The sequence below is a fragment of the Filicampus tigris genome, chromosome 3 (genome assembly GCF_054856515.1).
Source record: "Filicampus tigris isolate MCC_2025a chromosome 3, RoL_Ftig_1.0, whole genome shotgun sequence".
Taxonomy (NCBI): Eukaryota; Metazoa; Chordata; class Actinopteri; order Syngnathiformes; family Syngnathidae; genus Filicampus; species Filicampus tigris.
Window position 1 is genome coordinate 12,839,168 of NC_141219.1, and position 144,179 is coordinate 12,983,346.

The 144,179-nt window shown below is 40.5% G+C and overlaps 4 protein-coding genes, 1 long non-coding RNA gene and 1 pseudogene across 5 annotated transcripts in view; 2 read left to right on the top strand and 4 right to left on the bottom strand.

Annotated features, from left to right (window-relative positions):
* Nucleotides 1-17,195: 17,195 nt before the first annotated feature.
* Nucleotides 17,196-36,013, top strand: LOC147149951 (uncharacterized). The gene is made up of 4 exons (XR_015086062.1): nt 17,196-17,342; nt 32,930-32,958; nt 33,358-33,405; nt 35,555-36,013. It is a non-coding gene; the product is annotated as an uncharacterized LOC147149951 (long non-coding RNA).
* LOC147149952 (uncharacterized) lies at nt 22,812-26,390 on the bottom strand (annotated as a pseudogene).
* LOC147149953 (ribosomal protein S6 kinase alpha-2-like) lies at nt 33,906-50,655 on the bottom strand. Its single transcript, XM_086025025.1, has 22 exons — nt 50,036-50,655; nt 46,472-46,588; nt 46,076-46,157; nt 44,236-44,316; nt 43,925-44,004; nt 43,659-43,765; nt 42,010-42,047; nt 41,790-41,932; nt 41,286-41,356; nt 40,022-40,110; nt 39,373-39,437; nt 38,480-38,582; nt 38,228-38,373; nt 38,000-38,122; nt 37,745-37,834; nt 37,464-37,622; nt 37,169-37,330; nt 36,708-36,784; nt 36,480-36,597; nt 36,328-36,384; nt 35,924-36,004; nt 33,906-35,631 (listed from the first exon to the last, which is right to left on the bottom strand). Exons 1-22 carry the CDS (start codon nt 50,138-50,140, stop codon nt 35,482-35,484), a joined length of 2,244 nt encoding a protein of 747 aa, XP_085881151.1. The 5' UTR covers nt 50,141-50,655; the 3' UTR covers nt 33,906-35,481.
* myom2b (myomesin 2b) lies at nt 42,239-83,414 on the top strand. The gene is made up of 42 exons (XM_086025023.1): nt 42,239-45,754; nt 46,457-46,522; nt 49,375-49,500; nt 60,163-60,288; nt 61,966-62,069; nt 64,093-64,150; nt 64,291-64,445; nt 64,539-64,625; nt 65,486-65,574; nt 65,922-65,969; nt 66,193-66,357; nt 66,465-66,626; nt 66,975-67,116; nt 67,255-67,454; nt 67,809-67,862; nt 67,960-68,087; nt 68,263-68,446; nt 68,551-68,725; nt 68,871-68,992; nt 69,097-69,284; nt 69,477-69,603; nt 69,710-69,888; nt 70,402-70,516; nt 70,705-70,867; nt 70,951-71,057; nt 71,733-71,777; nt 72,085-72,221; nt 72,457-72,601; nt 73,402-73,464; nt 73,975-74,042; nt 75,401-75,514; nt 75,703-75,790; nt 77,072-77,110; nt 77,997-78,102; nt 78,835-78,901; nt 79,240-79,336; nt 79,962-79,998; nt 81,327-81,349; nt 81,444-81,499; nt 81,599-81,688; nt 82,620-82,745; nt 82,930-83,414. Exons 5-42 carry the CDS (start codon nt 61,987-61,989, stop codon nt 83,128-83,130), a joined length of 4,233 nt encoding a protein of 1,410 aa, XP_085881149.1. The 5' UTR covers nt 42,239-45,754; nt 46,457-46,522; nt 49,375-49,500; nt 60,163-60,288; nt 61,966-61,986; the 3' UTR covers nt 83,131-83,414.
* Nucleotides 51,669-57,493, bottom strand: rnaset2 (ribonuclease T2). The gene is made up of 10 exons (XM_086025599.1): nt 57,336-57,493; nt 56,382-56,453; nt 56,224-56,278; nt 55,776-55,828; nt 55,295-55,352; nt 55,166-55,230; nt 54,883-54,996; nt 54,731-54,776; nt 52,674-52,748; nt 51,669-52,577 (listed from the first exon to the last, which is right to left on the bottom strand). Exons 2-10 carry the CDS (start codon nt 56,444-56,446, stop codon nt 52,428-52,430), a joined length of 681 nt encoding a protein of 226 aa, XP_085881725.1. The 5' UTR covers nt 56,447-56,453; nt 57,336-57,493; the 3' UTR covers nt 51,669-52,427.
* Nucleotides 83,415-99,512: 16,098 nt separating the features above from the next.
* Nucleotides 99,513-144,179, bottom strand: part of LOC147149956 (CUB and sushi domain-containing protein 1-like) — a 434,959-nt gene continuing 390,292 nt past the window's right edge. Inside the window, exons 55-76 of the mRNA XM_086024950.1 lie at nt 143,918-144,115; nt 143,489-143,662; nt 142,151-142,324; nt 141,664-141,837; nt 140,167-140,355; nt 137,424-137,600; nt 134,843-135,028; nt 130,723-130,899; nt 130,174-130,359; nt 123,842-124,015; nt 123,681-123,747; nt 123,279-123,385; nt 122,572-122,645; nt 122,293-122,404; nt 122,014-122,193; nt 121,091-121,153; nt 120,245-120,406; nt 118,569-118,681; nt 117,465-117,552; nt 117,212-117,338; nt 115,123-115,185; nt 99,513-109,165 (exon numbers count right to left, since the gene is read on the bottom strand). Coding sequence (XP_085881076.1) covers nt 109,006-109,165; nt 115,123-115,185; nt 117,212-117,338; nt 117,465-117,552; nt 118,569-118,681; nt 120,245-120,406; nt 121,091-121,153; nt 122,014-122,193; nt 122,293-122,404; nt 122,572-122,645; nt 123,279-123,385; nt 123,681-123,747; nt 123,842-124,015; nt 130,174-130,359; nt 130,723-130,899; nt 134,843-135,028; nt 137,424-137,600; nt 140,167-140,355; nt 141,664-141,837; nt 142,151-142,324; nt 143,489-143,662; nt 143,918-144,115 — 3,125 coding nt within the window. The 3' untranslated portion in view covers nt 99,513-109,005. The remainder of the gene's footprint in view (nt 109,166-115,122; nt 115,186-117,211; nt 117,339-117,464; nt 117,553-118,568; nt 118,682-120,244; nt 120,407-121,090; nt 121,154-122,013; nt 122,194-122,292; nt 122,405-122,571; nt 122,646-123,278; nt 123,386-123,680; nt 123,748-123,841; nt 124,016-130,173; nt 130,360-130,722; nt 130,900-134,842; nt 135,029-137,423; nt 137,601-140,166; nt 140,356-141,663; nt 141,838-142,150; nt 142,325-143,488; nt 143,663-143,917; nt 144,116-144,179) is intronic.

Genomic DNA, 144,179 nt, shown 5'->3' on the forward strand with positions numbered 1-144,179 from the left:
AGACAGCAGCAACGCCGGGAGATGAGCAGAGTGTCTGCTTTTAAGTAGCTCAATCATGCACCTGTCACCCCGCTTCCTCATGTCCACATCCGTGTTTACCAAAATGAGCTCTGACAGAAGACATCCGCGCTGGTTTGTGTGCAAACAGCTTACGTGGACAGCCTCATGGAGCCCGCCACGTCTTGCACTCTAATGCATTTTTTAGCTTTTGCCATCATGCGAGATCGCATTTGATACTATTTAAAGCCGGAGGAACTTACACTCTTCCGGATGAGGGGGGTGGTGATTTGGTGTGGGGCTTGCTGAGACAGCATGAGAACAAGCGTGTCGGCTAATGTGGCAGCACCTTAGCATGTCACCGTGGCATTTGTCATTATTACCTGAATACATTTGCCGCGGAGCCCCGCTCTCGCACTCGCCCCCCCCACTGAACTCGGTGGCGGCGATGCGCGTTCCGAACCACCCGAGCAAAGTCGGAAAGCAGGTTTCAGGCAAGGCTGGTTCCAATTCAACTGTGATAAATGGGCAGATAAGACAATCAGTGCGCGCGCTGACATGGTGCAGTGTTATCTTGTCACAGCAGTTGCAGCCATGATAGCTTGAAGTGAAGAAAAGGTAAAAAGCTCAACAGGGAGTCCGTCAATATCCAAAGTACAATTGTAAGGATTACTTACATCTTATAGGCCCTGTTTAGCCATTAAGGATCTGCTGCACATACAGTATGGCGGTTAGCTGCTCTTTCTGTAGTGCGCTGACAAATGTGAGCATGTTTCTCCACAGCAGCCAAGTGCCCATGTTGCTGTATCTCCGGGATGCAACAATGAGTCTAATTGTTGTTCCTCTCACTTGGACAGTGCACATCATGTGGCTGTTATTGCATCCCTCCTTTTAACCCCCCACCCCCACCCCCACCCAGCCGGCTCACAGTGTTGGAACAAGCACTGCTCTGCACGCAAAGCTCCCAACAACCCCAAATGAAAAGCACTTGTCCTGTACAACTTCTGCTCGTCAGCCACAAACACAAATCTGGAGTCGATGCACTATACGTATATTTTTCAATACGTCTAAAATTGCAGTTTGCAGCAGTATGAAACTGAGAGCTTTGTAATGTTTTGGACCCCCGTGTAGCTAACTAAGGTGACGAAATATGAAACAGCTGATAGTAAGAAGCCATACTGTAAAGTTCGAGACTACTGCTAACAGCCGCAATATCAAAATACTGTTAAATGAAAACCTCATCATTTTTTTTAGATTGGGAAAGCGTACCTAATGATGGCCAGTCACTGAATAGAAAATACAAAAAATGTGTATTGAACTGCTTTGGTATAAAATGTTTGATATGTAATTTGATAAATAATTAATTTCATATAAAATATATAGTTTCACAAAACATTGTTTTTGCACTGTAAGATACAATAATCTTCAATACATCATTTTCCATCAAATCAACAAAAATGCATTATTCTGTACATGGATACATGTTGTGTAATTCATGTAAATGAAACCCAGTGAATATATTTTTTTAACTGAAAATTATATTTATTTTTTCTTCTGTTCAAAAAGTGTAAGTAAGCACATATTTGAAGAGTATAGATGCATAAAAAAAAACCTAAGCAGAGCCTAGCTATAGAGGTACATATGACAATACTGCCACCTAGAGGCGTGTAGAGAAAGGGTGGGGACCAAGTTGACAAGTCTTGAAGTCCAGTTCACTACAGAATCAGTACACACATGATTGCTGTTATCACAAAGTACATCTATGTTGTGCTTGTCGAAAGGCCCTATTGTGCTTACATCAGGTGGGTCATCAGCCACCAGATTCCCAACTGGCCCGGCAGAAGCAAGCCAGCACATGCTGTCCTCATGTGCTTTCAACGGGACTGAACCGCGGGATTGTACTTTAAAGACAGGAAGAAGCTGAGGCCGGGCGAGGACTCACCTGTGAACCAGAAAGGCCTCGTTCAGGTGGGACCTGTCTCGACCTGCTGCCACATGGACCCTAATGCGGGAGGAGGTGAGGGGATGGGGGCCGAGGGGCCATCTGCTGTGTATGTGTGTATTGTTTATGTACTTAACTACAACCTTAATAGAATTATGGGGCTAGAGCTCGGCATTGTGACCCCATTTGGCAGCCATTTGATAAAACGCACCATATACAGTATGCATATTCAAATCCATATTTGTAATATTATATGGAAAGTATGTAACCCGGTACATACATACAAGGACATTTCAAATGTAACTAAAATGTACGAAGTTGCGTTTGCAACCTTTCAATCAATCTTTTTGTCAATACATTTTTATCAGTTTGATATTGATATGTATTATTTCAGATGTGACCAGCAACAGTTTATTTATGCCATCACTTAATCATGCAGAATATGGTTAATCTTTTCAGCTTTTATAGGTGGTTTTATACATTTGAGCCCTTTTTATTGGCCTTACAGAGTTTAATTTTCAAAACTAGTGCCTCTGAAGTAAAAGCCGTTTGTTAAATTAGCCTGAAGTGTTTAAATGTTATGAAGATTAAAGCCACCATATGAAGTAATTCCTATTCCAAACAACAACTGCAGTACTAATGAGAACTCTGAGCTGGGCATTTTACTAAAAATTGAGCGTCCGTTATTCGTCATGCGTCTGCAGCGTGGGTACCCTTCCGTTGTCCGTCATTCGCCTTATTTTCAAGGGGGGGAAAAATAGTACCCGTCTACAGGCCGGTCCGCCTCTAATTTTAAACGGCTGTCCGTCGACGAGTCCAACTAAAACCAAACTTTCTCTAGTAACAACCTCCCGCCCTGTCCCGCCCACGCTGGACGATATTTGAACAGAAATAGTGACTCACTGCGCTTTGGAAGCCTGTTCACAGCTTGGTCCATCACTCAAATCAGGTCCCCAAAGCAACAACAACTCACTATTTTCCTCCCCGGGCTTGCCGTGGCCATCAACTCCTCGCCGCGGAAAATACACTGATGATGGACTGCAGACGAATGGCCGACTAAATAAAGGGGTTTCCGTCCATGCTTAATCCGTCTATTTCAACATTTTTTTGCCGCCATTCGTCAACCGTCAGCAAAACGGGCATCCATCAGTGACGGATAGACGGACAGAATGCCAAGCTCTTCAATTAAAATAAATATTCCTTCCAGCTACTTCATGGAGCAGGAACAAAACTTATCAAAACATCTGTTTTTCCCCAAATGTCACAGTGTATTAATGATTTCATATTGAGTCTCGAAAGTCTTGTGACGATGACAGTAACAACGATAATGACTTGACCCTCCATATTTGTCTTACAATCAAAGGTCAGCTGCTTCTCCAATTGGAACAATAACAGTCAAAGCAAAATCAGACGCACTAATCGCAACAATAACGTACAGCGACTGCGACAGCCAATGACCTTTGCCGTTTAAACCAAAGAGCTGGTTGTGTGATGATACACGCGCACGCAAACGTCCAAAGAAACGCACATACACACGCACACCCCCCCCCCCCCCACACACACACACACACACACACACACGCACACACACCCCCACCCCCACACACACACACCTCAAAAGGGAACGTGAACATTTAATTGGGATTTAATTTGGCTAAAGGCTTGAGGGGGCTTGTTTGGCTAGCTGGTTTGTGTCTTGTTTCCTGCTCTCTATTATCATTTATATAGTGGTCGCTGAGGGGGTTAAGAAGAAGAGTGATTAGCAGAGATGTCCAGGGGGCTTCCTCCCCATTGGAGACTTCCTGAAAAAAACACAAATGAAAACAAATGGAATCAAATTAAAACAACGTGTGAGCATTTTAGACCAGTAATACCATTTAAAAATCGAAGTTATAAAAAAATTTGAAGCTGGAAAGTTTGTGTGATAATGCCTCTCATTACCATGGTGACCCGATATCACCTACCTGTATATTTTTGGGTCTACAAAATTGCTGAACCAGACTGGACCTGCAGTACTTGTACGGACTTTGCAATGTTTATTCTTGTCTAATGTTATATTATTTGTGACTTTATACAATATATCATAGTATAGGTCATTCCCTACTGCTGCTTTAGCATTTTTGTCATGTGTTTACTGTATTGCTTCACATGCATGCGTTTATTCGCCGCTTACTTTTTCATGTCATTTTTAACTTCATCATATTAGGGTAATTATACGTCACAACTATACGGGGAGCCCAGAACCAAAAACAAGCAAAACAATTGCAAACTTTCACACCGACCACTGATTCAGACCATCTTAATATAACATGCTGCCACATTCAATCATTAGAGGGGAAGTCCACTAATATCATCACTGTCCAACATCGGTCCTCGAGGAATCCAGCATGTTTTTGATGTTTCCTTCCTCCAACGCACCTGGTCAAAATGATCAACTCATAGCAAGCTCTGAGAAGTCTGATAACGATCCTGTCCTGTCAATGGACCTGTTTGTTTCTTTTTTTTGGAATATTACTTCACGATAATGTCAAATTGCTCTCAGGAAAGAAACGTTGATCATAATATCGATGACGATATATGCGTCCACCCGTACACGTGACGAAAACCGGTTAGCAGACTCCCTGTGTATGAAGCCAGTTCATGACACGATGGTTTGAACCTGAACTTGCTAAAATGTTGTTCATACTATCATGTAATCATCAACCTGTAATAATAACAATAATAATAAATCTTTATTTGACAGGGACAATGCAGTCAAACATAGATACAAACTTGCAGCTGATGTGACGCATGTAAGAGGTTATAGCTGATGCTAATTCTCAACTCTGGTCCTCAGTTGGACTCTTCCACAACATTGCAGTACAGTATAGGACAGTGTTTTTCAAACTTATTTGAGTCAAGGCACATTTATTTCATTGAGAAAAATCCTGCTGCACGCCAGCAGCTGAAATTGTGAGAAAACAAAGCTTATTTTAACAAGATAAGTGTTATGTTGTTTATATAAGCATTTTTTAACATTGAAGAATGACGTTATATTATAACGTCTTGAATAGGAATTAAATAAACACACAAAAAAAAGTATATTATAATGTTTCATATTGATACTTACTCAGTATGAAACTTGGGCCTGTTCGGATAAACATGTCACTCTTTCGCTTGTCTCTAAACAGAGACAATTGGCTACCTGCTGCCACCTGCTGGTATGGAAGAGTACTACAATGTAGTGAAGACATGATTACGCTGCCAGGCGCTAGACCGCACAGGCACACAAATGAGATGATTTCCCACGGCACACCTGACAATATCTCACGGCACACTGCACACAGTTTGAAAAACACTGGTATAGGACATAAAATATACATCAATTAACAAAACAGGCAACTCAATAACCAAAATTCAAATATCGCAATTACAGTATATAAGAGAAAACGTTCACTCAAAATAAATAAGAACAACAGCAACATGTTTTTTAATTCAAGAACACCATAATAAAGACACATTCTTTCCAGTTTTGTTTCTTCTTAAGCCAGGGGACCTATTAAGCTGTTTTCCAGGATTGCTGAATTAATGGCATTTCCGCTCATTTCAAGTAGAAACAATTATTCCTTTCAGCAACTCTTTCACCTGCGTAACTCCCTCTTATACGATAAGACACAGCGTTACCACATTTAATCGTAAGCATTGAACTCCCACAAGCCCGTCCACTGAGCGTGAACATCCCCGTGGGCTAACACATGCACGGAAAACAGACAAGCGTTGGGTGGTTGTAACAAAGTCCTCCGTTGACCCTGACGTTCAATTTAAGCAACACCAGTTTAAAGTCTTGTTGACAAGAAGCGGGAAGCGAGAAGAGAAAGAGGATATGACATGAGGAGAAATCGGCTCCTTCTGTTGCTTGTCACTCCGGATTATTGAAGACTTACCCAACATGCACCTGGGGGAATCAGTGTCTGTCCACCCGGGTCGCTCTCGTCTCATGTCGAAATACACACAGACACACGCGCACACACATTCCCTCATTCCTTGTCTTCCTCCTCGACATACGCAAATATGCACTTATTCTCTCTCTCCCCACCCCCCCCCCCCCCTCCCTTCTCCTGGCATTGTTTTGTAAGCGTTTGGGTTCCAGCGGGTCATGTATGTCAGCCCATGTATGTTTCCACATATGTGTACATGTGTGAGCAGATGTTTGCTCGGGGCGCTCTCGCATGTCTGTCCCTGCTAGCTCAATAGAAATGTGGGACAGACTTGAAATCACAAAAGAACTTTGCATGGCGACATACTCAGCACACACATCCGAAAAAAAAAAAAAAAAAAAAAAAAAAAAGCTTCCATTTGGTCTCTACTGCATCACGCTGTCCTCATCTTTTGGGGAGGAGGAGGGGGTGAACTATTCATTACATGGCAATTTATTATAATTTGCATTATTTCTACGTGTTCACAGAGGAGGAAAAATACATCTGTTAATGGAGCCGGCTCCTTGATAATGTCCCCGCAGAATGTGCATCTCCCCTCTATCCGATATTAATAAGTCCTCGAAACACGGCTGTAGTTATTACGGTTATTTATACATTTTACTCCACAAAGCCAGCCTCACACACCTCAGTGAGCACCAAATATATTTTGTCAAACTCTTTCATGGTAATTCAATGAACCGTGACCTTTGGATGAAAATTAATGCCAAATGTATTCCCACAATGTTCATTTATTACGAGCTAATTTTACCTCGCCTGCATTTTCTCCCGTGCGCGCATTCGTGCAAGTCTTGTTCAAATGAGCTCTTCATCATTAGCCTCACCAGGACAAAGGCCTCGCTGTCCACTCCCTGCAACTGCATTGCAAAAGTCAGCTTTAAATTCCTAATGAATATGTTTATGACAAGCAGGGCCTATTAACTGCCTCTTCATGATGAGCGCTTTTGATATAAAAATTGCAAAGCCAGAGAGGAGCATTTGTTATCGGGGTATAAACAACGTAAAGCGACGCTCTTTGTCACACAGATTGTAAAGCTAATGAACAAACGGGCTTTTATTGATTCATTTACAGCCACGATTGAACCAAAGGAAATCGACTCAAGGTCCTTGCCTCACTAAGCTCTTTTTTTTTTTTCTCCTTTCATTTTAAGCCTTATAAGTCTGGAGTAGATGCTTTTCTTAGACAGTCATCACAAGATCTCAGAAATATTCCGTTTCCGTATGCACCCACGCCTCCTCCTCAGCCGTTTTCCGAATGTTTCCAGTCTATCATACATCCCCCCCCCCCCTCCCCACTTACTGGGATCAGTGGGGCCATCACGCGCACACCTTTGATGTCTCCCGGAGTTAAGATGGTTTTGAAGTCAGATTAGTGAATTGTAAACACCCCTTTTTGACCCTCAGACTCTCTGTGCAGTGAGAGAGAGAAGGAGTTGTGGGATTAACCCGTACACTACAGCTCAAAGGTTAGCCAATCTACAATCGTGCTACGTACTATTTGGAAATGCTCAATTGAGATCTGTCACTTATTTATTTGATCCTGCTGTTTTGCTTTGTTTTTATCGCCACAAAGTGTGAAATGTAGGGGTTTTCCTGGCTCAAACTGAGGCAGAGGTGGGACCATCCGAGCAGCCGACCAGGAAGTGAATAGTGAGGCTTTTCCCGCTGGTTCAGATAAGGACATTGCACCTTGACAAAATGTACTCTTTCATTGTTACAAAAAAGAAAGCCCAGTATTGGCTCATTTTAAAAAGAGGAGACAAGATGTATCCTTCAGTGTTAATACAGTAAATCGTCGCCGTCCTGTGAAAAACACGTATCTCAATTTTTTCGATTTTTCTTATTTTTACATGAATGGCGTTTCCGCGTCACAGACATCGCACTAACATTTTCCAAAATTGCAGATCCGTGTTTTTCACAGGACAGCCACGAAATGCACTTTAGTTATTAAGACTTCCAACATTGTCCTCATAACGTAACTTGTTAAAAAAAAGTCTGCCGAAACAGCAGTAAATCGCTTGCCAGCCCCTCTTCTATTGGAAGCGCTTTCTGACTTCACAACGCCGTAAAGTAGAATATGTTTCAAGCCGATGGGATTTCATTCTGTCTTTTTGCGGTTCGAGTCACGACGCAGGTATGCGCCTTGTGATGAGCAGGACAGAGATTCCTGTAATTTGTTTGGAATTGATTGCCTAGCGCTCACTGTTGAACTGTTGCTTGACACAATTTCATCAGAAAGTTTTACCCCCCCCCCCCCAAAAAAATCACTTTTTTGTTAACAGTTTAACGTTAACAGACGTCTGTGCTCTATTCAGAGCTGTTGTACTTTCCTTTTATTTTTCTTCCTCGGGATGCTATGGAGGTGGCCAGATTGAAGCAGACATTGTGTCTGACACACACAAATATGCTTTTGGTATGGACACACGTGTGCGGGGGAGAGGGCAGTGTTTTTCAGCTCGAGAAGCCCGTCTGTCTCTTTCACATTCCATTAGTTCCTGGAGCTACATCAGAGGGCAGAGGGAGTGCGCAGGCATTCCTGCAAGACGCAGATGCCAGGATCAAAAGTCAGACTGGCTCCTGTACACAGCGGGGGAGGAAGACGTACAAGTAAGAAAAAAATAGAGAGAATTTATGCCAGGCCGCAACTTCTTTCCTCAACTTAAGAGCCGCATGCCGAAACGGAGAAATCGCCGTCATCAACAAATGCCGGCAAAGGCCACGTGTTCACCTCTCTGCACCTGTGTGCTGTTGTGTTTACTCTTCTCAGGGCTATGGCCGCCATCTTTACTTACCGCTCTGCTGCCGCTGCCAGGCTTGATGGGAAACCGTGCACCATGCTGCCTACATCTTGCGCCTTGTTTCAGTTATTAAAAGGCACGGGACCAGATGGCGTTTGTGCGTGTGTGTGTGTCTTTCCCTCCCTGTGTGTATGCGTGTGTGTGTGTGTGTGTGTGTCTCCAGGTCTAACGCTTTGGCTCCGGGCTCTTCCAGAACTGGCACAAGCCCAACTGGGTCATCCATGCAAAGACTCCCTCTCTTCCTCTCTTTCACTCTTCATCTCCAGGAGCGCATCTGCGTATGTTTGTACGTGTGTGTTATGTGTGTGTGAAAGGAACATGTTCTAGGAGGGATGGGCTCGCGATGCATAGTGCCTCGCTCCTTGGAAAAAAAACATAAATGCGGCCATGCGCCTGACAATCTCTCCTGGGTTTTTTTGTGTGTGTTTTTGGTGTTTTATTTAATCCCTTCTTCTTATCTGAAGCCAGGTGAACACTCCGCCACGTGACTAACCCACGTACACCCCCACGCTCTCACCTGAGAACTTCAGCACCAGAGGAAGAAAGGAACTTTGGGACTGGAAATAGTAGAAGTGGACGTAAGAGAGCTGCATGCTGACATATGTGCAGGGATGCTGCGTGGGATGGAGGGGGAGGGCAAGTCATTGGGGGGGGGGGGGGGTGAGAAATAAGAATGAGGACAGAAGAAAGTGCCACAGGCCCAGTGGAGCTGTCAAGACAGCCATGGGATGAGATTTTACATGATTTTGGGGAAGACTTCTTGAGCTTTGTTCCCATGTTCAACTCAAACACTTGCACGTCAGTGTAATGGTGAATAGATTCGAGAGGCCCGGAATTAGCTCTGAGCAAGACCGCAGCGTCTCTATCTATCATATTGTTTGGATATCAGCTTGAATATTTGAATTTGACCTGCAGGAGTCTGCTTCGCTTTGCTTGAGGCTTTTACGCCATGTAAGCTCCCAAAAGAGCAGAATAGGGATTCTCATTTATTGAATGTATGATAGGGTTGCTTTCTGGTTCTGAATGTGAATTCTAGCCTTAAGTATTTCTTGAACCTTTTAGTGGTTACATCGACTCTTGTCACGTAAGGAGAGGGATTTGGACCCAATAGCAGATGTGACACGGAAGTTGAAGAGTAAAAAATCCTTATCAACAAAAATAGAAAGTATAGAGGGAGCTGGACTGGAGGCATCCTCACTGGAAGAAGGTTTGACGTACTGACATCATGTCACTCAGTAACGCAAGCTTATAAAATGTAAGATCAGGCCATATGACATAAAGTACAAAGCATAAAATGACCAATTGCATTGCAAAAGCAGGATTTTTGATTCTCTACCTGTAGATTGTCCCAAGTGTGCTTAATGCTATGGCCAACAAACCGCAATGAAACAGTTACCTCATTCTTCAAACATAAACATTTTGTGGTACATATATGGTCAAGGATTCTAATTGTGATTCTGAACGATTTTAGACAGCTACATGTATTTCTAGGCATCCTTATAAAGGTGGATTGATACAGCTGCGATGGGCAGGCGACCAACTAGGTCAAAAGTCCGCTGAGAAAAACTCCCAACTCACCTGTGACCCTAACAAGGACAAGTAGTATAGAAAAAGGGCAGATTTCTAAAATACACTTAGATCGACGTCAGAACGGCTTCAAAATATCCAGTCTGCTCTTAAATACATGTCGGAACTTAAATATCACATCAATCATATTGATTTGGATGTCATTATATTGCGCGGGCATGTAAAAGATAGTTTTGCTGTTCCTAATAAAGTGGTCAGTGAGAGTCCTGTCACTCTCCCACCTGCGCCATTGTCCACCGAGTGCCTCGAGTTCAATGCCAAGTAATCACATCCGCTGCTCCGTTCTGTTCGAGAGAGCTTCATTTTTAGTGTATTCCCCCTTTTCTCTCCCACTGTCTCTTTGTCATCCATTCTCTCTTTTTCTAGGCTCCCTTTCCCTGGCAACTCACTTTACTGTTTAATGACGGTAATTTTCGACGCAGGTCCGAGTATGAGCTGATGTAGCGAGGCCTCCCCCCGCTGTTCCTGACAAGGCCTGGTGGGAAATTGCCCGGCGCCCTCACCCGTAGCTCGCTGTTTAGTTTGTAATAAGCTGGTAAGGCCCTGCGTGCGCTCACGCTCACACACGCGCACACCTCTGATTGTGTGCATTAATTACACGCACAGCTGTGCGGGCCACGCCTGGCTTTCCGGGTCATTCGGGGAATCGACTCCACAGCAGACACAGCAACACATAATGAGAGTCCTCCTCAGTAAAACCCTCCTTTCCCCGTCCATCCATCCATCACTCAGCCGCCTCTTCTATGACTGCCGTGACACGTGCCAGAGTGTGCCTGGGGTTCCCTGAGTGACGTGCTCAAAGCCGCGGGGGGGCCCACCAGGGCGCCACCATCGGGAGAGTGGATGTTGATGTTGAGTTTGGAGGGTGGGCCGCCTCTGTCGCTGTGGTGTGTCACCTCCGCAGCGATGCTGTCGCCAACAAATGGAGCTGTGAGTGGAACCCTGGGAAGAGGGACCTGCTGAGGTACTGTTTGAATCAGCTTGTAGCCGGTGGCTGACTGCAGCTTCTGTTTGATCAACATCAGTGTGTGTGTGTTTGGGGGGCTGTCCGCAGTGAGCTTACCTACAAATGACCATCCGCTGTCAACACATAATGGACATTTACTGGAAGTGGTTTAACCTTTTTCGTAATGTTCTATTTCCATGCAAACATATAGTGGTCATATAAAATGTCTACATGCCGCTATTCAAATGCCGGGTTTTATTGTACACGTATTCCGCCATTAATGTCACCAATAACTAGAGCTGGGCATTTTTCCGTTTATCGGGATACCCTTCCCGCCGTCCATTTATCCGCCATTTTGTCCGGCCGGACCAAATCGCCTATAGGCCAGTCCGACTATCATTTTAAATGGGCTTCCGTTAGCGTTTCGACTATACCAACTTCGACAAACTAACACTAGCATTGTACTCACAGGCGTAGTCTGCCCTCTGGTGGTTCAACACATGTAATACCATGGCGTATGCCACAGGATGCCCATTTCACTGTGGAGGAAAAAGATGGATAGCAATTTTGTTTTGTTAACTAACTGTTAACATTTAATACGTACCTTATCCCTTTGCATGCGTAGTATGTCCTTGTCTGAGGTATCTCTAGAGCGTAAATAAATCCCTCCAATCCGTCATTAATGCTCATGCCAGCGCCGCTGTACACTTAAAGCCATGACCCGGAAGTGGAGGGTCTTTTGTTGTCCTCCTAAAATAATATTACGTTATTTTGCAATAATTAATTTATTGCCCACCCACGGACACGCTCTGCCCACCCAAAGATAACTGGATGTAGTTCTGATGGCAGAAACCAAAACAAAACAAAAAAATTGTCACCTGCATGTCCAAGTTTTAACCTTCGTTTGTGTTGTTACATCCTTTCACCTTAAAAAAAACAAAAAAAAAACCATTGTCACTTGCATGTCCATACTGTTCAGCTATGGATGTCTTCTAAGTCAAATAAAATAAAATCGATTTAGCCCAAATACAACAACAGTTTTCTCAATTAAGGTGAAAACAAAACACGTTTTAAGGCGCTGTAGCCCTACGCTGGATTTCGACCTACTTGAGCATTATAGCACTTTTTAGCCCAATCCCCCCCGCCCCCCCCCCCCCCTCCCCCCATAGTTTTTCTTTACGGAATAAAGTGTGACGCAGTGTGCGCATATACATTTTAAGGTTGGCAAGCTAATGATCAATTCTGATACCTCACTCCTGGGCCTGAGTGAATGTCTCCATCACATCTTTACTATGTGTATCATATTGAGGCCAGTGTATAACTTCACCCCCTACAGCACCAGCTCCTCCCTGCATGTCTGTAGCTCGACCAAGTGGAGTTCTGTGTAGCTATATAATGGACAACGGTCAGCATTAGCTCCGTCCTTGTGCCCCTGGCTGAATGTGGGCAAAATGGCAAGGCCCTAACTAAACTGGTGTGACTGAGATCGGTCTAAGACGACAGAATCAGCCTTACACGCGTACACACGCACACGCACACGCACGCACACACACACACACACCCAGGGGCCGAGAGCTGACAGTAAATAAAACCAGGGACCCTCCTTAATTAGCTCATTGCCCAGGGGGGAAACGAGGAAAGTGTGTCAGTCTCTCCCTCATGTTGACTTCGACGCCATCAATGTGATCATGTAAGCCAAGGAAAGTAGAAGTCTTTCTTACCTATTCTATTGTAAGTGGATCTTAGGCTCATTACATTTATAATTTGTACTGCCCTCCAATTAAAAGAAAACATGATAATCAATGACCAATAACCTTCTCCAAATATTCAAAATAATTGTCTCTATATAACTGTAACATGGATTTAAATTATAGCTAGAGCTATTAAATGAGGGTATTTTTTTCCCTCCCACAAATACTCATTAAGTAGAACATTGACTAGGTCAAGTCTGTCTACCTTTGTGTATCACCGCCAATTAATCCAACCTGACTTCATTAGCCTGTAATTACATAAAACAAAAGAGCCCTCCATCTCATTGTTTTCCTAGAGTTGGTGACCCTCGTCAGTCAGCAATTTAATGGGATACCCATGCAGAGCACGCACAATTTTTCATTTGTGGGTTTGTTTATCATTATAATATATAAGACCCCCCCCACAAAAAATGTATATATATTTATACATTCATAAACCACGTTCTATGTAGAAATTGACATCATGGAGGCACGTATTTTCATGTGATGAATAAATTAGTGAGGACCATTTCAATTCTTGAATAGCCTGGCAACAGTACACTACTGTCCCCTGCTGGTAAGATTAGTCACTGTACCAAAACAAATGGTCGAGCAAGCATAATATTTTATAATTAACCAGTGATCACATTTATTATTTGTTTATTTTTATTTTCAGTATCAAATCTCAATTTATTGTTTATTCTAAAATAGAGGGTGGGATAATGGTTGGATATATATATATATATATATATATATATATATATATATATATATATATATATATATATATATATATATATATATATATATATATATATATATACATATATATATATACATGTATATGTATATATATACATGTATATGTATATATATACATGTATATGTATATATGTATATGTATATGTATATATGTATATATATGTGTATATATATGTATGTATATGTATATATATATGTATATATATATGTGTATGCATATATATACATGTATATATATGTGTATATATGTATATATATATATACGTATATATATGTATATATATATATATATATATATATATACATGTATATGTATATATGTATATGTATATGTATATATGTATATATATATGTATGTATATGTATATATATATGTGTATATATATGTACATATATATATGTATATATATATATATATATATATGTGTATACATATGTGTATGTGTATATAGTTTCATTTTGCAAATTATGGACATAGTGTACATATTGATGGACACACTGCAGGCAGTGTGTTACTATACTACAGGTTATGAACAGAACCAAAACGAGTCTCCATTTGATTTTGATAAATAGCACACATGGATTTACTTGACATTGTCTGCCTAAAAAAGAATGGAGGAAGAAAAACAATAACAATGCTCAGTTAAGGCATGGTGGGAGTTACAAATCCTCTGACCAGGGGTTGAATCTGTCATACGTCAATCAAGGCTCAACTATCATCCAGTATAATCGCAATAGTTTTAAAATTGTTTAGTGCCCACTGCAGAGTGTTGAAGCACATGCATGTAAGAAAAGGCCAGCAAGCGTATGAGATGAGCTACACGACATTATCAGCACATGGCAGCGGCCCTGCAGCCACTATGAGTGGACTATCAGTCTCCACTGTAATGAAAGGCCCAATTAAGGACATTAATTATGCTTCCTTGGCACTCTACTACTCTCTTTTTAGCCTGGAGAGCACTTAGTCGCAAGCCGCACGCTTCCTCTCGTTCTAATCCAATCCAGTTGAGGAAGTTTGTCATGTTTGGCCGAAGTGAACTTTGCGGGACGAGGCGGGATATCCAGATGGACAGTGCAGCGGCGTCGAGCTCCTCCACGGGCTAAAGATGTGTAGTCAAACAGAAAATGCAGTGTGATCTCAAACAGTGATTCTACAAGGTTCTCCTAATGCGCTGTGAAAAACCTGTGAGCGAGGCAGATGCAACATGTTTCACATCCGCGGCATGCCTGACAGCCCTTTACTCAAACAAGACATGAGATAGTCAACATGCCTTGCGCCAGTTTAAATTTCAGCACAAGCGTGTGGTGAATTTTTTTTTTTTTTAATTGTTCGGCTGCTAATCACATGGAGTCCCATGTGCTTTCAGTGTTCGCAGGCATAGTGCCTGAGGCAAGCTCCCTCAATATGTAAAGACTAGAGAGTTCAGAGTTGTTTGACTTGTATTGTAGTTGGCCTAGTGCACCAACCAGTGGTGGAGCCAGAACGTGGCTAATGGCTGGGCCTGGAAAAAATCAGGATGGGCCTGAATATTTCTTTCACTGAGCACAATCCTCCTTTCCTGACATCATATATTCAAATAAAATGACCAACTGAATAATATGAAGTTCAGATCTTCCTTAGACAACCACAATTATGCCATTCTTAATATTCAATCAAATAAAAACACAACAAAACACAAATGAAAAAATAATTTAATAATCACTTCAAAATATACATTTTTTCATGAATGTCACTGAGTTGGCAGTATGTCAATCTGGGTGGGCCTTTGCCCACCCAGGCCCACCCATGGCTCCGCCCCTGGCACCAACAAGTAACAATCACTTTAAATAAGTTTGCATTTTTAATAATGTTGTTTGACAAACGGGTTCCTTATTATTCAACATTAAAAATTGAGATTTGTGATTGATAGATTCTTTCTATAAAATGTTTGAGGGCCATATATTCAGAATGAATGAATAAAAATTGAAGAATGATTAATTTACTCTTTATCGGTCAAGGACATTTAGTCAAATGCTCATCTCCACCGAGAACACGTATGTACTTTTTGCAACAAAAGTAACACTCAGTAAACAGCAGGTTTTAAACAGGGATGGCTTTATGTGTACCACAACATATTTTTGACACAAATTTAAAAAATGCCTTTACTTTTTTCCATTATATCAGGGTTTTGAGATATTTTCCTACTTTTGTTTTGAAGTTTGACTTATCAAAGCTTGGACAATTCGGATTTTACCATGTGTTATAATTTATAGCTATGACTTTCCCGAAAAAAGTTCCACCTGTTGCTGAACCAAACCCTCAATTCATAAATATTACTGAAAATATGACTACATTACATATTATTATTATTATTATTAAAACTGATGTGCGAGAGAAAAAAGCAAGGGCAGATTCAGAATCAGCACACAAAAAATCTAGAAAAATGTATTTGCATCTCTGATTAAAACATTGTGTTAAAATGTGTTGTTATTTGTGCGAACAAAAACAAAAACATTTTTAAATCGAGTAGGCTAATTCAGCCAATAGTGACTAGGTGTGTCACTTTATCCACATCGCTTCATTCCGCAAAACCATAATCAGGTGTTAGGTTCTGTCAAACTTGACAATTTGTCCAGATAGTGTAGAAACTGTTTCAGCCCTGTGCCCCCTTTATACTGTACGTTGCGTGACAAGTGTATGTTCCTTTGTTTACCTTTTTTTTGAATAGGAAAATGACCACTTTTTATGACATTTGAGTCACTTATTGATGCCAGCTATAAAAACCAATAACCTTTATTATTTACACAAAAGAAACGTACATTGGAGCTCAAAGTCGACCTCGCGTCTCTCCAAGCATTTGCCTTACACCATACCTCAATTTTCTTAGCCAAGGAAACATTAGAATGCTTATTGCCCTCGCCGATTATCCCCACTATGTACGGTACATTACCGAAGTGTACGATTGGCCAACCCCCCGCCTGCACAATCAACACAGAGCGTGAATGAATGATGAGCCATTAGCAGGTCGGCTGTGAACTGTGAAAATGGGCTCTCACACCAATGACTGCAGGAGGCCTCGACGTGCGAGAGCCTAGCCGAGCAGCCTTCTCGCAGGGCCCTGCGCTTGTTGTTATACACACACACACACACACACGCGCGCGCACACACACAGGGGGCAACACATGAGGGGGAACGAGCCTGCCCTGCCCAATGTAATGCAGTGGAACACACCGACTAGTGTAGCGTACAGAAGCCCAGTCTAGTGGAGGGCTGTGTGCAAGATCATAGCAAGACTTCTTGCTAGCATATGCTTGTGTTTAATGCAGCGACCTGCTTCTGCATGGTGAGTTTACACATACCCTGCAGTGAAGGTACTCTGTGTGTGTGTGTGCGTGTGTGTAATATCAGTAATCAGTGTACCTCAAACAGGCTGAGTATAACTAGGCCTGGTGTTGCAAGAGGGCTGCAGACCTGCTCTTCTCTGCCAGAACAAGTTGACTCTATCAGACGCTGCCACTCTGACCTGGACCATTTTCGTCCATGTGCCTGAGTGTCAACGTGTGTGTTTGGTAGTCATCGTGGCAGTAACACTGGAATCTTCACCTTCAGATGAGCTACAAGTAAAGGTAATATGAAGACAGGAAGTACAGTAGATGTATTTGTGGGTTACTTGTGTTCTTCCTTTCCGGTTTCTACTTCATGCATGCCTCTCTGTGCTCCCATTGAGCGTGTGCGTGTGTGTGTATGCGTGGGGGTGTGTGCGTGTGTGTGTGCGTGAGTGATGATTCAAGTAGTGTTAGTATGGTTCCTGTGCACATGGAGGCAGCACGTGCCAAGGGTAGATGCACTGTTAAAATGGAAAAAGTCAACTTATAGATTCCATTATCTAAATTATTCGATTAGCTAAATTCAGTTGAAGCTCCTTGACTGCAGTTTTTGTTCATTAGTTCATGTCGGATTAAGCAAAAATAAATAAATAAATAAAGATCAACAATTTCAGCAAACTTTTTTAGCATTTAGCTGCGGATCCAAAATCCACCTAATTATCGTTTTATTCATGTTGTCCTCTTAACCAGGACAACAAATCCATCTAAAGTCAGACCCATCCACGTGGTGAGTATCAACGAGCAGTCGGAGTAACTGAGTGTCTCACAATACTTTTCCAATCGGTGCAGTATCAAGATACAGCGATTGCGCAATCATTGATATAATACAGCAATTTGCAAAACCGATAGAAACAGGCTTCTGTATTCCGTATAAAACCAAATGAATCAGTGGCAGCGCTTAAAATGGAACATTAAAAATGAACAAAATGCTCATATTCTTTATATAATGTGCTCGATTGATGGTGACCAGTACTAGTAGTCACCAGTTAGTCTTTTAATAAGTGAAGAGGGGCTCTTTGACCTGCACTGAGACAATGTCTGTTTAACGCTGCATAAATAAAATGGAATTGAATTGAGTTACTGATAATGTACCTTGAGATATACGTTACACTGTGATTTTGTCTTTGCCATCTATGAAGGTGGACCATTTGATGCAGGTTGTTTGGCCTACACTATTTTGCTGTATGCTCAAGAATCTAAATGGTAAATGGGCTGTCACTTGTAGAGCGATTTTCTTCACACTATTCCCTCTTTTACCTTCTACTGATGCAGCATCAGTGTCTTGCTCAAGGACACCTGAACATGGTCACAATAGCCGAGGATCGCGAGCCCAACCTCTGGGTTGGGGGACGACCACTCTAGCACTGAGCCGTTCTGGAAGACAAGCATCAAGAGGAAGTCGGAGAGCGGATTCCTCAAGGTTTGGTCATTTTGCTCGAAGGTACCCCAGCAGGGTTGAGGAAGGAAACTAGCATCTCAAAGTTTTAGAGTCCATATTTCAAGTTTGTGAGTGTAAGATGTTTTTCAGCTTGCGCCCCCCCCCCCCCCTATTTTACTGCCATGGTGTAAAACAACTTTTGTCGAAAACTTTCATTTTCTTTGTCACCGTGAAAGCACTCTGTTGATCGTATCCTACCTGACACGTGTATGGCTTAATAATTCAGGTTAGGGTTAAAGCAAAGTGTCTTTCAACAAACCATGTCAAAGATGGCACATTAGTCATGACAGAGAAAGTGACACAAATGTGAGCATGAACAATTTTCTTCTTTATTGACTTTGACAGTGTTGAGGTGTAGGAATGAGACAGGCGAGGAATCTGGATAGCGCCGTTCAACCTCATGCTTATTTGCTTTTTCCACTTTCACACCCAAGTCTAATTTCACACTATGGAGTCTAGGCTGCGTGACGGCTCGTAGTCGTGTCTCAATTCAGTGGTCCATTGGACCACGGCGAACCCCGGGCCGCTTACTGGGCCCCAGAGCTCACCGATATCAGCTCTGCACGAGGACGCCTGCGTGCGCATGGCTAATTTGGTTGTTATTGCCGCTACCAACGGAGACAAAGCGTGTTGGTTGGCGGGCCAGGTTTTAGTTCCACTCGCTGGTCTAAATGTGCACATGGAAGCTGATGTGAACTCCCTCTGGGTTACCCCCACTCCTGACAACATTAAAATAGGTTGCTTTATTTCATTGATGGAGATGCTCACGCCTGGATGACAATGTTTCTATTCCAATTGTTGCAGATTGCATGCACTGATGGGTTTACTTTGTGTGACAAAACACTTTTTGTTAGCACGTACTCTCTTTCATATGGAAAATGGGGGAAAATGCAGGCAGTAAAGAGAAGAGCTCAGTCAAGGTTGCTTTTGGCTTATTGTCATTTACTGTCAAAGTAAACGTAAAAGAGAATTACACCTTGTGTATGTAAAACAACTTAATAACTGCCTTAAAGTCTACTAACTTATTGCTAACACATAATGTTAAATACGATAGCCGGGCTAACGAATAGCATCGGTGTTGCAGAAGAAATTAGCATTTGAACACAAACGGTAGAGCAACACATGTAGATAGAATATATATCAATACTCACAGGCATATAGTCGTTATCCTCTGTGAATAATGACTAATATTACTGCAGCTTTATAATATGCATATTTTATTGCCCTCAGATGGAAAAGGCATGCACACCTGAAAGAGCGGTACAATGTCTATTGGATTAAAGCAAAAAACGTGGCAAAATGATTAAATCTCTACATTCTATGCAATTATGTCCTTACTGCTCATTTGTTTGTTTTTTTCACATACAATATTATGGAATGCGATTTTTTCTGTTTAAGAAACACACTGCATACGTTTTTGTGAGGCCGGAACGAATGAATTCATTCAATGGGGAACGATGATATGAGATTAGTGTGTTTTGAGCTACCTCAACACGAGCCGTGATTTGAACCTAGAACCCCGTCACCTGTGAGGCAGACAAACTTACCACCAAGTGTCTCCCTAAATAATATCTAATAACAAAACTATCACCTTAGTTACAAAGACCTCTAAAAACAAAAACAAAACAAAACAAAAATTGAATTCATTGACAACATATAGAAGACATTAAATAAAAAAAAAGTACTTCAAAGGAGAGCCGTTCTTCCAGTTCCACTCTTGCATCCTAAACAATGACTTCACTCTTGACATTAAATCCTCCCACTCCGCGTGTCATATTCCCATCACTACACTCATCTTTGCTCCTCTGTCTCAAACAAACATCTCATTATTTGCCTGAATTACACCCACAACAATTTTGTACGTTCTTTAAACAAATCCATCAGAAGTTCTACCCATATTTTATTCTTCCACTGTATGCATCCCTTAACCCAAATGACTCATCCCCAGGATGGACACTGCCTGTATTGTTGCCAACTAATACATGAGCTTAAAGCAACTAATGGTTGAGCTTTACTATCAAACTCTCACACCACTGGGATTTGAAGATTAGTGTCGCTTTTCGAGCTCATATCCTGGACCGGCTGATGTGCCATCCATTGTGGGGCCCTGACGCCCTCATGCAGATGCAGCCTTGCAGTCATGCTAATGAGCAACGGGATGGGGCGCAACTGTGAGACAAATCCTGGATGCATGTGCTGTAAAGTGTGAACACTTCTAACTAGATTTACCTGATTTGTGCCGGTTCATGCCCTGATGGGATATGCAGCAGCCAGCCTCATTATAGGACCTAAACATGTTTGTGTGAGTGAGCGTAAGTTCACCAATTAGGGTTAGAGTGAAGATAGTGAGAAATGTAGTTGTCCCTTGTTAGAGTGGTTAAACAACACAAGGGAGAATGTGATGAGGGGCCAACTAGTGTTGCATGCTTACTTGGGTGTAATGACCCATCAATTGTGACATCTTGTTGCATCCACTTCTGCTTGCCTTCACTTGTCTGTCTGCGCTGGCCCGCTCACTTCCTCACGCCCTTATCTCATTCTTGCCCCCTCAAAAACATCGAACATGTTTTACCTTTATGCCCTGTCTGTGTACCTATGTCGTTGTCACAACAACATTAACAATCGCACATCCGCAAATCCTTGAAGTATATTTTTGATAGATAGATAGATAGATGGATAGATGGATAGATGGATAGATGGATAGATGAATAGATGTGATGGCAAAGACGAATGGATAGAATGGCTAAACGAAAGGATAAATGAAGGTTATGGCTTGAAGGTGCACTTAACAAAATATATGCATGCATGCATGCATACATTTGATATGAGTGAATTCTAACTGCATTTGTGGATACAAAAGCATCCCACTATACTTGTGGGCAAATGCAAAAACTTTTGTTGGTGGCTTGGAATCAGACTTATAAAAGTTCATTATTCTTACATTTTTTGGGGGGTTTTAGCTCTAGTCTAACAATTCTATTATGATCAGTTCACGTGTCAGTCAGAAGATGTGGAATGCATTGTGTCGATGATGTATCCTTGTGAAGACAGTGGTGTTTACGTGTGTGCGTGAGTAGTGGGTGGGGGGTTGGGGGCATCTGACAAGTCCTCTCACTGGGACACTGCGAGGGGCCTGACCGGCCGCAGGATGTGCCGTAAGCTCCACCTCTGACAGGCTTCATACTTATTGCTCAATGACATTCCATGCTTCTTCAGTGTGCTCTAAGATTGATTCCCCACATATGTCTGAAATATCTCCAGAGCCCTGAAGCGGGGTGACGGCCACAGTGGCGCACACTGAGCAAGAGGCAGAGGTGGTACCGCTTATGATTCCGGGTGTGCGTAGCTAAAATTTTGAAAAGCCAGTGAGCCGTCCAAAATCCACAGATGACTGATACTTTACCTGAAACTATCTTCTCCTTCTTTTCCTTTCGGCTTTTCCCTTCAGCCGCCACAGCGAATCAATTGCCTCCATCTAACCCTGTCCTCTGCATCCTCTTCTCTCACACCAGCTAACTTCATGTACTCCCTCATTACATCCATAAACCTCCTCCTTGGTCTTCCCCTCGGCCTGCTGCCTGACAATTCAAAACTCAGCATCCTTCTACCAATATATTCACTATCTCTCCTCTGGACATGTCCAAACCATCTCAGTCCGGCCTCTCTGACCTTATCTCCAAAACCTCTAACATGTGCTGTCCCTCTGACGTACTCATTCCTGATCCGATCCTCCCTGGTCACTCCCAGAGAGAACCTCAGCATCTTCATCTCTGCCCCCTCCAGCTCTGCCTCCTGTCTTTTCCTCAGTGACACTGTCTCAAGACCAAACAACATCGCTGGTCTCACCACAGTTTTGTACACCTTTCCTTTCATTTTAGCTGAAACTCTTCTATCACACATCACACCTGACACTTTTCTCCACCCGTTCCAACCCGCCTGTACACGCTTCTTCACCTCTTTTCCACACTCTCCGTTGCTCTGGACTGTTGACCCTAAGTACTTAAAATCCTCCACCTTCTTGATCTCTTCTCCCTGTAACCCCACTCTTCTACTTGGGTACCTCTCATTCACACACATGTACTCTGTCTTACTGCGGCTAACCATCATTCCTCTCCTTTCCAGGACAAACCTCCACCTCTCTCGCTTCTCCTCTGCCTGTTCCCTGCTCTCACTGCAGATCACAATGTCATCTGAAAACATCATAGTCCATGGAGATTCCTGTCTGACCTCGTCCGTCAGCCTGTCCATCACCATAGCAAACAAGAAGGGGCTCAGAGCTGATCCCTGATGCGGTCCCACCTCCACCTTGAACTCTTCCTCTTCAGTGCCCTCCTCACTTCATCCTGACTAATCTTTACTGGTTCCTGGTCCACAGCATTCACCTCTTCTTGTCTTTGATCTCTCTCATTTTCCACATTCATGAGGTCTTCAAAGTACTCTTTCCATCTTCCCATCACGCTACTGGCACCTGCCAATAGACTTTCGTCCCTATCCTTAATCACCCTAACCTGCTGCACGTCCTTCCCATCTCTGTCTCGCTGTCTTGCCAACCGGTATAGACCAGTCTCCCCCTACTTACTGTCCAACCTAGCATACAAGTCGTCATAAGCTCCTTGTTTGGCCTTTGCTAACTCTAGCTTCACCTTACGCTGCATCTCCCTGTAGTCCTGTCTACTCTCCTCAGTCCTCTAAGTGTCCCACTTCTTGTTAGCTAACCTCTTTCTCTGTACCTCCTGTACCTCCTCATTCCACCACCAAGTCTCCTCATCTACTTTCCTCACAGATGACACACCAAGTACTCTCCTACCTGTCTCCCTGATCACATTAGCTGTAGTTTTCCAGTCATCTGGGAGCACCTCCTGACCACCCAGAGCCTGTTTTAACTCCTTCCTAAAAGTCATGCAACACTCTTCCTTTTTCAGCTTCCACCATTTCGTCTTCTCCTCTGCCTTTGCCCTCTTCATCTTCCTCACCACCAGTGTTGTGTTTTGTTTCCCCTTGTGTTGTGTTTTATTTCCTAGTTTTCTTTGTCCCTTTGAATTTGGGAATTTTCAGGACTTTATTTATGCTGTTTTTTGTTAATAGTTTTGTTCAACTAATCCCTGCTTCCCCTGCCTCTATGCATTTGCAACCATGACACCCATATTGAGCTGTGTTCAACCTTAGAGCGCTTACTGAGAACTAGTGATGGGATGATGATGCCTCAGAGTGTGTATCGACACATTTGACAAACTGTGTTGACGCTGTATTGACACTGCGTTGGTCACTCAATAGTGACCTCTACTGTAGATCTAAAATCAATGCAGGTAAACAATATGAAAATATGATGAAACAACTTGCACGCTGACCCAACATTAGCTTGTGAAATATTAAATCTTTATTCAATTGCTAGTTTTGTACTTGAAATATGATCTTTGTATATTGTATTTGCTCCAATTGTTTGCTGAGTGAAGTTGTTGATGAGAAGAGTTCAAAATCTGCTTGTTTGTGGTAAGGCTCAAATGAGCGTGTCAATGTAATAACAAATTTATCTAATAAAATGTAGAGATAACGCATAATTTATATATGGGATTTTGTTAACCAAAGTGTTCAATCTCCATCCAACAAACCCACAACATGTCGATACAGTTTGTTTCCTTATAAACACAATTTGACACGGCACGGCCAAACGGCACACTTCCTGTATTGGTCACATGATTTTTTGTTAAAGCGATACACGCACCAATACGGGGTTTCACACCTGAGAACTCTGCACAGTGCTGATGCACCAGTGTTGCTCGACCCATCACTACTGAAAACTGATATTGACAAATTGTTTGACTGTATAGGCGGTATCAAGACTGCAGTGTTTTACATATTAAGTGAAGTTAACACAGTCGGTGATCCACTATGAAGGTGAAGATGACCACTAAAAGCTAAATTTAATCTCCACTGTGCAGGAGTCTGGAAAACTTGCAGTTCCTTTGGTAAAATAGAGTAGCCAAAATTTATACTCAAGTTAGAGCACTGTTATTTTAGAATAATATGAAAAAGTAGTCCTCCCCCAAAATTGCTTGAGTGTGCAGTGAAAAAAAAACCAAGTCTCTCACTAAGTAATCGATAAGTAACTTCTGATTTATTCCTTCTTTTTTTAAAAGCACATATAGATGCATAGAATGCAGATTGCTTTTGCTCATCTTTCTCCTGAGGTGCACTTTTATTATTGTTGACAGCACGATGATGCAATGTTCCCCTTATGGAAATGGATCCTGTGTTGCGTAAGTGAGTGGGTTCACTTCCTGCTTTGTTTCCTCTACAATGAGATGAGAGCGGAGGCACGGCTCTACTGTTTTAAACACTTTAATGCAATTTAACAAAGCCACGTATTCTTTTCACGTGTCATTGGGGTCCTCTAGGTGTGAAATTGCCACGGCCTGGATGACACGGGGGCGCAGCAGAGGCGGGGTCACGCCGCCGCGCCAGATGTGGGAGGGCAGGCGCAATTAATTGCTACACATTGTTCAGTGGCTGTGTGTGCACCTTCAGTGAATTAAGCAGCGCTCTCAGGGTGTGACTGTTTGAATAACGCGGATGAGGTGTGAGGGCCTCTCGCTCACAGCTGAAGCCAAATGCAGCCATTGCCTCCAATTAGCTTCCACGTCCTCAAATCACATGCTTAACTTGTCATCTGGTGAGCATGCGAACTCGCAAACTATTGCACAAATAGTTGTTTGTCACCGCCGTCGCTCCTTGTACTATTTTATTTATCAAGATGTGAAATCGTTTAGCATTGGCTTTGTTGATAAAGACGTGAGCTTTAATAAAGTTTATTCACGTGACATATTTGGGTGGACAGTTCAAATGTCAAACCAGTTAGGGAGAGCCTTAGTCTGCATGCTACTGTCACCTTGTAACTCACAATGAAGTTGAGAGTAGAGGAAATGTTCATTTTTGATAATCAGACTTTTTTTCAAGAATATGTTCGATGCAAGCCCACTAGTTGAAACAAGGAATCAATAGGGTAAATAGATAAATAGATAAATATTGCGTTTGTGGGATAAGATAACCCTCCCATTTTTAGCCTCTCTGGGGGCGGCCATTTTGAGACTTCTGTCGACTGAAAATGACATCACAGCTGCTCAGAGCTCAGGTAACGACCAATCATGGCTGACCTGTTTTCTGAAGCTGAACCGTGATTGGTCGTTACCTGAGCCCTAGCAGTTGTGATGTCATTTTCAGTCGACAGAAGTGACAAAATGGCCGCCCCCTGAGAGGCTGAAAATGGGTGGATTTTGCTGCTTAACTCATATTATATAACGCAATATAAATCAGAATGCCGTGTTTCAACTAGTGGGCCTGATGGGAACATATTCTTGAAAAAAAATTGTTTTGCGTTGATTTTCACTTTAATATGAGACTTTAAATTATAGTCCTGTAAATGTGAGTATGAATGTTGTTGTTTTTTGTCTATACTATACTGTATGTGTCCTGTGATTGTCTAATGACCAGTCCAGGTGTACTCATCCTATCACCCATAGTCAACTGGTAGGCTGCATCTTACCCGCAGTGATCCTAAAGAAGAGATGAATTAGCCTACAGGAAATAGCTGAATCGATTGATGGATTTTAATTATGCTGTCATAGTATTTATATCTTCTACACCTTTTCCATTAAGTTTCAATTGACTGAAACATTTTGTGTATTATACAGATTTACAACATCATGTCTTCGAAGGACTTCGACCATCGAAGCAGCCCAGACTAATTATACCATCAATGGTGTTGCAGCGCGCACCCTAGACTTGACCCTGGTCTCATATCTGAGAGACTCGTGCAGCAACAGCACACCTTTCTTCTCCACCTGCCCCTTCATGTCTGGATGGACGATAGTGGGGGCGTGGGGGTACTTTTCAGTGGGGGTAGGTGGTAGCGATGGTGGGGGGGGGCATTCTGCTCCCCCTGGGGCTGCCTGTTGGAGCGAGGTGACCCAGCTTGTCGCTCGCTGACCTGTGAGAGGGACATTATGAAGTGTGAGTGGCTGTCACCCTAACTGCTAGTGACAGCACGGCTCGCGGTGCAGCTGTGCCAGGCTGCCCCAGCCAGAGAGCCAGCGCCCGTGGACGGCGCGGGGCCGAGGTGGGGTGCTCGCACCGTGTCTGTAGCGGGAGGAGAGGGAGGTGAGGGTGTGTTCAGGCCCCTTATGCTCTCATGGTGTAATGCCTTCCCTATTGATTCCTGAGCTTAGAGGGTGGCCCCGAGGCCCTGCCATGTCAATGCCGTCTCTGTCAGGCTTGGACAAAACTGAGGAGCCAAGGAGGAGCTGAGGGGCCAGGTGGTCTCCTAAAAGCCAGCAGGGTTAGCACATATGAATAACATTAGCAGCCTGCTATATTTGCTGTGACTAACTTCTGACTATTTCATTCTCTTGTCACTAAACAGATTAATCACAGGTTAAACTGTGAAATGAATTGAATTATTTTAAAGGGAGCTCCTGCTTCTCTAGGTTTGCCTGTGCTGCTGTTTGTGACCGACTTTATTCCAAATTGTTGGGAATGTGAGAGATTAGCAATATATTTCGGTGTGAATTTAGTCATCCAAAATGCTCAGCGTTATCTTTAAACTGGATCTCCCGGTGCACACACAGACTGCCGCAGCGATGCGGTACAAAAAATAGCAACATACTCATTAAACATGGAGGACATAATGCACTGATAAATGCTACTTATAATTTATGTGAAAATAGGTTATTGCCACATTTGTCAGTTTTAGTTAGTTAATTAATTAGTTGATAACGTTAATTTGCAGTTAAATAACGATAACCATAAAGCTTTGTAGCCGAGTGGCACAGGACCAAGGAAGAACTTATTCCATTTTGGTGCAGTTTCGGAAAATCATTGCAGTGGCTGTGGGGCTGAGCAACTATGATGTCATTTTCAGACAGCTAGTGACAAAATGGCCGCCCTCTGATATGGATAGAAACAAGTGGATTTTGCTGCTTAGTTCACATTACACAAACACCATATTGATCAGAATAGTGTGTTTAGACTAGTGGGGCCGCATAGAATATCGGCAACATTTTTAACTTGACTTCCTCTTTTTGTTAAATGAGTGGCGTGTTTAGAACTGATAAGACTTGGCAGAGGTCTGTGATGGACTATGTGACATTCTAGTGACAGTGGTTCTAAAATTACAACATACAGCACCACTGGTGTTTATATTACTTTGCCTCTCTAATATCACTAATTAAGTGAATGAAGTCACCTAATCATTGCATTGCAATGACGACAAAGATCCATTCCATTCGTTCCATTCCAAAATAGAGGGTGTTCCAAATGTCTTTGATACAATTTCATAGTTTAATAACATTAGTACCTGCACAAATGTGTTTCACAATTTAAAACCCTCGTGTCTTGTATCATTTCTGTGACATTTTCTCGTCAAAATATTGTATAGGCCACCGCATTCACATGCACAGAAATAAAACTTGAAAAAATGTATTTTTCTTTAATAGTTTTTTAACCAGTCTTGGGCTAAACATGTATATACACATACAGACAAAAATAATAAGGTGTATCCTAATGTATAGCATGTGTTTCACAGTATTATAACTCGAGGCGCAGTGGGTATTTGAACACAATCGGTGGAGCAACACATATAGACAGATAAAATAAAAATGCTCACAGGCGTCTAATCTTGATCCTCTGCAAAATAGTGACCAATAATACCGCAGCTTGGTTGTGACCATATTTCATCATCAAATCAACACCTAGTATGCCTGTGTTGTAGTAGATTGCAATTTTCCTTTTTTACTTAAGTTTTTGGAGGGATCTGAAACACAAAGGTGTAAGATGAGTTACAAGCAGAGTCACAGAACAAATTCAACTCAAATGTTTCATTGTTAGATCAATAGCATTCCAGTGGTTTGCATATCTGTATGCTGTGTCTTCAGTATTTGTCCAGGCTGGCCAGGTTGTATCCCGCCTCTCACCTAAATCAGCTGGGTCGTTCTTTTTGCGACATCTTGCAATCCTGTTGTACACCTCCAAACTGAGGTGCAAACCTCTGTCCTTCTGCACGTGTCCCGCTGTCACAGCTGACCTGCATCGTCTCTCTGCAGGGCAGCTCCTGGTTGCACCCATCTGGCGCCCTGCGAGAGGGCTGGGCAGAGGCGGTAGGCTGTGCCAGCTCTACTGGTGCAGAAAGGGGCACACCAGGCAGACAGGCCCAGTGTCAGCAGCAGAATGCTATCCCCCTGGCTGCAGCACAAACATATGCCAGCCTACTGCATGTACAATATGCGCATGTACAGTATGTTTACCGCTGTGGCCCAAACGCCCTCACCACCAGCATCCATGGAACAATGCCAAATATGTGTGGTCCGACTGGGACCGAGCTAACTGGGACAAAATGGTTGTTTACACATCATGAGAGCGAACCAGCAAACACACGCCTCAAAGCAATCCATCTTCCCACACAGTGGTGGGAAATAATGAAGTACAAATACTAGATTTTTGAGGCAACTGTACTTCCCAGTTGGCAAAATTGCTGTAGCCCAGCCAGTGATGTTTCCATCCCAGGGTACTTGTGCCCCCAATGCCCACCGCTCCAGATTGACCTTCTTCCAGCCGCAACTTCGTTAACGCAACTAAAGCGCCCTGCGTTGACAACCGCAGGGACACCAGAAACCTTTGCACGTACATTGTTTGCGCGCAACTTGAAAACTTCTGAACAGTCCCCGATCGAAATGTCAAGCAACAACCACACAAATGCTGCAATCAATGCTAGCATCTTTCTATGCTTCTGCAAAGAAAATTCATTTGCATAGCCTTTGATTGTATTATAGGGTTCGGGCGTGTTCATCCAAACTTCCTTATCGGTTGCTCAGTGAGTGTGTGTGTGTTGACCTCTTTCACACAGAGAGACCCCCAATTGTGCTCCGATAGCCAGCCGAGCTCAGTCAAGCAGAGCCTGTATGCTCAGTGGCATTTCACACGCCCAAACGTGTGCACGTAAACACATACGAGTACCATTTATCTAGCTGGGGTCACATGTGACACATGCAGAGGGCGGGGGGCTCGGATATGGAAATAATGGTCTCCCCGCATAAAAGCTCTGCACTAAACTCCAAATCTAAACTTAAGCCCACCTTGCTGCCACCCCTCGGAGAGCTTCCAAGCAGACTTCCGCACACCTTTTTATAATCAAGTCAGAACCTTTTTGAGGTCACCCGCGCGGAAGATGTTGTCACCTATTTTTGCGCCGACACTTTTTGGGGAGACGTGTGCGTGTGTGTGGGATATACTGTCTCTGCTCATCCGACTGTGAGATGCTCCCTTCCCCTTTCCCCATACTACCATCATCTCACTAATGGTGTTGTATCTGTTCTCCATAGGAGGCAAATGAAGCTTTTAAGCTAGGTGGAGGAAGGGTGAGTGAGCTCACCACTGAAAAGATTAATTGACTTTCTGCACAAAGTCACTTATCCTCTGACTGGTGAGGGCGCGTGCGTTCGGGCTACGAGATAATATCATCATTACTGCAGCAATTTGTGCAGAAATTTGAAACAACAAAGCAACCATCCATGCATTTTCTATAACATCCACTAACGCACATCCACGTTAAAGTGTGCCGGAGCCTCTCCCAGCTGACTTCCGACCCTCGACCAAAATTTAAATACAACTCTCGCACTGGATTCTATTTGTTTTTGTGTACCTACTGTATGTAGGCTACTTATGCCTCTCAGCTTGTTACAACGACTTTAAATGCAGATCTGGTTGTGATAGAAGAGTCCAATGTAATGATCTACAAAGACTAAGGTTCCCCACCCCCACCCGCCTGTCGTACACTCCGCCACCACCCACAGCTGCACACACTTCTCCTGTCACGGTGATAATCTCTTTGTCACCGGCCGTATGTCGCAGATTTGTACGTCTGATTCGTTGAATGTCCGAGTGGCTGGTCTGACTTTTGTGCCACAGGATGTCTTCTGTAGCACTGTTTCTTTGTGTGTGTGTGTGTGTGTGAATGTGTAGCTACTGCCATAGGTGGTGGGATCTCCATACCTGTCAAAATGCATAAATGTCAGACTTACACTTGAATGTTAAGCAAAGAACACACAAATATCTGCTAAGAAAAAATGAATACAAAAGAGAAATGATTTTTTTTTTTAATCCATGAGAAATATATCTTAAAATTCCCCCCCAAAAATGCCCAAGAGATAAGAAAAATTTGCAAGGCTCGAATTCTTAAAATAAGCCATAATTCTAGCTCCTTAAAGACCGCAACATTTCTTACAACTAGAATAATGTTCCTAAAATTTGACAAAATTGTTATATATTTTACGAAGTAAGGAATCATTTAATCTAAGAATGTACACTTACAAGAACATTTTGCTTCTCCTTTGAGCTGCTTCCAGAAATTCAACCTTAACTTAAAAATAATCAGCAAAAAGTAGCTGAGAAAGACAGTTTCTTCAAAAAGTATATAAAAAACAAACAATTTAGACTTCAATCAGGGTCCTTGAACTCTTTAACTACCACCATAATGACTAAGAAAAACGCAGTAGTGTGGGAGGCGTAGTGGTCCTCAAAAGTATATTCAATATTACTGTAAGACATTGTAACATTGAAGTTTTAACACCTTATCTTAACAATGTGTGCTTAAGTGTAGGAAAATAAAATACAGTTTTTAAAGTGGAAATACAAATGTACTAAAAAGTTAAATACAACTGAACTGTACTTAAGCAGCAGGAGGGGGGCTCAGTTCCTCTTGCCTTAAAGAGTGATAGTTTACTGCTAATTGCCTATAGATACGGCAAAATGTTATCAATACATTACTTATGTCTAAATGAAACAACTCCGACATACTTGACACCAAGATGCCACTGGATAGTACAAACGTGAGTTTTGTATATAGAATAACAATTTTTAAAAATCAGCAACAATGGAATTTACAAAACAAGGTTAGCACTTAAGCATTCTTACATGCTGATATTTTCTCATATTGTGAAATATCACGCCATAAAATGTCAGCAAAACGCATCTTTAAAAACACCACAGAACAATTACTTTGTCTACTTTTAGCAATTTACAATAGCAACATTCTACAATATCTCTGCATGTGAACTATTTCCCTCCCCAGTGCACAAAACAACTCTATAAGGCATGCTTGGGTGAACTTGGTGTGGAAGAAGCCCATCAAATACCTTTGGGATGAATTAGTGACAGTTCAATATCCATGACCTTTGATCTCGCAAATGAACTTTATTCAGTTAAATGTTCTTCTGGATGAACTGACCAAGAAGTCACAGACAAACTTTCCAAAAGACTCTTGTACTTGGGTTGTTGACTTGTCTTTTCGTTCTTGTTGTCTGGTGTCCCAATTCCTTTGGCCATATTGTCGAATATAGCCCCATTATGCATGCAAGTCCTCTTGTTAGTTGGCAAATGAGTACGAGTGGTCAACACCAGGTTCATCCAAGTCACAGAGTCCGCAATTGCTTCGTGAAACGTAACAATAGTCGGTAAAGAAACTTGAAGTGTGTGACACGACAAACAATTTGCAGCTGCAATGCAGTTAGCAGATAAGCTAACAGTTGTCTTCTACGACTTGTTTGTATTGTCAGTCTTGGAGCTACAACAGACATCTTTATGAGTGTGTTGTGCTCTTATATACACTATAAGAGCAGGAAGGTTTTTTTTTTCCTGTTGTCATGTGTGGGGTCACTCATATTTTCAAAATAGATCAAGATGTTAAAAATCGGTGTGTACGTGTATCGTGCTTTATGTGTACGGCTGGTGAGTGCGGCGTCAAAGCATCAAGTGTCAGTATTTATACAACAACCAGGGCCTGGAATATTATCATAGTTTACGTAAAGCATCTACATTTGTGTCATGAGATTGTGCAAGTGTACTGAATGTTGTGATTTGCGCGCGTGTGTCTTTCAGGCACAACAGTAGTGATTCGAGGCCTGAACCTCAGGGAAAGCGGATTAAGTGGAAAGCGGCTTTTAACCAGATTCAGTCAGATAAATATGGAATTAACATAGAAAATATGAAAGGCATTGGCACCTGGACTAATTGCTGGTTGAAAGTTTTTGTTTTTCTCCAAGCTCCTTTTCCCTTCTTTTGCCTTTCATTCCTTCGCCTGACAACACCTTCTGTTGTTTGCTCTCCCCTTGTCACTCCACTGCAATCATCCTCACAGGGGGCCTTGTCATCTCTATCTACTCATATCCTCAACTCCCGTTCGCTCGGAGCACTACTGCACTTAAATGTCAGGCCTGATGAGCCAGCCACACCCACCTGCCACATCAGCTCAGAGCCTGCTAAAAGCTTTTATGGAAGCAAAAGCGAGCTTGGTGGTTGATACAAATTAAAGACTTTCTTCTTCTTTCTTTTTTTTTTTTGATAGGATCTTGGCATTGAAGGGGGAAAACTTCTGTAAGTAAACGAAATGAGGTCGCTAAAGTGTTACTTGCTGCCATCTAGCGGCTTCACATGCTAAAAGGTGTCAAACATACTAACAAAGTAATAAATATGTGATTTCCTCATATTGTCAGTGGCGTTTTTTTTTTTACTATAATGTTGCTGTGGTTGACCCTTGCAGTGTGACAGTCAAGTGGGACAGTGTATAACGTCAGACTGGGTCATTGCGGCATTGTGTTGGGGGGGATATGAGCATATCGTATAGCATATAGTAAGATATCGGTCTCTGGCTTCACTGTCTAATTTATCCTTGTAAAGCCGTGTCAATTTCTTGCATTTTAACATGTTTTTTCTGTCCTCTATCCGCGTGTGGAATGTCGGGCCCCTTTGACCTCAAACCCATGTGGAATACAGCCCAGCTACGCCACTGCAACTGTGCCTTTGCTCCATGCTTCACAGGAGGTACAGTGTTCTTTATTTTGTGCACTACACCATTTTTATCTGTGTATCTGATGATGTGACATGCTGAAAAGCTCCAGTTTTGTCTGTCTGAAAGACATTCTCCCAGACACATTGTGGCTTGTCAATATTCATTATGCCAAATTCCATTCTCATCAGTTTGAAGTTATTTTAGTGACCATTGTGGCAACCACAATGTTGTCCATGAGTAGGCCCACTCTACATGTGTATTAAAAAACATTTTGCTCATTTAATGGCAATTACCACTACTTTGATTTTTAAATTAATTAAACATTTTGCAATGTGGTTAAAACAAATGTTGGCTATATTATTCCATATTGTGGTAAAATTTGATACTCAACATGAACCAGTTAGGAACTTTTGAATGTGGAGTGAAAGTGTGATTAATTTGAACAATTTAGTATTTATTTTTAAAACAATGGCTCTGGTAAACCCACCACACAAACGCACAAGTCCAAATGAAGGCACACCGATCAGAAAAATACTATTGTTTGTAATCGTATCTTTTATTTGTAAAACTTTGGCATATTAACCAACCATTTAGATGATTAGCCAGGTATAGAGAGTATCCACACCCGTAAACGGATAAATGGTACAATATTATATGTACAGTCTGCACGCACAATATTTACAGACTCAAAGCTTGCTCCTTGTTATACATTATACACAATTGGACCTTGCTCAGGTGATTTAGTGCAACACTATGTGCAGGCTAAATAAATGAACAATGCCATATTTACAGCATTATCTCAAACATGTCATGACGACTAAAACATATCAACATATCAGTCATAACCAGCTTTATGCTACCTGACTCAACTGTGCAGTGCAAATTGATTCATCCGGATTAATCACCAAGTGGGTACATTTGGTACTCCGACACAATCTAACGACATCCAATCCAAAAGCTACATACAGTATATATATTTTCTCACGTACTGTATTATTTACACTGAGTGCTGCAGCAATTAGCATAATATATCGAAATCTCAGACACCAATTGATTTTGCTTTCAAAGTTACGAGCAAACAGAAGCCTAAATGGCAGCGACAGCTGATCGCACACAGAATAATTGCAGGTTTATTCATTCGAAAAAGGTTTGCTGGGTGTGGTGTTCGCTGTAGAGCCATGCTGACTATGACTACTTGTAAGCCAAATAACAATGTCATAAAGGAAGATGACACAGTTGGATTCGTGTAATATACCGTCACAGCTAACTGGTCCATAAGACATCAGTGGCTACTTTGAGCTACTTTTTGTGTGGTACTGTATGGGTCCTAAGCTGCAGCGAAGGAGGACAACCACAAACACACACCAACAAATGATTTGAGCTTATTGTTACTGCACTGGTGTCATTAACTCAGTTCACTTTATATACATATAACGAAGCAAAGTGTGTGGATTTAAGTGAGTAAATAAGAAGGAAAAAGCTGAGTACTTGTATTGGTTTTGTCTACCGGATGAGGTCAGCTGCTGAACCTGACTATGGATAACGAAGCTGCAGCTCACTACAGGTTTTAATACTGAGCCATGGAAGACCAAACTAAAGTATAGCATTCACATTGAAGAGATGTCCTCAGAAATGTGTATTTGAACACTGATTTGTCAACATTATTAAAACCATGACTTGGATTCTGAAACCAGTTATTCACTGTCACTGTCAGTTCTTCTGAATTGTGAGAAATATACTAGAAAATGTTACTTTCACTGGACACATATGAGGAACAAGTGCATAATTTCTACATTTATCTCCCACTTTCATACAATATACTAGTTGCAATGTATCCACGATATTTGAAACATCTCTCAGTATGATGCCGTGCAGTGCAGTGGATCTCATTACGTTGTGCATTTGTACCTTATGAAGAGCCCGGTGTGTCCTTTCCCCCAAAAAAAAACAACAACAAAAAAAAAAGGCAACTGAGAGCAAACCGGTGCATCTGACAAAGGCCACTGCAACTTTAGCATTTGGAACCAGAATTTTAAATATCGAATTCCAGAGGCAAGCGTGAAATAAAGAGTTATTCTCTCATTATAAATCGTATTAGTCTGCTTTATCTACCCCTTTTCTTTAAGTTCTGAATTAATGACTGTATTTCCAACTTTCTTCATTTCTCTCCGCTGGGCCAAGTTGGAGGACTGAACAGGTTCTAGGAGCGGAGCCGGAGTACAGCGTCTCAAGGCCGAATAGGTGGCGGACAGCGCCCCCTGGTGGACATAAAGAAGACACGTTTAAAACCCAACAACGACTCAATCTGTGGTAAACACCACCATCTAACGGACACAATGATGATGACATCTGAATATGGACCATACTAGTTTACTACAAATTGACTGTGACATGCGTTGAGGTTTAGTCAGATTTATAAATTTACGAGCCAAACACAGTGTTGTATTTGCCATTAAATGATCAGCCTAAAAACTGGTAGACCGGTAATGTCCGACCGGGTGTTTGAACCAGATCTTGGATGTTACTAATAGGTACACAAATAAGGCCTACCTTGACAGTGAGCATATCTTGTCTCGTGAGGACTCGATCGGAGAGCTGGTCCCTCCCTACGATCCAGGGATGGCGAAGGACCTTAAAAGAACAAAAGTTGTATGGTAATGTTAAGGTCTTAAATACACCAACAAAGATGCGCGTGTACATATCAAGTAAAGAAAATATGAATCATTCTCAATGCTTTAACTCCTTGCACAGCATGACAAAACGTACTATACAATCACAATATTTTGTACACTGGCTTTAAAAGTTAATGCCAATTTGACGTCATTATCAGAGAAATATTTGGTAAACGTGATGTCTGACAAAACTGAATTCACACAGCTCTAAAATCATACAACTTTATATTATCATAAGTTTATTTGGAGGAAGTAGAGGTGAAAAAATATAATTACAAGTACCTGGGGAGCAGTCAGGCGCTGGTGGGGGTCCACATGGAGCATCTTAGTCACAATGTCCTGTTAAACGCATACAGACACATGCACTGTAATGATGCACTGAACCACTAAATGGAAGCAGTATTTATGCACGTCCGCACACAAGTACATCGAACCTTGGCGGCGTCTGACACCAGCTCCCAGTTACCTCCGCTGATGATGAATTTACCACAACCTATTTGAGCTAGAATTTCCTCTGCTGAGTCTTCAGGACTGCTGGCAAAAGGACTGAAACTTAAGGGTAAAAAGGAGAGCATGGTTCAGGGCAGAGAGACATTCTAAACATGCGGAGACACACAATAATAGAGCCACATTAAAGTCACCGTATGAGCTCGGAAGCTTACCCAGCAATGGTGGTGTACAGTAAGATTCCCAAGCTCCAAATGTCACATGCCGCGTCATAACCCTGCTTCTTGAGAACCTGCACACACGAAAAAAGGCCATGTGCAAAGAATCCCAAGTGTTTCATTTATGTTTTTATAGGGCACACATTCAAATGTTAATAACACATAGAAGCTAAACAATATAACGCTTTTCAAAATAAAACTTTTTCAAAGGGTGCAGAGTACATTTTGGTGGGCGTGGCTAACTGGCTGTGGCAGACTGTGACACATCCCATAGGGTTTAATATGACAACAGTCCACCTTTTATGGCTATAGCAGATTCAGCTTTTCTGGGAAAGTTTTTCAAGAGATTTAGTAGTGCATTCACGTACAAGTCAAGGAGGTAAAGAATACTTTTGTCAATATAGTGTACTTTTCATAATGCATTCACTCATTCATAATCATTGCCGCTTTAATTTGACCTCTGGTGCCATGAACGTTGCTGTGTAACACGGGGTCATCAGTAAGCCATTTTCAGCTCTCAGCTGTTTGGCGAAGCCAAAATCACATATCCTGATGCATTCTGGGAGTCTTCTGTCGTCACAGTAGCGAATGTTGCTTGGTTTCAGGTCCCGATGCACGACCTGAAAAAAAACATACGGTAAGATTTTTTTTTTTTTTTTTTTTTTTTTTCAATCTGTTATGGTGATTTAAAACCTGTTCTATAACACCTTTAAACAAATGAACAATATACTGTAGTTGTTGCATTAATCTTACCCCTTGGGAATGTAAATACTCCACAGTCTTGGTCAGCGTGCAGATGATGTCGGATGCATCTTTCTCTGTGAAATTTGGCACGGTCAACACTCTGTCCAGCAGCTCACCTCCTCTCAGCAAATTCTGAACCAGGTACACGCACTGGCCATCATCAAACACCTGAAGATAGGAGCGCACACACAGATATTTCCATACTGTCAGTAACTAACGAGAACTGCAAAAGCGAATCAAAAGTTGTGTCTATTTAGATTGTTTTCATCATTCAAGAATGTTTCACATACGTCCTTTAACGTGTTGATATTGGGATGTTGTCCATATCTTAAAAGAATCTCAATCTCTTCAGATGGATCTTTCCTTCCTCTGTCAATAATCTGCAAATCATATGCACTCATCAGCTCCTCCACAAAAGGCACAACTTCCTCAAATATATTATATTATATATATCATATTTAACTTTTTCTTATTTTCTTTTCTGATATTGGTCACATTCTGACTCGTAGAGAGGTTCCACTGTGTATGCTAATGTATCAGTTTACCTTCACTGAATATTCCACGGCAGTCACTCTATGAAGACATCTCCTGTAGACGGAGTTGGCGGCCTGGCCAACTTCCTCCTTCAGCTCATAAATGTCAGTGAAGGCCACATCACCACGGAGATGCTAAAGACACACACGCACACACACACACACACACATGATTATTTGTGCTGATCTCATGATTGAGAGTGTTATGGTGTGGCATAATTTCTGAAATGCATTGTGCACCTGTGCAATAGGATTAATGGTATTGCCTTCCTGGCGGGAAGGCAGAACGTTGGCCACACTTGGTTCCTGACTTTGATTAGTGGCAACAAAACTAAAACCACGGAACAGCTGGTGTGTGTTTGCACTGGGCGGGATGCCGGGAGAGTCTAAATTGGCAAACACATACACAACCAGATGCACAACCAGACACCTTGATTTTTATTTCATTTGGTTTATAATACATGTATGCGTGTAAATGTGTTTTGTGGCTACCAGTGGGCGTTCTGGAGGTGAACTCCGGGTCAAAGTGAAAAGTGTCCTCGGGTCTTCCAACTGTTGGTTTGAATGGTGGCCTAATTTCCTTCCTGTACAACTTCTAAAACAAAAGACAATTATAATTGGAACTGCAATTTGAATCTGTATGCTGTATTATCATTGTGTATTTTCTAACAGCATCATTGCCACTGAAAATTAACACATTTGACTCATTATTCTCATCGCAACGCAATACATTTAAATGTAGTACTTAACTTTCCCTGTAGGTGCCACTACTTTAACACGAGTAAAAAAAAAAAAGCACACAAAATGCCTCACTAAGTCTAACTGACAGTCACTTGGTCTCTTTCAATATTGGCAGACGTCAAATAAAAAATATATTTGCTGTGCGATCTTATGATGCTAATTGTGACAGTAAAGCATTAATGTCATTGAGTGAGATTTGTAAGGTTACAACCTCGCTCACAGATGATCAAACATCCTACTAGAAAGGCTATTAACGCTAAGAGGATTAGTACGTTACAATATAATTTGGAGGACTGGCACAAATTTGAGGTGTGATTCTGTCAGAGCTCTGGTGCTTCAATACTGTGGCCACCTCTAAGCTGCAAAGTGTATTTAATTGCTAGAGTACTGTATACGTACATGCGCGCACACACACACCCACACACACACACACATAGAACTACATACCTACATACATTTACCAGTTAAGCTTAATATAATTAAGTTTAAAGTTTTAGAAAACCTTTCAGAAATAGTTTACATTAAAAAAGGCACAGTCATCATATATTATGCAAAATTGAAAGCCACTCAAAGTTCCTCAGTAAAGTGCATAATATAATTTTATGTTTGCATGTCCTAACATATTAAAAAGTCTTTGCACTCACATTCCAGTTGATCGACGCAAAGAAACAATGACTTTTTATTTCATCCACCCCATCTGGTCCTGCACCTGTGAATCACACATTTACATAAGGTAAGCTAACAGTGCTTAACGGAATGCCCACACGATACCAAAATGTAAAAAATTGTGCCAAGAAGGCTACATTGAAAATGCCAATTAGATTGCCAATTGAACACCACAATACACAGTTTATTTAAACTGAATTCTACGCATAGTTTTGTTTTCAAAGTCAAAGATTTACGGCGATGAAAACTCCATTAATTGTACAATATATAATAATATAATGTGAAGAGAAATCAAAACGCCCACATTGATGCTGTACACTACAATATGTGTGAAAGGATCAATGCTAGCTGACACACTGGTATTGAATCCCTTCAGAAATGCGGAGTCATCTGCAGCCATTTCATTTGACACTTGATTTTGTTTATCCAAAGAACTGTACGGTCAAGCTGAATGTATTCAACCATCCATTTATTTTCTTTCAGCATATTCTGTTCAGGGTTGCGGGAAGCTGGAGTTTATCCAGCAGGTACCTGGAGCCCAGACTACACCCTGGACTGGTCGACAGTCAATCACAGATAAGTGTACAGTATATCACAAGGTCTAAATGATTTTATTGTCCACAATACCTAGACGGTTAGCAGGGTTCCTCTTGAAAAGTGCTCTTAATAAACTCTGTACCTCAGGACTAAGGAACTGTGGCATCCCCAATTTGGCCCTTCAGAGACATAAAAAGAAACATACTGTACTTATTTACATATGCATGGCAGTTAATTTCTGTTGGTCAAGAGCTGCAAATATACTTGCATACAAAAGACAAAAACAACACTAGCACAAAAATAAAAACTCTGCAATCATGATTGATTTATAACAGGGGTGCCCATTACGTCGATCGCGATCGCCTGTTCGATCGCAAAGGCATTGTGGGTAGATCCGTCCTCAGTGCTGTATTGCTACGTTCATGCTGCGTTTGAATCGGAGTCAATGTAGTTCACGCGGGCGGTTGCGGTTGCGTGCGGCGCGGCGCAAATGGTGCGTTTGGAGCGGTGGACTGCGTAGCTAAGTACCGGAAATCCGCCCATTCATTCCATTGGCTCGTATAAAACAACGCAACTTTTTTGCCATTTCGCCTCGCAGCAGCCAATTAGCGTCGGGCATACTAAAGTCACACACAGCCACACAGCGTCCTGTTCACTCGGCGGCCAGCAATATTGTTAGCATTAGCATAGTGTGCAAAAAAGTTGACTTGCTTTATACGCGCCGAATGGAGCGAATCGGCAGGTTGTTGTTGCTGCAAATCTGCTTGAGGCTGGCTATCAGCAGCTACTGTCCGGACTATGCGTCCCTGGCTGATTCCATTCAGTGCAAGTCATCAGAGTAAGGTAATTACAAAACATTTTTTGTTGTTGTGTTGTGCTATATAGGTTGATGCAGTCATGCAAGGTACACCAGCATATACGGTACATATAAAAAAAAAAAAAATCTCAATATATTTAGAAATGTGTTTTGCATTTTTAGTAGGTGGTCGATAATTTTGACTCTGTCATATTATAAGTAGCTCTCAGGCTGAAAAAGTGTGGGCACCCCTGATTTACAATAAGGTAACTAATTGATGGACATTTGACCTTGAGAAAATTGATGTGCAATTTTATATGTGCTAAAAAAAGGATATACAAGTCTTCATGTTGCTGTTCTTCTTCAGGCCACAAACTAATTGAATTAAATCAACACCACCAGGCTGTTTCTCTTTTGCACCCAAGGAGTGTGCTTCATTTTGTCTCTACTGTTACAAGACATGCTTTATTAATAATCAATTCCAATTGACAATCAATCAACTAATTTATTCCCAGCCGTCATGAAAGCAATACTAAGTGTATCACTTCTTAATCTTACTTTAGAATAAGGGCCATTGTTTCTTTACGATCTTTTCCTTGGAATGGCAACGATCCCGTCAGCATCTCAAACTGCAAGGCAGACAAGAATAGTAGTAAGAACAAATTATACTTGGTAAATGCTAATTAATATTATTGAAATTATAATGCTTCTTTAATCCACATTAGGCACCTTCATACAATAGGCTGCAATAAATATTTAATGTAGGAAATTCACATTTCCTTACTCTATTTCATTTTACAAATTGGCATAGTTCACAATAAGGTGTTTTCAATGCTCGAATTGATTTTTCTTTAAATTATATGACACAGTCACGGCACCCTTCCCCGGTGCCCTGATATGGCTGCCATCTGTCAGTGAATGTTAACCTCCTTTACAAAATGAGTCAACTAAGCCCCTGGCTGACAAACAAGCAGACACATGATGACTCAAAGTGACAGGATATAATCTTAACGACAAATGAAGAGATTCAACGGTAGGGCTGAAAGCGAAAACAAATCTTACCATGAGTACCCCAAAGGACCACCAGTCAGCACTTTGTGTGTGCCCCCTCCTGTTCACCACCTCTGGAGCCATATACTCTATCGTTCCACAGAAGGAATATGCTCTTTTATCGTGGTCGATGGCTTCCTTACTCAAGCCAAAGTCTGGTGACATAGACATGGTTCACGTTTTGGAGGAGAAGAAAAACAAAGTCAAGGAAGGAACACTTGGATGTACTTACCAGTTATCTTTATATGTCCTTCTTCATCCAGAAGAATGCTGTCGAGAAAAATGTTACGTTAATCAAAGAAATAAATGACTGAAGACTCTAATGATACAGTCCTCTCCCAAGGACAATTAAATGACAACGTTTGATTGCTCAATCTACTGCAGCATAGAAATGGGCCTAGTAATTGATTTGTGAATTAACTGACTGCCACAAATTTTGTGTTTAATGGATGGTTCATTAATTATGTCTTGAAGAGATTGACCCAAAATGGAATTCACTACTTGACTGTAAATTAAGGGATTGAAGTTATTTTTGTAGTCGACTATAATGTGATGAAAGTCGAGTCAAATTCGATTCATCGATAATGTTATTGATATATTTTCAGCTCAGTACAACCGTCCCCAACCTGTTTTGCCCCATAAACTGACTTCATGTGGAGAAATATTTTGACAAACCGGCAACAAAGTAAAAAAACGCAAATGATTAAAACTACAATTCACCACTACACTGAATATAGTTGTTGTAATCAGTGGGAGCCCAGGGCTTGTTTCTCTTCAGCTAAGCGGACAATTTCATCAAGTGTTTCATAGCATAGTGTGTTCTAAAATGGGACATTGTAGCCAGGCTTAAAAAAAAAGTGAGAATTTGTGCCTTTTGGTGTTATTGGACTAGAAAATAGACTTGCATATTTTGAAAGTGGCTGTGCTACCGATCTAATGTTTGGGAAAAAAATCCACACGCTGGTAGCATAGCATTAGTTGTTGTCCATGCATTATTGGGCATAACTTGTCATGTAGAAAGATGGACCTTCACTTTGAGCCACTTTTCTAGTTTCTCCCTGCCAGTCCCGTGGTCCTTTGGTCTCGTGAGTATGAATGTTTTAAGACCAGCAGCAACGGGACTAGCGGTTAGCGACGCAAGGCTAACTGCTTTACTCATCGACAAGTTACAACTACCTTATTTTCATATTCTCGAATGTGTACAGATCTGTGAAAACTGTCGCCTTGTTGACTAGACATTTCACTGCTACACAGAGCGCTATAGTCTGAGGAAATTGGCTGACTGGAAGACGAGATGCCAAAAACATGTGATTTATGATTAGTTGAATTTGTGCAGTAGTAATATAGTCAATAATGGGTTCGACCCGACTGTAGCAGCAGAGGTGCTGTTGATTCAGTCACACCTAGTTTGAAGTTTGAACAACAACCTATGGGAAGTTGACCTACATCCACCCTGACCTCTGCTAAGTACGGCAACTCCTCCGGAAGGATTATTCTGCTCATTATGACACATCAGCTCCACACATACAAAGACAGATGAAAAATTGTGTTTGAATTACAACAATTACAGTATTACGATGAACTGATTTTTAATTTGCCAAAGAGATGATTATGAAATGCAGTAAAATGCCCATCCCTACTCAGTTGCCTTTCATTAAAATGTACAGGCTTTTAGTCATCCCTGCTGGCAGACAATTTGAAAGGTCATACCTCTCACATATTTAATATGCATCCTCTGTTCAATATTACACTCTACCACTAAATCCAAAATTGCAAAAATGGGGATTGTGCGTTCTTGCTGACAAATGATCCAACTAAACCGGCAATAAACACAACCTCCATTGGCTGAGGCAGCAAAAGAAGAACCAAGTGTGTAAATACTTTTCAGGTTTGAGGTCCCTGTAGATGATTCCCAAACTGTGTAAGTGGTCCAAAGCCAAAGCCAATTCTGCAAGGTAAAACTTGACATCCTCTTCCGTAAACATCACCTGGAGGAAACAAAATATAGACATATCAAAACATGTCCAATGTAGTGATGCATGCAGGGACAACGTATGCTACAGCGTAGTATTCAGAACGTTTCTTAAACACAAACGTTGAACTATAAAGGCTTGACATTGTTTAAAGCTGACAAATACCAAACTAACCTCTTTCGACAGACGAGTGAAAAGGTCCCCCCCTCGGAGAAAGTCTAGGATTAGATAGAGCTTCCCTTCTGTCTGGAAGGCTACACGCGCACACGCACACACAGACACACCAGATATGACACATTGGGGCTTAATAACTCCGTTAGGGTTTTAGGATAATCACAGTGTTATTTCCGAGCATGTATTTAGAGTTGAAAAGGTGAAAAAGTGAGCACATTCCAGTGTGGTAAAGATGTTAAATAATAGCTTTAAGTAACAACAAAACACGTATCTCTTTGATACGTTGAGTCAGCGCATTAAGTCAGACTTACCGTAGTGTAGTTTCACGATAAACGGGTGGTTGACCTCTGCCAAAATGTCTCTTTCCATCTTGGATCTCACACGGTCTCGGACTTGGAAGGGGATATGAAGAGATTTGATATTAACATCCTTTAGGTAAATCTCTGAAAAAAAAATGTCAATTGCAGGATAAAACTGCATTAACTTGATTAAAAAACAACAATTAGGCTTAGAGCCATCCCGTGCTGTGAAAAGGTAAATACAACCGCAATGTTACCGCTTCACATCCATCTTGAGACGAGACCACTTAAATTCAATGGGGTGTAGGTTAAGAGGATTAAAGAATTCCATAGTGCAAAGACAATGAGTCAACACTAGACAACTCAAACTCATTCATTCACAATAACACTGCGTCCTCATTGACAATAATCCCATTCAATACCAGTTTATTTGAATGAAAGGTACAAACTAACCGCATTTGTTCAAATCCCCTTGAATTTAGGGCACACAGAGTTCAGAAAACCATGGATACCCAATCATTCACTGAATATTTGTGATTAGTTTTTAAGTGCACAGGTAATTGAAGGTTAACAAGTTGCAACAACAACCATGTGGAACACTTTCAATGACTATGACTATTTTTGCTTTTCATCTAATGTCTAACTTGCTTGTCAACATCTTAAAAATGTCCTGGAAATTTGACATACCACAAAGAAGAGTATCATTAACAAGCCTGACAAATTTGAATGAATTAAAACAAAAATGTGTGTCCGTCAGGGGTGGAGCCAGAACCTAATTGGTGGGCCTGGAAAAGTCAGGGTGGGCCGTATATTCAAGTAAAATAACAAACCGAATGATATGAAGGTCAGATCTTCCTTAGACAACCACAATTATGCCATTCTTAATATTCAATAACATAAAAAAACAAGGAAACACACATTCAAAAATAATTTAATAACAATTTACTAAAAATTTTAAAGTATATATTTTTTCAGGAATCTCTCTGGGTCAGCAGTCTCTCAATCTGGCTCCGCAACTGGTGCCCGCTGAATGCTTTTGACTTTCACCTGTCAATCACATACTGTATGTTTGTTCTGTACATGTGCTCAAATTACCGTCAGTGTGAGGCTGAATAACTTGTGCCTCTGTGTTTAATAAAGCTAACTGTCAACTGAAGTGTCTCTGTTCTGTGGACCCACACACCGATGCACCACCAAGCAAGGCGGTGACAAATTGGACAAGCCTGTCGCTGGTCCGCTCAATAGTTAGGCGCTAGCAGGCTAGTGAGCTCGCTAGATGGCAGGCTAGCAAACATAATGAACGGATTAACTTTCCCTGGTGTGCCTCTGTTGTGTGGACCCACATGCAGCGCATGGAAGGAGGTGGTGGCGAATTGGACAGCCTCGGCCTCGCTAGTGTGTGAGCCCGCTAGCTTGCTAGCATGCTTACGGACTGTCTGGGCCATTAAATTCGCCACCACCTTGCTCCGTATGCCATGTTTGGGTGCATAAAAGACACTTTAGCGGTTGCCTAAAGCGCACAACACTTCAGGTAAGATTATTATTATTTTTTTTTTATCATAGCTTGCTATCTAACTACATGCAGTAGTGGTAGAAATGGGTTAAGTCATACTATATCTATAAAGTGGTGGAGGGCCAACTCACACGAGAAAGCCGCAAAAAATCAGGACAATGAACTGAAATGCTGAAAAAGAGTTCAAAACTACGTACGTCTCAGCAATTCAGTATTAATGTGTTCTCAGTCTTTGCACGTGATCTTCAGCACTTACCTTCAAATATATTGAATGTGTTTTGAAAAACAAATCACTGAAATCCCTGAAAAAGAATCTTCAGAAGTCATTTGCAGCCCTACCTTTAAGTGTGGCTTTCTTCAGGACTTTCATTGCATACAGTTGCCCTCTGTCCACGCCTCTGATCTTTCTCACCAGAAACACCTGAAAATGATTGATGTCAGTCATCAGCGTTGTCAGTATTTATCACTGACGGCACGATGGAGCATACGGTCTCCTCTGGCTTAATGTTCAATTAGGGACCCTGTGAAAACATCATCACACTGACTACGCTTGTAATAGTATCCAGCCTGTTGCTTATTGCTTCTAAGTTGCAACTTACAGGGTTAGTCATGCAAGTGGAAAAGCCTGCAGATGGGAGTTAACATCTGGTCGGCTGTCATGGATTATTATTTAAATAATAGCGTCATGTGTAATTTTTTTTGTATCTGCTTATCACACAGATTTTCAAGATGTACCTTTCCATAGGATCCCTGTCCAAGCACCTTGAGCAGCTGGAACTGAGAGGGGTCAGCTTTCTCAAAGCCTTCTTTAACATGGTGGCTGATGTCAATCTCCTTGAGTATGCTGTCATCCTGGCAGAAAAAGAAAGCGTTACAGCTATTGGTTTAAAAAATAAATGGGCAAAATTATAGGGATACTAATTTCCAGGTGAAACTGGAAGAAGAAAAGTTTTGGACTATTCATCCAGAAGAATATTTGTGAGGTCATGAGTTTTAATGCTGTTTTAGTTTATTCCGACGATACTTCAAGGTCAGAGCTCTCGTGTTCTTCGTAAGTCATTCAAGCATGCATTTTACAGACCTTGCTTTGTGCTCTGGGAATATTTCCCAGTACACAGAGCAAGTTCCAAAGGAGAAGCATAGAATTTTCAAAAATCTCTTGATAAGGTAAAGAATTAAGATGAGCTAAGGAGTCTGGCCCAACCCCTGATAATTCATCCATTCATTAAGAACGTGTCCCTGCATCAGAATGTGCCTTTAAAGGACAACATTATTGAAGAGTAAGAACTACAGTACATTGAAGCGCGTGTAAGAAATGACAGTAACTTTCACATTGATCAAGTTGACCCAATAAAATACAGCATGTATGTATATTTGTATTTTTCATTACCAGGAGAAAGCTGACATTTATGTATCAATACCATTGACCTTGAATGGACACTGGCGGTGAAGCATAATGTGAAGGGCCTTTTTTCAGCCTATTGAGTCTGCTTAGTCAAGCATATGATCACATGCCAACCTGCACTATACCACATTAACCTGTATTGGGAGAAACCATTTTGATGCTTTACTTAGGACACATTTATGAAATGGAATTGAAAGTTATCAGTTACATAACTAAAATTGAAGAAACATCTCAAAACCAAGCTAGATTTTGTTTGTTAATCAACTCAAATGAACAGTTATGGATGGTGGTAGATACTTAGATCATTTTTTAGTAAAACCATATTACATATGTACACTGGAAAACCCAACAAAACAAATTTATTTATCATATTAGGCAAGGCAAGTTTATTTGTAGAGAACACTTTTTATGTACAAGACGATTCAAAGTGCTTTGCGTAAAACATTAAAGCATGATAGAAAGAGAAACAAAGTATTAAGACACAGCAAAAAAATACAGAAACATAACCTAAAACAATTAGATTAAAATGATTAAAACCAAGCATCAGTCTAGATAAATGAAAAGTTAATGTGATAATGGTGATTAAAACGAGAGAATAGAGGATAGATTTTCAAAAATGCGGCAGTAAACAATAATGTTTTCAGCCCTGATTTAAACGAACCGACATTTTGAGCAGAGTTTGGGTATTCGGGTAGTTTATTCCACAGGTGAGGAGCATAAGAACTAATTGCTGCTTCACTTTCTTTGGTTTTGGTTCTGGGAAAACACTGTGTCCCAGCCGACCTGAGGAGTCTGGATGCCTGATAAAGTACTTATACATCTTACGTGTAATTTGGTCTAAGACAATTTAGAGATTTATAGACCAGCGGCAATATTTTAAAATCTATTATTTGACTCACAGGAAACCAATGTAGTGATTTGAGGGCAGGTGTGATGTGGTCCAGTTTGTAAGAGCTCTGGTGGCAACATTTTGGGTCAGCTGCCTGATTGATTTTTTTTATTAAGACCTGTGAAGAAACCATTACAGTAATCTATCCTACTCAAAATAAAAGAATGAATACGTTTTTCGGTGACTGGTTGAGACAGAAAACCCTTAATCTGAGCTATGTTTTTTCAGGTGGTAATAGGCGGATTTAGTAACGGTTTATATATTTGCTGTTAAAATTCAGTTCTGAGTCCACTCCGCGCCATAACTACACCAATATTTCCAGCTTGATTTGAAGCTATCAATGACATAGGATCAAGGTGAGCACTGATCTTGGACCTTTCACTTTTGGGGCCAAAAACAATCACTTATGTCTTGAGTGTATTGAGCAGGAGAAAATTCTGGCCCATCCACTCATTGCTTGATGAATACACTTTATGAGAAGATATTAAATAGAAGTGGCCCAAGAAAAGACCCTTGTGGAAACCCGCATGGGATCACAATGAGGACTAACATTTGAGATCAAGTAGTCCGTATCTTGCAATTAAATAAATAAAATTGATCATTTAGAGATCAAAGACAGCTGTCTGCGCCATACTGCTTCTACCGTGTTAGAGGGGAGTTTCCCTTTGCACCACTGTTGTCTAAGTGCTTGCTCATGTCGGGATCCTTTGAGTCTTTTTAAGCTATAACGATTGTTGTTCTAAACCTGTCTTGTGTTAAAAGAGATTAAACTGAGATTGTTTTTGCTGTGAATTGGTGTTCCACAAATATCTCAATTGAATGACTATTTTGTTTTCGCTTAGTCCTTAATAGTCGTATCTATTCAGTATTCACAAATTGGTCTGTAAAGGTGAGTCAGCCTGAAGAGAAACAACTCCATGACTCGAGTATTGGCCTCCTGAATGCAAATCTCTAACTCTGGCCTTTTCTAGCAGGGACATGAATCATCCAAGCCTCATATTACTGACACTGACAGGCAGCCTGGCAGGTAAACAAACTGGCAGTGGCATGCATATGCTAGCTAGAGTCAAAAACATTCTGACAAAATGAGATTCATTTGTACAGTATTGCATTACAGCACAAATGCTTTTCATCTATTTATATATCAAAATACAAAATGAGCCGCTAAAGAGCATGCTGCCACCCTGTCCTAGCTGCTCTGATCTGTTTGGGCTATAAATAGACCTCCCTTGCTGTGGCATCCACGGAATCAATCTGTCTGGATCCATTTATCTATCAAGCCGCCTGCCCGCTTGTTTGCTCAAATGTCTGATTGCATTTCTGAGATGCCTGCCTCTCTCTCAGGCCAAGCAGTGGCCTTCTGCTGAGGTGTCCTGGACCCCGGACAGACAACGACATTGGTGACACTGCAGCAGCAGTGACCTCACGCCTCATTCCATCCCTCAACAAACCAAATGACATACATGCAAGGTACTGCAGCACGACCATGCAGCTTCACAGTTGGGAGTTTTTGAAAATCCAGCCATACACCTTGCGTTCATGAAAACGTTCAGTAACTGCAAATTTCGATGGTAGTATAAAGGGAGTTATACACAGGAAAAAAGTTTTGTGAAGTTTTGCAAACAACTGCTAGAGGTATTTGAATTTGCAAACTACTGCGGAGTACTTTGTTTGTTTACATTGTCATCAATTATGTATTCTGTCAAATGCCACAAATGATGAAAATATCTTTTCAGTTTGTCATGTTTAGGTTGCAAAATCATATAATGCACAAGTGTTGGACTGGGATCATTAAAACAAACGCTCTTATGTTGGTACAGAGTACATATGCCAAATAAATAATGAACTAATCGATCATGGTTGCTTCGATGCATCTTAAAATCCAACAATTTGTGCCATACAGGCCTGTATTTTTCCTCCTGAATTTTGGCATACTCACATATGATGGGATGCTATCTAATTAAAGCCCGGTTTACCGCACCTGCCAAATCCAAATATGACCCACCTCCAGCTGACAGAATCCCGTCGTGTTCTTGTTCCGGGCGGCTTTGTTCTTGAGGTAGATGGAAAACCATCTCTTCACTGTGAATTTTCGCGTGCTGGTATCCATGGCAACGATCAGACCTGCGCATCTGTTCCGTTTGTGAAGGACATCTCCTCTCCGTGTGGAAGTAAACGCGCACGAACGAGCGGATTTGGTGGCGTCTCTAATAGCGAAGCGATTCCACAGCTTGTCCCGTCATGATGCGGTCGTTTTGGCGTTTGAATTTCGCGATAATTTCCGTACGCCCCTTGATCGCCTTCTCAGCTACGGAGCTGTTGATCCCCGAGCCTCAGTTTCGTCTTGTATGCGCATTAAGATGTTTAAATCTAGTGATGAATCAAGAGAAGGCGTGAGGAGCATGCAGCCTAACATCGGTTCTCCATGCGCATGTGTGTGTTGATCCTCTCCCTCCTCTTCCTGCTCCCCCTTCTTCCTCCCAGCAGCATGCAGCAACAGCTGGCGAGATCACGTGGTGTCACCTTGTTTTGTCTCCCCCTGCATCCTTTCTCGTTTAACCTCTCACTGATGGAGGCGTACTTTGATTGCCATGATTTGAAAAGCATATTGTATGAAAACAAATTGAACTGGCATGGGAATGAGAAACAGAACAACCAAGGGGAAACACCGTGACACGTGATGACATCGACGTTTAAAATCAATTTGATTGATTGAATTATCCAGCGCTGTCGTGTGTGAGCTCAGTGCGCGCGTAAGTGCGCGGATCTGTCACATCAGCAGCTTTGCATAGCTGCAGTGTTACATAAGGGGCGCGAGGTTATGTAGTGAAGGAATTCTGCACTCAACCTGGGTGAAGTGGCCAAAGCAAACTCCATATTTTTTTTATTTGACGTTAACTTAATATCATTACCACAAGACCGGGCAGTGACAAAATCTGTACAAATTTGGGCCAGAGGGTCACGGAATTTCCCGTTGAGGGATTATAATTTAGAAAGCATCTTAACCTGCTTCACCCAAAGTCAGCAAATTACTCAATTCAGAATGTGTGTTAATGTGTAACCTGAGCCCAATACAGAGTACCATATGGCATTTCTGTAATGTTGAAACTCATCAACATAGTCATCAATTGCAGTCTGCTGTGTCGTATGGAAGAGATTCAGGATTATGGACATGGTGTCTTTGTGTAGATAGGATTAAAGCTCTGTAAGGAGATCACAATATTAACATCTATACAGACGGAGAAGATACATGCAGAAAGACAGGCTGAAAAACAGCATCAGGACAATACTGCACTCATTTGGTACAACAATCTAATGAGTTCCAATACAAGAGTGGTGGTATCAAGTCTGCCACTGCAAAGACAATAATGCTTAAATTTGACATTTATGTTATTATACGCTTACCCTAAATAGAAATCCATCCATTTTCGACTTTGCATAATCACATATCTGGTTCAGAGTAACATGGAGGTGGGGTCACCAATAAGCAACTTTGTTCAATGCATTTTCTTGGTAATGAGATTAAAGATCTTGTATTTCATTTACATAGTGTGTGTAAGTGCACATAAGTAACCAGTGTACTTCAGATTCATGGAAATTCATTTTTACAGTTACCAATGACTAAAAACACACACACAGTGAATCTATTTTTTTATTGATATTTAACAAGGGAAATATATTCCTATATTTACCTCACCCTATGCATTTACCATATTAAAACACATCACTATAAACACAGCTATGGCATTACAATGACAAACATAGCAAAATTCCTCTGCACTCCGCTCCCTGAAAATTGGATTACAATACAAAAACAGTGGCATATGATTCCAATTAACTTGGTCTGCCCCAAAGTAATCTATTTTATGTTACTCTAAATTCAATTATCATTCATTCTTGCTACTCTTAAATCATTGAATTAGCACTAACACAGTCTAATAGGTGAAACAACTTACACAGACTTCAATGCTGTTGCTGTAAACAACCTGAAACGGCTCATGAATAATTTTTGACATGCTGAAAAGAGGTAACTTAACAAGATGAACCCTGTTGTGCAATTTGTGTTAAAAAAAAACAAAAAACAAGTTAACATAAAAACAACAATTATTATGGCACAATTATGACACTATTCAAAAAAAAAGGTAGATCATTGATAAAGTTGATTAGTAGATGGGTTGAAACAATCAACAGTAGCGAGCTGACAAAAACAATGGGAAATGTTTTGCCAGGGACTACAACTATTACAGTACAATATTAAATTAGAGCAAGCTTGCCTATCTCGGCCTGTGTGAATTGCTATTTGCTAAACTTAAAGTACAGCTATTTGGGGGAAAAAATTGAGAATGTACAGTATGTGTACATTTGTAAATGCTGTAGTGTGTTGTTGCCTTAGGGTTTCAAAGAGTTGGATAGTAAACTAGTACATCAGGGTCGCAGACACTGAACGCAGAGCCTCCGGTGGAAGAGATCTCTTTCTCACAATCCAGGAGAGAGAAGTCGGGGCTGAAACAAATCTCGATCTGACCCAAAACCTGCGCATCAGTATTCTAGAAAACACATCAAATATTGAGTGGAACTGTTGAGCTCACAGTGAATTTCATTTGTGGTGATTCCAACACTCAATTGTTGTTCGACGCTCATACCTTAGATGGATGGACACATTGTATCTTAGGTTTGACACCATAGAAGTTTTCTATGACTCCTTCGATTTGTGAAAACTACAAAATGACACACAAGGGGAACATTCCATGATTATGACCGTCATCAATATGATTGAAGTTAACAATATACAGTGGTACCTCTACTTACGAACGTCTCCTCATACGAAATTTTCAAGCTACGAAACGCATCAATAGGAAAATATTGCCTCTTGTTACGAAAGAAATTTCAGGATACAAAAGGCAAAAGTATGGGCTGCTACTAGCAGAATGGGCTGCGACTCGCAGCTCCAGAGTTTCCTGAACGCAACATACTCATAGCTGCTCTGCCATTGGCTATTACCTAGCATCTTCCTGGCATCCCATTGGCTAAGAGGGACCCCTCTACCGTATGCGTCTATGTGTGTAGATAGCCAGGTAGATAGATATATATGTGACAGATGTCTATGCAGCGTCCTCGTCATTCGCCCCTCGGGCCATGAGGTGTTCCGATAGTCTGACGTGAATTAGAAACGAGGAAAAGAAAAAAAAGAGAAAATCGTTTTTTGGGTCCATACAAACAAAGCAAGAGATAATAGAAATGTATGAAAAAGGGATGCGTTTGGTTGATCTCGCCAAAGAATATGACCGTAATGTATCGACAATCGCCACGTTATTAAATCAGTTCTTTACTAAACGCCAGGAAAAAAACACTTCTGAGAGAGAACATGAACCAAAGAGGGCAAAAAGCGATGAGGATAGCAATTAAAAGGTAAACGACCATCATTTTTATTCTTTACTCTATTCTTTGTTTTTTACATTATGCACAACTCTCATTTATTGTGCAGTAATCTAATTGTAACATGTATTTGTTACATGTTTTGATGCATTTTTGTGCTTTATAAAACATTTATGTCTGAATATTGGGGGGGCTTGGAACGTATTAGGGCATTTACATGGAAAACATGTCTCCACTTACAAAATGTTCTACTTAAGAAATTTCTTCCCGAACCAATTAATTTCCTAAGTAGAGGGACCACTGTAAATGCATCTTTGATATTATCTTTTTAAGACAAATACTATATGTAAATGTCATTTGTCTGATTTGTTTTCATCTACTGGTAATTGCTACCTGACTGATGCAAGGCTATTAAAATCATCACTCCTACCGCTATACTTGAGTTTCCCACCCTTTATCGCGTCAATGCACATATTCTACATACAAAAAAAAGATACACAGGTTAATTGTACCTTCTGCCATCTAGTGGAAGAGCATTTACTTAATGTAACGATGTTCATCTTGTCTTCTTATTCGTGAAGTAGGTTAAAGTTCCTTTTTTTCGACAATGATCTTCTTATTTTAGCACGGTAAGAGAGTTTTTTTCTTCACTAAAATAAGATCATTGTCGAAAAAAAATGAGCATTTACTTGTCCTGCTGTCACGTCAGTGGCATAGATTGATGACCAAAGATATGTTACATTATTTGTAGTAAATAAAACTCAAGAGGGAAGTCACCCCCCAAAAATTCAAAATCCAAAAATGAGCCTCCACTAGTCAAAACACGGCATTCTGATTAATATTGCGTTTGTGGAGTTAAACAGCAAAATCCACCCTTTTTTTATCCATCTCAGTGGGCGACCATTTGCCACTTTCTGTCGACTGAAAATGACATCACAGTTGCTCTGGGCTCAGGTATTAACCAATCATGACTCATCTGTTTTCTGAAGCTGAACCATGATTGTTCGCTACCAGAGCCCCGAGCAAGTGTGATGTCATTTTCAGTTGACAGCATGTAGCAAAATGGTTGCCCCCTGAGATGGACAAAAACAAGTGGATTTTACTGCTTAACTCATATTCCGCAAACGCAATATTAATTAGAATGCCGCGTGTTGACTAGTGGAGACGCATAGAACAAATTTAGAAATTTTGGGGTTGACTTTCCGCTTTAAGACCAATTATGCAAAACCGGATCATTTTCAGCACAGTGGTAGGGAGTTATTAGTCTACACTTCCCTATATGCTATACACTCCAATACAGTAAATTGTAAACAGAAATACTTACTTTGTAATACTTTTCAGATGGTATGATGTCAAATTTCGTCAGGATGCTACAATAACAGGGACACAGTTGAAGAAATATAATAGACTGTGAATGTTGTCAAGTGTAAATGGTGGTCTCGAAATTTGTTTCAGTGATGTGTGAGTTTTCAGTACCTATCCAAGTCCACTTTATGGTACAGTTCCAGTGCCTTGCTGAAGTATTTATGTTGACTGTTCAGCGCAGGCGCTTTGGCAGCACATGTGCCATGTTTGTACCATTCGTACTTCCTGTTGCAATAGAGTTTACAGTTTACTTTTGAGAAGTAAAACAAATCATATCCAATCATCTTCTCGCACAAAAATAAAAGTGCCATCCTAACCATTTAAATAATTGAAACTTCTGTTGACTGTCAGTTAAAAAACAACAAAAGAACAACAGAATTATTGATCTCCTTACCAAAATCCAGATGATGCAGGTTTCAGTAAGTCAGGCCAATACTTCTCCATGTCTGGGAGCAAGTCCTGAAAATAGAATATTATTATAATTAGTATTTCTTTTTACAAAACTACTACGACTACAAAATACCTCTATTTCAGATGAGTTGAAATGCCATGATGCGTTACAAAGATTCCCTTTATCAGGCCTGCAAAAGGACAGCAAATATTAAAAAAAGAGTTATGATTATTACAACCCCTTAATTCCATTTGGAAATGTGAAGCAATGTATTTAACCACAGAGAGCAACAATGTAAACACAACCTTACGACTGCTTTTCTGACCCCCTAATACAGCAAACTGTGCAATAATCATGTTCTCTAATCTGCATCTAGATATGGGTTATTAACACAATTTTAGTCATTTATGAACAATATTCACGAGGAATAGGCCTTTGCGTACATAGGAAGCAACGTTATCAGCATACATGCACAATTGGGTGTTATCTTTGTAAGATTTGTGGGCTAAATAAATTCATGGCGAACCCATGAGCTTCCATTTGGTATCTTTCTTGAACAGAACGTCCTTCTGTCTGCAAGTATCGCACACATGCACACGTACTGTACGCTTACCAGAGTCCATGGAGTGTCCAGTAGCTGATATTAGGATGATGACAGGACTCTATCTGAAATGTATCACACACATCTGGTCTCATAACCCACTTTAATGCTCACAGTTGTCCACCAAAACTACTGACAGGAATCACATATTTAGCCTAAAGTGAAATTGTCAGATGCAGAGAACACTACTACAGAGATACATTCATCCCGTGAGAGGAATTAAAAACAGCCCATGTCTGCATGTTGTTACAATCAAAAGCATACAGCCTCATGAGTGAAATGTCACATGACTTCATCAGTTTAAAAGTTGAGTCAGTGGCAAAGCTGATCCGAAAATAGGCAACATTTGCCAATTGCACAGCAGAAATGAAGGAGATAAATGATTAATGGCTTTGCATCTGAAGAGTCGACATTAATACTCTAAACACATTTTCGGCTAAAAACACTGAAGGAAACTCACAGAACAGAATGTGTTGGGCCAGTGGTGGGTGAGGATGAGCTTGGTCCACATGTGTCTGGAAAAAACAAAAATGTACACCACACATACAATTCTTAAAAAACTGAACTAAATATTAACAGACAACAATGCAGTGAATGAAAGGGTTTCCCTGTACTTACGGAGGCGACACAGCAAAGGCAGAGACAACTGCCAGGCAGAGCAGAAGAGGACAGCAGAGACTCATATTGGCTCTTCAAAACAAGAAAGACTGCGAATGAATAATTGTTTATATGTCTACACTTACACCAACCACAGGATGAAGAAATACAAATATTATCAGAGGTGGATTTATTTGTAATTATTATTAGATAAACACAGGCAACTTCCTGGGGCCCCAAGATTTCCATTGCCCCCCCCCCAACCAAAAATGGATTAATAAAAATATATTTGATTTAAAGCAATTATTATTGTTTTAGTCTTAATTCATGTGCTTAAAAACGACTTAATCCATAATTTTTGCTCTGATGACAAAAAACAAACATCAGAAGTTACTCAGTATTTGAGTATTGTTTTCACTAAATACAGTACTTATTTACTCTTACTCAAGCTATTATTTGGAGGACTAGTTTTTTTTTACTATTACTTCAGTTGTATTATTCTAAAGTAATAGTACTTTTGAGTACAATTTTTGGCTACTCTACCCACCTCTGAGAATAAGCAATAAATAACTGATAGCTAAATGATTGCACTGTTGTTTCCCCCAAAGCATGGGAAGTGAAACAGGTAGTGTTGTAACCGTTGGAGCACCATTGAGGGGCGTTTGTAATAAGGAAAAGCTGAATTTTCGTTATAACGAAATCACCCATGTGATGTCCAAACAACTCAGTATGATGCCGTGCAGTCCAATCACAGCAATTTACAACAGCAAAAATAAACAAATTGTTAAAATAATACTAATAACACTAACTGACAATAACTCGAGCATTCATGCATTTACAATGACAACAATGCTTAGATTTGACGCTAACTTGGTTGTCTTACACAGTACATTTAAATGTGTAATTAAAGGTCCGAAGTCAAACCAAGACGAGAACTACACACAATACATTAATTTCAAACCCCTTGTAACTCACCGCAAAAACACTTTGCATTGGTAACAGCCGTCCAATCTTCCGAAATTGCTTCGTGAAAGTTGCCGACTTTTGTTAGGTCATGTTCGTGAATGACTAGAAGATGTTGTCACAGGACTTTGTTCAGTTGCGTCTGTGGTTGTTTACGTCTTGAATGTACTTCCGCCTCCTTCCCTACCGGTTCAGCCAATCACGAGTGCCGTCGACCACGTGCTCGGTCACGTGGCAAAGTTGGACGCTTGCGTGCCAACCTCTTTAGAAACACAGGCACGAGACGCAATTAATCTACGTCCGTAACGAGTGGTGTGCCCAAAACACTGCATTTACAAAAACAATACCGATGCGTTTTGTATGTTTAAACTGTGGTTATATTTTGCAGTAGTGGAGCGCTCAAGGATGATATAATTTGCGGTGGTGCAATTACACAGTTTATTCTTTTTTGCTCAGAGCTATATATTGAATTTATGATATTCTTGTCTCAATTTACTGACAATTTCACACATAGTGTGAAATCTGCGCCTGTTAATTTGAACACAAAACTATTATTCTGTTGTATGATTGGCAACTGTTCCATACACAGGTTAACGATGTCTGCTGTCTAGTGGAAGATGATTTAATTGACTGAGATCCACAAAGATACTGTATATAATTTGCAGAAAATAATATTTTTCTGATAATTTAATTAATAAATTAATGTGCCTTGGCACAGTGATTGAGAGTTATTCAATTGTATACCGTTTGTCCTCATTCAGGTCAAGGGAAGAGGTGAGGCACCCTGGATTGTTCACATGTCAACCGCAGGGAAAATAGACATCAGACAAACCATACATGATCTAAAGATTTCAATTAACCTAATATGGATTCTTTTGGAATGTGGTAAAAAGCCGTACTACCCAAAAATGCACTCATGCACAGGAGAGCATACACACTCCACACAGCTAGGCCGGAGCTGATATTCGAGGCCAGAACCTGCTAACCACTCGCTCACCTCATCATCATAAAAATGATACATATTTAGAAACATTTTTATCAAGTATGATGCAGGTTCTACACTGCAAAGTAGAATGACCTTGTTATAAAATACTGCATACAATATAATATACAATAGTTATATCTGCAGTCAACTGAATATATTTTATGGCTGTTCATTGTCTGTTTCGCAAATCCATGTTCATCAGACAGGCTTGATTAAATGTATGAATTGCCATGGGGCTGTTATTAAATTAATGAGTCATTATGATCTAATGCGCAAAATTAAGCTTGTCAAGAGAGCAGAAAAAGAGAATCATTCACTGAGCTACAATATATCACTAGGGAGTGGAAGAAAATCACCACCACTTAGCTACCACAGAGCTTTGACTTACCAACTTGTCACTCTCTGCCAGCAACATAATGTGCTAAAAATAGAACTGGGATTTGTTGTCACAGTTCCAGCCTCTAACCGACAGGGGGCTCTTTTTGACTCACTTCAGATGATGGCCATTTGTTACAAACTCTTGTTACCCTTTTTGCTGGATGTTTTACGATATCTTCAGGGGGGGAAAATCTTGAACATGGATAATTACTGATGAATGATTTTCTGTGTAAAGTCTTTTTCACAGGTTATCCACCATGTCACAAATAGGCCAAGCTGTAACTGTAGCTTGTTTTATAAATAAGCACTGGCTAAAGTTCAGCATACAACATGGTGTCTTAAGACATATCAGCAGGCTGACACTACATTACGTTAGCCAAATGCCATAATTGCCCAAGTCATTTTTACATGTCACATTACGTCTGTAGACTGTAGATTCTCAAGTCAGCCAGGCCATGGTACGTAAAATGCAAAGGTTGAATCAAGGCAACTGGATTCTTCTTCTTTGTAGAATTTGTTGTGTTTTTTTTCCTGTTTTATAAAAATGTTTAAAAATTACTTTGACAGCCAAGCAACAACACAATCCACTATACATCTTCATTTATATAGCATTTCCACAACAGCTGCAGATGTAATACTGTACATTAGCTCCCAATGCCATGTCAGAATTTGTTTCAAAATTCCAGGAGGATAAAGCAGGCCAAATTAAACAGGGAAAAATATCCAAGATTTAACTTAAAATACAAATAGACGGTAAAGTTGTAATACTGCAAAAAAGCACGATTTTACAAGAAAAAAAAGTCATTTTAGCAATCTTAGCCTGTTCTGTGTTGATGTTTTTTTTTTCTTTTCCTTCCAGCTGGAGTGGTGGGCGGTTCCCTCCTGCTGTGCACAATTGTTTGAACTTTGTTGGTTTCGCAAGTTTTTGTGTATTTGTAAATTATTTTTGTCAAAATCTATCTGGGTTTTCTGTTTTTGAGTCCTTCCTGATTCCGGATAACTCCGCAATTACAACAAGCAACATAAATGACTGCCTGCATGCAACTCTAGACTGATGAGAAACTTGTTAAATGATGGTAATTAAATATTTAATTAGTATGAAATGAATGAAATAATATTCAACTAACTACATATAACAAAAGTTGTATTCTTTGATGAACCTTAAAACTATCATCACATTTTTCTTGCAATATGACATTTATTTTAAGAAATCACAATAAAAAAAAAATTCCCAAAATGTAACTTAGATGGGTTTTTTTTAAATAAAAATGTAGTGAATATCCCTTAAAACATTTATCAGATTGTCCACATTGTGCAGAGCAGCTTTCAAGAGTTCGTCAGCCATTTATCACTGGGTGTTAAACTCGCATGCCACAAATGCTAACAAACTGTGATAATGAAAGAGACGATTGGTAATAGTAGCTCAGAGTCTTGAAGGAACCTGGTTATATATAGGCATGTCTCTCTCCTTTTAAGGCCTCCGGGAGAGACAGGTGGGGGTCCGTTGGAGACGCTGGAGGTTTAGTTGGCCCGGGACTGGGTTTAGGCTCCCCCGTGGATTTAGGCTGACAACCGAAGTCGCTGCAAAGGAAACCTCAAGGGGTGAGCAAAGCTTTGTCAAAACATTTAAATCCATTTTTGTCCTTCCTGTGTTTGGAATTTTAATATATTTGTCTTCCAAATTGGAGCAGGTAGGAACATGCAGATGGATGAGCAGGGACCAGATGAGGGCACAAATTAAATTTGATGCAATTATACACAGTGATGACAAAATAAATGTGGTATATTGAAGTTGTAGTTTAAAAGAGGTGGTGCATTTTGTCTATATCAGTGTTTGCTGTCCAATAAAACAAGATGCCATGGATGACGTGGACAGTTGGTATTTTCATCATAGTGACATCGTGGAGTCTTTCTGGCTTTTTACTATAGTGTACACATTGTTGTTTCAGGTCTAAAAAAAAAAAATAATGTACTTTGTTAAGCATCTTAAACATTGCATGCATGTTTTATCCAGTGTCACATGTTTGTACAGTTTTAGCTGAGCATTGCAGAGGTTTACTGTTACAGGGTGAGAGGCTCAGGTGCCATATTGGACAGTTGTACTTTTACAGTGTTGGCCAGAGGTGACGCACTGACTTGTGCAGCTACCTTTCAGTTTACTTCAATTTCTTATTTGTTGTTTTATCATGTTTTGCTGGTTGTGTGTGTGTATAAATAAGGCATGAAAAAATCAAACTACAAAGTAAGTTATCAGGTGGATTGACTAGATAAACTATTGACCTCAAGTACTCCCGTTATATCATTGCCCATTTTCAGGGGACAGTAAGGCTCTGATTTTGAGGTCAAGGGTTATGATCTAATTTTTCTGTTTGATGCTGCAGACTTGATTGACAGCTTTGGGTGATGCTAGGCGCTTAGTTAGACATGGGTGAACAAATGGCGTCTCCAAGCTGTGGTGGACATTTCAGAGATGTGGAAATAGGGCCGTCTTTTCCCGACTTATGTGTCCTTAATAGCTTTGAAGAGGTTTGAACAATATTTGGCTTTAGTCAAACACTGTATATTGCATTGCCACTGTCTTTATAATGCTAATTATCCTTTGAATTATTGGAACAATATTGATTTTTAAAGTCCATAAATGAAAAGTGAGTGTAATAGCGCTATAGCTGCCTGAATTCTGTGTTAAAAAATGGTATGTTGTTTTTCTCCCCCACTGATCCCTAATTAGAAAACAACAAACTTGTCTTTGTTTACTGGTGTGAACATGTGTGTCTGTACGGTGTCAGCTGTCATCGTAAGGCAGCCAATGTGAGCATCATGTTACTCTCTGTCTGAATGTGTGTGGCTGACTGTCTCCAAGTATCATTTTGTAGATGGTGCTAACACAATACTGGACATTTCTAAAGGTAAACATATCATAATAACCAGTAGTTGCACTACATCATACCGAGAGGGATCTCCAATATTTTGTTCACAACATTGAAGGGTAAAGTATTAGCATTACTCCTCAGAGTGCTGTTTGACAGTTGCACACCAGTGGACAAAAACTAATGAGGCCTGTAAGTGTATATTGTGCATTGCTGCCACCTCAGATTTGTCGACCATATTTTTAGTTCTGTCACCGTTAAATGACCAAATTCATCTTACACAATCCCCTGAGGTTGTCAGCCTTTATGTTCGTGTGCGTTGTTATCATTGTGCTGTGTCTTATTTCAGGCAATGGCGAGTCACATGTTGTGAGTATACAGTAGCTATATGTGTGTGTTGCTGATCCAACAGGCCAGTATCCACGGTGTCACCATGTGGGCGTTGACCAAGCGAGGGAATTACAACCATGAATACCACCATAAACAGAGCCAGTATGTGGTTAAAGAATACAGCAGGTACAGGATAGGTACTGGTTGTTATGCTAATTGTGACTAAAGCAAAGTTGTTCATGATTCTAATGATGTTTGTGTTCTTACTAATAGTAGTGCTCTAAACGTTGCCTGAAAATGAAGCCAGACTGCAACACTTGCAGTTCCTAATATCTTAAAATAGTAAGCCCAAATTATTAGGCAAACGTCAAGGCCAGGGAAATTCACTTTAACGCGGCGACGTCGCGCTTCGATTGAATAGTTTACTCTGGTCTTAATGGCATGTGACGAGTAACACAAGTCTTCTCGGGATCCTGCCTCCTGTTCGGACAGCATTCTAAACACTAAAGCTGAAAACACACTACTTTGGAGGGAATGCTTGTGTCCATTCTGACAGCCTGCATTAAGAAGAAAAAGAGATCAAGTGCTGCTTTGAGCTGTTTAATTCCAACACGCCAACTCGTTGCTGCCCAAACTCAGCTATGTCTTTTCACAGAGGGAATACAAGTGACATTTTCTGCCACATTCATTCATTGTGCCTTGAATCTCTGTTTAGGGTCTTGTGTTTGTTATTTGCTGTGAGTCACTCTACTTACCTCTTTGAAAAAAAAAAAGGCTTCCCCGTGCTCCTGACTTTTCTTGTCTCTCTTTAAAAAAAAAAAACAAAAAAAAAAACTCTTGCTATTATGCTTCATCTCAATGCTCGATTTTGCCAGATTCTCTCATGTGGTACATTTAATTCAAACTGATGTTAATGTGATATGTTTTGTCCTGAATGATTCATGGTGAAAACAGAACTTTAACTTAGAACAATAACTTTGAAGGGTCACTGATGGTGTAGTGGTACACACGTCCGAGTTGTGTTGCAGCGTAGAATCGGTTCCCGCTCAGTGACGGTGTCTGTGTGTGTGTGTGTGTGTGTGTGTGTGTGTGTGTGTGTGCGTGTGCGTGTGTGTGTGTGTGTACTATAGCTGAAGTTAAAAAAAAAAAAAATCACAACTTAAGATAGAAACTTCCCTCAGAAAAAAAGTTTCTTTTATCATCTTGTAGAGGAGTTAGGGACAAGCTATTATGGATATATTGTTGACAAAAGGGAGAGCTTCCCTGCATTCTTAGCAAGGAGAAGCTTTACATTGCTTATGTCCTATTTTATGTCTTGGTAGGGTTTTAACATCGAGGTCACACCGCTTTAAAGTCTGTAAAAATATGCTCCACTTCAAAGTCAGAGACTGTATTAGCGTCACGGTTAGCATAAAGGCTTCTTCACATCTTTAGGTGGTGCACTGCACACTAGCATTTGTGACAATACGTTGTTGAAGAAAATAGGTTTCAGGGTTTTAACAGGTCTTAAATATTAATACATACTGTATATTTGATATCTGATCCCTGATATGCAAAGTGCTGGAGTCCCGCTACGGACAACATATAAAAATTGCAACCAGTTGTTGGGGAGCTGCAAGTAGCCAAAGCGCTGTCCCTGCATGCCTCCCAGCTCAAGAGGTGCAGCATTATTTGCGATCCCCTTTCCTCTGACATCTCTCCTTGCATGCCTGCATGATCTGATTGTCTGTGGAGTGCAGCACATATTTAGGAGAGTGTGAGTTAAATGAATATAATGTGTATACAATAATAAACAAATAAAAAAAAATACCAAAGCGGTTATGTTCTTGAACTTGTGTAGAGGCAAATACAAAGTAATGATTTCCACAAAACTATTAAAAAAGTATTGTGTTATTTTTTTGGGAGCTGACCCCTTTAAAAGTGTAGGTCCAAGTTTATTTCTTTTAATTTACGAAATGAATCCCAAAGGATTTGGGGGCATTTTGCAAGGACTTTGCAAAGCACTTATACTGCTACCTACAGGACTGGCCTGGAATAGTATCAAAGTAAAAGTTTAACTTTGTATTTTTGTCAAAATTCTAATATGAAAGGTCTATCAAGGCAATTTTATGAAATACATATTTTACTAGGCTATTTGGCTAGGTCCAGTATTTTGGAATTGAATGCTAAATCTGTTCTCAAGTGATTTTACTTCGTGTCTGTTGTTTAGCTCCGAGGAGATGGTGGACAGATATGAATTTAAAACACGAGCCCACATCCAGGAAGTGGTAAGAACTCTCTCACTTCTCGTTTTTAAAATGATTTCAAATCTGCAATACATCAACCACATAAAGAGAACTGTGTGGGAAAAACACATATATGTTGTGTTGTGTTCAGTACTTATGAGTATGCTTGATTTTCCATTTAGCTGAATAGGAAGATGCCGCACAAGTACGTGCGAGAGGAGCCGACGATCAGGGGGCCATCCTTCCTGGTCAGACTCAGGTCTCACACTGTGTTTGAACACACTCCAATCAAAATTTTTTGTACTGTGCAAGGCTATCCTCTGCCTATTGTGAAATGGTGAGAAGAAAAAAACCCCATAAATCTCATGTCCTAATTCAATACCATGATAAAGTTACCATGTCTCAGTTCTGCTATTCTTTTGACTTAAAGGTATAAAGATGGTATGATCCTGGACATGTCCTCTGGAAAGTATCTAGTCGAAGCAAAAGGAGGAGTCCACTCTCTGGAGATTCCAAGGTACACTAAATAAGGATGATGTGATCAATTGTTTTGACGAACTGTTAGTAGTTTAACGAGTTCAGTAGAAATCAAACGAACACCTGAAAAGCTCTCGGCCATACTTCATAATTATTATTCAGCTGTCCGTTAAGGCAGTTGAATAATGTTGTGTGCTGGGAGCATCATGGCGCATCGTTTGGTCGAGGGAGGAGAACATAATGGCTCCCTCTTGGGAAGCTCAGCTGTTCAAGTGCTGACATCAGTGTTACATGATACTCGAGTACAGTATTCCTTCGGTCGTCACGCTCTCCTAGGATCCAATCACCTTCAGATTCTTCTCTGTATTTTACATAGTCTACTATCACACAGTTGGAGCAGATCAAAGACGCTCTCACTGGTACCCCTTGGAGGAAAAATATTCAGCCCACAGAATTGTAAAAGTAGTATTAGGTGTATTTTTTTGGGGGGGCAGAATGCCCATAATAATTATCATCAAGAGAGCATGCAGCGCCTCAACATGACAGTGCTATTATAAATCACTAAAGCAGAACAGTCCTCCTGTCTTTTTAAGACCACTGTCACGGTGCAACTGGAGCACATGTTGAACGTGCACACACACTCATCCAGAATTGGTGTACAACACTTTTGTCCAGCCTCCGCCGGTGACATCAGTAATCTTGTCAAGAATGCACAGGTCTTAACTTGCTGCCTGGGTTGGAATTCTGATGATAGCATGTATTAGGGGGGAGCCATTAAGGCACTAAGGGATGAATGTCAGCATGTACATGCCCTGCTTAGGTCCAGTTCAAATTCAAATTCCAAGTGAATGTTATACAAGTCTAATGATTATTGTCACGTTGTGTGTTTGTTTTTTGCAGATGTTCAACCGATGATACAGCCCAGTACACAGTTGTGGCTGGTAACATCCATGGCCAAGCAACAAGCCAGGCTTCTATTATTGTGAAGAGTAAATACACCAAATTTATATGGCCAGCATTTAGGCCTGCCTATTTTATGACTTCCATATTGCATTTTCATGTTTCGACTCACTACTCGAAAAAATTATTTTATTTCACTACTCGAAAAAATTATTTTATTCCATTCATCTTATTTCATCAGTCCGTTATTACTTTTGAGTCCACAAAGTGTGGTAGTAAATGCATTATCGTGAAAAATGTATGAAATGTTACGTTTTTAAATGATGCACTTCTAGCATTTCTACATCTATTTCACTAACCACCTTTTTCATATATTGCTTGATATTACTGGTTCATCATTACTTGAATGAAGAAAACGTCTTTTTCATTCTTGTAGGGTACAAGAAAGAAGATTTTTGTCCGTATGGATGGATACCTTACAATGGTATGTGCCACAATTAGCTCGTAGGAGATTATGGCAGTGGATGATGTTTTTTTTTGTATGGGTCACGGGAAAGAACAACGTTTCTAATTTGGTGATGTGAAAGCCTGTTTTATACCCGGTAATTATAATAATTGAATGCTCTTGCCATTTGCAACAGATTACCCAACTTCTTGGCATTTTACATTTGTGTGTTGTTTTTTTTTTACTCTCCTTTTTTTCTCAGTTTCAATGATTCCAAAGATCCATTTCACCAAAATCCACATTACCTTTACGGATAAATTCAGCCCGGTGTTTGCTTCTGAGGGAGATTCAGCCACTCTGACTGCCAGCATGAACCTTGAGCCCAACCTGGCCAACCTGCAACCTGAGGCACAGTGGTACAGAGATGGTAATTGGTTTCATTATTCCGTGTTGTTTCATTTTCTTTTAATTTGTCTTTTTTCTTTGTTTGCTGCTTTACTCGGTTGCATTCCTTTCTGTGTGTCTCATTTCCAGACACCCGTTTGTATGATTCGAAATGGGTAAAAATTGAAACTGGCATCGGAGTCAGCACCTTGACTCTTCCTCACCTCTACAAAGAAGATGAAGGCTTATACACACTGCGCATGGTGACAAAAGGAGGCATCGCAGAACATAGTGCATTTGTCTCTGTTGCAGGTGAGGAATGGTGAACTCATGAGTTCTCTATCAATAAGAATCTTTGCAGACATTTAGGATCATATGATGCTTCCAACCTCGTGGGAACAGTTTGGGAAAGGCTTTTTTACTGTTCCGATTGCACAAAGTAAGAGCCATGAAAGGCATGCTTGGGTGTATTTGTTTCAGAAAAACTTTGAGCCCTGACATTTAACATCACCAAACACCTTTGGGATCAACATGATCAGAATCTGAATGAAATCTCATCAAAGGAGTTGAATTTTCAATTTCCTGTTGCCCGGTGTTTACTGTTGTCAATAACGAGCATGTACAAATAATGACGAAATCACCTTGTCACTTGCTGTGTAGACGGTCCTCCCCCAGTCTCTGGTGCACCTGGTGCTCCGATGGACATCAAGATCCATGATGCCAACAGAGACTATGTCATTGTGTCATGGATGCCTTCCAATACTACCACAGAGGGTCCAATCCTGGGATACTTTGTGGACAAGTAGGAGTTGCCCTCAAATATCATACACAAAGCTAACAAGAGCTGTTCCTGATATTTTGCTTTTTTTTAAAATTTATTTTATTTCTCTATCGATCGGTTTCATTTTTATTCAAGTTTTCTTTTCATTCACCTTTTCAGAAGTGAGGTTGGCACTGAAAACTGGAATCAGTGCAACGATCAGCCTATCAAAATCTGTAAATATCCAGTGCCCGGCCTGTTTGAAGGACATTCGTACTGCTTCAGAGTCCGAGCTGTCAACGCCAAAGGAGTCAGCAAACCTTCCCGCATGTCCGAGCCCATCGCTGCACTAGACCCGACTGAGTTTGAGAGACTGCAGAGTGAGTGGCACTGGAATACTAAGATCAATGTCACATAGGAGACGTGAAAAACAATGGTCAGAGTATCAATTTATGCATAAAATTATATCACCAGTAGTGTGAAATTATGACAGTCGTATTCACAAAATATTTGCTTTAGCGGTTCTAAGTTGCTTTTCTTTCAGATGTTACAGTTAGGAATGCTTGAGTCAGGATTTTGCCATAAATGTGAAAAGTAATCCGAGAAACATATCACAACAAAGAGTTACACTCATACTGTATGTTTCCAACTATAGATGAATATAAAAATACAAAAAAGCAGACATCAGTCTGGAAATGCTGAAATTATAACCATGTTTTTTCCTATTCATGTAGCTAAAAAACTTGGAGGAAAGCTGGATGTCGTCTCTTACCATGATGAAGTTGAAGGTGTGTGTGTTTCCAGTATCATTTCTTCTTGTAAATTGCTGTTAGCGCCCTTGGTGGTGAATTTTTGCCCACTTACAAACTTTGTGTTGGTGTACAGCTGAAGGAACACCTCCAGGTTCTCCATCGGGGGTCTATGCATCAGAAACTGACAGGACTTACATTGTTCTGAGCTGGAAAGCTCCAGCAAAGTCCAGCAAGGCTCCCATGTGGTACTACATTGAAAAGGTTCGACAGTCATTTGTTTCTATTGACAACAACCTTATCAGCCCGTTGACCGCTGCTACTTTGCCTGTCTAATGTCCAATGCTCCGAAAGAACGATACGATTGTTGCATTGCATTTATGGAAAACAATTTATCCAGTAGTACACAGAGTAACAACGGCTGTCTCTTTCATTGCAGACCATGGCGGACAGCGATGCGTGGCAGCGTGTTAACACTCAGGTTCCAATTCGCTCCCCTCGCTATGCTGTCTTTAACCTGTCAGAGGGTAAACAGTACAAATTCAGAGTCATTTCTGCAAACATGTACGGAAACAGTGAGCCGTCAGAACCGAGTCGACCTATTGAAACCCAAGAACTTAAAGGTATTTAATTGTGTTCATCTTAAGCTGTCTTGTCTTTTTGTCAGCATCCGTTGCGATTGATGTGCTGATGTCTTGAATGTTGTTGCTTCGTTCTTTGGCATCAGGTGTGCCTTCAGCCCCCGGCCAGGTGATTGCAACTCGGGAAACGGACACGTCTGTCCTCATTCAGTGGGCTCCTCCAAAAGAACCCAACAATCTGATTGGCTACTACATCGACCAATGTGTGAAGGGGTCCAAAGATTGGAGCTCAGCCAACCACAAACCGCACAAGAGCACTAAGTATGTTTGCAGTAAAAATCTCGGGCAGGGCACTATATTGCTTTTCTCACAGTTGTATGATTTTAATTAGACTTGCCAGCTGCTGATTTGTGAGGAACCCATGTGATTCTCTACATGCTGCTACATGATGCTCTCTGCTTTACAGGTTTGTGGTTAGCGGTCTTACAACAGGAGAAACCTATGTGTTCCGTGTTCAGGCTATCAATGAGATTGGCCTCAGTGAGGAGTCCCAGGAGTCTGGACCTCTAACAGTCAAGGCCGCCCTCAGTTAGTATTTCCCCATTTTGCAATCAAACAACAGTTCATTCTTCGGTTTTTATTCGACATTATCGCTTGACATTTTAGAATTCATTATTACGTCATCTGTCTAGCCACGCCTTCTGCTCCGTATAAGATTGCTTTGGTGAACTGCGACGGACATTCAATGGTCCTGAACTGGAAGAAGCCCCTTCACTCCGGAGGATCACCAATTAAGGAATATTACGTCGATAAGAGACGCAGTGGAACAGAAATGTGGAGGGAGATCAATATCCCACCAATCGCCGAAAGACTTTTCAAGGTAATGTCTGCATAAAACCAAGAAAAACGAACAAAAATCCTTTTCTCTACTAATAGCAAGAAACTGTTCGTTTACATGCATAATTAAATAGATTTGGGGTATACACTCTGTTTGAGGATTGAGTGGCTTTCCCATCTTATAGGATAACAACATCTTTGACTATAGTGACAATGGCACTGCGTTCACTGACAGGTGGAGGGTTTGACAGAAGGCGCAGTCTATCAGTTCCAAGTGTACGCGGCCAATCTTATTGGCCTGGGACCGGCATCCAAACACTCAGCTGACTACACTTGCGAGGCCTGGACTATGCCTGAGCCAGGTTAGCTGATAGTGCTGTGTTTGTTCTGCATCAAAATCAAGACAGAATATACAAATGAAGTGATGATGATTTATTTTTTTTATCGATTGTGTGTGCTGTGGTACAGGCCCAGCTTATGATGTGACTTTCTGTGAGGTTAGAGATGATTCTGTGGTGCTTGAATGGCAAAAGCCAGTCTACATCGGTTCTGGACCAATCACTGGTTATTATGTGGAGTATGCTGAGAAGGGCACTAATGAATGGACTACAGCCAACGAAACAGCCACCGATCAATGCTTCCTGAAGGTGAGGATTTCTTGTGACGTGCTTTATGTTGTTGCTTTAGGAAAGTAACAATAATATTATATATAATAAATAACATTTAATACTAAGATATTAATTAACTGCATGTTAATATTTGTGATGAAATGTTCTGGTTGCTTCTATTACAGTAGTCTTGATAGTGTATTATTAGTCTTACAATTACTGATGATTGTGCTCCGTTGCTGTGACATTTACCTGTGTGACACTGGCATCTAGTGCACAAAGTTGGCAATTGCATGTTGTCTTTGAGACTTTTTTTTTTCTGCCACTTACTGAGTAACTGCCAGAGAACAATAGGAGTCATATTTTAAATACCTCCATATGCCCAATTGTCCACCTATTTCCAAAAAGTGGCTTTGTTTCTATTAAAATCGTCTAAAACCAAAAAGTGGCTTTGTTTCTATTAAAATCGTCTAAAACCAAAAAGGCCTCCCTAGAATCGTTTTCTATCTTTCCATCACCTTTCAGCAACACTTTTTTTTGTTTGTTTCCTAGGTGGCAGGCCTGAAAGAAGGCTCCACCTATGACCTCAGAGTGCGTGCTGTCAATGATTCAGGTGTAGGCATGGCCTCAATGAACTCCGACCCTGTCACTGCCAAGGCTGTGCCAGGTAAGGTCTAAACAGCCTTCAGTCCTTTTTGTTACGGTTGGCTTATGTTTCAGAGCAAAAGAAGAAAACATCCAAAGCAGAAACCCACAAAAATGTAAACACGGGCAGCTCCTGTGTTGTTGTCAGATAAGGAAAGCGCAGTCAAACTACTCCCAAAGATGGTTGTGTTTTCTTTGTGTGTAATGTAGGCTCTCAGGAGGTGTCCTGCTCTGTGGATAAGAAGACGGGTGACATTGTTTTCACATTTGAGTCGTGCCAAATGAACGCAGGCTCCGAGTTCGTATGGAAGAAAGATTATGAAGAAATCACAGATTTCACCAAAGGAGTTGAGATTAAGACTGAAGGCAACAAGTAAGATCACACACACATTGAGAACTTTAATGTTACTCAGCTGTCAGTCGTTATGTATTTCTCTCTTATGCCTTACCGCGTAGAACCCAGCTGATCTTTAAGAATGCAGATAAAGAAGACTTTGGGACCTTCTCTGTCTCTGTCACCAACACAGACGGAGTTTCATCCAGCTTTTCGATCAACCCTGATGGTACGTTTTGTTTTGGATTATCGTGTTGTCAGTTTGGTCAAACCTCATACATAAATGAGCTGCCGTCATTTCCAGTCATTTCTTCATCTCAGATGTGAAAATGATTATTTTTCATTGCTTAAATTACATTGCATTTTTACACTAGATAATTCATAGTTACCAACATCGGGTCTAAGGCACCTGTGCATAAAGTGTTACGCCAGGATGTTTGCTGCTCACGAAAATAGAGCTCACAGAGTCTGTCAAGAACCATACACCTCTTATATTATTCATGTTATAAGAAAAGTAGCTGAACCCCACACTAGCAAGCACTTGTTGATGGAGGCAAGGAAAAACTGCCTCAAAGTAAGAACACTTGAACAGAATCCAGGTTCTGCAGTTGGTTTGAGATGGTGATTGGGGAAGAAAAAAAAGGGTTGACCAGTTGGCGGAGAGATGAGAGAACACGGGCATAACAACAGCTAACAACATCACAATTTAGATAGTTTGCAATTGATACCGAACCGAAGAACAAATAATCCACACAAATCATCCATCCAATGAACAAAAATTGTGTGATTTCGATTTGAACAGCTTTTTGCGCCAGAAATAGAGAGATTTGTAGACTACTGTTTATTTTAATACATTTTAAACCGGAGCAAGGAATTCAGTACAAATAATGTCTTTGTGTTTCAGAGATGAAAAAGCTTGTGGCACGCAGCTATGACATCAGACACCCAAGTAGGTAGCTTTGGCCGAATCCTTCAATGTCTTTCATACATGTGTCTTAATAACTCATACCTGTCCACCACCCCTTCTCTACTTTTGTGTCTTGGTTCTGAACGAATTATTTTGTTGGATCCAAACACTCCTTACCTGCTTTTGCATCACCTGCCTAACCACTATTCACAGCTGCATCTTTTCTGACTCCCCTCCCCCTACGCTCCTATGAATGCTGAAAGACGCTGTCCTCGGGCCCAAGTGCCAAAGAGAGAATGAAAGGATGTTTTTTTTCATAACCTCTTTTAAATGTTGTCCTTTTTTCTAGTCATCCCACTGAAGTCAGAGTTGGCCTATAAAATTTTGGAGAGAGGCAGAATGAGGTTCTGGCTGCAGGCAGAAGAGATTTCCCCCAACGTCACCTACAAATTCTTTGTTAACGACAAGGAAATGTCTGCAGCTGATGTAAGACACAGTTTTGGTTTACGATAATAGTTTCAAAAAAGATGGAGCCAAAGTATGAAAGAAGTTGGCTCTGGGCAATGCACTATATGAGCATGATTCAGTAAGCCGCATTTTGTATGGATGCAAAATGGAAAAGGTCTCCAAGAGTTAGTCACAAATCAATTGCACCAGAGTATTGCAATATTTCAGATGTGGCTTAAAGCAGCTTTATTCTTTCAACACCTCTCTTCTGCAGTCCGTCAAAATGGGCCATGACGTGTCTACAGGCATCATTGAGTTGATCATGGACCACTTTACTGAAGAAAATGAAGGGACATACACCTGCCAGATTACAGATGGAGGCGGCAAAGCACAGAGCTCACTGGTGCTCATTGGAGATGGTAAGATATATACTGTGTGTGTGTGTGTGTGTGTGTGTGTGTGTGTGTGTGTGTGTGTGTGTGTGTGTGTGTGTGTGTGTGTGTGTGTGTGTATATATATATATATATATATATATATATATATATATATATATATATATATATATATATATATATATATATATATAATTAGTGCGCCTCATTAATACACATTGATTAGCAAAACTGAGAATCAAATGCCGTCCGTCAACAGAAAATAGCTGAAGAAGAATAACCAGCAATACGGTCGGGTCCACAAAAGCTTCGCTTTGCTCACATCACTTACTGTGGGTAGTCAGAGGTCGAGGGAAGCTCCGTGCTATTTACACAGAAGCCGCTAGCTAGCAACAATTTCGTCTACTAATGCGCCAAAACACATTGTACAGTCATCATTCAGTGTTCGTCATCTGCGTGGCAGTGAATAAGCTGCATTTCAGACAAGTATCGTACTTCAGAAGGGATGATGAGAAATGACTGAGAAGTCATGCTAAAGGCTAAGCTAACCTATGATTGACACCGCAGAGCTTGGGAGATCAATTACATTTTTCACAGATGTCTGGATGGAACCGCATTAAAGCGGAGAACATCCAACTTTGAAGAGCAAAATAGCAGGACGATTAAGAAGCTTTTTGCTATTTTTCTCATGTAATATATGTGCCTTATAAAGGTTGGGAAGCTGCTCTAAATTTCTCCACATTAAAGGAATGTATAGAAATTCCTGCCGGCTAATTGAAATTATTCTGTGTGTGCGTGTGTACATGCATTTGCGTGTGTATATGTAGCTTTCAAGGCTGCGCTGGCTGAAGCTGAATACCAGAAGAGAGAGTACATCAGAGTCAAGGAGGGTAAGAAACACGCGTTCTATTAACGCCATGTGTCACTTAGACTAAAGCTGGCTGCAATCTATTTGCCAGGAGGAGGTTTACTCATTTAATTCATATAGAAGACGTAAACCAGCATACAGACTTCAAATGAAAGCTAAAAGCAGAACTTTGATTTGATTCCCCTGATGTAAATTCATGGAACATCATACCCTGTATTAAGTACACATATTTTGCTAATGAGATCTAACCTAAAAGCCGATTCTATTACTATGTCACCATTTTCTACATCACAGAAAAAACCTGACCGTTCATATATTTTACAGCTCCAATGTACAGTTGTGCCTAATGTTGTGACCAGCATTTACGGACGCCCGCACTTTTAATATTAGAGAAAAGTATGCACACAAAGATGTGAAATTACTGCTAAATTATTCATACGCCTGTTCCTGCAGTAGAGGCAATAAAAGTCCACAAGTAGTTAAACATAATTACGTTTCATCTGTGTTTTGGCGTCCCATTGCTCTCCAACAGGCCCCCACTTCAGCGAGTTCTTGTCCCTTCACGTGGGAGATGACTGCTCAGTCACACTCGTGTGCAAGGTAAATGCAGCCAAACTCAATTATTGAACATTTGCACTCGAAACAAACAGAAGGCTCACTTATCTCTAATTAGCCATTCGGCTCGGAGCGGGTACAGGAAATAATGGTATTTAATGTTAACCACCAGTTAGAGACTAACCGAAATGAGGCTGCTGAGATTTTGCCTTTGTGAGTAATGTGAAAAAAAAAAGTTTGAAAGAGTGCGTGCACGTGAGGAGAAACTCTGCAAGTACTGCATGAGCTACTTGTCAAGCTGCCACCATCCTGCAAACAAGGGGTCGTTGTTTGTGATTAGTTCGGGAGCCCTACGTTATTTAGGGCGATTAACAGCAGGCCACAATCCTGTATGGCGAACAGACAGCCTTTTTCATCCTGGAGAGCCAAATGCCCAAAGTGACTCTTAATGAACATATAGTGAACTTAAATACGCTTGGTACATTTGCAATAATCATTGAGTTATACAGTCTAAAGTTGGCTACATTCAAAGCATCAGGAACAGATTTATGTATGAATTATATTAGTGCTTCTACCCACTATACATTTTCAACGGGAGTCAGTGTAACAATTAAAGGTTTAAATTGTTCTGAAGGAAGATAAGGTACCGTACTCCACATCGGAAGTGACTTAAGAATTGTGGCTTAATGGAAGCAATAGAGAACATTAGACTTGTGATCAAACATTTACAAGCTGTTAAAAAAAAAACAACAAAAGAGAACAAATCGGCTTCTTTATTAGCTCTAAATACGCTTTTATTGTTAAGTATTGAGTTAAAAATCAATTGTTCATTCTTGTCTCAGTGGAGTTCCCCCCTTACAGAATTATAATGAATGCAATAAAAGAAAATTCAGTAAGATTGGGCCTGCAGCTATGAGCGAAACAACTTCACAGTCAAACCAGCTTCAATCAAATCCTTGAGGTATCGATTGTTGACAATTCTTTATTAGCATGTCAACATATGTACGGTAAGCATTCTAGAGATTTGGCTAAAAGTGTTCGCTCTGACAACACTAACAAAGCTTGGATGCAGACAGACTAACTTCGCCAGCCTGGGAGAGCTCATGACATTCAGTCTCCACCTTTGTGTGTTGTAACTATAAAACCATATTACATTATTTACAACCAAAACTTTGATATTGTCACACACCAAATGTTGTTTTCTTCCTATTGTTTTTGATTGACGAGCTAAGCCTGAATAATGCTAGCTGGCCTGGTCCCCTGCACCACTTCAAGACGAAACTTGCTCTGCAACATCATCCGAATGATCAAATTCCACATTTACTGATCAAAAATTGACATGGGGCCCATGAACACGCTGAACACTGCGTGTTGCTGTTCTGTATGTTGTGTTTGCTTTGTAGGTTGCCAACTTGAAGAAAGACTCTGAGTTCCACTGGTTCAGAGAAGAAACTGAAATAATTCCTGATGTGAAGCCTGACCTGGTATCAGGAGTCTGTAAACTGGCAATTAAACTGGTAAGTTCTTGTCGTTCCTGTTGATATTCAAATCTTTCACTCAAAACAATGGTACTGCTACTGGAAAGCCTACCCAGTGTACATAGCTATAGTTCATGAATTAATGAAATTAGTTTAGGTTTTGTACATTTTAAAAGCGATAAATAAATGTTGTCTGTCGTTATCTGATTCCTACGTCTTTTCTCCAGTTTTCTCTGAAAACATCAGGTCTTTACAAGGCCACCATCAGCGACGATAGAGGAAAGGATATGAGCCAAATTGACGTTTCCGGAAAAGGTAAACAAGCTGAATTACTTACGAAATTGATTGATGAGGGCAAAAATCAAGAAGAAATCACAAAATATGTTAAATCTAGTTTTCTCATTAAAACATGGACCAAGGACAGAACATGTTTGCAATGTAAGCACCACAACTTTATTTTAAGCCACCAAATTTCAAATCCTGTGACATTTCACAATAGTGTAATAATAGATAATAATAGCTTATTTTCCCAGAGGCCTGGATTTACTTCCAAGAAATACTATTTACTGTTTTGTATTACTGTTGCTATTACAACTTCACACATTTCTAAAATTTAAAATTCTCTACTGTCACTGGCCACTTAATTAAGTACACCTGCATAAATTAATGAAATTCCAGAGGGGTGCAATTTTACAACACGGTGCCTTGAGATGCGAGTGACCTGACTTTCAGCTTTTTCAGATATGAGCCGACATTGGGACAATTTTTTGCTTTGACTTGTGAGCAAAAGATACGAGAACTGAATGGTGTTAGTGAACTCAACTCAACACACTTCACAACGAGCAGCAATTTGGAAGATAGCAAACAATTCCGAACTTTTTCCCATTTGGAGTCTTCTGTCAAACTAAACGTAAAACAAAGAGAATGACACCTTGTGTATTTACATCAACCACATAACTTTGCCAGTTTGATGGCTTAATGCTAACACATAATGATACACGTCATAGAGAGGCTAACAAATAGCATCGGTGTTGTGGCATTGTAACTCTTCTAGCAATGAATGTTGACCATAAAAGGTGGCGCCACACATATAGACAAATAATATAACAATTCTCAAATTCTCTTTATTCCACTGAAAAGATTATCAGGATTATAGAAAATTACTGCCTCTTACTGAAGAGCTATGACTGTCTCCATATCTCCAAATAACTGTTTTATACTGCGCCCAGGTGGCCAAAATATACACACCACTGTGCACAGTGTCCATTGAACTGAAGCAAAAAAGGTGGCAAAAATAGTTTAATTTCTTAAATTCCATTTAATTATGCCATAACTGTAAAAGTGGGATGGACTAAAATCCACTTCCGCCCTTGCTTAGTCCGTCCCTTTTTTTAAAACTTGTTGCCCCCTGTCCTCCATCCCAAAAATGGTCATCCGTCCGGGACGGAGGGACGGACCGTTCCGCCACCGGGATGGAATGCCCAGTCTGTAAATGACCAATTGTAATTAAAGCCTTTTTGTTCAGTCTTAGCTCTAGTATATAAACAGCAGCCCTGTGACTTTACATCCGCTTCATTTGTGTGTCTTATTTTGCAGTTTTTGAAGAGGCCATTAACCAGATCACCCGACTGGCTGGTAGGTGTCGTCCTGCTTCACACACACTCTGTACTGTATTATAATGTTGGGCTTGGCAGTTATATTGACATTGAAACGTGATTCCCATTTTGCGTTCTCACAATCATAAAATCAATATAATTGAAGAAAAGTAATAAGTGTCATACGGTGGCGGGTTTGTACACAAGTTGATGAAGCATTGCCAAAAGTCCCCGAATGCACCTGCGGGGCTGTGTTCCTTGCAGCAAGCGTGTGACAAATGTTGTTCTGCCATCCCTGAGCGTGTTTATCTGTTTAATGACACCCCAGTTGGAGTTGGCCGTAAAACTAAAAACACAACAGAAAGAATGACATACCTTCTATATTTAAAACCGATTTTAATTATTTCTAATTTATCATCTAGTTGTTCATTTAAGTTATATCTGAAATTGAGTTTTGGTAGTTGGCTAAATACAAATTTTAGCAATCAATGAATGATCATGTCTATTAATCGTGATTTCAATATCAATGAAAATAAGTGTGGCCAGTATTTTCCATAATCGCCCAGCCCGAGCGTGATAAATAGAAAACACACAAAACTCAACACGCTATTATACTTGAATTACTTGTCACACACCCTCATCTTCTTTTGAAGCTTTATTCATATGTAGACTACAATTTAAAAAAAAAAAAAAAAGATGCTCATACTAATACTTCATTATCGGAGGGTCAAGAGAGAGGAAAAAAAGAAACGTGATCCTTTAGTCATGCAGCTCTTGATGCGTGAAGACTGAAATTGAATTACACTCCCCTGATGTTGGTTGAAAGGTGCCTGGTGACTGTCACCAGTCCAAAAGTGGCTGTGTGATTTTTTTTTTTCCAAAGTGACCCGCGTGCAACCCTCTCCCACCTCTATCATCACCCTCAGGAGTGAGTGCGCATGAGTTGGCGATCCACTGCACAGCCACCGGCATTCAGCTGCAGTGTCCCATGAAGTATTACACTTCAGAGATGAACATCGTCTGGTACCATGGGTAAGGCGCCATTTCGGTGTACACCTCTCACCGCTAAGCCCCTGACTGCAATTACCGCTTCCCTCTATGACCAAAAAAAATAATGAAAACAGAGCGTGCTAAGTGCAGGGGGAGAGGTGATTATTTTAAGCCTGCCTACAAGTACATGAGGAGCGCAAAGCACCTTGTTTGGCTTCTCCTCTCAAGTCGAGGCAAAAACAATGTGCTTTGGGACGGCTGTTGCAAGTGCTTTCATTGGCCATGTTATTGGAGCAAAATTGGCCTGTTTTGTAACAAAAAAAACAAAAAAAAACACAAGCTGTTATTTTCCATGAAGAAGCGCAGACGTTTCTGCACTCAAAAGCACTCCACGGGGCCCTAAAGAGTGAAATGCGCAAACAGGTGTAAAGACAACATGCAGGCAGACGGCTAGAGGGGACGGTAAAGAATAAAGAGGGAGGAAGTCAGGGTGACACGGGTTAACGCAGGCTTTTGAGGTGATTTAATTATTCATAGAACACAAATTACGGAGATGGGATTTGTAACCTCTGCTCGCGCCTTCTGTGAATGCACATGAGCCAGTGACGGATAGCAAGGGGAAGAGGAATTGGTCTCCCTAAGTGTAACATTAGGCTGCCGTGTAAACATGGTTTTCCATTACCTCAAAAGTAGGCAGTACACATTCTCATAGAAACAATAATTGCATACTTGTGCACAGCCTAATAATCTCCCCCTGCCCGTGTCTCTCAACAGTGACAAAAAACTCTGTCATAGTGACAAGATTGTGATAGGAGGAACGCCCGCTATGGCAACAATGGAGGTATTACATTTTCTGTATTTTGGTGCATCCAAAAGTCATTTGCATGAGTGCAGAGGTGATAGCACGCCGACCTCTAAAAAGAATGAAAGTGATTTGGAAGAGATCACTAAATAGTAAGAATTAAAAACATCTTCGTGTCCATTAAAGTTAATGAAAAGAATGATATCTTCTTTTTTTTTTTTTTTTTACCCTGTGCCAGAGAGTGTCATAATTGTAATTACCTTTCTGATGAAATAAGCATGAGTTATCGGCGTGCGTGTATAATTTGTGTGCCGGGCACGGATGAAATGATGGCCTTAGTGTTGACAAGTGGCTGAATGAACTTACTGATGTAAAAGGTCATCGAGCCAACTGAGAGGGACAAAGGGAAGTACTCCATCGTGATCACCGACCCTGAAGACTCACACAAGCGCACGCTGGACCTCAGTGGTGAAGGTCAGTACTTTGTGTCACGTGTCAGCCTCACAACACATTTGTGGCGGTGAATTTGAAAAACTCTCTCAAAATTATTTAAAGAGGAAGTCAACTCAAACATGCGTGTACGTGTATTTCAAGAATATGTTCTATGCAAGCCCACTGGTTGAAACAAGGTATTCTGATGAATATTGTGTTTGTGGAATAAGAGTTAATCCACTCGTTTTTAGCCATCTCTGGGGCGGCCATTTTTTCACTTCTGCCGACTGAAAATGACATCGCAACTACTCGGGGCTCAGGTCATGACCAATCACGGCTGACCTGTTTTCTGAGGCTGAGCCGTGATTGGTCGTTCCCTGAGACCTGGGTAGTTGTGATGTCATTTTCAGTCGACAGAAATGGCAAAATGGCCGCCCCCTGAGATGGCTAAAAACGGATGGATTTTGCTGCTTAACTTATATTCCACAAACGCAAAATTAATCAGAATGCCGTGTTTCAACTAGTGGGCCTGCTGGGAACATATTCTTGAAAAAAGTATGTTTGGGTTGATAGAGTTGTTGTGAAAGAACACACAAGGGCTGAGTGTAACTTATTATATCATTTACTTGTACATTTTAAGTGATAACATTTGTTCTTTCTTTGACAGTTTATGACAAAGCATACGCTGAGTTCCAGAAACTCAAGTAAGTCTTCAACCTCAAATCCATACCATTGCATGGTCTTAAAAACACATATCTCCATTTTTTTTTTTCATTTTTGTATTTTTATGTTTACGCATTACAGACATTGCATTAAAGTGAAAATTAAAAAAGTTTCCAAAATTGGAGATAAGTGTTTTTCACAGGACAGCGACGACATGTTCTGTGACAAGGTGACACTCTCGCATCAGTATAATAACAATATAAACCACAGCTTGTGGTTTACCAATTTGGGTTTGATTCATCAACAAGCTCTATTTGAAAATGACAAAAAAAAAAAACAACAAAAAAAAAAATCTAGTCCAAGTCCAACAGCTTGACTGTGACACACAAGGTACACGCTGCATTTTGAACATCCATTAGGAAGAATCAAATGGTGCTCAAAACAATAATCACGGAAAGCACAGTGGAAACCACCCAAATCCCTTTTCTAATTAACATTCAATGAGGGGCATTCAAGCGCGACATTTTACCTACACGCTGGAGCAAGTGCCACCCTGCTGGCTGCTTATTGAGTGTCAGGATGGGACAAGGAGAGCAGAGTTCCCCGAGCCATCTGGTTCTGAGGCTGACCTCTCACCCAACCTGCTGCTTTAATTGGCCTCTTCCAATTATTATCAAAAGAAAAACAGCTTCCCATTTAAGTATTGGAGAAAAGCACAATCTAATTGTGGTTTGGCTATTTGACTAATATATCCTGCGGCCATCCATCTGAGTACTTTTTCCGACCCAAGCATGTAGTGGATCATTTAATTTGGCCAATGGCCATAAAGGGAGACGAAATGGAACCAACTTCTCCTTTCTAGAATGACAACAATCTGTGTTATCCCCGGTCGCCGTTTTGGATCATTGGTCGAAACTTACAGCCAGTGGCGACAACGATATCAGCGTCTCATTTGACCTCTGCCGCACAAAAAGGTCTTTCAAAATCACGAGGACTCCTTTTCCACATAAGGATGATGTTGATGTTTTAAATTCATTTACAAAATTAGGATCAGCAGTCGATCCGACTAAAATCATGTGCAGTAGCCAGTATTCTGAATCCTGACTTTGCTATATTGAATTGGATATCCGTAAATTGTATAAGATTGTTGCCTGGACGTGGGTAGTGCTTTGACATAATAAAACGAAACAGGAACGATCTCATCTATGTTGATTCGATTGTGTCAGCTGATATTCAAAATGATCATTTCTGATTTTAGAACAGCAGTTGGAAGTTGAATATTTTTGACGAGTTTGCTGTTGTTTAATTTTGTTTGATGGCATTTTTGAAGTAAAACAAAGAGCCTAAACCTTTCTGATTTTGTCTTTAGGGCTTTAGCTTATGCTGAAAAGAGTGAGTGTCCATCTTTTCTTTCTGTTCAAGTAATGTCCTTTAAACAATAATGAAGTTTGCTAAATGGGCAATATTATTATTTTTTTTTTTGCAGACCGCGGGAAAGTGATTGGAGGTCTGCCTGACGTCGTCACCATTATGGAAAAGAAGGTAACGTTTGAGTGAGCGTGACGGTGGCATTTGTGTGTGCATGCACTCTTAGCGTATTAGTCGGATTACGTTAATAAAGCTTCATGTGTATGCCACTAGACGCTGAGTTTAACGTGCACAGTGTGCGGGGACCCCAAACCTCAAGTCTCCTGGCTAAAGAATGGAGTAGAGGTCGAGCGTGATGATCAGGTAAACTAATACATGGAGAAATAAATGAGCAGAAATTCCACTTCCACGCACGGCCTGTCAACCATGAAAGCAACATCTTCCTTTTCCCTTGCGTCGGTCCGTTAAATAATTCAAACGGTTGGCTGCTGTCTTTTGTTGTGAAGATATTATTATTATTATTATTATTATTATTATTGGCGCTTCATTTTCGGCTGTTTCAATCCTGTTTTGATATCTTCAAGCACGTTATGAAGGTATCATTTCAAGACCAGAATATGAGATGTTAAAATCACAACCGAATGCATTTCAGGCTCCACCGTCTACCTGGCGGTGAGGTCGACAATACGAGCCTGTTCAAACCAAACAAAAATAAAGCCACCGTTGCTTAAGTCATCGAGTACACTGTACATCTAATGAGTGTTCCCAGTCAGTCAGGGAAAGGTTCTTTCTGCATTATCAGCATCCCAGTGGCTCCTGACGCCTTTGAAGATTTAAGTTAAAGCAACGGCGGAGAAGGTCCGCGAGGAATATATGTTTCGAAAGCTTGCCCTTGTCTTTATTCAATCCCTCACCTGCTAACAATGCATCTAAAACGAGAAGTGATGTCCTTGGTAACGTCTGACAAACCTCAGGGGTGCCTCGGCTCAACACAGATACCACCAAGGCTTTTGAAGCAAAGTACTGGGGAAAACAAATAGGAAAACACATTTATACAGTAGGATGGATACAGAAAGTGCTTACGTGTTGACCAAAGCAGTTATGTTTCTAAGTTTGAAAATCACTATGAGTGAGAACTCAGATAGCGGCGATATTGATATCTGACGATGGTTTATTGATGCGCGCCGTGCACAAATATCACCAGAAATACAGTTCAACTTTATTTTGTTTTTCATTTGAGGGGCAGAATAAAGATCCCAAATTGACACTTCCAACATTTGTTTCCATGTTTCAGTACGTGGTCTTGCTCGACCAAGGCAAGTTTGCCAGTCTTACAATCAAAGGCATTTCCATGGAGGATTCCAGCAAATATTCCATGATTGTCCAGAACAAATATGGAGGGGAATCCGTGGATATTGTGGTGAGTGTTGCTGTACCCCAAATCACTGGATTTATCCGATTTTTTTCTATTCCAGCCTAATGATGAGATATTTTGTGATTTAGTGCTGTGATATATATTATTATATTATCTTGTTTGAAACTGCCAGCTTGAAAATTGACATTTATTTTTTTTGCTCACATTTCTTCTCCAAATCTCTCTTTAGGTCTGCGTGTACCGCCAAGGTGAGAAAATCCCCGAGGCTAAGCCAACCGTGACAGTTAAAACAATTATCCCTCCCAAACTGCCCATTGAAATGCCTCAAACGATGACCCAACCGCCCCCCTCCGCTACTAGCCCCACCCCTAGCAGGGTTGCACCTGGAAGAGGAGTGAAGAGTCCCACCCCAACTCGAAGGAGGTTTTAAATCATTTCACAAACACATCGGCAAACCGGTGCTCATTTCTTGAAATTAACCACAGCAAATACTGTGACATTAATTAGAGAGTTGAAAAATCTGTCATTAAAAAAAATTGACCAGGTGTGATAATTTAGAAAATATGAACATTGAAAATAACGCTTGTGTGGGATGTTTCAAATTAGGAAAAAAACCAAATGATTCAGCTAAAAAAAAAAAAAAAAAAATCATCTCACAGGACAGCATGATTTGATTCCAAGCAACCAGAATAGAACTGAAACTTGAATACCAAATGTGTCCTGTTTTAATTAAAACTGCAAGCTATCCAAGTCCACACTCACGTCAAAAGGTTTCCAACGCAATTTCCTTTCATGTTATGCAATCGTCTGAGGAAAAAGAAAATCACATTGTGATGTTTTGCATGTGCCTTGCGAAATATTTCTTAATATCCCCTCTCACATGCTTCCTGACCACCACTTTGAAGATGGGCCAAGTCGAGGCGTTGCGGAGGCAGACTGCATGGGTTCACATTGTCCGCAGGGAGGGCTGACTGTGCACATGATCAATGGCTTGGCTCGCACTCACAATCACCAGACATGTTTTATACATGGAGCGTGTCAGGATGTTGATGCATAACTTTGTCACCAATGTGTCATCGTGGGCTCTGCTACACCTACAAAGATGCCTTTTTACACTTTGTCATGACCTCGCTTCTACATTCGACGAAGGACATGACAGGACGGGAAGAAATGGGTCACGACCACTTACCTATTCAAGCTTGTCATATGCAAATACAGTTTACCGCACACCTTCGGCACAGTGTGATATTGGGCTTTAACATCAGCTGGCTGTCAGGAAATGAGCGCACAGGAGTAGCACCTTCAAAAGGGCATGCTGACTTGAAGGGTGAAAGTATGAGAATATGTGAGACAAAATATCCATGGGGTTCTTCGTTAAGTACATCTAATGGGATCCAATACAAGAGCTTTTTCAGAAAGTGGGTTCTTTCGAAGATGATAATGCTCAGGTTTGAAGGACCGAATGCTGCGAAACAACACACATCATTCATTATGAAATCATTAAATAGAAATTAGTAGGACGGATAGAGCAAGCAGAATTACACAAAAAATATGAAACTGATTTACATAAAAAAAAATGTGGAGGAGCCCATCGACCAATCAAGGGGCAGTTTGCAAAAAAAACCAAACAAACAAACAAAAAAAAACATTTTTAATCATAATTATTGAAACTGTCAGTATGACCTGACAGTACTACATAAGTGAAATGGTCTGTAAAAAAAAAAATCAGACCGCTCTGTCCTTGTACCTCTAGTTTGATTTTTAAAAGAAACCAACACAACACATCAGTTAGTACTTGACCCAGTTAGCGACGTTTACAGGGACGGACGAAAACCCACTTCCCTCCTTACTTAGTCCGTCCTTTTAAAACAAACTTCTCGTCCTCCGTTCCCAAAACGGGCGTCTGTCCGGGACGGACTCCCTGAGACAGAATGCCCATCTCCGGTAATGACAGTATACTACAAAATCAAGTTGTGTAGTTTACAAGCTCATTAGTCCATAATAGTTAGCGATCCTTTTGTTTATTATCATTCATAGCATTATGATTGTTGAGTCCCATTAGACTTTGCAGGTGTTCCTAATAGTGTGGCTGTTGAGTGCACAGCCCGTGCCTTTACTGTGGTCATCAGTCAGTGACTGTTGAAAAAGAAGGCAGCTGTGCAATATAAGGTCCACTTAGAAGCTGCTGCTCAAGCGCAGGAAGAAGGGAAGGTCTCACTGATGAAAAGATGGCTGATGAGATTTGTGCTTCATTACAACTGATGAGAAGAGAGAGCAACAGAGAAGGATGAGAATGGCGCAGAATTGAACCTTCGTGTGTTTCCTGCACGCTGCTAATAAAAGATGAGTGATAGCGCTTCGCTGCTAGTCGGAGATGCTTTGAGAGTGAGAGAGTGACAAAATGGCAGGTGACGGCGAGCGAGGTTTTGTGTGTCTGCCCGTGGTCTGAGAGGAGCCCAGTGATCAACACTGTGAGATGTGTTGATTTGTATACTGTGTGCGTAACGCAAAAAGACGAGGAAAAGCAGACTTGCATAGAATGCAAACGATGCAATATGCGCGCGTGTGTGTGCATGAACCCCAGAGATCTGAATCAGTTTGATGTTTCACTGATCATCTGCTGCGGGATCATTTTCCTGACTTTTTAATTAATTTGCACATTTTTAATCAACAAAATGACTTGGAATCAAACGTTACCATGACGACTATTTTCAAAATAAATGACCTAAAAAAAAAACTTGAAAAGGGACTAAACTCTAAGAAACACAGGCGGTACACGGAAGCATACAAACAGATGCACGCGGGGGGAGCACACACGGACAAGCACACGCACACACGTATGTATACAGACAGACGGCAGCTATCTAAATGGAATAGTTTGCCAGGACTGATAGCATGAAATTGTGTTTCCAAATATAACACCGTGTCATTGGAGAGGGTGTGCGTGTGTGTGTGTGTGTGCGTGGGTGTGAAAGAGAATATGAGTGTGTGTTGTAGGATTTCAGAAAGCATGCCCTCCTGCAGTCTTCCATGTGGGGGCACTATTGCAACATGCACAGAAGTTCATGCGGTTTGGACACGCGCGCACGCACAGGCAATGTCCTAATTAAAACAGTGCTGTTCAAACAATGGCATGACAAACATTTTGTGGCAGAGCACACATCCCCATTTTTAAATACACAGAGAGCCATTTGAGTTGGGGGGTGGGGGGGTGGGAGGGGGCAATTATTCTGATGATGATACTGATGACAACTGATTTCCGGAGATGCACAGGGGCCTGTATTAGTGGATGTGATATTTACTAAATAAAATTAGACAATACAGAGTGCAGAGTCTGCACGAGAGTGTGAGCATGAGGGTGAAAACTGAAAATGAAGCGAGAAGGAGGAAAAAGAAATTGATTTTTTAAAACAAGTAGGTGGAAGGCGCTAAACTGAGTGCAATTTTTTAGTAAAATGCCCAGCTCTGCTTTTCATATTAAACCTGATATTTCGTCATGGTAGTTACAGGGGAAATAAAAGGTCTTTGCACTCCCGTTGAAATGCCAGGTTAATGTGATATAAAAAGTGAAAAACCTTTCTGCCGCAGTCCCAGATGTGCTCATGTTCATTATTATTGTCTGAAAAACATCCAAACAATTTCAGTTTTGAGATGGCAGTTCCGTACAGCGAGGAGGCTGAGTTTTCCGACAATTATAAGACAAGTTCAAGTGTCCGACAGAGTTAATAATTTATTCCCAAGAAATGTTCAACACTTTAAGATGGAAAATAGTGGGTAAAAAAATGAACAGAAGTGGGGAGAGATCACTAGCAGTGATTTGTGAAAAACGTAAGAACTGTAACGAATATTGTGACTAAACAAGATTGTAGAACTTGACTTATGACTTGCTTCACCCAAGTGATGACTTGACTTGATTTATTTTTTCCATAGTAACTTGGGACTTGATTAAAACATGAGACTTTTGCATAAAGGTTAATTGCAGATGCCAGCACAAAGCTAAAACTAAATGAAAACAACAAAAATGCATAAAATAGTTTCATGTGTTCAAACTAGATGGTAGTAGATGATTTTGCGGAATCAAACATATATATTGTTGTGTAAACATGCAAAAAAAAAAAAACAATAAACAGTGATTAACTCATTCACTGCCAGACATTTTCAGAACCTCTTTTCTCCTAACATTTGAAAAAAATATTAAAAAAAATATATAAATAAGATCCTGGGATTGAATGGCTGGACTGTGAAAAGACAAATAAATACGTCAATGGTAGTGAATGAGTTAAACATAACCTTTTGCCTCATATAATTGGCATTCGGAAATACATAAATGTGATGATTTCTTCCTCGGGTCATGCCACAAACCTCAACAAGGTTTTGCGAAAATAATCTTTTTTTAATCTCAGTGTTTGTTTCTGTAACTCTGCTCGCCATTGCTCTTATACTCAGTGTATTGAACTTTCTGTAATAGCAAAACCAGGAACTACCAGATACTATTTCTAGCACTTGCTCAGTCGGTGCTCCAAACCTGCTGAGTTGATACCATATGCGGGGGTGACATAAACCTCTGCCAGTAATCGCATTGGTCAGCCAGATACACCAGCGCTGTGACAATGCACGCCAATGGTATTTCACTTACCACAGACAATAACCACTCAGTTACAAATGTGTCCATGCCAGACGATGATAACGTTCATGTAAGTGCAGGCAACATTATATTGAAGATGGAAGACCCTACAGACAAAACTAACCCTATATTACAATGTACATACTGTAGTAAGTCTGTTTCCGAGGCTGTGTCTGCCGCTAACCTCTATCTGTCTCCATATTTCATTTAGCCCCCCACCACCTCTTTTCGCAGTACCCAAACCCCCCCCCCTCCCTCTTTTTTTCACTCATTCTCCAATCACTGTGAAATTGCAAGGCGGCTGGTCGGGGTCTTTTTCCGACAGAGAAATTTGGTAGGGATCAGAATCACACATTCCGGCGTTCTTTTCCCAATTTAAATGATTTTGCCGCTTCACAGGCACACACACACACACACACCACACACATTCACACACACCGTGGTCTCGCTGTTTCATATATGCCCAGAATGTATATTCATAGTTGAGTCAAGGGTGTCATTAGGGCTTGATTCTTACATTGAGACCACATGTACACTCACTGGTCACATTATTACTACAGGTTACAAGTTTTTACACCAGGGCCAGATAATCAACCAGTATGTCTGTAAAGAGATCCTGGGCCCATTTGCTTTGTTTGTGTGTGAGGAGAGGCGAGCGTTGTGGCAGGACAACTTACGGCCCTTAGCATTTGACAGTTCCTGGCTGAAAAGAGCATCACCCCACCATGGAGCTTGAAGCTCCCTACTCACCAGACGTGGCTCTGCCTCTATTTTTTTTCTCTTTGCCATGCTCTGGGGGTCATCAAGGCAAGGCAGATTTATTTATGTAGCATATTTTATACACAAGACAACTCAATGTGCTTCGCACAAAGGCACAGCACCTCAAAGTATTTACAAACAAAACAGCTAAAGACATTCAAAAGTAAAGCAGAGAAAACAAAAGTAGCTTGGATTTGAAGACATTTACAAGTCAAGAAACAAAAAGTGGTTTTCTAACATTACTAAAATACTTCACATCACGATGGCCGCAGAGCTGCAGAGAAATAATTCTGCAAGAATCCTTCCACAGTGCATGAAGGCATGGTAGAGAAGGTTGGGAAACGATTGGAATCATATTGCAACCTCCCGTCTGATCACTTCCATTAACCAGGAAGTAGGCTGCTAACTAACAAAAAGATGGACAAACAACCCCAAATATGAAGCTCTGTGAATGGTTTTTACATTAATTAATAGTTCCTTCTTGGTAGAAATCTGGTGCACTAACTTTTCTAGATTTCATGATCAATATGGCATTGCAAAAACAATTTTAACTGTAGCCTAAAACGTTTTAGGGACTGTATATCCAGTATATGCGTTATAATGAATATCAATCAAATGGTCCAAACATTGGAAACACTCATCAGTATGATGCAATCCACTTCTGCACAAATGAAAATTGCAACGAAACATATTGCAAAATTAGACTCAATCAAAACTAAACAATACCACATCCCTTTATGTTGTATCTTTCATGGCTTGTTTGTTCAACATAGTGCTTCCCTTCTTTCCATAAACGCTTGCAGATGATGACTTTTATCTCATTTGGAAAACAGTGCACTTCCGCAATCAACATGTCATCATGTACAAGTCACACAGCACAATGGAACTGTCTGTCTTTGAAAAGAAGCAAAGTTCGTGCTGTGTGAACATGATAAAGTCTTGGGAAGTTGATCGTGTGAAAGTAGTACACTTGGGTTACCCTCAACTATTTGTTCCGTGCACCGCATTTACTCCTTGACTCCTTACGCTGAACTGCTAGGCCGCAGCGAATGGGGCCCCCTTCCTCCGCGGGTTCGGGGACACATTCAGGAGAAATTTGGTAATTACCTGCTTCGAGTCCAACCCTTCACCCGCCATCATTTCAACTTCAGAGAGTGTCACAAAGGTGAGCCATGGCTGTTGATTGACTTCTAGGTCATTCATGGATTACGTGACAATCACTGAACGTCCTTACTGAACATTCAACAATTTTGAACATTCTGTGTTTCCCACAAACAAACTTCATTTTGGAGTTTTATCATTTATCATAAAAAACTTATTAGACAACGATGGCAGCACAATTATAGGAGTGTGGGAATTAAGAAAAAAAAAAAAAAGCACCAGTACTCACACAAAATTATGCCAAAGCACTGCTTTTATATTAGTCAGGGGAAATGACTCAGGGCATTGGCCTGTCTCATCATCCTCCACTTCAACGTAGTTTCTGCGCAACAAGATACCACAGGTTGTCAAAGCACTACTTTTATACAAGCTTTGCCGCCATCTTGTGGTATTGTAGGGTGTTTCAGAGCCCAGAAATTGAACGGCGGAACGTTCGAAAACAATTTGCAAGTCACAAATAGACACTGCATGCAGGCTTTGACAGTAAAAATATTTGACAAGTAGAATTAATTGAATGGTGACCTTCTTAATTGCTCAAAAGCAAGATGGATACACAAGAACAACAGGGTTGAGTGGATTTTTACTAAATGCTCATCAAAATGGCCTTGCATGACTCAGTATGAGGCAATAATACATGAATGCACACTGTACCCCCCTTTATAAAAATGGGATGGAAGTATAACCACCTAATAAGACTTTGGCAAAAAGGGCAGCACTCTCAAACTCAAATTGTGTATTTAAACACCCACACTGCCTTTTTCCAATTAAGATATGAATGAAATAGAGCAGGGGTGGGCAACTCCAGTCCTCGAGGGCCATTATCCATCCTGTCATAGATGTCTCCCTCCTCCAACACGCCTGATTCAAATGATCAGCTCGTCAGCAAGCTCTGCCGAAGCCTGATAACAATCCTGATCATTTGAATCAGGAGTATTGGAAGTTGGAGACATCTAAAACAGGAAGGCCAGCGGCCCTCGAGGACCGTAGTTGCCCGCCCCTGAAATAGGGGGTTTAATGCATCAGAATTTTGTTAGATTAAAAAAAAAATAACAATGAATTGCACTCAATTTGAAATGAGTGAAGAACACTTGTGCCCTAGCATGCTGTTAAAGTCGGTGTTCGTTTGGTGTCTCTTGGCTTTGTCTTTTCTTTGTGTCATTGCCAGTGAAATGCCTCATTCATTAATCGGGTTCTGTTTGTCATTCACACAAAATGATTAAAAAAAAAAAAAGAGGCAAAGACTGAGGAATGGACCAACGGCAAAATCACTTTGAGTGAAAGAGTGCGAACAATTGAAATTGCTTCGTCAAAGTGCGAGTGTGTGTGTGAGTGTGTGAGTAGGAGCTGCGGATCTTCTTGACAATGATTGGCCATGACAGGGGAAGTGTACAGCCTACCTGCCAGGAGCACAAGTGCGCATTCATGCGCGCGCTTGTGCACACGCACACACACACACGCGCGCACACGTCCGCACACGTTCTCTCGAGTAACATAAGGGTCAACTATTCAGTCTATTATACCCGTGCATGTGCTTTCAGAGGAAGACATCAAAAAGGTGGAATAATTACACGAGCACGCGAACACACGCACGCGCGCACGCTCTTCAGTCTTAAAGCGGAAGCAACCCCCAACTTTTCTTGACAAGAAAACTAGTCCAAACATGGAATTCTGATTAATATTGCGTTTGTGGAATATGAGTTAAGCAGTAAAATCCACCCATTTTTGTCCACCTCGTGGGGCGGCCATTTTGCCACTTGCTGTCGACTGAAAATGACATCACAGTTTCAAAATCAAATAAAAGCCTTGCTTTACACTTCCTTCGCAAGAATAGTATTTTGTATCAAACAATTAACACAAGCCATATTACTAAGCAAATTGGAAAGTGAACTAATTATCTAAAACAGTTTACTTCTGGGTCAGAATGGACAGACAGTTGGCAGAATGATGTAAAAATAATAGCCATTGTGTTGGTGCTTTAAGATTTGCAAACGTTGAGAGTGGTTTTGTGATACATATATTTAAGTCAGGGATGGGCACTTTCCCCTTCCGTCATCTTCCCTCCATCCTTATCCATAAAAATAATGGTCCTCCGACCCAGTCCGTCCTCATTCTTTTAAAGCAGTCCAGTCCTTACATTCCGTCAATCTGCCCCCCCCCAAAAAAAACTTTTTTTTTTTAAAGCATCTGTGCAATCATAAACATTATTTAAAGCTCATTAGCTGGCCAATTTCCTATGCACATCCAATTACCGACTGGGAGTATCGTGAGTGGATTGAATTGTTTACAACTTTAACCAAGATAGCATTTAGCTGCCAACACAACCACGTAGGTCACTAGACCAGAGCCCGCCAGGGGACATCGCGACAATATTTTACATTGCTTTATAACGCAATACCATTGCATTTTATTGCCAAACGTTTACTTTATAACGCAATAAGTTTTCTGTTTTTATTGCATTATTTCACAATAAAATAATTATTGCAAAATATTGCAAGGTTATTGTTTTGGAGGAAAGTGTAAGTATACGTCAGCGCTGGCGTTTTTACGGACTAAAGATATCCCACACAAGGACTTACTTCACATGCAAAAGGGATAAGGTTAGTTAACAAAACAAAACTGCTATCCACCTTTCCTTTTATGCCCAATACCTCATCCCGGATTACACACACAAGACAGGCTAGGTGTGTTTCTGTCAGTCATTGAAATGGGGTCCTCTGGCATAATTCATGGCATTACATGTGTTGAACCACTAGAGGGCAGACTATGCCTGTGCAACGGTCGACAGAAGCGCGTTTAAAATGATAGACGGAGCGACCGATAGGCGATTACTATTTGGTCTGGCCGGACATAATGGCGGATACACGGACAGCGGAAGGGTACCCTGGCTGTGGGTGATAAATGGACCGCAAATCTTTAGTAAAATGCCCAGCTCTGGTGGGTAGTAATTGAGGAAATAAATTATAGTTGTTTACTGTGGTGTACAACTCTTGCTGCTCTCATGTAGATAAATAAGTTGAACAAATGATTAGGAACATCTCTAAAATGCAGTGCCTGGTAACTACAATGACGTAAATACTATTAAATACAATTATAGAAATCAATATCCTCTTACTTTTGCAACTCATTTATTAAATGACTCTATAGTGTAGAGCTACCCAGTATTGACTGACGAATGAAGATACCTTCATTATATGCCTGAATTACTCCCAGAGCAGTAAGTAATATTTACTTTGAAGACTTCAGTACTGCACCAAAGGAGATCTGATTCTTGTACGCATGTGTTGCACTTCTGACTTAACACCATGAAGAGTGAATGTTCTACTATGCTTGACTACACACCAAATATAGTCGTAGATGCAAAAAGAGGTGCAGTGCCAGCGGGCAGTCGCCTACAGGCAACTTGCCTCCCTGGAGTCAAGCTATAGAAGCTATAGAACGTCTGAAGAGACACTTGCAATGCAAGGCAAAAACAGATGCTGAGTCTCCCGTGCCTCATCTAGTGCATTTAAATAGTGTCTTTTTTTTTTTTTTGCAGAGGTGGGCGTGTCAGGAAATTTTGCTGTGCCGTCCTTCGCCAGCGGCCGGGCCACCCGGTGGTCCGTCATCATCAGCCCGTCATTATTTCAAGCTGAACCAAACTGTAATCGTCATTCCGTCGTTGTTATCTAGCTGCGCTTTGCGTCGCAAAATTACCGTTCATCACTGCTTACGGACCCATTTTTGGACTCCAATTTACATACTTTTTTAAAAAATGTAACTTGAGTTTTTTTCCAGCTGAACTTATTTTGTACTATTAGTACCAAAAGCTGCATTTCGTTTGTAGATTCTATTTCAGTATCACTGAAATTTCATTGATCAACATTGATTGGCCGAGCTAGCTCCTGCGCTAACCAGGGTTACTCTTGGCCATTGGACGTGCGGCGATCTCATCCCCGGCGTCACCTCCTTCCTTGTGGGTCCACATAACTGAGACACTTGAGGGAAATTCTGTAGCTCACACTCCATGACGGACATTTGAAGGCATATATCCCCAATGATCTGTGCTGCACCATATTTTGGTAGCCGGAACAACACAAGATACATAACATTTGGGAATTATGTAAATAGCGAACTGGAGTTGTTCTGTACATTGGGAGAAAGAGCTCCTGCATTGTTTATTCATCATTACAGAAGACAAACCAAATCCAATTATTCTGTTAATTTAGTGGTCTAATAGATGTGTTCAGCACTGGACATTCATGTCTGACCCATTTGTTCTTGATTTGTGAAAAGACAGGACACACTAAGAACCATCATGACCCCTTTTATGAGCTATGATTTGATGTGGTTTGTTTGCGAATTACTAGTGAACTTAGACCACTGGGCTCTCCCTGAATTCTTCGGTCAATTAGCAAAAGTAATCAGCTGCACACCGGTCGGCCTTTCTCTGTCAGAGCGATAATATATACAACTGCACAGACAAAGCGATAGGTCTCGGTGTGATAAATAAATATGAAAAAGAGCACAGCCCTCTCGCCAGAGGTAATGAATAGATCCCATGATTTATGTGTAACTCCGCAATCAAAGCATTAGCTGAAATATGCAGCACCTCCTACCAATTTTCAATTTTCTCAGTCAACCCTGTAAGATGATAAAGCCTCTTTCATTTGGCACCTGCTGCTCTCGGGCTCAAAAGTCACAATGACAAGTGACAAAAACACATTGACTGCTGTCACACGGCACAGAGGGAAATGAGACAAAAAAAGATGACTTGGAAATGTGGCTTCACTTCTCATCACTGCAGGACAGATATGATGGATTAAAGTCGATGCGGCCTCAGTCTATCCGATGATTCATCTCCTGCACACGGTTGCAGATCAACGGGGTCGGTAATGCAAGTTAACAGCATGTACGGCTAGTAGCCATGCAAAGACAATAAAAGACTTCAAATGAAATCAACCAACATCCGCGTACCACATCAAAATAGGTAATTACGCACTCACTGGCAAAACATTATTTACAGTCACATAATCTAATGAGGTCCAATAAATACTTGGCCTCCTGCATACTGAGGTTGTTTTTTTTTAACCTTATCTATTTATACCTTATTTAGAGAGGCTCTGCAGTGTAGCTCTACACAAGTGCGAACTACAACTACTAAAATGTGTCTAATTCAACATTTTTTGGTCCAGAAATCCAAATAAATTATCTATTTAGTATTACAATTGGACAACATTTATTCAATACAAGATGATATATTTTCCAAATCGCTACTGTAAATCCATTTTTATTATCTGTCCGTCAACTTTCCACACTGCTTATTCTCATTAGGGTCACAAGGGAGCTGGAGCAGATCGCCGATTGCAGGCCAGACCCTCGTAAGCCACAAGTTTTTTTTTTTTCCCCACTGATTTATAGTATTGGTCAGCCCACACGCGTGCGTGTCATTTCTACAAATCATTGACAATTTGGAAGTGTTGAAAATGGCTTGCTCTGTTTGCTGATGCGCTGCTAATGGTTGAACAAATGGCATGTTTTTGTGGTCTTCTGAAAAGTGGTAATTTTGGAGATACGAGGATTCTGTCCGACGCCAGCGACATCACAACTGCCTTTGGTTGAGAGGCAGGGCATCGCCTGGACTGGTTGCCAAACAATTGCAGGACACTTAGAAACAAAAAAACTCACAATAATATGGACAATTTAGATGCTGATGATAATCATACTAATAAATAAATAAAGTATTTTTTCCAATTAAAATAAACATATTCCGCCTGCGGCTCCTCCCCTGTGTCTGCTTCACAGTGAATAAAATCCAATCATTTTATTCTGATAATCAGTGACCCAACAAAATTAAAGCCATGACTCCTTTTGGGTCCCGAACTAAAGTTTGGAAAAAGCTGCGGTAAAGTAAAAAAAAATGCCATGTGTAATGCTTTGGCTCTCATCTTACGATCACATGATCACTCAAGTCAAAGATGGCCACTAAACGGTTAGTGTTTGGGCCAAAGGTCATGCCAGAAGGTATACTTCTGAAATTTGAGGAAAAGAGAGAGGTGTTAGGGAAAAGGACACACACCATGAAGAAAGTGTACAAGTCAGATTGGACCACAGTAGACTGTAGACAGCAGCCATTTTTCAAGATAAAACTGCCACTGATTTGACTTCCTCATGTCTTGCTCTGGCTAGCTCTGCGAGAGGTGTTCCCTAACTCGCTGCCATGTTGAATATCCAGCATTGGGCGGCTCTGACGAGCAGTGAGAGAAGTGAGAAAAGGACGCAACAAACAGACAGAAAAGTGTAGGGGAGTGGAAGATGAGAGCAGACTCGGTAGGCTCTGCCCTGAAGGAATCTTTCATTCGCTGTCACATGCGCACACATATGCGACGAGGGAGCGAGATAGCAAAAAATAATTCAGCTACTCTGCCAACTGTGCAAGCTGCCAAAATGATAATCATGCCCCAAACCCTGCAATGATGCCAAAATGCACTGCCATTTTCCAGTTTAGGCGACCGGCCAGTACAATAAGTACATAATAGCATTTCAGTGTTTCCCCAAGATATGTTTTCTGGTTGTGTCAAAGGCCCCCCTGGAAAAAAAAAAAAAAAAACCCAAACATTTAGATGTGTTACTAAACTCGCCATTGAAAGAGATGATGAAATTCTGGGGCAGCAAACCACGAGCCAATAGAGTGAAATAAACAACTGATTAAACCTGAAGCAGCAAAGGTTTTAATCTATGATGGTTTTATCATGTGACAGATGCACCCTACCTGATAATGACTTTAAAGGCTGACTCACTTCCACTTATACAATTGGTTGCAGTTATTTAAAGGCTCATCGTCTCAACGATAGCACTCTGATAATCTTCGCATCTGATAAAGAGGAAGAAATTGGGGCTTCATGGATGACATCACACCCTTTTATCTCATGTAAGAGGCTCCTGTACCATCTCTGAAATATGATGACTAACTTGTCCATTTTTCACCGCTTCTCCACACGTCGACACCTTGCTGGAGTGTGTTTGATTGTGTTCACATCCGCTGTCGCACAGTTTGCGTCTGTCTCGACCAGGGTTTTATAATAGTTCTGGATCTTTTTCATGATAGTCAGTTGTTTATTTCATTTTGGCTTTTGTTCATGGAATTCAACCTGTTTTAATTATTATTTTTGAACAGGTTTGTTATTTGTTTTTCCAAAAATGCTCTGTTTTTCTATTTAGTTTTTGTTAGTTTAAGTATTAGGTATTTTTTTTTATATACAAAGTAGTGCGAGACAAAAAAAGTCACAATAAGTATGTGTATACAACTCAATTAGAAGAAAACAATTGCGCCTCTGTAAAAATGGTTCATTTTACTGTGAAGCTGGTCATGTCTTGAGGGAGAAACTCAACGCACGGGGTGGTTATTATGTAAATTAGCCCCAAAAGTTACATAAGAATGGGTCAGAAGTGCAGAATGGCTCACTTTTTAGGAATATGCAGATAACAAAAGATTGACTTAGCAGTTTAATTTCACACTTGATTGGCAGGCAGTGACTCCAGAGAGCCAACTATTTGTATACAGGCAAGTGATAAAAAGTCAGTTTTCCTTACTATGTCCATTGTCCACTTTAAGTTCTTCCCCATTGGTTCTGCACCACAATGCCTCCCACCAACTGTACACTTTCAGAATGTTATTTTGGGCATTTTTTAAAAAAACTGTGAATTCATTCCATTCTGATAACTGCAAAGCAAAATCATTAGTTCTGAGGAGCTTGTCATCTACTCATGGTTGCTTGAAAAAATAAATAAAATAATGGATAACCCATGAAGTGAGAAGAGTAAAATTCCAGTCGGGCAAGATGCATAATGTGATAAATGTTGACACTAATCCTGGCATGGCATGACCAATCCTTTTCTAATTTTTATCTTAAGTTAATTCTTCCAAATGTTTTTCTTAGACTAAGCAACAAATGAGCTTTCTTTTTCCCTGGCGGTGGTATTAAGGGCCAAATTTCACCTTTGGATGCCAGTCAGGAAATGAACTCTTTCCTGAGGCCCAACAAAGAAAAGTGAAAAGTCTTTTTGTCTTTTAGTTGACTGAAATAGACATCTGCAGGGAACTTGTAAATTATACCGTTTATTAAATGATGCTCTCGCATGATTCATACAGTGTAATATATTTTCTTGTCCACTGTCAAGGATTTCATTGAGTCTGAGTAAAACCCCAAAAGTGAATGTTCTCCATGGGTGCTCTGGCATGAAATTAAAGAATTCTACATGTGTTGTGCACCATCTCTTACATGTTTTATCCCCAATACAATCTAAAATGTGTGCCAGATCCAACTTGATCTCCTGCAAATCTCAAAGTAGCTCTTATCGCAGTAATCGGAGAAGCTGCTGTTTCATTAATGAACGTGCACAGCTCCAAGGGTATACATTCTGTTTTGTTTTGCATTGTTGAAATAGTCTTGTCCGTTTAGTTTCATTGATTATCTTAATTTGCTATGCCTTTCTAGGAATCTTTTCTACTGGAGTGTTAAGTGGTTGCACTCAGAATGCAGACTGTTACTTAGATATAAATATAGTTTCACCATGCTATCCTATAATTCCAAGCAGGCTGGGCCTGACTGCTCACTTTGCTCTCAGACAGATATAATCTCTTCATTTATTTATTGTCTCTCAATTCTAATTTATATGATTTGTGAGTCTCAAAGTACATGACCAACCAGGTAGTAACTATGGTAACTTGCTTTTGGCTGGCATTTCTTTCCACGCTTATGAATAAAATGATGAAAATCTGTCTGGATTAAAGGAGGCCTTCTCATATATGAATACATCAGAAATAATAGAAGGACGGCTGAACCATTCACAACCGTGACAGACGTTAAAAGGTATAGTTTAAAATGTAGAGATTACATTTAGTTTATTTTTTTTTCTTCAAAACCATGGGGCCCTACGTTCCCAACGCAAGTCTAGCGCAAATTGCAGTCCAACTGTGCGCATCCATGCCGTTTTCTTTTGGTATTTTTGTAGACGGAAAAGGGGAATTTACGCCGTTGTGGGAGTGAACACAGCCCGCTTCTTTCCCAGCCAATGTTCATTCCCAGCACAGCAGACGTGCGCGGTCTATGACAGAAGGACTTGCTGGAGTACATGCAGGAGATCGGCGCCTAAAGTACATTTAAAAAAAACTGCAAGAAGATCGCCACTTGCGGACGATGTCAAGTTGGCCACTGTGAGCACTTGGAGACTGACTTTCACTCTGACTGTGCGTCCGTGTGTGACAGGCCCCCCCACCTATAGTTGTGTCATGGTCAGAAGTGTGCTTTTAAAACTAAATTAAATATGATAATAATAATAATAATAATAACTCATTCAATAAATTGATTTCTACAACAATTCATAGGGATTGATGCATTCTGTAGTTTATGAATGAAATACCATGACTCCCACACTTCCGCAGAGCTCACAATCTGTCTGCCTGCGCCTTGCTCAAATCCACCAAAATAGCATTACACCACCTGCACCACAACTTAGAACTGCATTTACCTAGTTTAATGTCCCATCTACTTTCAGTCACCAAATTGTCAGATGCGCCAGGGGCATGAAATAGAAAATGTCCTTGGTCTTCTGAAACGCCAAGAAAGGCGCAGCTCGGTCTGCCAAATTCCCAAACACGTTTAACTACGCTTGTCCCGGCATGAAAATAAAGAAGTCTATGAAAATAGAGCCCCATATGTTAATCCCGCGATATCTGCATCCAGAAAGGTCAGTTATGAATGAGTCTTTAAGCGCTATACTGTCAACTTTTAATTCATGATACTCGAGCTCGCAGTTTAACAAAAATCTTCAAGGAAAACGTGCCTTTAAAGTTCAAACTGAGTTGGAAAGTCACCACGCGTGATGCCGCGTGAGACTTCAGCGAAACAGGTGTGAACAGATGGATCAGTGGTGGGGGCCAGTTTCCAAGTGCCCACTTCATGACACAGATGTGCTGGAAGTGGAGTAGATCAAAGTTTGGGTTGTCTATATCACAGTGCTTGCACACTCCACGGAGACAAATACAGTCCACAATTAACGTGCTAAGTGTGAAAATTGTCACACTGTGTGAAGAGGATAGAACACCTGAGAGAAGTGCAATCATGCAAACCGCACACCGGAAGGCTTCCGCTGCTTTGAGCCCAGGACGTCGACGCTGTGCTTCAATCATGCATAAACACATTGCCTGATTTGTTATTTCACATTCGCCCGATGCAGCCTTAGATGGAAGGAAACTTGTCAGATCAAGGCAGCACACATTGCCGGAGTGGTTGCTGTATAAAAATTTTTTATTCTCAAATAATATCTTCAAAATAATTGATAAAGTGTGAGTTTCTTTGACAACAGGTTATGAGGCTGCATTCACAAATTGTATGCTTGCACACATTAGGGCTCCCCGCACTACTTATTCCTCTCTTTAGATCTTTACCAGAGGACATAACATAGCAAACAAGGATTTGAAACATGGCGACATAAACTTAATTCAATTGGAGCCTCCATAATCTGTTAATTTGTTATCATTTTAATGCAGGAGGAAGTGCTTGCTTCTTTTTCGGCCGACGTGAAATGTGAAAATCTGTGACAACCATTGTCTCTATAGCGGTTACAAATGTATTCCCTTGAACTAGTCTTACACAAGAACATTGTAGAAGTCTTTAAAAGAAACCACCGTTGAGTCATCCATGATTCAGATGACAGTAAATAAACAATATTTAAAGTCTGAGGTCACCACTAGTTTTGTTTTAATAACCGTTATATCCACATCAGTCTTTTTTGACGGTTAATAGAAGAGCTCAGACTCACAGAAAAATCCACGTTCGCTATTTGTTTACAGTTTAAGCATCAAGTTCCGACTCAACTCAAATAGGTATTTAATCGTGCTTTGCTGAAAAAGTTTCGTTTTTTTCAAACATGACAGATGCGGGTGGACCAGGTATCTAGGTTCGCGTGGCCGTTTTAAGAGTGCCTCATTGTTGGTCGGGCTCGGAAAAAAAAATGTCAGTCAGCGTGTAGACGGGCTTCGCACTATCTTGGCAACTTTAGAGTGAGCACATTGTTCATGCGGGGAAAATTACACCAATGAACCAGTGGGATATATTCCAACCGCAGAAGGCTTTTTTCAGTGAATTTGTTTTTGCGGCTCAAAACTGTAGTTATGTGTTGGCATAAGAAATATGTTAGCATAGTAGCTTCCATGTTTCCAGGTCAAAGTAGCGATGCATTTATTTGAGATCTGAGTGGTGGTGTGTGGTTTCAGCGCATTAAGCGGACACACCCAAGTGTTTGACACAGGAGAAAATAGAGGATTTTTCACAATGTTGAAGCCTTACTTTATATAATATATCATTCAAATGTGGCAGGATTGTCAACAAACTCTTCTCTGAGGTGTGTCAAATGAGAAAGATACATTTTCTATTTTTTGATTTACAGGGACCTTAAACGGTGAATAGTCGAAGAAGATACAGTGTAACCACTTGGCCATTTTAGTCACCGTTCCTTAATCTTAATGCCACTTCCTATTGCCTTATTAGCTTCTGTGAAATAGAACATACTGTAGCCTATTTTACTCTCATTTTTGTTTCACCATCTAGCCTTGATCTGTGCTCTACTGGGCAACATTCTCATTGTACTGTATATGGTTAATAAAACAACTTCTAATGGTGGCCCAAGACTTTTGCACTCCTTTGTTACCCTCCTGCTACTGTGTTGCACCATACAGTGGGTAAAGAAAGTATTCAGACCCCTTGACATTTGTCACTGTCTGTGTCATTGCAGCCCTTTGCCAAAATCAACCTCAGCATCTCAACTTGACAGAAAAAAGCAGAAATGTTTGCAAATGTATTAAAAAGAAAAAAAAAATATCATATGGTCATAAGTGTTGAGACCCTGCGCTCAGTATTGAGTCCAAGCACCCTTGCCTGGATTTGGGGATCCCCGACCATTCTTCCTTGCAGATCCTCTCCAGTTCTGTCAGGTTGGATACATCATTGTAAACGGTGGTGGACAGACATTTTCAGGTCTCTCCAGCGATGCACAATCGGGTTTAGGTCGGGCTCTGGCTGGGCCAGTCAAGAACGATCACAGAGTTGTTCTGAAGCCACTACTTTGTTATTTTAGCTGGGTGCTTCGGGTCATTGTCCAGTTGAAAGGTGAACCTTTGGTCCTGAGTACTCTGGAAGAGAGTTTAATTAAACCCAGCTGGACTCCAATAAAGAAGCAGAACCATCTCAAGGAGGATCAGAAGAAATGGCCAGCATGTGAGTCGCTGCAAATGGTCTGAATACTTATGACCGTATGATATTTCAGTTTTTCTTTTTTCATTCATTTGCAAAAAAAAGTCTACATTTCAGTATTTTTCTGTCAAGATGGGGTGCTGAGTATACATTGAGAGATAAAAGGTCTGAATACTCTCTGCACCCACTCTATATCCGTATTTACCAGTTTTCCAGTGCTGATCTAGCAAACGGTTTACATGTTCCTGTGTAAGAGCAACGTCACTCGTTCTGATAACTGCTCCTCGCTCTGAATCAATTTATATGGGCAATAATACCAAAAAACCTTTATTTATTTCAATAAACAAGATGTTTTCCAACCTACATCATTGATCATAAAAAGTACAGCATGTTTAATAATTTGTGGATTTTTTTTTTTTAAAACAAACTCTCCATAAAAAATAGATTTCTGTACAAAAATGTCTCTTGTGTTACACCTAGTTCAAGTTAAGCGGCACACGATGACGGCGAAACCAGAGAAAATGAAGATGATGATGGTGAGGATGGAGCTTGAAACTTTGCTGTCGTCCTGAAGGACCTCCCATGTTCCAAAAAAACCCCATTTCTGTGAGATTTGTTGAAACAATAATGTCATAAATGAGCCATTCAGAACTGGAGTTTGTTAATCTCATTTTGGTCATTTTAAAGACCTGAATAGAGTAAAGGCATATCTTTCATATGAATATTGCTCTCAAACAAGGTTTGGTTCCAAAATTGTTGCACTCAGCACTTTTCCTATTTAATTAGTGCAACAATTGAGCCAACTCCCATTTCGAAGATGGCCACGCCCGTGATACCAGCCTTCACCTCTGGCAAAAACTTTTATGAAAGTGAGCTTTAGAGAAAGAAAGAAGGCTCAGAAAGTAAGTGGTGCTTTAGCTAGGGCGCCCGTGCATCTGCATGCGAGTAGAAGTGAATGTTACTTATTTTCGAGCTTGGACTACTTACAGATTTGATGGATGTCTAGAAAAGACTAAAATCTGAGGAAGCCCACCAATTCTGTAAAAACAAGTATCCGGAACCAGTAATCTTTGAAAATCCCTCAAATTTCATCGCTGATAAAATCAATCACTTTGCTGCAAAATGACAACAATGGAGGTAGCTCACTCTAGGCCTCAGTGGCTCAAATATAATTCACACAACGAAAATAAAAACTGCAATTTCATTGAAACGAAAAAATAAAAAAAAACCTGTAAGTGAAGCAAGGTTACAGTCAACTGATTTGAAGCAAACACATTGGCACAAGTTCAACAACATGACAAGTTTGCTCATGATAGAATGTTGAGAACAGGAAGCTACAAGGAACATGTAATTCGATTAGTAACTGCTGAAATGCAGAGAAATGTTAAAACATAAAAATAATACAATAAAATGTGGACTTGACTATGGAATGAATACTTTACAGCAACCTAATGCTTGCCCACAACTTGTACTCTTGAAATATAACCAAAAAACCCCAAAACAAAACAAAACAAAAAACAAATCAAGATATCCACGATAAAATAACTGCAAGTACTGTACTGTATTTCATTGCTTATTACTGAGAGGATATTATGTTACTTAATTGTTGCTTAATGAAACCAAACCTAAAACTTCCAATTGTAGCTGCAGGCTGGAGACCCTATGATGGCACGAGTAACCTTTGCGGATGCACACACACTCACTGTGCATTTAACTCAAGTTTTGCGGGTGCACGAGCTCCCAAATGTAACCTCTTGCAGCACCGCTCTAATTTTTTACATGGCAGAATAAACAGGAGTCTACATTTTTTTTTTTTTGTTCGGGCCCACTAAGAGATCAGCGGCGTGCCATTAGCAGATAAAATTAGACCTTTTATTATGCCTGTGGAAACCTAGCAGCCTCTTAATTTCTGGCTCTATTATGCCCTTTTGGCTTCTGTGGAAAATCTCAAATGATTTAATGAGATCAATTCACTGGAACTGCTCTGTGCATGCCAGCATGGAAAAACAAAACATACCTAACTCACATTTTTGTGACAAGGCATTGTTTAGTTGTTTTGTTGTGTGTGTTCTGCCGTGTAGCACGCTTTCACCCTGACAACAGCAGAATTTTGTTTGTGTGTCACACACTTTTGGGGTTGTTACATTTAAAAAAATGCTCATTTGTTTTCTGTAAACGTATGTAAGGATTTCCTCTCAATTTTGCTGAATAAATGAAAACAATCTTCTCGTGCCAGATGTTTTTGGTAGTAAGTGAGCTTTTTGAGTTTTTAACTCTCAAGCTAATTCGCCAGCAAATTCAATTTAATTCAAAATTGCATGATTTGTGCGAGGACAGATTTGTGAGGTATTGTTGCAAGCTCATAATGGATGGACTGAGGATGAATCATTTAAAAAGCAACACAATCAAATTTAACTTAACGCTGACAAAGTCATGTAGGTTACAGAAATAAGCCTGAAGTGCAACCCTAATGTGAGAACGTTGCGCGTGTGTGTGTGTGTGTGTGTGAAACTAGCCTGCAGACACTGGAATACACACACTGACAGCAGTTACATCTAAACTCAATGCTGCAGCTTTGGGGCGGGAAAAAAAGATACTTTGACGAGCTTGTGAATCATTTCAGATACTTGGACGATGCCGGATCATGATATCTAGTGTGTAAGTACGTTTTGATTTAAAATGTCAGGCAATCATCTGGTGCTCAGCTTGTGTGTTTGCGGCAGTGAGCTTGGTGCATCACTCATAATGTTGGAATCATCTCAGCACAAGGGCTGTTTTTACAATTATTAAGGGGCTCAAAAGCTATTGAGAAATTATTGTGCGTTGTCTTCATATCGTTTTGAAAAAACTAAACAAGGTGCCGTTGGCCAATTTCAATATTGCTTTGGCACTACTGCTTGCAAGTCACTGTATGAATGGCCGACTGCACAGTGCAACCTATAATTTGAAACCCCTCTGAGGTTGAAGAATTGGTCATTCAAACGGCACTTTTAAGCATCTTTTCTATGTACAGTGGTGCTTTGAGATTTGAAACGCATTTTGTTCTGTAACCACCTTTGTAACTCAAATCACTTTCACGTCAAGTGGAAGAACGCGGGGTGGTCTGAGGAGTCCAAATTTAAAATTCTTTTGGGAAATCGTGCACATCGTGTCTTCAGCACAATGTTAAAAAGCCGGCATCGGTATGGGCTATGTTAGAGCCCGTGTCATGGGGGGGGGGGGCTTGCGCATCTGTAAAGTCACCATTTCTGCTGAAAGGTACATACAGGTTTATCTTCATCTTCAGGGACATCCTGTTACAACAGCGTGGCTGCATAGAAACGAGTGTGGGTACTAGACTGGCCTGCCTGCAGTCCAGACCCGTCTCCCGTTGAAAGTGCGTGGCACATTATGAAGCACAAAATACGACGAGAGAGACCCAGGGCTGTTGAGAAACTTTAGTTCTACATCAAGCAAGTATTGGAAAGAATTCCAATATGAAGCTTCAACAATTATTAGTGTCTTCAGTTCTCAAATTCTTACTGAGTATTTAAAAGGACAAGTGATGCAACGCAGTGGTAAATATGACACAGGTTTTTTGGAATGCTTCAGGCATTTGATATCTTCTTTCAAAATGAAAAAAAAATTAAGTTCATCAGTTTGAAAATGAATATCTTGTCTTTGTGCATTCAGTTGAATACAGGTTGTAAAGGATTTGGAAATCACTGTATTTTGTTTTCATTTACATTTTACACAACGTCCCAACTTCATTGGAATTGGATTTTGTACATGGAGCCGGTCTCAGCTCCTCAGTAAGGCACCATTCGTCAGCATGTCTATGGCGTTCCCCATTATGTGTTAGAATGAAGCTAAACTGACTTGAAGGCAAAATTATGTCATTGTTTGAAACACAGACCAGTAATTCTCTTTGTTTTTATGTTAAGTTTGACAGTAAACTTCAAGTGGCACCGTTAATAAACATCTTGAAGCCTCTTTATGAAGAATTGTCATCTATCTGCTGAACTGCTGCTTATTGTGAAGTTGGGTATAGTTCGCTGCTACCATACAGTGATCTTATTTCAGATTTTTGCTTGCAAGTCAAAGCAAAGAAAAAAAACAAGCAAAAAAAAAACAATAATAAAAAAGTGTCTGAACGACATCCCATGACGAAAAACTCCTAAGCCTCTTTTCTCAATCTCAAGGCACCACTGTGTTTATCACGCTGAACTTTTATCAATGTTAAGGCTGCGTTTTTAACTTTTTCAAGTTTACGCTTGTGTGACAAAAAAGTGAGGGGTAGCAGCAATGTGAATCACCTTCGGAATGCGCCTGCATCATCAAAGGTTAGAGTGCCATGTTTATTGTTGTCTGTCTTATTTCCAATTTTTCTTTCCCAAACTTACAGCCGGGACCTTTAAGTGCCATTTGTTTATACAAAATTAGTAAACAGTTATAAGCAGTTTTTTTTGATGATTTTCATGTCAAAGGGCATTCTACGGAGCAAACAGGTTGCATGTTAATGATCTCACACCTTTAATTACCCTCCTCACCTGCACCATGCCCGAAGGTGAGTTAAGGAATGCGGCTTGACTGATTCATTGAGGGTTATAGAGTTTGTTTCTTGCAATCTGTTTGGAAAACTCAACTTTTTAAAGATACACTGCCTCGTATTGATTTGGAGGCTGAAATACAGCAATAAAAAGCTTGTTTGTTTAGATAAATTGCACCTTTAAGTGATGAAGTCTCACAGGCTGTGTGCACTTTAAAGTTGTGTGGGGGGAAAAAAGTGCATTAAAAGATGTGAAATGGGTGGCGCATGAAAGGGTGAGTGGTGGAGCATTAAACATGACTTTTTAAAGACTCGGTTGTTTCTGAAAACTGCTACTGTCTACTACTTTTAATGAAGTAGACTTGTACACATTGTCATCTTAGTGTAAAGAATTAACCGTGTGCTATTTGTGTAAGAATTAGAGTAATAGCAGTGTTCAGTGTGAGCTTTCAGAAACAGACATGGTCATTAACAACACAGGAGGTCCACAGGTAAACTCGTCTCAGCTTTCTGGGTGGGCTAGAACGTTGTCACGACAACAACAAAACCAGGGATACAGCAGGTGCTCACGCCTTCTGCGGGCGTTGGGCGTGAAATATAAATGTGTATATACAAACACTCTGTAACCCTGTATTTAGCCATCTGTTACCTTTTTTTTTTTCTTTTTTTTTTTAAAGATAGAAGCTTTGAATAAAATTCTTTTAATTTGAACGACTCATTTTCCAAACCCACTTCGGACCCCAAAATTATTTTTTTTCCATAACCCAGTCAGAAAAACACACTAGTGCAAAATTTGTGCGATTTAAGAGTTTATATAAAGTTTATAGTTGTGGTGGTGGTGGGGGGGTCCCCAGCAGCAGCAGATTGGGAAGTCCCATTGGGCCACTGGGTTTTGAACATAAGAGTCTGTTCATCAATATCTTCACTGAAGAAAAATGCCAGAAGAGACAATTTGCCTCTGTTTCCGTAGCAACCTGTCGTTGACTTTCGTTCCCAACAGAGAACTTCCTCTGTCCATTTGTCTAATTTCACTCAGTCTTCTTAGTGTGTTCATCTGCTTTTGATTTTGTGACTGACTGGTGCAAAACATCACCTGGCTGATACTCTCTTCCGCCGGGGACTTGAAGACGTTTCCTGCGTCGACGAACCTGACAGTTCATCGCCTCCAGGTCTCCCCATGTTCAGTCAGCAAGCACGCAATCCTGGCCCGTCCAAGTATGACACTCGGACTATTTGATTGTGTTTGACAGCTCTCTGGAAACCTCGCAATTGTGTATAGCATCTCAATTATTGGAATTTCTGGTTCATCGTAGTCTGACTGCCACTCCAGGAGCGTTGGCTGTGTTGGACAGGGGGTTTTAAAAGACATTTAGGACTAGTTCACCGGTTCAGGTAGTCAACCCATCCAAGGACAAAAGACGGACTACACCCTGGATTGGTTGCCTGTCACTCATAGAGCAATTTGTATGGGGCACTCACTGAGTGGGAATTGTCTCCACAACATCAGAGGGGGTTGGGGGTGCAATAAGTTACACGTTTCTGAAGGTTCAGCCTGATTATTGGCAGGTCCCGCAGAAAAGGCAATGTCGTTAATAGACCCTGCCGTTAAGGATAGTGACAATCACCAAAAATGAACTGCTGTGACTGTCTCGCTAAGACAAACTGAAACCTTCTTGTCCTGAAAGCCACTAATCCAGGTCAGGTATGTTTACACTCTGCACTTTAAGATCGTTTCACATGAATAAGTTGCCTGGTGGAATTCCAGTCACTACTTTGACTGAATTTGGATGGCAACGTCACAGCAGTTTATGAATGTTCTGACAAAATTGCTTTCTAAACTACCTTTATGTCCAGGTTTATTCCTGTCAAGCCCACCCTAATGCCCACTGGGGAAGTTTGTCCTGCACTATTTGTACTGGCACGTAGGAACCATCTAATTAGGACTTTAAGCCTAGAAAGGTAGAAGAGGGGTGGAATGTTTCCCCTGTGGGTCCAATCTCACATCAGTCAAACACGTCTGGCCTGCAGTAGTGGAGCCAGTAAGACTTTTACCACTGTGCATACATGCGTATATACAGGCTCAGGCAAAATGATCTGAAACATTTGTAGGTTAAATAAAAGGCACAATAAAGTAAAGAAACCAAAAAGTGTTTTCGAAAAGTACATATAAATGCCGTTTTTCCATAGAATGCCATTTTGCTTTGTTTCTTGATAATGCCATTGTTTTTCTTTTGTTTTTCAGTTGCTGCCATGAATTGTTCTGGTGAGCATCGCGCTTTCATTGTGGAAACGTTTATCAAAACAAACAAATCTGTAACTGCAACGGAGCGAGCGTTCCTTTTGCACTTCAATCTTGGTAGACATGATCCCGTACCAGCTCAAAACACAATTTTATGTGATGTTATGCACTGTGTGGACAATAATGGCTCCCTTTGACTGATTACATTTTTCAAACATAATGAAGCAAAATGGCATTATATGGAAAAACGGCATTTATATGTACTTTTCGAAAACACTTTTTGGTTTCTTTACTTTATTTGCCTTTCATTTAACCTACAAATGTGTCGGATCATTTTGCCTGACCCTGTTTTTGGCACAGGGCTGTGGATTTCGATAGGGGCAACCATCTCTCAGTGTGGGAGGAAAGGCATCAGAAGGCCATTGGTGCAGTTCACATCGTTCAGAGTTGGAAGTTAAAAACCCTAGCACATTTTGAGTTGTCTGTTTTCCCTTCATGTCTGAACACGTATCCCCGGACCATTAACTAGCATTTGAATGACATCACTGTCTAATTTGACCGACGAAGGAGGCGACGGATGCTCATTGAACGTAGGAGCAGAGGCACATCACTGTGCCGAGTATGCTGATCAGCATGCCGCGGCGCAGACTGCTCCACGTGATGAGTGCCAATTATGAGTTTGCTTTTGTCCTGATGGTTCAGCCACATCGCGGACAGCCCCATTGGACTGTGCCACTAATCAAAGTAGCAGCGGATGTGCTGGACTATACCACAGTGCATACTGTATTGAGTGTGGTGTCAAATCGAACGGCTTTAGCCTCAGTGGGCTTCATGTTGGTGTCGTACATCGGGTTTTCAAATGATGCTTGACCATTGGTGCTTTCATGGCCGACGTAGCCATTGAACTGGACCTTAGGGCGGGTTCTGAAAATCAGAAGAGAAAGTGTGGTTATAGCCCATATCATTTGCAAAATGACATACTATGGAAAAATACAGCACTGAAGTCACACAAATTTTGCTCAAAAAATCTGGACGCTTACGTGACAAGTAAGAAAGCTAAAATCTTTTGCGGTTGTGCTGTATTCAGCAGGAACGTTGACAGTGATTTTATGTATTTATACATGACATTTAACTTATGTTATATACTTGCATGCCAGTGAAGAATGGTAAATACTTGGACTGAGCCAGGTACTTGTTTTAGATGAGTATCTGTTACGAATAATGCATTTTTTATCAAGTTCGAGCATGAAACGAGTACAGTTCGTCGTTATCCATACTAGTGCTGAAGGAAAATCCTTATTGGGTAACTACTTAATTATTCATTCTTCACACTCTGTAATCGGCCGGTCACACAGAGTGACTGCCCCTCCCTCGACAGACTCGCTGCAGCAAGAGGAGCCAAGGATCTCTCTGTGCTTGCTTGGCTTGACTCCAACTCCCGTTGCTCGAATCAGAACTCAGTTTTCCTCAGCTCACATCTATTTTGGTTTGTATGATATTTAAAGTTAGTTGGTCAACTTGTTTCGTAACGTACACGGTGCAATTGGCAAGACAAAGTTGAAAATGGCTAATGTTGAGTCGGTCACTGGCTGTTTTTTTTTTTTTTTTGGTCTGCTTGCTTCTAATTTGGCTGGTGATATAAAGTCAGTTGGAACCCTTTGATCATATTACTGATCGGCGGTGCTTTTGAGAAAATTAAAGTGAACAAGGCAGACAAATTATTTCCCTACTTGCCATCACTGGATGTTTGCATGAATAACCAAGTTCACAGATATCATTAAAGAATATTTAAATAAAAGTCAGTAAAAAAAACCAAAAAAAAACAAAAACATGTTCTGTTAGTGGTTCTTTTGCTTTTCTGATCAAAAATAATTTGAATCTCAATTTTGGGGCTGTTCTGTAAATAGTTTTCAAATAAATGATAAATATAGCAACTTCTAATCGATCCATGTCAATTTCAGACGTAAGATAATATACCGACTTAAACCTCCATCCATTCCAGGTTAAGCCACGCCCACTTTCAGTTTATGACTCGCCAACTCCGAGTACAGATACGGATATGGATCATGTGGATGTTTGAACAGACAGCGAGAGTGGTGTACTCACTCATCCCTAGTAAACACTTAAATCATTACCTCTACAGTTCATATATTTCTTATGGGCTTTTATTTTTTAAATCATGAATTAGGTTGTGTTCAACCATAGACATACTGCTGTGTGAACTCAACATTAGTCTGATGTATGACATTTAGATGTGAATTGAGTAAGCGCATAAATCGGAAGGATTTTGGTAGACACAATGAGAAAATGTCAAAGATTTTATACATTTGATCGATATAGATTTACAGATTTTGAAAAATATTTGATTAAAAAACCCAAGCACATAATTATCATGCTGAGAAAGTGAAGTTCCGCATATTCAAATCAAAACTGCCAGAGAAACTTGGGATACTGAAGATTTATCAGAGATGTTATATCAGTAAATGTACAGTATGTATCATGCTGAAGCATCTGATTGGTAGTGGGTGTCAAGTTAAGTCTACAAATTTCAGAGGAACGTCTCGCTTCAGTGCTTCGGACTGCCAAGTACCCATCTGCTCTTCACGTATTACTGTGAGTGCATGGACAGCAAGTTGCAATCTTCCTCGAATGTTACCCAAAAGTTTTGATTTCAAACGAAATACCTCGTCATTGCAACTGTCAGAACAAGAGCTGTAATGTGATTGACAAACAGTGAACAGGGACACCAGTATATCGGTTGCATTACATCTCATCTCATTCTTAGTACTTGAAATGTATGTTTAACTGTCACTGTTAAAGGAAAAAAAAAAAAAGTGGACCTCACAGAAGATTATTTCAGAATAATCCAATATTTTGCTCTTAACAAGGACATACTCTCAGAAGCTTTGTATTTTTGATGCATTTTAGTTTGACCAGTTTCAAATAATTTCAGTGACCATTGTGCTTTTTCTCTTTCTTTAACAGCAGGCTACCACCAATTTTGCCTACATTGTATGAGGATTCTGTAGCTGAAACACTCTTTGGCTCTGATCTCATTAAGTGTGCGCATGTGCGTGCACGCGCGTGTGTGAGCTCTGTTAAAATCCGACCCCAGGGAGCCACAATGCCTACCTTATGGGCTAAACCTATTACTATACAAAAAGTGCACACACACACAAAACCACACAACAAAGACTCCCCTGCATGGCAGTAGTTCAACTCACTGCATTAGCTTCTGTTTGTGGCTCTGTGTGCAATACTTTAATTTTATCGCCGGGATGAAAAACAGCACATGTAATTGCTTTGACAGTATTATAGGGTCTGCACAGGCATACAGGCCAAAGCAGGACAAACTGCAGGGGACACTCTCTCACTCTTAGACTTTCATTAAAAAACACTTGGTTGTAAAATGCAATGATAAAACACTGTACTATAATGCAACAATATTGTTTCTGTTGGCTTGGCGTTATGGGGGATTGCGTTAGCATGCAAACAGGCATGAACTGGCAATCTGACACTTCTGGCAGATGAGTCACAAGGCAATCGCCGCCATGCGAGGTGCGTTGCAGGTAATCTCACAAACACGTCTTGCCAAGCTTCAAGCTGATGCGATGATGATAAGACAAAGACCAAAAAGCAGCGTTTGAATTGAAAAAGTCGAAAAATGAATGGAATGCTAAAGGAACCCTTTCAAAACAATGAGTACGGCATATTGCGATTGGCTGGCAACCAATTCAGGGTGTCCCCCGCCTACTGCGCGAAGACAGCTGGGATAGGCTCCAGCACTCTTGCTCCTCGCGACCCTTGTGAGGAGAAGCAGTATAGATAATGGATGTATGGATGGAGTAAGGCATAAACATTGGCAACTACAATGTATCCCATTTTCCACGTTTAAATTACCCAGAGGGGCACAAAGGTGTAATTAATCCAAAACTTGATCTGACAAAACAGTGGAAAAGGAGAAATAAAGAGCTTTTCAAGCTTTTCTAATTAAATTGTAACCCAAGTTCTGGAAACAAAATGATTTGATGAACAATGGCAAACCAATGTAGGCTGGTGGGAAGTAATACAACCCAAAGCTAATGCGATAGAATTCCTTAAATACGTCATGACTGTAACACAAATTTATTAACTAACTCTTGCTGAGTTACAGTTAACAAGTCTGTTTCACAAAGCAGGTCCAACAAACTCTCAGTCTAATCCGGATTTTTGAGATGATCTACTCTGAGATAGGAAACTCGAGTTTCCGGATCCAGAACAGATGATTTGAATCAATTTACTCAACCTGGAGTTTCTTCACCTGGAGCTGAGCGCGTGCACCAGACAGCATCAATGGAGCCCTGATTCCACTAGTCACCATGAGGCATGGGAGAACAATACTGCTCAGGTCAATGCAGAAGCTTGAATGCAGTCCTTTGCAATCACATAAATATAACAGGGGAAAAACGTTTGTAGGGAAGCCTATTAATTTATTTCATTTAGGTGCAATCTCGCGAGGGAGAAGCGCACTTGGCAACAGCTGAAGACGAAATATAAAAACATCGTTCAAACAGTTATGACCTCGGCATAATCTCATGGGGGTACACTGAAAAAAAAAATGATAGTTGAATTTACTCATTCATGTGGTTATATTTCGTCAGGTGGTTGCACAAAATAAAATAATCGGGATCCAGATACATTTGTTAAGTGGATGTATAGCAGGGGTGCCCATTACGTCGATCGCAAAGGCATTGTGGGTAGATCGCCATCCTATCATCCGTCCTCACTACTGTATTGCTACGTTCGTGCTGCGTCGGGAGCGTTTCTGGCGGCGCGTTTGTATTGGAGTCAATGTAGTTCACACGGGCGGGCGCGGTTGCGTGCGGGGCGGCGCGAATGATGCGTTTGGAGTGGTGGGCCGCGGAGCGAAGCACCGGAAATCCGCCCATTTGGCTCGTATAAAACAACTCAACTTTTTTGCCATTTTGCCTCACGGCAGCCAATCGGCATCGGGCATACTAAGTCACACACAGCCACACAGCGTCCTGTTCACTCGGCGGCCAGCAATTTTGTTAGCATTAGCATAGCGTGCAAAAAAGTTGACTTATTTTATACGCGCCGAATGGAGCGAATGGGCGGATTGTTGTTGCTGCAAATCTGCTTGAGGCTGGCTATCAGTAGCTACTGTCCGGCGTCCCTGGCTGATTCCATTCAGTGCAAGTCATCAGAGTAAGGTAATTACAAAACATTTTTTTGTTGGATTGTGCTATATAGGTTGGTGCAGTCATGCAAGGTACACCAGCATAAACCGTACATATAAAAATAATTCTCAATATATTTATAAATAATGTGTTTTGCATTTTTAGTAGGTGGTAGATCATTTTGACTTCATGTCGTACGTAGCTCTCAGGCTGAAAAAGTGTAGGCTCCCCTGATGTATAGTTTACTTTATAAAGCTATCTGGATTCATACGATTGTATTTTGTGATACCACGAACAATTAAAATGGAGTAAATTCAACAGAAATTATTTCAGTGTATGTAGATGATGGACTGTTACATGAAACGGTACTGCTCAAAAAGATAATTTTCTGGAAATGCTAAAAAAAAATTAAAAATCACTGAGCGGTCTCATCTCCCGACGAATATTTGATACTCTGCGTAGCAATGCTGCATCATCATCCACGGGATCATTATCAAAAGGACATTCCGTGTTTTGTGTCCACTTCACTGAAAAAAATGGTGTGTTAAATTTACTCACTTTTATTTTGTCAAGTGGTTGCAGAAAATAAAAACATCTGGATCCAGATAGATTTAGTAAGTAGATGAATAGCCTACTTAAAAAACGAATCTGGAACCAGATGATTATATTTCGTGCAATCATTGAAGAACTAAAATGGAGTAAATTCAACAGAAACTTTTTTCAGTGCTCATATACTGACTCCATTTTTTTTTTTTTTTTTTTTTTTTAATGACAGACGGCAGAACTAGGCTACGGCAAAACTCACCTGCGAACTGAATGAATAAGGAACTGAAATTGAGTGTGTGGCTCTGAAAGAGGGAGAGAAACTCGACGTTCATTGTGATAAACCTGCTCCTGACCAGGTTAGGTTCACAGAGTCTGTTAAGTATGCTTAAGTTACTTCTCTCTCTGAAGCTGACTAGCGTTACGTTACCCCTTTCTCTGGTTTGAGTTACCTCCCTTTTTGAAACCAAAAACAGAGTTTCCCCTCATTTCAGGGTTAGCGGCCTCAGGGTTAACACTAAAACTGCTTTGTGAAACGGATCCAAAGTCTTTAACTGAAATGACTGATGATCCAGACAGCGAAAGGGTTTTCCAAAGCCAAAAGCAGTTCACATATATAACGAATTCAAATAAATACATGAAAATAGAACAAGTTTAGTTTTCTGTTAGCAAGTGGAATGTAAAGAGGAAAAAATGCAAATGAAAACAAACAAACAAACAAAAAGAGCAACTACTTGCTTGAGTCCTAAACAGGTATAGCTATATTTGTTCGTGATGACATATATTCTTTCATGCTGACAGAGAAATGACAATGAAATCAAAGCCAGAATATAATTTGCTTTTCCTCGCTTCAAATGATTGCTATTTAGACACAGTAGGGCTGCACAGCTTTAGTTGCTTCAAAGAAAATATATATTTTCATGGCCATCAATGTTAGCCCAATATAACATGCGTAGATTTTATTTTATTTATTAAAATGTACTTTAAATTTATTGCATCATATATCACTTATTTTAATGCATTGTGCAGCCATACTCCGAAGCATGGAATCAATCTACAAACTGCAAACAAGCAATGGTGAAGTTGGCGGAGGATGTGGCGGCGGGAGGAGCTCTAGTTGCCATTGGAAACCACGTCAATGACAGGCGCCAGTCTTACCTGCCGCCAGGCCCCCAGGTGTCTTTTGGTCTTTCATTGTCATCTGTGTCAGCCGACAATGTCCTGCATACAACCATCAGCTTTAAAATATACCGTACATCCAAGAACATGGCACGACAAAACACGAAAACAGGTTACGTTACGCCACTAATTCTCAAAAGTGTGGCGTAAGTACAACTAGTGGTACGCGGGCTCCCTCTTGTGGCACACGGAAACACGGAAGACTGAATAAAATGTTCAAACTGCGCATCTTACAGTTTTGTTTTTTTAATTGGAAAGAGGGAGGACGTATTGGGACGGGAGATTTGAACCGTGGCTTCCATTTTTCATTACAGTGAATGTGAGGTTACCTTATGCTACAAACTAAGCTAGAAAACTGTATCTGCTTTATATACAGTATGTTTTGTCTTTACATATATGTTTTCATGTACAGTTCAGTTGTATTTAACGCAATACATTTAACTTTATAAATTATTTTTTTATGTTGAAGAAATAATTGTTATAGAATGTAAAGTGCAGGCAGCATTTCTTGTTGCAATGAAAATGAAAGACAAACATGCTGCCACCTACTGCATTAGCAATAATTGTTTTTGAACATTGTTTTATGGATGTAGGATTTACCCCTTGAGATGCAACATCTCGTTTGCAAGATGATCCCAGACATGAAATGCAACAAACAGTGCAATCACACTTAACAACCTCAGTCTCAAAAGAGTGGAAAAAAAGTCTGATTGTTTCCTAAAAATACAAGATGAAAATAATACAGGGGGTCCTCATTTTACGAACGAGTTCCGTTCCCACACTGGTAATGTAACATAAATTTCCGCGTATGACGGATTTCACCGTTAAAGTCGAAATTGACGTCAAAATACTTTGTGTAAAAAAATGAATGTACATTAAAATAAAAAGCATAAGATGCTGTACTTAGCATTACTGCTGGATGGTGAAAGAGGAGAGGAGGGCGAAAAAGGCAAAGATACTGCCATCGCGCAAACAGACACGATCGAGACCATCTGCGCATGCTCAACCGCAAGGAATGCTGGTCTTTGTAGTACAGGAAGTGCTTGTATGCAGAAGTACGTTGTTTGGCGCGAAACCCATCGCAAATACACAAGTAGAGGCAAACAAGCTCAGAGACGAAGCACAAAAGCACACTTTTGGAGTGAGGAGGAAACCGCCGGCTTCATTCATGTGGTGAGTGAAAGGAATACCAAGTGTTTTATTGACAGTTGAAAGTAACAAGCGGAAATTATATCCGTTTGAGTCATGACGCCGTGTGTCGCCGTACACACTGGGCTATTCAAATGCCGGAGCCACTCTGTCCGCTCAATCATGTAAACGGGATATTCAGAATGTTTCAGAAATCGTCGAATTTGACTTTAACCCGAATATTGACTGCATGTAAACGTAGTCACTATGGTGCTGGGGACAAAATGGAGGAGGAGGCACGGGCGTCGGAAAGTCGAAACGTCGTAGTGATTCGAGGACCGCCTGTATAAGAGAATGTAGCATGACAGTAGGTTAAATTATAATTTGAAACATTGACAATCAGTTACAATAATACAAGTTAATTTCCATGTGATCAAGCCCTTGTAGATACAGTGCATGTTAATATGACTGGTTGATTTTCTACAGTTTTTTTCAGTGCTTATACTGAGAGCGCCTATACAATATTCATTCCACATGGCAGGCTCGGACAAAGATGTATGCACACAGTTATTTAGCAGTCTAAAGAGATCGCTGCACAGAGGTGTTTGTAATATGGTAGAGAATGAGCTAATTTCCAGGAAATGTATGAAATTACTCCTTGAATTAGACAAAACAAATTAGGGAATAGTAGTGCACTGAGGAGAAGTGATAATGGAGTCAAAGTAACTGCTGTTGTGCATTTCAAATTGTCAGGCTTGCATTCTGTTATATTCATACATGAGAGGCGATGTGACTGATACCAATTGAATGTTGTTTACTTTTATTTCCATTGCCCTCTACTAATCATTTCATTATTGGATTAAACAAGAGTCCAATTTGAAGATTCAGTGTTTTCTCAACTTCTCTACTTCGCGACGTTCACACTGCGCATGTTGCCTACCTGTGCTTGTAGAGGTAGAAGGCGAATCCCGACAGGATGAGGGCAAAGAAAGGAACCAAGATGGCTGCTGCCACAGAGCTGCTGTTCGTATAGGGGTTGGATGGGTCTATCGCCATGGTTACAGGGCCTAACATCATAGACACGTACTGTATAAATTGCCGGTTAACTCAGCGCTTTATTTTTTATAATACAACAATGTATTGTCTATGTTGCATGTTTGAAAATTTAAATCAACGGGAGCATGTTATCGTACCTTGCCTTGTCAGATGGAATTTACCAAAGTCTTTACTGTGAATATGCCCTTGGTAGACAAATGTTTTCTGGTCGGATTCTGCAGTCACCTGAAGCAAGAACATCAATGAGTGTTGGCATTATGGTGTGATCACAAGTAACAGCTGTACAAAACATAAACGTATACAGTACATACAAACACACTTTCATCAGGAAACCGACTGCGGCAATAATGGAGTCATTATACATTCTGGAGGGTGAATGTTTCCTCATGTAGTCTTCATTACATCATATTGTGTCATAAAATGCATTAAACTGCAATGCACAGCGATAAATTCACATTGCGTTGTGAGAGTTACAACATGAAATAATAATATGGCATGAACAATATTTGTTTCTATCCAGCTAATATATATTTAAGGTGCAACGTGGTGCATGCACTTGCAATGACTTTTTTTTTTTTTTTTTTTTTTACCTCCACTGCATTACTCAATAAAATCCCTATAGCACACTTTTACTGGACTGAATGAACCAGAATAAAACATCATGATCCAGCCTTAATAAAATTTGATTGGACAGGCAAGAGGTGAGTAGTAATGTTTCACTTTTAGTTGTCTGGGGAAAAAGAGTTAACCTCTAAAAGCCTCATGTGGGGGAACATATTTTACCTGTCCATTACTTAGTTAATTACTTACTCATGGTGAAAAATTAGCTAACAAAAAGGGATGAGCAAATACAGTTCAACAAGTTCTTTCACATGGTATAAACAACAAGGAAAAGATTTAGAAGTAACATTTTCACAGGTTAAGATTGAGGAATTACTTGTTCTTGCGTTCACAAAGATGATAACAATAACTTTTTAGTAAACCATAGAACTCTTCCTTAGAGAAGATAATTAGGATTCATTGTATGCCATTGGAACTAGTTCGCATAATGTGACAGACAGAGGAATTTTTGTGCACTTTGTGAAGACCCCATGAAGGAGACAGTTATGTAGTCACACAATCATGTGTGAATGGAGCCTACTCCAGCCGAATGGTGGACTAACCCTGGACTGATCGTCAGTCAATGGCCTTGATGAATAAACTACTACTCCAGTTAGTTAGTGAGAAGAGTTTAGTCTTACATATCCATCCATTGCCCAGTTGTCATTCTTAAACTTGCTGTAGTAGTGCTCTGTTGGCCCTTTGACTTGATAGACCTTCAGTAGAAGCTGGTTCTCCTCAGACTTGTAAGTACCTTTAGAATAGACAGATAAAGAGGTGCTGTTCAAGATGCAACGGCTGTTAACAACTCTTGTTGTAAATTATAAAGTCAATTGTTGTTCCGGTACTTAGTTGGGTGAAATTTGAGCTGATTTTATAATGTCTTTTCATGGCATCAAACATCACTGAAAATTTGGCGCGTGCAAGCATATTTGCATATAAAGTGGGGTAGTTGTGATGTGAACGCCAGGTTGAATGATTTCCAGGAAGGTTGTCAACCAGGAAGACAAGGTGGTGGGCAAACACAAAAGTTGACTGACAAACAGGGCAAAGGAGACAGTTTGACATTTTCAACGCTCGTATCCCATCTAAGCACCTGACAAACTGTCTGGGAACGAGAGACGTTTAGTGTCTATGAACGCTGCTCAACTTTTGTGTGCCAACACACACTGTTTAATAGGGCTGCCTGAAAACAAAAAACTGTAGTCTCGTGTCTGCAATAGTGAACAGGGGATCAATTTCAACGATATGTTGGATAATGTCATTTAATGTAATGTCATTTTATGTAGAGTTGCTCAAAGCGTAATATCACTTTTGACTTGAATGCCTTAAAGGGGGAATCAACCCAAAGATATTTTTCCCAAGAATATGTTCTCAGCAGGCCCACTAGTTGAAACACGGCATTCTGATTAATATTGCGTTCGTGGAATACGACTTAAGCAGCAAAATCCACCCCTTTTTAGCCATCTAAGGGGCCAGCCATTTTGTGTACTTCTGTTGACTGAAAATGACATCACAAATGCTCAGGGCTCAGGTCACGAACAATCACAGCTCAGCATCAGAAAACAGGTGAGCTGTAATTGGTTGTTACCTGAGCAACTGTGATGTCATTTTAGTGATAAAGTGGCCGCCCCCAGAGATGGCTAAAAATGGGTGGATTTTGCTGCTTATCTCATATTCCACAAATGGATTATTTATCAGAATCCCTTGTTTCAACTAGTGGGCCTGCATAGAACATATTCTTGAAAAAAAATTGTTTGGATTGACTTCCCCTTTAAAAAAAAATAAAAAATCAGTTGGTAGGACTCTGGCAATTTATGACTGTAGGTATTATTTCAATTTGAACATGTTGAATGTTTGTGACAGTCCAGTCAAAAAAAATACATTTTAAAAGTCCCTATCTTTTAAAATGAGAAGCTGTATCTGATCCACATAACATGATAGCCATTGCACTTATGTCAAAACCTACCATCAATCAAGTGCGGATAATGTGTGTGAATCAATGTGGGATCTCTTAAGCATTAACACCTTGAACATCCCCTCTTACGCTTCATGATGGATTTAACACATTTGTAAACTAAAGTGATATCATTTTCTTTTAAATCTCTGCAATGAAAACAATGGTTTTCCAAGGGGTTGCGTAAGACCAAATGTATTTTCATTTTGATTCAATTCAGATATGGTATGAACATCACACTGTCTATTTGGGCTCATGTGTTCATGTGGTCTCTTAACTATAGGCGTCCTAAATGAACAGAATTTTTACTCTTTTGGCCAAAGCACGCAGGAAGAACGAATGGCAATTTCTTTTGGTTACCTGATAGTCTGATTGAGATTCCACTGGATTCCAGTAAGGTGACATTAACCCTTCCACTGCTAGCATTGAACCCAGTCACTGTAAATGTGGTGGCCTGTCTCTTGCCCAGATATTCATAGAAACCTCTCCACTCTGAGTTAGGGGAGAATACATCCACTGGAACTGGGAGGGAGAAACCAGACTTCTGTTAGTTTCATCTCGATCTATCTACCTATCTCTCTATCCATCTATGTCATGTAGATGATACAGTTTAGTTGAGTTGAACATTCTCATATTTGTAAGGCAACAAATATTGATACAGTTTGATTGTTGTATGGAATCTTATTCAATTACTCCCTGTTAGAAAAATACATTTTATTTTAACTTTAATTATTCTCAAAGTGCTTGTCCTGTTTTTTTCTGTTAACATTAACAATGCTAAGTCACCAATCCAATCCACCACTGCACGAATCCCAATCATCAATCAAAAACACTGCAAATTCAAAACCGCTGAGAATTGCATTCGGGTCCCTTCAGTAAACCAAACAATTCTTTCTTCTATGGGTCCAAGTCTACTCTCTGTCTTCCTCCAGGTGCATATATGGATCACAAAAACTTTATTTGAAAATGAGAATCTGTTGCTTACTCTTGCACCTGAAGTTTTTTTTTTTTTTTTTTTTTTTATGTATACAGGAACAATCACCGTCAGCCTATGAAATGTGCACAGCAGCTCTCTTCTTGTTCAGTTTATGTGTATGCTGTACTATAAACAAACTGGAACCAACACTCTAGCAATAGGAACACATAACATACTGTAAGTACAACGAACACATTTTATGCTCTGTTGAACAGCGTGGCCGTCAATACCTCGGATTTTGTTCTTCTGGATCTCTGTCTCTCCTCTGCCTTTGGGATTGACTTTAAGTCCGACTGCAATGTAAACACAATTTTGGTGAGTTGATTTGGGGTGAAAGCAATCCCATGTGTGTCGCGGGAAGAGAGTAAAATCATTAATAACTGTGAAAATTATGTTTGTGAATGATTGCCTTGTCAATTTGCAGTGGCATTTGTCATCAGGGGAGTTTTCTTTACGAAAGGGAATGAAAGTACAGAGCAACTTCTTGTGTATGACAACATCACACATTCTTTTGCAGTGGTACAGTTTCAGGAAAACTGGTCAGTAAAAACAGTTATGTGGTTTTGCCATAACTGTACCTTTTGCTTGGATTCAATATTGTGGCATTTACTGTAATATTTATTTTATATGGGTCTGAATTATGCTTAAATCAAGGCAATAAAGTTGAACATCTCCCTTTTATCTTCCATGGACATTCTTGTCACAAAGTTAAAGCTTTTATTTATTGGCCATTTAAAAAATACCGGCTTCTTCATCCCAAGGTCATTTAGAGGAGAAGTACAACTTACAAGCTTTTTTTTTTTTTTTAAATCCCTGGCTCCAGCTACAGATTTTTACAAATAGGTATTACCAAGTCACTAGAAAAAAAAATCTGTCTGATGTGCTGCAGACATCTTAAACTGTAACATTAGCAACTATGCCCAAAACACACTATGAGAGGTGTCCTTGCTTGTCCACCAATATTATAGACCACTAAAGCGTGTGATTGGGGCCATTATGAAAATGACAGAAAACAATGTTTTTCTTTATTGCAACTTACAAGCCAGTGTAACACTAAGGCCATTTTAAAGTTGTACTGTTAATAAGGTTAACGTTTTGGGGCGATATTGTTTATTTATAATAAGCGATACATTCGATGTGGCCATTTGAATACCTTTACACAGAGGCGGTTTTCCCGACCATCTCCCGTCATTTTTACATGTTCGGTGTTCTGATCCTCCAGCCAGATAGAAACCGTCTTGACAGGTGTAGATGAGTGTATATCCCAATGTTGGCAGGTCCATCGAGCGAATGTCCACATTACTAGGGGTCTCGGGCTGTCGGCATGAGTGGGCTGAGTAATGGATGAGAGACAAAGGGTTATCGTTGACACTCATTTTTCTGCTTTTTATATTTAAAAACAGGATTTTTCTAAACCATACCAGCAACTCACCAATACATTCGGGTTGTGTTCCACTCCAGGTGAGGTTTTCCAAACACGTTCTTGTGGTGGAACCAAGGATGTGGTAGTTCTTACGGCACCTAAATGAAATCTTACTTCCAACCTGATGAAGGGGGGGAACAAATTGATCACTAACCAAAATCTTGTCATGTTTTTCTCTGTGTATAGTCAGTACACGCTATGAAATGGACTTCTACTGTATGTTCAATTCCGTGTAAATTAGTTATTGAGTAAGTAATATTCCAAAGACAGTAGACTGTCATCTCTGACCTGAAGGCCCAAAGCTTGGACTGGAATACCAAAAGCTGGTGTTCCTGGGTCACGACAGCTGTTAAATGCAGGGTCTAGACAAACACACACACATAAACACTCAATTTTGACATTCACCTTTAGAGGATGCTTACTAATATTTGCAGCCAGGAATGGCATACAAATTGCAATAGCTATGAGGCAGCTTTAACCTTGTTACATTATGCAGGTAAACGTTCTTTTTGTACTGTTGGTGAACATGTATAAAAAAATTGAAATGTCTTAAAAGGAAACTAAAAAGCTTGCTTTCTTTGATAACATTACATGAAAACTTTATCTGCCGGTGAGATAAGGTCTTAAGCTTGCATGACTCAGGAATACAAATCCTAAAATGTTTCACAAGCTATCAACAATAATGGGATTTCTTAAGATTCCAGTAACTGTTCTAGTTCAAATGATTCCAGTAACAATTATTGATCAAACTTTTTCCTAATCCCACCTGCCAAAAAAAAAAACACACTTAAAATTTGTTTTAACATTTTGTATATGAGAGCTTTGAAATGTATGAAATAAACTTCCAGAGAGCATTTTTGTGGTTTGATTTTACACCGTAATAGCTATAGTATACGATAAACAGTCCTAAAATTACACCAAACTGCAGTGATTCTTAATACACAAAAATTTGGGCAACACCTATTTCCTTGTCAATATGTGATGAGTGTCGTTACCGATACACGCCGGTTGTTGTCCACTCCAAATGCCATCTGCCTGACACACCCTGGAGGCGGAGCCGACCAACAAGTAGGGGGTTTGGCAGTAGAATCTGACCTCTGACCTATGGAGGAAAAAAAAACAACCCCACAACACAAATGAGATGAGCAATAACAAAATCCATCATACAACCTCCCCTATACATCACTTTAAGTGTTAAGTTGTTCCATCCTGCTCCTCTTATTACACTTCGAAACTCAAGAACCCATTTTGATGAGAGCTGCAACACCTTCTAGTCTTACAGCCATATAAAAGCCCAGTTGGCCTTTGTGCTTTATACACTGTCCCAATGAATAGCCTCCAACAGTAATGAACATAAAACAAGGAAATAGTCGTCATCAATATAGTTTACCACTGACCGGTAAGTAAAGATACTCCCTTCCCGGAATCCGCCTCCAGGAGAGCCTGGATCACCACACAACACGGCTGGACACACCAAAGAGGTCAAGTTCGATTTTAAAGGCAATATAATGTGCATTGTTGTTTGACAAATAATATGAGTGAAAGCCAGCTGACTTACGCAGACATTGCGGCACATCTCCAGTCCACGTTCCATTTCCCTCGCAGGTCAATACGGCCGGCAAGGACAACTGATAACCATGGAAACAACTGTAGCTAACACTTGAGCCCCACAAATGGTCCGTTCCTTCTACTTCCCCATTTTGTACTTGAGGGGGAGCTCCGCACTGGATCACTGAAACACACACCACATTCCACATCACCTCTCATGTTATGTTACTCAATACAGTATAGCTGTAGTGATTTTTGTTTGTGACAATCAAGGATACGTTTTTTTTCCCCCTTTTTAATGTGTACTTTATATGCAACATAGGTCAGGGATTCATTTGCCAGACTCATGTGTATATATAAACTTTCATATTCCTTGATGTGATGTGTTTAGATTTTCCTCAGTGTTCCTGCGGGGGCTCAGCCTCTTAATTTGCTTTCCAAACAGCCTTGTGGAAGGGAACTGGCACGGGCCAATTTTTTATTCATTGGCCCATTGGTAAATTCTGGCTAGCAACAAGTGCCTGCGCAAATGTGATATGTGACCAGAGGGAAAAAAAGAAAACTGCGCCATTTTCTAACACTGACATTTGAGGAGCTATGGAATGGAGAAAAAAAAAAAAAAAAATGTCATTTTTGTACCTCCAGTAAGTGTCTTCATTCATAACATGTTTACAATCTACTTCCTAATCCTATCGCACCCTCGCGGACAAACTTATCACGGGTTGAACCCCACTCTATCCCCAAAACAAACTTATAACATTTAGGCCTCCATTTTCATAGACATTGGAGATCCGGCAAATGCCAGCGGATTTTGACTTTTGTATCAACACAAGGTTGACTGCGTGTTTGCCATTTTGACAGCCCGGTCTCCGACAATCTGGGCAGGCTGGCTCGGCAGGAGTGTCATGGAGAAGCGGAGTGGCAATTTGGTGACAGAAAGTCGATCATACGCCTTCACAGACCACCTCTAAGTATACATCTGCCTTGAAACAATTATCGAGAAATGTGTGATTGCAGATGACCAGAATGTGTCCCAAAGAACTAAATCAATGTTGTCACATTTTCTCCAGAAACCTACTTGTACCCAGTTTTTCTAACGTATTTAGGCCTTTAAAATTAAGTGAGTGAATTGTGAAGCGTTGAAATAACATCCTCATCTCCCTTTTTTTGGCTTTATTCCAGAAATTCCTCCAGCGGATCAATATACTAGCATAACTTTATTTCAGTGAAAATTCATTACAAATCATTCTCTACACATAATGTTTGGAAGGGTCCAGAGATAAGCAGTAATTTGCTGGTTGTCGTGTTCATACACGAATGTGCACAAAATGTCATAACATGGTGATAAATATCACAGTGTGCACATGCATGAGTGTACGTGTCCCTAACTCCCAAAGATAATAGTTGATAACCATCTGCAGGATCCCCGACTTCAAATAAAGTCACAGCAATTCCCATCTAACAAGCAGACAGATGGTTTCAGACTTGATTCGCTAACACAGACAAGCATGCGCTCAATGCATACATGAGCCATTCATGCTCACATAGCACATATATGTTGGAACAACGAGATCAAGAACCAATGCATGGATACAACACAATCCTAACAGTTCTTTCCCCACCAGCTACACTAAGACACACATCATATGGGCATGTTCCTCCCCACTTCTTTTAATGAGTTCTCCTGCTCTCCCATCTCTCCACTTAGACTTTTTTTTTTTTTTGCTTCCTTCACCACCTTGCATCTTCACCAGACAAATGGCTAGCAGGAGAACAATTGCAATTAACTACAAATAAATTAAATTGTGTTCTTGTTCTTTTAGTCAATATCACTATTGTATATATATATATATATATATATATATATATATATATATATATATATAATGCAAACACGTGTGATGCAAACATGGCATCGCCTAAACATCACAAAGTTCCTATCTGCATATTTAGCCAACCCACGTGGTCCCAGTCAATCGGATTCAGCCAAACGGCGTCGAGAACGGATTTAACTGGTACCACGTCACACGCAGGTGCCACACTCTTGACACGCAGCCAAAGAAAGAAAAAAATAATAATAATAAAACACTGTTGTATACGGTACCTTTCGGTCCCACAGACGCAATGACGTGCCCCATATTGTTTTTATTTCACCGATCATCATGCTGTGCGTGTGTGCGTCTGTGGTTAGTTCAAACCTTTAACCATGTATCATAACTACATACCTAGTCGTCATGTACAAGTTTTCAAATTACAAGTTCTTCAGTATTAGTCACAAAGTACTCTTACATACGTGACAGATTGTTATCGCTTCTCCGTGACTGTTTTCAGACTCAACCAAGGTTATTATCATAAATGAAAATGAACGAAATAATGAAAACTAAACTAAAAAAAAACAACAACAACAACATTTAGTAGTTTTGTGGAAATACAATGCCATTTTACATATCTATCGTTTTTCAAAAAACATTCTCGTTTTTATTTTATTTCGTTCATGAAAATGTTGTTGAACAAAAATTGTAAAAAAATTGTTTTCATTTTTACAAACTTTTTGTGAGGATTTAAAATGTTGTATGTACAACAGTTGTACGGCACCTCGACCACCAAAAGTGACGTAACGTGTTGACAATGAGGCCTGATGGGGAAAAAGAATTCAAGGGCTCGCTGCCCTTTTGCGATTTTTTTGTCCTTTGTTAGACTTTCTTCACATTATTGGTTCCCTCCTTTTGTTTCTTGCCCAGTTTAAGTGAATCCCCCTACAGCCCTTCTCCTAGACGGTCCTTCTGCCATACAGTAGATTCTGTCCATATTTCTTGAATTTTAATCCTCTCATTCTCTCCATTTCAAATTATTGCTCCTCTTGCGCATCCCCTGACATCGCCCCTCTTTTGTCTTTCAGGCATATCTTCCTTGGTATAATTCACCCAGTCAAGACATTTTATAGGCCAATCCCTATCGTCTTGTGTGCTTACAGGTTTGGGGGCAGGTATTGATTTGCCTCTTTTGTTTCTCCCATAATGTGCTTCCTCTCTCACCTGCCACTGTGAAACGCTCTCATTGCAGCCTCGCTGATGACACCTTCACTCCTTTTACTATTTCAATTCATCCACTTGACTCTCATGTTTCCTAACGACACTTTTCTCCCTTCCAAATCCTCCATCACTTTGTTGTTCTGTTTTTGTGATGGCTTTTTTCCCCTCTCCACAAGGACATTTGGTGTTTATTACTAGATCGGATCCTCCTATTGACTTGAATTTGAATATGTTTTCCTACTTGAAATGGAATAAGTCTGAGTCAAACTGTTGCCATGATAAAAGTGTTCAGGCAATACTTTTGTTAACATTTTAACATTCTTAATTGCCACGGCGAGTGCAGTGAGGCATATGGTGAGTGTGTCTGCATCACAGTCAAGAGGTTCTGAATTCAAATCTCAGCTTAGTTCTTTCAGTGTGGAGCTTGCATACTCACCCCGTGCTTGTGTGGGATTTTCCTGCGTACTCAAATGTCTTCCCTCATTCCACAAACATGGCTGGTTGGTTAATCAAACACTCTAAATCAGGGGTGGGCAATTCCGGTCCTCAAGGGCCGGTATCCTGGATGGTTTATATGTCTCCCTGCGCCAAAACACCTGATTCAAATGATCAGCTCAACCGCAAGCTCTGCAGAAGCTGGATAACGATCCTGATCATTTGAATCAGGTGTGTTGGAGCGCTGAGACATATAAAACATCCAGGATACCGGCCCTCGAGGACCGGAATTGCCCACCCCTGATTTAGAGTCTTTGATTAAGCAAACATTCATGTTTTGGAAACATTCATTCCATTTTTGTGAGACCCTGGAGATATTTTTTCCCGGATGCTTTGGGTTTCAGAGTGTTCATTTTTGGAGGTTTCCACTATAGTTGTTCGCCAGTCAGCAGAATTATACAAAATCTACCCTTGACCAGTTTTCATTAAAAAAGGTGATTTGTATTGTGGGGCACTTTCATTACATTCTTATAGAAAATTGAGCTGGCCCTTGGCATGGGCCGATGCTCTTAGTTATCTAATATTCTTTATTGCCACGCCCCTTCATCTCTTTAATTCTCCCAACCCTTCACTTATGTACTGTGTTCATTTTCTCCTCATCCTCCAAACTCTCACTTGATTGATTTTGCCTGTCAGGCCACACGTTGAAAATGCCTTTTTTTAGATCCTTTATTAATCCCTGGAGGGATGTTTCGTTGAGGCGTCGACACACATGCACATACAGCGACGCGGACGCACACAGACATGGAGGGGTTAGAAGGTGCTGTCGAGGGAACAGTTGGGGGTTAGATTCTTTGCTTCAGAACAACTATAAGGAGCAAAAAGGGCTGAATAACAAGGCTGTTCCAACCCATCTGTGGACATGTATGAGGAAAATGGCGTCTCCAAAATGGGATCAAATAAAACCCTGTGAATTGTTTGAAGAGCTTTTTGCTTCCCCTATCTGCTTTTTGCCCATTCTTCCGCTCCCCCTCTAATATTTCCTTTTTCAATTTCCAGCCTCTCTCTCATTTTCGATCACCTACAGTATCTCCTGCTTCTCTGTGCATCCCCTCTCTGTGCATCTCCTCTCTGCTGGCTTTCCCAGCTTTTTCATCTCAGTTCAAAGCTGCAGCAACCGCAAGAGCCAGCTGGAGATTTTGTGTTTGTGGGATGAAATGGTGGAGAGAGTTTCAGGAAACATTTCTTTTAATGTTGTTGAGAACTGTGGTCCAAACTCTAAATATGGACACTTGTAAAATGCTGAGCTCATTAGGGTTTAATGCATTCCTTTTTATTTTTTCCCTTTGTGTTTGTGGAGAACAAAAGTTGCTCTGGAAATAAACCAGCACTTAATTTGTTATTTTTAGTCCCAAAATTGTATCTCGTTTCAGCCGTGATTGGCTAGTGTTATTTAATTTTACACACAAAATATCTTACCTGTAGATTGTTACTACACTTTTATATATTGATACCAAGGCCCAGAGATGGGCATTCAGTCATAGGGATGGAACGATCCCTCCGTCTGTCCCAGACAGACACCCATTTAGGTGACAAAGGACAAGTTTTTTTTTTTAAAGTGTAGACTAAGCAAGGACAAAAGTTGTTTTTCGTCTTTCCCTGTATTGTTCCCTAACCTGATCAAGTACCGATGGATGCCCATTTCACTGACAGAAACAAGCTCACCCTGTCTTGCGTATATTTATCAGAATGCTTTGTGTCAACTAGTGGGCCTGCACAGAACATATTCTTGAAAACAAAATATGCTTGGGTTGACTTCCACTTTAAACAGTTGTAAACAATTCAATCCGCTCACAAGTACTCCCAGCTGGTTAAGAAATCTGGCTGTGTTGTAAGTCAAGTGTTTCGTCAAACTGTTAACCCAAAAGTGGGTGCGCGGAAGGTAAGTGGATATGAATAGGAAATTAGCCAGCTAATGAGCTTCAAACATTGTTAATGAATTATGAAACCTCTGCCGTTAGCCTCTCCACGGCATCATGGACGGACACTTTTTGGGGGGTGAAATGTAAGGACGGAAGCGTGTTCGGAGGACGATTATTTTTATGAATAAGAACGGAGTGTCGATGACTATATCGGTGCCCAGATCATGGACGGAGGACGGACCGGAAAAAATCAGGGTAAAGTGCCCATCTCTGCCAATGCCTAATCTTTAGCTCTAGTTATACTGACCCCAAATCCTCCTTGTTAGTATATCCACACATTTATTCTGTTTCTTATGATCTCTGAAGCTTAATAAGTATGAAAAAATAAATTAGTATGAAAAAATAATACATATTTTTTTTTAAGGGTTGAGGAACAAACTGTTTGAAATACACACTAAATGATTGCTAGACAATTTCCGCACCAGAAATGAAAATGTAATCTTTTTACAGTGCATGCTGAATGTGAAACGAACTAGTACACATTTTATGGGAAAACATCTGTCTGTTGTGTGTTGTGTTTATGTTCCTTGCTTGTAACAAGCACATCAAAGAATTGCATTCCTGTTTGAAATCATCATGACTAATAGTTAAATGGCAAAAAGGGTATGTGATGTATCCAAGTCAGGCTGCCACCACTAGCCATAAATGAACCAAGTAATGCCAAATAAAGTAAATGGTGGAGGACCCGAATGGAATCAAATAACTTGATTGTCACTTTCAGTTGCTAATGAGCTGTTTTGAATGATCTCATTTTGAGTATAATTTCATTGTTTAAAAATGCAGTGCATTTTATCACCATCAATGCGGGACATGTTTTCCTTAATTTTCTTTTGTTTTTTTTGGTGTTAGGCAAGTCAAACTAGAACTTCTGTTTTGGCATAAAGGTGCATTACCTTTACAGCTGGGTTTGGTTTGGTTCCACTGTCCATCTTTAGTGCAGTGTAAAACACTGCGACCTGGTCCAGGTGGTTCCATCAGGTGACCCGGGTTACAATGGTATGCCACCGTGTGGTTGAAGGTGAAATCATGTCCCAAGTACACGCCGTTGGCTATCGGCCCCGGATCTCCACAATTTATCACTGCAGGAGGTAGAAGAACATTGTGTTATCCGTGGCAAAGATCTGCCCTTCCATTCGTAATCTAATCCTGGGTTTCCCAAACATTGGGCTTTTTGATTCACTTTACGTTTCAGTAAAGTTAATGTATAGTTTACTCTTCATTATTATCATATTCGTTAGGGAACCCCTGGTATAATTAAATCACTTTTTTACTTTGACTGCTTTTTCCCATCACTTTAATTTCTGATATTGAACTTTCTTGAATATCCCACAGGTCTTGCCCATTTTCTTTTCTCTTTGAGTCTCTGTCACAGCTTCAAAGTGCTGCCCCAAATTGCCCCAAATTGATACAACATGAAGTTCTGAGCCCACTCTTTCCCCTACCAGTGCAGTCCGGTGGTTGGCCTGTCCACGTCCCATTTGTTGTGCAGTGTCTGGTTGTCAGGCCCGATGTTTTGAAGCCTTCCCAGCATGCGTAAGCCACTGAGCTGCCAAAGGTGATGCCGTCACTGAAGATGATCCTGCCTTGGGCCGGGGTGCCAGGGTTGCCACATGACACGGCTGCGAAGTGGAAGGCATATTCCAAATGATGTTTAATCTTATTAATAAATGTCAGTGTGAGCAACACTGCCTTGCTGCCACTCAAAGTCGATCGTGTGTATTGTCTAATGAGATTATCGCTGGAGCCAGATGGAAATAACAAAAATATATCCTTGAGGTAGTGAGGCTAATTAAATATTAAGTGTTGCTGGATAGATTCCCAGCACCGAATAGCAGACAGTGCAGTATTTTAGCAGTGAGCTGCAGGCTAAACACAACTACAGAATTCACTGTGATTTCAAACTGCTCATTGTTGTTTTTGCTCAAAATGAAAATACGATGCAAATATGTATGAGCCAGTCATGCTCACTGGCTACAACATGCGCACACCTGCATTATTTAATATAATCCAATACAAGAGCTGTATCAACCATAATAAGGCTCAATTTTAATTAAATTAAAGGGCGATTATTTTATTTTGATAATTAAAATATAAGAAACAGCTATAACTACAATAATAAACATCCACATCATTATCAGCCAAGGAGGTTCTGTTTTCATCAATCAAACGTATAAGTGAGAATGTTGATGATTTCGTGTATAAGAGTCAACAACAATGTCATGCTAAAGTATTTCACATATAATAATGTAACAAAAACAGATCATGAAAAGTAACTCATATGGCTGCCAAATTAATTTGAATACATTTGAAGTGAGGCATGTGATTTTTATTTTGTGGTGTTTTTGTAGGGTCTCATTCCTTATTTTTCCCTGGACCCTGAAGAATTTCTCACTTTCTAAATCAATTTTAGGGCTTTGCGGAGGTTTACACTTTGTGGGTGATCTCACTGTCTTTGCAAAGGCAGAACTGTTGATACTTCTCATGCGTCCACTACTTTGTCTGATGAATGAATTCCACTGCTTATTATGATTAGGGGGCACCCAGCAGCTTAAAACAAACAGTAAAACTGATTATGCAGACAACACATGCAGTATCTTCAAAGATTTTGAAAATTGACAATGCCATTGCATTTGATGTTGCGGCACACTGGTGCTTTTTGTTAGCACGCTTTGGAGCTTGTTATTTTCGCAATAAGATCATGCTGTGTGATTGAGGCAATAGCATTATTCTTCCTTTGTTTATGCAGGACTAACAACTGCCTCATCAAGCATTTTTTTCAAGAAGGGAACCAAGGATATTTATGCCTTCTGTGTTCAATTCTAAAACAGTTTTCAAAATCCATGGAGCCAGGCTAACATGAAAAGAACAGCACATTCACTAATGAGAGCATGCCAGTTGACGACTTCAACAATTGAATTGAACACCTATTGATGAGAAACATCAATGTGTGACATATTAAGGAAGACTGTCTGCACTGCTTTCTTTGTAGGTCTGCCCACAAAGAGAAGAGCAAATGTGTATCCATGACAAGATGGATGCGTGTATGGATCTTTGTATGTCTCAGTGATAGATACACCAGCCTTTCTGATTCAGCTTTTAACCACCATTAGTGTAATGAAAAACAGACAAGACACAAAGAATTAGTGTCACACAAACAGACACTTGGACAACCTTAGAAACTAGCTGGAGTAAGTGCATGCATGTTTGGGCAAAATAAGACACACTGATAGATAGATAGTGGGGCTGGGCTTTTTGAAATATGACATAAATTAACTATCCATTATGATTCTGTATCATTTTAGAATCAATGGCAGTCAGTGTGTTGGAAAATTATCCACACTGTAACACACGTGTCATTGTTTATTAAACTAACAATAGGGCTCAACATTTGCAAGATGTCGATGGGTTGCAGATACATACAGTAGATGTGCAAACGTTGCCTAACAGGGGATCAACACTCCACCCAGTCTGAGTTTTACATAATACGATAGTTGCAATTGGTTGAACAAACTTGGCAACATCACAGTTAAAAATCTTGCACCAAACATTGCTCAATTTCTTCTATAGCAGACGGCTTAGTAGTCTCATCTAGTTGCTGCCAAGTAAGGAAATCCAAAGTGCCCATGAGTGAAAGGGGCTCTACAATATTTTCAAAACATGCCATTGACCTGATGGGCTCTGAAGCGACATTATTGATTTGTCACTTTAATTTGTATTAATCGATTATTGTTTGTGCAACCCATGGATTTTGGTTCATCAGAGACACTTCGGCTGCTGTCAAGCGAGTCTTTTTCACCTATACAACATAACCATTATTTAAGTTTGACTCCATTCCGCCAATCAAATGGATCCAGGTAGTCACATGACCACACACCAAGTGTACACAGCCCCACACGGAAGCTTTCAAAGTGACATATGTTAAGCATGGAAAATGCAACAGAGGAAACAATAGCGTGTGACTGAAAAGAGGCAGAACACCAAAGGCCTCACATTTAATGTTTACCTTGCGGACTACGAAAAAGAACAGCGGCCATGCGCCATCATCTGTGTCTGCCTAAAAATGTCCACATTTCAGCATACAAGCACTCCAAATCGAACTTGAGAAAACACGTTGCGATATTCTGTTAAATGTATTGGTCTATTCTGCAAGTCTAAACAACAACAGTTGACACCCTTTGTCGCAGAATTCGCCTCCTTTTTTATTTTACAAAGACCTAGTTCATTGTTCAAGTTAAAATGCTATTGTCAGGCACTAATCTTCACATTCCTATTTTACCTATTTCACATGTATTTTCTTTTTAAAAGACAAAAAGAAATTTACTTTTCTCTCTAAAGTTACTCACGACCAGTTACTCAGTACTTGAGTAGTTTTTCACTAATTACGTACCGATACTTCGACTGAAGTTATTGTTTGGAGGACGGCTCTCTACTTTTACATGCCATATTAATCTCAAGCAGCAGTATTCTTACTTGAGTACAATTTCTGGCTACTAGCCCACAAATATTGCAGACACATAACACACCTTAGGTGAGAATAGGGAAATCATGCAGTTTCCCTTTTCTGGGTTCACAGCGCTATGCGGACCCACTTTAATTTCCTCTAAACTCTCAAGGGTTTACGAGGCATCTTTGGAAACTGCTGTTGTAGAGGGATCCCTTTGTTAGCACAGATTGGGAAATCCAGTGCAGTCACAAGCTGAAATCCTCTATATCTAGGCCACACACACGCACACACATACAGAGCTCAGTAGTTTTCCTTCAGTTACCCCGAAAATGCTTCACATAGCTGCAGCTTTAATTTCAAATGACATTTACTGTTGTAGTTTTAACTTCTGTTGCTGAGTGATGTTTCAATACTTATAGTGCAGACTGATGAATCTCTCTAAATTCTGTGCGCATTTCACAATTAAGTATGGAATATATAGCACAAATTAGAAGCTTATTGTGACAAACATGCCAAGTGAGCTGGATGGCACTATATTATTGAAGGAGAGATTAAGTTGTTCAACTTGGGAGGCTAAGCTGATTTATTTTTACATACATTTCAGAATAATTAAGTCCATAATTCAGGAAGGCGGAGAGGTTTACACAAAATATGCCCTCTTCATATTTTGGTTTGGACCAATATTTTTTAAAGGTAGATAAGGTTAATTTGCTCAAAGCTTGGTTTGTTTGAGAGAGTCACCCATAATCTTTAAAAAAATACAAAACAAAAAATGAGAAATATAAATTGTGCTTACTGGTGACCATTTCAGGGCATTCCCCTTTTTTCGCCCAATGTCAGCTGGCAAAGGCTCGAATTCACCTGCAAACCTCATCCAAACGAGTGGTATCGAGATGGATTGATGGATGTATCTTTGGTGATTATTATTAAACGCATGACTGAGTTTGTTAAGAAAATGAGAAGCTGCCAAAGCAAACGGTTGCAGCAAAGTTGTGTGCAAATAAAGAATGTTACTTTTGTCTAAAATAAACCCGCTCTGCGTGTGAATTGAGGAGTGAGAGTATTTCGCATCGCTGCAGGTCCCCCCTGTGTAAACGCTTGCTGCTGGGCTCGCTCACCTTGACACACGGGCTGCGTTCCACTCCAGGTGCCGTTGTGGAGGCACGTCCTCTCAGCGGAGCCGATCAGATTGTATCCCGCTTCGCAGCTGAAACGCAGCAGGCTCTTGGTTTTAAACTCTTCTCCTCCTAAACGGGCACCGTGGGGAGGAACCCCTGTGTCCCCGCACATCCCTGGACTCAGACCTTTAGTGAGAACAGATAGTTAGAGTTAATGTCCCAAACACTAACAGCCTGGGAAGGTGCACATGCGCACTCAATGGAGATTGGCGAAAAAAAAAAACGCCAGGCACTATACGTAGAGCCTCCAAATTGTTTATGTTATGTACTGTATGTATGTGAATGGACATGCAAATGACAAATGTGAGGTCACGTATGCCAAATATCCCGGTTCATAAAATAATCATTATACCGACACCCCTCCTCAAAAGGTCTTTGACACGTTATTTCAACGCTATTTTCGAAATACAGAATTACATTTACTCTATAGTCACCCAAAAAATAAAAACAACCTTTTGTAATTATGCCTCCAAAAAAATAAAATTTCCACAAAGCTTTGGAGGGTAGTGGGATTTTAAAATCCAGTTTGAACGTACATACGTGTTTTGCAAATCCTTTTATGTTTCATACACCGGACATATTAGGTGTATTATAATTCAGTGGTCGCCAACCTTTTTCTGCCACGGACCGGTTCATACAAGTCCATACCCTTCGTGGCCCTCTAACTATTCCCCGTCCGGCAGAGATTTATAGAAACAAAGTGCTGCAAATTGACTTTTAATCTTCATTCCGTCCTTTCCTAATTATTGTGAGACATTAGCTTTATCAGCGTCTTCACATCATTGAATATCATTCATTATTAATGATAACATGAAGATAACTTGAGCAAATTTGTTAGTTCAGAAGTGTGCATCAAACTGGTAGCCTTTGCGTAGATCTCAGTTGCAAAAAGGCTGGTGACCCCAATAAAGGTGCAGGTTATTTTTCCTTATTTCACTCTTGCTAACAACAATGCACCCATCTTAATAACACAATTCAATAATACAAGGAGTGGATATTTATGAAGATGTACAGTATATCTGGTGCAGCTTCCTTGCTATACTGAATGCCATGGTGATGAGTTGTAGCACTTTAAAAAATTACATATAACATAGATTTTGAGAAAAAAATACATTTATGATATATGATGTCATTTTGTAGTCTTGGTTCCAGGGATACAAATACTGTGGCGTTCACAAAGAGAACGATGACCATGCAAACTAGCATAACTTTGCATTAAGGCTAAGGCTAAATTGTTCTAGCAGTGAAAGCAGTGAGCGTATCACAACTTTAGGAGCTTCAATTCCACCGGTAGGGATTTGTGACTTTAAGAGCTCCCATCGAGGCGTCACGCATCTCAATGAGGTTCTCCAGCTGCAGGATGGATTCTGCCCTGCTGAGCCTTCTGGTCCGAGGCCAGCCGAGCGAGCTTATTGCGTTCCGGCTGTTGAGACAGTTGACGCTGGCTCCGGAAATGATCAGTTGTAGTGTTATGAGGTGTGCATAATAGCTGCACTTGACAACATGAGTAGTAAACCAGGACTCTTCGTCTTGTTCACCTTCATCCACAAACAGATAGACTAAGCCAGGATAAAGTATGCTTTTCACTTTCGGCTACGTAAAAGTGATCTCTAAATTAGCGGTGTTGGACAAAATACCTTTGATTATTTTTTTCCCCTCACATATTTCTTAGTAATTGGTTTTGATGCCCACCGGGAATCATAAAGAACCAAGACCCAGACAGAGTTCGACATTTCTTGAATATACACGCAGCATCTGGACAAAGTAGAAGGTTATTTGACGACCTTTCTTAGAATGACATCAACAAGTCAGCCTGAGAAATAATCATTGGAGTCCTCAATGAGAGGTGGCCTCAAGTGCGTTGTGCCGGCTGTTGCTATTCATATCTGCATGGATTGGAATAAAAGATGAGAAAACTAGCAAGTGCTTTCAAAGGGAATTCTGTTTTTTTCTGGTTGGTATGCCACAAGCTGAATATTAAAATATACAGCATACTATGAATTAAAGTTTAGGCATACACCAAATTCATATTTTTGCCAGGGTCATTATGATTGTACTGATTTTTCCCGCCTCAAATTTTGATTTATTCCACTTTATTTGGCTTTTGGCTTCAGTTCTCTGAATGAATGTGATTCATTCTACTTTATTATGCTATTTGGTTCATTTCATTGTTTTGATTATATTTAGATTTGTGAGTACTACGTGCAGGCACTCTGCACTTTCTCAACTCATTTATTTATTTATCTATTTGAGAAATAAAGTTTGGTTTGCTGCTTTCATTAGATCCAAAATGCATCACATTTCCCTTCTGGCATTGATTTGAATTGAGATGCTGCTGGGAGATGCTGTGACCCACTAAGCTTGTACATTCAGAAACAACCGGCTTTGCACACAAAAATATCTCTTGACTGTTTAATGCATCTTGTGTGTAGAACAATATTTGTAACCAACTATATAGCCCAACTCGTGTGCAGCATATTAACATGGGAAGTTAAGCTGTAGAAGAGACGAGTAACTTCACCAGTGCAGTATGGCGGCGCCCCACTCCAAGTGCCGTCCTCTTGACAGTGGCGCGAAGCATTGCCCACCAGCACCCCTCCTGGCAGACATGAGTACTGCAGCACAGAGCCGTAAAGCCAGCTGTGGGTCCCAGGGATGATCACATTTGGGGGCACACCAGGGTCACCGCAGGAAATTGCTAGAGAGATGATTGAGGGAGGTTGACCGAGAGAAACGAGGGTGTTAATGTACATGGGAATGTGTCCAAGTATGGATTGCATCTACTTCTGCTTAAGTACTACAAATGGGTCAGAAGAAAAGGAGCAAAAAGGAAGGTTGTGGGGGAAGGTGGGTGATCGCATAATTAATGGTGCATGTTTATGTTTGCGTGTATTACAATTCAGGAACAAGATAAATATTGTAACAAACAAGTATCCGGAATGAATGAATAATAATCATAATAGATTGGAAGCTAGGATGGTAAATGCAACCAGAATTTTCATGAAAGATTCATCTCTTGACTCACTAAGTGTCAGTCCTTGAACTGGCATCATGCGTGTCACATGAGACCACAGCTCAGCATGCATCAAAGCAGTGGCTGTGTTAAGTTCTTTTGTTTTTTAGCTGTTTTTCAGTGATTTCTTTTTGCAAAAGATCGTCCATGTAATGATGTCATGCAAGATGTCTATATAACGTTTTCTTGTGGCTTAGTTGTGACCCTTCTCATTCCAAATGAAGGACCTGTGACAACAAGCATTGGTTGATATCTAAACCTGCTCTGGCTGCAAGAAAGGCAGAAATGTGTGTCACTACAATACCGATAAAAAAATTAATAAAGCTAAAATTCTAGACACATAAACTGACACCTAAATGCCAACACAATGGTTATGGATGAAGTAACCAACATAACCAAATATATTTATTACACAGTCATCAACCTGCATGGCACAATGTGAGCTCCAATAATTTAGTCCAAATGAATTTCACTTTAACAACAAAACTTAAACTTAAACTTAGTCATTTACCCATTTATCTCCTGGAAATTCTTCCATAATGTGAATGGGATGGACATCACGGAACAAAATCTTCTATTTTCCTCTTCAATTTTTGAAAAATTGACATTTTACAGAGGTCAGACAGCACAGCTCTCTCGATGACACAGATATGAAATTGCCCTCGATTTTCTATTTCTGCCAAACAATTGGTCCGGCGACATCAAGCCAAAGTTGGATTACTCCGTCCTCTCTTTGCCCCTCAGTCAACCCGCTTCTCTCCCCCCAATTTTTTGATAAGAACCTGCTCCTGGAATTTAATGCCCCATGGTCCACGTCTACCTTGCCCTTTGTCCCATTCCTCATTTCTACATCCATGCCGCCAATGTCCTCATTGTAAAGTATTGGGGCTTTTGGAATAAGACATGTTCCCTCTGTTACAATGGACTTTAATCTCTATGCCTTATCAGCTACATACTGTACACTCCCCTCCAAAAGTATTACAACTTTGAGGCAAATGTCTTCATAATAAATAGTTTGAAAACATTTCATGACATCAAAAGATGACTGTGGGAAAAATGCTCAACATTTCAGCTACTTTATTTAAAGCAAAAGTTTATATGAGATCATTATTTACAAAGAAAGCACCAACTTTTTAGGTGATGAAAAGTATTGAAAGAGACAGACTTAAAATAGATTGAAGTGAATAAGATTTAGATTTGATAGAGGATTTTGTGCTTGCCAGAGAAACAAACATACTGCATTACTAAGTCACAGAAAGTAAATCAATCGCTCAGATTATTTTTGGCTTTGTTTCATCTAACTCAACCTGGATGTGTTCCTGCATAATATTGTGTTAAAACTTGGGACAGCACACCCAAAATACTGCACTCCCCGGGTCAGCACCAATCGTCACACTGTGCTGACCCGGGGAGTGTATCAATTTTATCTTTGTCGTAAAGCCATAACATAAAATACACTCCCACAAATTTAAACAGCCACTTTCAGCCTTCTGTAACCAAGTCTAAAAGATTCCTTTGAAGGTCCGTTCAAAAGTGTGATTGGACAGATATGTTCTCCTTTTTCCAAATTTCTTTAAACCTGTCCTCACACTAGATCACACACCCACATGACCAATTTATTACTTTCCAGGCTCTCATTTGAACCCACTCATGTTCTCTCTCTTTTTGCAACTTCAAACCGCTATATTTATCTCAGACAACATGTATGAGGTAGCCCTTATCTGGGAATGGGCAGCATGTTGCTATTCAAATTACACTCTAAAAACAGTTGGGTTAAAAATAACACAATTGTAGGTCAAAAATGTCTACAAATTGGGACAATTTGACCCACCTTCTTGCATTGTTTTGTACAAAACAGCCCAATTTTAGAATGTTGTTCTGTACAAAACTACCCATTTTTTGGGTTGTTTTTGCAGAAAACAACCCAGAAAGTTGGGTCAAGTAGTGGATCGGTCCTTTTTTGACCCAAAATTTTGTTATTTTTAACCCAACAGTTTTTAGAGTGTAGGATTCAAAGAACCTTAAAAAAAACACTCTCAAAGGCAGTTAAACAATCAACAATGCTATAGTGTGTTTAATGAAAGGTCATGAAATACAGGACACGATTTGACCTTGATTTTATGGCAATCCTCCTTCCACCCATTTGCCATGTTATTCATTCAAATACAATGATCATTTTAGTGGGTGTTGGTTGAGGGACGGTGTTTTTAAGGTACTGTAAAATTATTGAGCATTAACCTTCTATCCTTACCCAAGCATCGAGGGGTTGGCCTGTCCCAGCGTCCATCATGTAGGCAGGTGAGGAGCGCGGACCCGAGCAGGAAGAAGCCGCGTTTGCAGTGGATGGCCACGGTTATGCCGTAGCTAAAGATTTCTGGGTAACGGAGTCCGGACTGCCGCACACCATTTTCCACGTGCCCGGGATCAGAACAGTTTACCACTGGTGAGAAAGGAGCATCAGTGAACAAGTCAGAAACTAGAATTTGATGGAAAAAAACCTCACAAAAGAAGTCGTTTCACTGTGTGTAGTAGCTTTACCGGCACTGATGTTGTTCAAGTGCCGAAACACTGACTATTGACAATAATTTATTTTGTTTGTGAGACTTATAATTGAATATAACTTGACTTGAAGAGCCACACTGTTAGTTATGTTTGTGCTTGTGATAATCCAAATAGGTGAACCTAACATGCTCTGTTACAGTTATCAACTTTATTCTTGTACTATCATGTTATATTTCATTTCAACGTATCCTCAAGTTCTCCTTTGTAGATTTTGCTGTTACTAAATATTTACGCAATGAGCCATTCATTATTAAGAGAAATGCCCTTTGATGTCCACTAGAACGACAAGCAGCTTTGAAGCACTCTTCAAGGTAGCTGGTCCATTTTGTTAAACAGTCTTTGGGCTTAACGTCAGTCAAAAAGCGCAGTTTTGTTTTCTGCATGTCACTAGGGGGACTGGCAATGACTCTGATTCAAGTCCAAGGGGGGAACATGGAATATGAATATGTGTGTGTCTGTGAGTATACTGTATGTGTGTACGCATGTGTGGGCACCCAAGGGGAACAAAAAAAAAGCCTCTTAATTGACAGCTGCTGCTGAGAAGCAAAATGTGAGGGGGTTGGATAAATTCCTTGAATGGAAGACAGATGTGTGCAACTCTGCTGTATCGATCTGCCCCTGTGACCAGGCAGAGCGCCTGGGTGTTTGCCCATTTTAATACATCATAACTGCTACAGCGCAACAAGGTCAGTGGGGGCTGGTAATGTTACATCCACGCATGATTAGTCGAGTGGACTGCATCTGTGGAAATATACTGTATACCGGTAAGTACTATAGAAGCTCACACTGGTCACAACATCAGGCACACCTGTACAACTATCCATTCATCCATTATCTACAACACGTATCCTTTTTATGAAGCGGGACTACACTCCGGATTGGTTTTCAGTCAGTTACAGAGCACATATAGAGAAAGACAACCATTCACTTTCTCATTTACACTTTCACGGAACCCACACTGCCTGCACAGAAGTCAAAAAATGAACTACTGGTGTAAAACTCTGCCTTTGCAAAGGTAATAATAATAATAATAATAAAAGGTAATTTGCTGATAATACTAGTAATTATGAAGACACACTGCATAACAACCTAAAAATAAATAATTTTTAGGCTACATTAATTGTATTCTTCACGCCCACATTTGCTAATTAAAGGACTACGATATTTGGATAAGCGTGCTTGTTACCTTTGCAGAGAGGTAAGGTGCTGCTCCACTGCCCATTGATTCGACATTGGGCGCGTGCATTTCCGCTCAGGATGTAACCTTTATTACAGGTGAAGTTGACAACATCGTTGAGGTTGAACTCACTGCCGTTAGTCCGCCCATTGGCTGGGTTTCCGGGGTGACCACAAGTTATGGCTGAGGGGAGAGAGTAGAGATGTTACAAACCATCATTGAAAGATCAATTGTAACAAAATTACACCCATTGTACACTTTATTAGGTACAACTGCACAGCAGAGTTCAAGCCAATAAAAGAGTTGTATTGAACCGGATCACTGACACTGTCAGAAATGTATTAATATTGATTTAAAAATTACTACATAACATGTACCTAATATCGTGACAAATAAGTACATTTACAGAGGGTATTTATCCTTCTTGGTAATATTTAATACTTCTCTCACTAGGAAAAGTGTACCATTAGACGTTGATCTTATATCAGGTACTTACGGACGCAAACGGGTGTTGTTCCAGACCAGCGATGGTCTTGTTGACAGATTCTGACTGATGTGCCGATCAGGCGATATCCCAGCATGCACTGGTACACCACTGTGTCGCGGTAACTTGAGCCATCACCGCTAATGTGACCATTTATGATAGGATTTGGAGAGTCACAGTGGCCAGCTAGAAGGGAAAAAAAAACATTACATTGGAATACTACATCAAAAGATGCATTCAAAATAATCACGTACAAGGTCACAATGTATTCATTTTGTTGACCTTGTGGAATAACTTTCTCTGAAAAGAAAAACACTGTGATGGTGACGCGTGCTTGATTCGCACATGCCACATCCAGGCTGAAAGACATTCAAATGACTTTATAGAGTCTTGACTGAGTGCTTTTAGAACTGACTAGGGCATTATGGGATGCATATGCATCAGGAGTAGATCGTTTGAGTTAAGTGGGGCACGTGAACAGATTATCTCAAACACGCACAGCAACTACTAAGTATTGGAACACCTTGCTATTATACCTAAACAAAGTGACATCGAGTTTTCCCCACGTTGCAGGCACAGCAGCAACACGAAATACTTTCCAAAATATGTTTGAGCGTGTCTGTGGAATGTTTTGTCTATTCATCCTGAAGAACAAAGGTCACTGATGTTGGACCTGAGAGAGGACTTGTCTCACAACTATGTTGTCATACATCTCAAATTGTTTTTGATGTGAGACTTCTTTCACATCAGAGTCATCCAAGCATGCCTTTGTGGATCTTGCTTTGTATACTGGGAACAGAAACATGCCTTCCAAAATATCCTGGTAAAATGAAGAATTCATATTGAAGGCTAAAATGGTGAGGCAGCATGGAAAGCAAATGGTTTGCTTGTCTGCCTCACAGTCCAGAGGTTCTGGGTCTGAATCTTGATTCCAGCCTTCCTCTGTGGAGTTTGCATGTTCTCCCCAACATGCTTGCCTGTGTATTCTCGTGGGATTCCATTTCTATCCCCCATTCCCAAATTATGCATGAAAGGTTAAACAAAGACTAAAATGTCCATAGGGGGTCCAATAGGTCCAATGGCCGATTTGTGCTTTGCCATTGACTGGTGACCAGTCCACACCTCTCGCCCAAATGGCAAACGGGATAGACTCCAGCTCACTTGTGACCCTGATCAGGACAAGCAGTAAATAAAATGGATGGAAGGATGAATGGATGGGTAGTTGGGTATAGCCCAATCACCCATTAACTAATAATATCGTTTTGTTAATAAAGCACTGCATTAAGTGAGAGTGTAATTAGTTAGGACGTCCATGGTGACGTAATATAAAGTCAATTTATTTAGACTTACCAAGACACCTGGTTTCAGAACCACTCCACAACCCGTTGGCTCCACACTCTCTGACATGGGATCCCACCAAAGTATAACCATGGTTACACATAAAGATTGCAGTTGCACCAAATGTGGTCAGTGTTCCAAGTTTGGTGCCAAATGGCGGAGAAGGAAGATCCCCACAGGACAAGACTGCAAAGCAAAATTAGAAATTAATATTGACAAATGTGAAAAAAATGTTAGAATAATAAAGAACAGGGCAAGATAACAATTAATTTAAAAAGGTGGTCTACTTGAAGCTTTGGAATGCAGGGTACGATGAAATAAAACTATAATTCCAAAAGGAACAACACAACAAAATCAAATATTTGAAATCCCTTTTTGCAGTGATCTGTGCACATTAAACTGTTGTGCAACTTTCAAAACAATATTACTTATAAGACTTACTCTTGCATGTAGCTGGGTCATCCGACCCCTCCCAAGTCCCATTGGCAAGGCACCTTAGAGTCCGATGTCCTGCCCCGAAAGAGTACCCCGCTGAACATTCCAACATGGCCAAGGAGCCAAACTCTTCCAGTTTACCAGACAGCAGACGGTAGGTCATGTGATCTGACAAGGTACCCTCAATGCTGGAACAGTGAATGGCTGGAAAATACATGTATGGTCAAGAGAGCAGAATTAACAAGGAGTGCAATTAATGATGGTGGCT

Excerpts from the sequence above, each read along its gene's own strand:
- rnaset2 (XM_086025599.1), bottom strand. The coding sequence starts at position 56,446 with ATGAGTCTCTGCTGTCCTCTTCTGCTCTGCCTGGCAGTTGTCTCTGCC. Across the intron at positions 55,353-55,775 it reads TGGACACTCCATGGACTCTG|GCCTGATAAAGGGAATCTTT; the intron begins GTAAGCGTACAG and ends GTCCTTTTGCAG. Across the intron at positions 54,777-54,882 it reads CATAAAGTGGACTTGGATAG|CATCCTGACGAAATTTGACA; the intron begins GTACTGAAAACT and ends CTGTTATTGTAG.
- LOC147149953 (XM_086025025.1), bottom strand. The coding sequence starts at position 50,140 with ATGGATACCAGCACGCGAAAATTCACAGTGAAGAGATGGTTTTCCATC. Across the intron at positions 41,357-41,789 it reads GGTCCTTTGGGGTACTCATG|TTTGAGATGCTGACGGGATC; the intron begins GTAAGATTTGTT and ends TCTGCCTTGCAG. Across the intron at positions 36,385-36,479 it reads TGGTGTCAGACGCCGCCAAG|GACATTGTGACTAAGATGCT; the intron begins GTTCGATGTACT and ends TGCGTTTAACAG.
- myom2b (XM_086025023.1), top strand. The coding sequence starts at position 61,987 with ATGTGGGCGTTGACCAAGCGAGGGAATTACAACCATGAATACCACCAT. Across the intron at positions 67,863-67,959 it reads TTACCATGATGAAGTTGAAG|CTGAAGGAACACCTCCAGGT; the intron begins GTGTGTGTGTTT and ends GTTGGTGTACAG. Across the intron at positions 75,515-75,702 it reads GTAAACTGGCAATTAAACTG|TTTTCTCTGAAAACATCAGG; the intron begins GTAAGTTCTTGT and ends TCTTTTCTCCAG.